The following is a 144179-nucleotide window of genomic DNA, read 5'->3' as shown; positions in this document are numbered from 1 at the left end:
ATATATATATATATAAGTATACCTTGGAATTTGTTTGGTGGAATTGGATTTCGTTGTGTATTTGGGGGAGTTCCAATGAAGTCTTAGAAGAAAACTGATACCTTATCTGTTCTCTTCAATAGCAAGAGACTGAATTTTTTTCACACACAAATGCCAGACTATTCTGCCTGGAATTGTTTCTCTTAGGTATTATTGTTCTACTCAGATTTTTTTCAATAAGTCCCTATTACCTGCAGAATGAAGTCCAAAATGGTGAATTGTACATCCCAGGCTGCTACTAAACTACCTTTCTTATCTTACTTTCCAAGTTTTTTTAAATTAATAAGTCAACATTCTAGCCAAATTCAAAGACTTACTTCATCTTTTGAGAACTATAAATTTTCACTGCTAGGTGTCTTTGATCCTGTATCTTCTCTTCCTGGAAATCATTTACTCTCACTTTATGCCAAAAATCTACCTAGACTGCAGATAATAGTTCAAGTGACACATCCTCCTAAAGCCATCCTAATTCCTTAAAAGAATCACAAAAATACTCATTTGAAGTACACTGCCTACGACACAGACACACAGATACACAGACACACACATATATGTACACATATATGTGTATATACATATATATATATACCTAGTTGACCCTTGAACATTGAAGAGTTTAGGGGCACTGACCCCTGTGCAGTCAAAAATCTGTATATAACTTTGAATGCCCCCAAATTTTACTACTAATAGCCTACTGTTTACCAGAGGCCCTACCAGTAACATAAACAATCAATTGACACATATTTTGTATATTATATGCATACATTTACAGTACTGTACTGTATTTATCAATAACATAAGTTTATGTCATCTGATTACAAGATGAATCATCAGTCTCTCAGTACCTATATCATCTTATATATGAAACACCAGGAGTTCCCGTCGTGGCGCAGTGGTTAACGAATCCGACTAGGGACCATGAGGTTGCGGGTTCGATCCCTGCCCTTGCTCAGTGGGTTAACGATCCGGCGTTGCCGTGAGCTGTGGTGTAGGTTGCAGACGCGGCTCGGATCCCGCGTTGCTGTGGCTCTGGCGTAGGCCGGTGGCTACAGCTCCGATTAGACCCCTAGCCTGGGAAACTCCATATGCCGCAGGAGCGGCCCAAGAAATGGCAAAAAGACAAAAATAAATAAATAAATAAATAAAGGTGAAACACCGTAGATGTTATACATGTCACTAACACTAGACATGAAAAATTTTTTAAAATATTAAAAAGAAATTCATGTTTATTTAGGTATAACAATTTATGCATTGATAACAAAGACACAGAAATATGATTGTTTTATTGTTTTGTGGTAGTTTATTGTAATTAATATGATTACTTCATGGTAGCCTAGCTTACATACTAATGAATGAATTGTGATAAAATTTTTATGGCATTCAGTATTATAGTCATATTCGTAATACTATATTGAAAACATTGTTATATTTTTTGAAAACTACCTACTTGTGATGATAGGCTGACATGCAGTTTCTCCAGTTACAAGAAAGAGAGGCACATTGTACAATAATAGAATTCTTCGAAAGCAAAGTTATAAAACAGTAAGAAAACTACTATGTTACTAATTTTATATTGATTATCACTAACTTTATGCATATGTAAGGATATACTAAAATCTACATATATTCTACTCATTAACAGCATAGGTAACTTTTTAAAAAATTGTTTGATATTTCTAAGCTACACAATTCACCTGCAAGTTTTTTCAAATTGCCATAAATCTCCAAGAAATTGTCCAACATATTTATTGAAAAAAAAGCAGTGTATAATTGGACTTATGTATTCCAAACCTATGTTGTTCAATGGTCAGCTTATATATATAAACCTGTATGCTTATATATACCATGTATATGTTATATACATATAATCTTATTTCCCATAAGGTCATTGAGAGTAGAGATCATTTCTGACTTTTATATTCAAGGCAGTATCTAAAACAAAACTTGGAGGTAGTAAAACTCAATTGACATTCCTAGATGAATGCATAATTGAATATTTAGTACCAGAATTTGTAAGTTTCTATATTAATCAACTTATATTTAAGAATTAATTTAGCAAAACATATGGAACACTTGTACAGAAAAAAATTTGAAGCTCTATTGATATATAGTTAAGTGACAGCTGATTCTGTCCAAGATGACAAAATAGGGATGGCTAGATTTAATCCCCCACCGGACACAACCAAAAAACCTGGACAAAGCATATGAAATAATTTTAAAGACACAGACATCAGGCAATGATAGATGACAAAAGGCAAACTTTCTTTTTATATAAATAGTCCAGATAATAATACAGATAATATTTGAAAATTGTAATTCTGTAACTTCTAATGAATTAATGAGGTGAAAAGAGATGATATGCACTTTTATCAGGTATTTCCCCCAAAATAATTCAATAAATAGAATTAAATATAATCAAGCTTCTACATCCAAAGAGCAACTCACAGAGAATACACAGGACAGAAGAACATGAAAAACTACACAACAGGGACATAACTAGCAAAGTCCAAACTAGCAAGCCCTGGAAGTCCCATTTCTTCAACAAATAAATTGCAAGGAAAAAAAAAAATACACGAGGGGAAAAGTGGGTAAAAAGAAAGTGGTAAACATAGGTTAAAAGAAAGTTAAAGACATATTTACATCTGATTTGAAGAAAAACACTAAAAATTATATAACATTTATGAGACTTTGGGAATTTTTATGAATTTTAGGAATTATAGTTAATGCTTAGTTATTTTCCTATTTTATGCTTAGTTATTTTCAATTGCAGTTATTTTTTATGCCAGCTTTATCTTTTAGAGACATGTGCTGATATATGTAACAGTTGAAATTACTACCATTTTATTGTGCTTTGCAGATTTTATGTTTTTTACAAATTGAAGGTTTGTGGAAATCCTGTGTAGAGCAAGTCTATCACTGTTGTTTTTCAAACAGTATTTCTTCCCTTCATGTCACATCTTGGTAAATCTCAAAATATCTCAAATTTTTCATCATTATTATGTTTGCTATAATGATCTGTGTTCAGTGATCTTTGATGTTCCTATTGCAAAAAGATTATAACTTGCTAATAGCATTTTTTAGCAATACAGTATTTTTTAATTAAAATATGTACATTGCTTTTTAGACACAATGCTGTTGCACATACTGAATTGACTACAGTACACCATAAACATCAATTTTATACGCACTGGGAAACAAAGAAAGTTGATTGACTTGCTTTATTGTAATATTTGCTTTATTGCAATGGTCTTAAACACAACCCTCAATACCTCTGAAGTATACTTGTATAAGATCTTTGGCTTTTGATTCAAAATATTACAGGAGGGAGGAAAGAGGTAAGGGAATGAGCAAAACAAGATTGGACTTGAATTGATAAATCTTAAAGTAGATTTGTCTGTAATGAAAACGAGTTTCTTAAAGTTATTCCCTCCACACAGGCAACTTCTGGGGCCCTGGTAATGTCCTACTTTTTCCTGATGACAGTTATATGGGTGTGATCATTTTGAGCTAAATCATACATTGTGAACTTGAATTTCATCACTTTTCAGAATGGGTTCATGTACTGAATTAAGAGATCCTTTTCTTTGGCTCTCTCTCCTCTAGGATGTTCCCTTCTCTCCCTGGAGTGCGAGGCTCCTTTCTGCGGTTTCTCTACCCTAGAGTTTCTCTACTTGGACACTATTGATATTTGGACCAAATACATCTTGATTGTGGGGAGATGTTCTTGCATCATAGGATGTTTAACATCTCAAGGCCTCACCTCTAGTTGTACGGCCAGAAATGTCTCCAGACGTTACAAAACGTCCCTGGTAGGGTAAAATAATCTGGTTGAGAACCACCGCTTTCCAGAAGTGGAACCTGTCTGGGCAGCACGCTAATGACTGAGGCAAAACGTGGGGCAAGATACAAGAAAAAAGAAAAATAAAACCTCCTCTTCCATGCCAGTTTCCTTTCCAAGTTTTGACTCTTCTCCACAACCCAGAAATTCTTAGGTAGTTTGGGGATCTTTTTGTTTGACATGTTTGTTTTTGTATTTTGTCCAGGGTTTATACTTGCTCAAGCCTTCTCAGGAAGGCTACAGATATACACATTGATATAGGTAGAGTGAAATTTTAAATGTTCTTGTTTTCAGTAGATAGATTAGTGACTACGAGAATTTCTATTTTTCCATGCTCTACGTGATGTTATATTAGGTCTATCTTACCAACCAGTCTTTAGTGTCATTCTTTTAGAATGTCCAGCAAGAAGCCCCTGTGTATGTCTATAGTGTAAATACCTTTACAGCCACATTCACAGCTGACTTTTTCAGGTATTACAGAAATCAGAATTAGGGCTTCCAAGCTTTAGAAAGGCTAAGTCTCACTCTAACTACTCCTCGAGGCCTTTGGCTAGTGGGCATACATGGGTTCATTCTGTATTGAACCTAGAGCCAACTCAGAGGCTTCTACTCTCTCACGTTGGCCAACTAGGATAATAATATCGACACTGGTGTTTTCCTGAAACATACATGTGACACCAATCTCAACACTAACTGGCATAACAAGAACAAAAGTTGAATCTGATCTCATAAAATTCAGCTTCCCAAATGTAGGCTTTCCAAAGCACACACACACACACACACACAAAAACAAGATAGGAAAATCAAGCTTATTCAAGTCGGAAATTCTAAATTGTTTTCCATGTTGACGTCTTTGATATATATCACAAAAAATGTTAATCCATATCATATTCATCTAATCTACCGCATCCCATTAATTATTAAATGCATATAATAATGCTGGTTATGTCATCTGACTAGAACTTCTAGAAGTTTGATGTCTTTAATTCATATATAGTGAGGATTATATATGACAAGGTCTTTAAGACATATAGTTCAATAATTAGGAGCTAGTCAGATATAAATGACTAAATTTTAGTCACTGTCATTAAAAATTTTTTAAAAATCATAATTCATATTCTGGTAATATAGGTATCCTTGACATAGTCCTAATCAATTGGTTTTGTAAATGCTACTGCACCATATAGCCTAGTTGGCAAAAGACATAGGTATTTTCATACCTAAACTTTTTGTTAACTTTTCTTGACTCTGCATATAGATGCACACAGACACACAAATACACACACAACCATGTACTTCATCTGGGGGTATTTCCCTTCAATTTCATATCTGGTATATAACTATCTAGCCAATTACTGCACTGACGCATAACCCTGGTTAGGTGTTTATCTCCCTTGCTACTTTATGATGCTTTTCTTTGTGTTCCCTGGGTCTATGTCAGTGTCTGGCACGCAATAGATACTCAATAAATTCTTACAGAATGAGAGAATCTGTCCCTTTTCTTTATTATTTTTCTTATTTAAAAATAATTGACTATCTCACCACTAGCAACTTACCACCTGGATGCAAAATGAATGCCTACTCTGACCACTGAAAACTGCAAATCTTTTGTCCTTTTTTCACCCTATTTACATTAGCAAATACTTTTTAAGTTGACAGTACTAACCACCACCTAGTGGCTAGGATGGGGAACTATATGCTTTAATATATGTTACCTGGCACATTTAAGGAGTTTGAGAGGTCCAAATAATGAGAAATAGAGATTTTCAATGAGCTGAAGCAACAGGTAACCCCAACAAAATCTGACCTAGGCTCCAGAAAGTCTTGATCCTAAATCCTCTTGTGCTAGGTTTAGATCACTCAATTCTCTTCAAAGATGTTTGCATCCAACAGCAAGGAACCCAATACGAAACTTTTCAGGTTCAAATGTCGTATCTCCCATTTACTTTCTGATGCTCCCTCTGTTATAGTCTTCTCTTATAAAATTGGCATAATAATATTCCCATATGAGTCTGTACTATCCACATTGAGACTCTTAGGAGGAATAACTGTCATAACTCATATGAAGAAATTAACACAGTGTCTAGTACTTAATTAGAACTCAGTAATTGACTATTGTTTCTGTATTGAGCTGGCTCATCTTCCTGGCTGGGTTTGAAAACATCCTTGATTTTACTCATTACACTCATGCAATGTTTCTCCGGTTCTGGTCCAAGTTTCCATTTTCTTCCTCCATCTGCACCGGTGTTTGCTTCTGGCCTACCCTGGCCCTGTCTCTTTGTAAGTCCAATGCTTGACTCATCATCTCTTCTCCACAATCTGCTTCCTTGCTGAGCAGTGAAGTTCCATATTTTCATTTGACAATAGACATAATCCATGGATAATTTTCCTGGTCTATAAATATACTACTTTGACCACTGTACCCCTTCTTACATATTCTCATTACATGCTCTGTTTCTTCAGGAAAAAAAAAATCATCATCTCTTTCTCCTACTCTTTTCTTCTGTTGTCCTGTCATGGCTGATAACACAGGTCTGGGTCTATGGAACATTACAGGAACCAAGGAAAGAGAAAGGGCTAAAAATTTTTTAAATGAAATTAGGCCTAAATTATATGAATGCTGCTAATCTTTAAAGACCTTGAAAATGCCCATAGGAGTTCCGGTCCTGGTACAGCAGAAACGAATCTGACTAGAAACCATGAGGTTGCGGGTTCAATCCCTGGCCTCGATCAATGGGTCAGGGATCCGCTGTTGCTGTGAGCTGTGGTGTAGGTCCCAGACGAGGCTCAGATCCTGCATTGCAGTGGTTGTGGCGTAGGCAGGCAGCTGTAGTTCCAATTGGACCCCTAGCCTGGGAACCTCCATATGCTGCAAGTGCGGTCCTAGAAAGCAAAAACAACAACAACAACAACAAAAAAACCCCTAAGTCCACCCAAAAACCTTGCCATTTTTTAGCTGCTTATCTGGTTGAAGTATACTTTTCTTCAAGCACCAACCTATAAAGAAATATTTTAAAACATTTCTTATGTAATTTTATTGTGAAAAACTGAAAACATTTTCCATAAATATTTATATTCCAAGCATATGTTTTATTTTATAAAATGGGCATTTGTACCAATCCTGGAAACCTAACCACCACTGTAAATATTGTTATCATAGGATAATGTAGGCCAAATGAACTCACAGTCCACGATCCATTTCTAAGTTAGGAACTGAATATAAGAAGAATGAATATGATATCCAAGCTGAACTATTCTGCTTGGCATGTCCTCTTGTTATCTAAGTTATTGAGTAATTTGATCTAGGTTGGGTTTTTTTTTTCCTCCTCCTTGGTGAAACAACTATGCTTTGAAATTTAGAATAATCAGAACAGCACTATCAGATACTTTTCACTCAGATTCCATCAAATATATCCTAAATATATTACTTAGTGATGACAGTCTTTTGTTCAGGGGCTATTCACTGCCTGTTGGCACTGGAAACATCATTTGCAGTGATATTATACGTCTCACTAGCAAGTCAGACTGTGGGAATTTTCCTGGTTTGTTACCCTCGCTCAGGTAAGATAATGTGCTCTCAAATATTTGGATGAAGGTGCAATCTCTCTCTTTTGATAACGACAGTGGTACAGATACAAGGTCTCATTCAGTTGGTTCCATTTTCAAAGTGAACATTCTTCTACAAATCAGGTAAAAAGGTAAAAGAAGAGATGCCTGTCCCATTTCCTTTCGATTTTGGTCTGTTGTGGTTTCCTCATCTTCCCTTGGCCCTCTCAGAAGGCACTGGCAGGCACGGAGCAATCATCCAGAAGCATGCTCAGATCATAACAGACAGGACCTACTTCCTCCAGTGTAGTCTTCCTGGCTTGTGTCTCTTGCTTTTGAATACAACACAAAGTATTACAACTTTTATTTTGTGATTTATTTTGTGAGTTAAGTTTATTTATTCTGTGATCCTAGATCAATCTTGAAAATCACAAAAGGAAAGAAATTCTCAGGGCTAGAACTGAAATCCTTGTGTTATACAGAATGACTATTAGAAGTGAGATTAGTCATAAGGTTTCTGTGGTGTTAGATTTTCTTGTGGGTCATCATTTTGCACCCAAGATCTCATTCTGTAGAAATATAAGAAAGAAACTGACACTTTAATGACATGACTGCTGACATCTATGCAGGAGGTTTCTCCTGAGGAGCTGGTACTAGGCTCTCCATGTTCTACCAGGGCCTGTTGATTCACGGCCTAGAATGTGAAGATTTTTGTTAATGTTTTTCTTTTCTAAAACTACAAAAGTAAATGAGTTTATTTACCTGGAGACCTCCTATTACTCTTGGAAAAAAATTCCCGTTAAATTTACGGCTGCTTTAGAAATATTCAAATTCATGCACTCATGAAACATAGGCACTCATTCAAAGCACTTTTCTGCAAATGTTGGTCAAACTGTGCAGGTTTTAAAAGTAGGCTAAGTCTCACTCACAAGGAGGGAAATAACACAAAACCATGTGATGGAAACAAACAACAATTATAAATCCACACAGAATCTAAAGATAAGATAATATAAAGCAGTAATCTGAACACAGTGTCCATTTACAGGAAACAAACTAAAGAAGGACAGTTAAGTGGTATCCAGATCAACACTGGACCATGTGAGAATTTAAGCATTCTGGGAAAGGGAATCCAAGAAAAGGAGGTCATGAACCGTATGGCAGTACAATTAGGGAGATAAATACAAGACCAACATGTTATACGCAGGACGTGAATAAAAGAATAGTTGTTTCCATGAATTAATATGGCATCCCTCAATCAAGTCCTTCAGGAAAATTATCATTGGTCTCAGAGTAACTAGAGATGTTTTCATTATAAATCGAGAGGAAATATTTCACTACTTGGAATGTTGTAGGTTTCTAGCACAATTTAATATATAAAGAAATTTTAATCTGTCGAATGTTCTAAAAAGTTTAGGTAGGTGAAGTTTCTTTACTATGTTAAAGTCTAATACTTAGATATGAATATTTAGTCCTAGAGATTAAACATTAAGACATGAAACTAAATGTAAGAGATAGATGTTAAGACGTTGTGAAAATTAAGGAAGGAAATAAGGCTTTTGGCCAATAAAGAGCAATAATCAATCAAACAAACAGAACTCCTATCAAGATGAAGCAGAGCACCATCACTTTGTGAGCATGGTAATAATAATTGACTAACCTAACAATAAATTTCTTCTAAATGCCTGATGGAACATTTACTTGGGACTGAAAGGGTTTTCCAGAACAGAAGCTGGTAAACACTCTGTTTCAATAGAAAGCCATATAAACATCTAGAGGAGATGTTTTCATTAGAGCCCAGGGAAAGGCAACATGTCATGGGATAGGTCCCTAAGTCTGACTTTGATTCATTCGACTCAAAGTGCCACTATTTAAAATATTGATTTCTGGGAGTTCCCATTGTGGTGCAGTGGGAATGAATCTGACTAGTATCTATGAGGATGCAGATTTGATCCCTAGCCTTCTTCAATGGGTTGGGGATCCAGCATTGCTGTGAGCTGCGGTGTAGGATGCAGACACAGCTTGGATCTCGTTGTGGCTATGGTGTAGGCTGGAACTACACCATAGCCTGAGAACTTCCACAGGCTGTGAGTGCAGCTCTCAAAAGCAATTAATTAATTAATTAATTAATTAAATATTGATTTATCAACAAATGCTGTTACTCCCATGTTCCTTTTTTTGTAGAATGCATCTTTGAGCATTTTATCCCCATCACCTTCATGAGTCAACGAAAAGAATAAGTACTTCATTTTTGCTCCATCTTGCATTTATCTTTGTTATTACATTATTATCACTATTACAGATAAACAACAAATAGCACTTGTGACAGGCAGGAAGTCCTTGGGACCAATGTTCATTATATCCCTGTTGCTTCATACAGTGTCTGGCATCTGCTGGGGATGTAAAAAAAAAAAGTATAGAAAGTAGAAATTTAAAGTTTCCTTAGAATTAATATCTGCAGTCTGTATAGAGTTTATTATATTCCTTCACAGTATTTTTAACTTTTCTTTCTTATCCCTTAACACATTTGTCATGAAATAATTACCAATGCAAATAATTTTTAGTGATTACCTTCCCCACACATTAAGAAGCATGAGAGCAGTGATGCTGTCTTGTTCATTGCTGTGAATCTCTAGTTTCTAGAACAACTTAATAGGAGCACAATAACCAATGAAAGCATGAATAAAGAAATGAATTGAGATAAATTCATATGATTTTTGAAACTACGCTGCTGGTTTCTCTTCATTGACTCTGATTTTATATATATATATATAATATTATGTAACCTGGGTCAAGGACATAATTTGTAGGGCTCCACACAAAATGTTAATGTAGAGTCTTTTGTTCATAAAGCACAAAAAAATTCCATAAAATTATTAAAATATAAAGCTTTTTCTTTCTTTTGAGGTTTCTCTCTTAACTTCTCATGGTGTTTTTATTCCCTTTTTTTTTTTTTTTTTTTTTTTTGTCTTTTGTCTTTTTTTTTTGTTGTTGTTGTTGCTATTTCTTGGGCCACTCCCGCGGCATATGGAGGTTCCCAGGCTAGGGGTTGAATCGGAGCTGTAGCCACCGGTCTACGCCAGAGCCACAGCAACGCGGGATCCGAGCCGCGTCTGCAACCTACACCACAGCTCACGGCAACGCCGGATCGTTAACCCACTGAGCAAGGGCAGGGACCGAACCCGCAACCTCATGGTTCCTAGTCAGATTCGTTAACCACTGCGCCACGACGGGAACTCCTTTATTCCCTTTTTAATGTCATTGTAAGTAAAGAAAATTTTTAAATTAATTTATTATCAATAATAATGTTAATTTTATACTGTGCAATGCCAGTTTTAAAAGCAAATGTAAATAGGGAGTTTCCATCGTGGCTCAACGGTAATGAACCAGACTAGTATCCATGAAGATGCGGGTTCCATCTCTGGCCTTGCTCAGTGGGTTGAGGATCCGGCATTGTTGACTGCTAACCTGGCAACTTCCATATGCCATGTGTATGGCCCTAAAAAGCAAAAAAAAAAAAAAAAGAGCAAATTTAAATAACCGTAACTCATGCAGAATCATTGAAATTACACAATTTCTATTTTGTGGCTTGTACATGCATTTTACTTTGTTGTTGCTAACACAAAAGATACTCTGCATAAAAGTAACTGAACTGTTTTATTTCATTTCTTCTTTACTTATTTTTCTTTTTTTGCTTTTTAGGACTGCACCTGAGGCATATGGAGTTTCCCAGGCTAGGGATCAAATTGGAGCTGTAGCTGCTTGCTATGCCACAGCCACAGCAACACCAGATGCGACCTACACCACAGCTTATAGCAACACCAGATCCTTAACCCACTGAGCAAGGTCAGAGCTCAAACATACGTCCTCATGGATGGTTCATTACTGCTGAGCCATAGTAGGAACTCCTTACTTCACTTCTTAATATACATCCTCTACCTACTCTCTATTTTGTAGCTTACCCATGAGTGAGGAAGGACTGAGAGGAAAAGGAACTATGGGTTGCCTTATCTTTCTTTTCCCTTCTATAACATGCTTGTCTTGCATTTGCTTTGAGTCTTTCTGAACTCCAACACATTGTGAATCCAATGGAATTCTGCATGGATGGGACACAAAACCTCTAGGCAAATGGGATAGCAAGGAACGTAGACACACATACCAGTCATATGCTTCTCTGCTCTATTATCCCATCAAACTCCACTCACAAACACAAGTTCTAAGATAAAAGTAATAAGAACCAAAGGTGCACAACAGAGTATTAAACCAAATACAGGGCATTTCTGAGGGCAAAGCCTCATATGCTGCACAGGTCATATACCCTTGAAACCAGTCCTGTCTGGGGCCCCTATTGCCCTTTAGACAACAACCCAACCATCAAAATAAGACAAGTGGTCAAACACTATTGGCCTGTAAATGTCACTGGCATCCTCAGAAGGCAGGTAACTTAACTTTTGCTATAATTTGGAATTTGAAATTTTTGATAATTGATTACTTTAATTTGAGTAAAAAAATAATGTTACCTTTTAGACCATGAAGAGGAAGGCTAATAAGGTTATTCCACCAAATCTCATGAATTTCAAACTTATATAATGCTATTTGTGGGAATATAATTAGACAAAAGGCTCTGTTCAAGAGATTATTTCATAGCTGAGGTAAAAAAATTGTTTTCAAGCCATGGGATGGCACTCCATTGGTACATCTTGAAATCAAGCTACTGGGTTATGACCAATATTTTTTAAATTAACGAAATAGATTAGACAAGAATAGAAAAGATCAGATGATGGCACAGATGGCAAATATATGTATAGTTCCATGAAACTTTTATTATATATATATGTATAATGTATGTATATATGTATAAGATATGTATATATATATAAAATAATTATTTTACATAATATATATGTATATATAGGTATAATGAAAGTAATAGATTGCAAAATAAGATATATTTCTTACCGTGGGTTATCATTAAAAAGCCATTGACCTAAACATCGGTATCCTCAGATGAAGCCTATGGTTTTTAAACTCATATTATAACAAAGTTAATTTCAGAAAAGTAAGAACAAGTTCGTATAAGACTTCCTGAAAATTACTCTCTACAACATGTTGCCTTTCCAAGTTTAGATTTTGTAGATGGTTATAGTCTCTGGGATTCGTAGATAAGATGCCCAGCAATTCTGACATTTGCAACATTCACCAAAGACTGGGCATTTGGAAGTAAAGAAAAAAACACATTTTTTAGGTTTTTATTTTTTCTATTATAGTTGATGTACACCGTTCTGTCAATTTCTGCTGTACAGCAAAATGAGCCAGTCATATATATATATATATATACACACACACACATATATATATACATATATATATAATCCTTTTTTTTCTTTTCTCACATTATCCTCCACCACGTTCCATCACAAGTGACTAGATATAGTTCCCTGTGCTATAGAGTAGGATCTCATTGCTTAAAAAAAAAAAAAATTCCCTTCCATTATATGATTTAATCCTCACAGTAATCTCTAAAGTGAATATTACCACCACCCTTTATAGGTGGGGAGGTGAAACTCAGAGAATTTAAGTAACTTGTCCAGTCACACATCTTACTAGTGGCAAAATGGACTTGGAACCTAAGCTGTCTGTTTTGAAGTCCGGCATTTAAGTCTCCTGAGGTGCTATAATCTTATTTAAAAATGTTGAAAATTAAAATTTAAAAGGGAAATAATATAACTGATGCACAAAAATCAAGGTTTGATTGTGTTACAGTCTAGTGAAACATAATTTAATTTTGGACTCCATTTTCCCGCTGAACCATACCATAACTAATAGATAATATTCTTTTGTGAATCAGAGCCTCAGCATTTGCGTTTTCGTGTGGTTACATTATAAGAAATAAATGTGCAATGTTTTGATTTCATTGTACCCACAATCTAAGCCATTCAAAAACAACAAAATTCCACAAAGGAGGAGGAAAAAATAAATCTTAGAGAATTTTGGAAAGAACAGTATCAACTTTTTATAGCAATCATAAGAAAATCATCTACATTCGTATCAAATATCAAGTTTCCAGCACAGGAAAAGAAAACTGCAGTACCTGCCATTTTAAATTACTCCCTGTCATGTTTTTATTCCTCCCCCTCCCCTGGGATGTTAACGTCTTGAAGAAATATGTGTGCACTCTGAAAATATTTCCTGAAGTCAGTGGATTCCATATGTTCCTCGGGAAACAAATTATTCACTCCGTGGGTCATTCCTGGTGACATTTAGATCTTCTAATCAGTACATTTAGGCCCTATGTGCTTTGTATTTTCAGAACTCTCCCATATAGACCTACACATAACTCAAGAAATACTATTGACTCAAACCTTTCCTTAACCTAAAAGAACACACATGAACATACACATATACACAGACACATGTACAAAGATACGCAAATATATATGTTCTTTATAGTTTCATGATATTCAATATTGGTTTATGAAAATTAAAACAGCTATTTTGAACCAAGTAAATGATAGTCCCAAAGGCAAAGAAAAATTAGAAATGTACAAGAAAATATACTCAATATCTTTAGTTTATAAATAGAATAGATTATAGAGAGGAAGGCAAAAGTAATAAATTATGAGATTAATTTTGTATGATTTGTGGAGGTTTTTGGTTTTGGGATTTTTTTTTCACACTTTCCTTTGAACCAAAAAAAAAAGAAAAGGTGAAATACTTTCCTCATTTGGTTTCCTGTTCTCAAAAATCTATGATTCTTCTCTTTTCTGACTCTGATGTTGGAGCTTTCCCAGATTATTTCATTGGCCCTCTTCTTTGTTATCCATTCTTCTCTTTTACGACTCAGATCTTGGAGCCTTCCCAGATTATTTCATTGGCCCTCTTCTTTGTTATCCTTAGAAATTTCAACACTATCTCAGCCTTCAATTGTCACCAATACACTATAAACTCCCCAATACATATCTTATTCATTTACTGTACATGTAATTGTTGATCACTTACATATCCCAGAAAGTTGTGTTATTTAATTGAGACAAAATAGTCAACACCATCTTCCAAATTAAAGTCAAGTACTGGAGCCATTTATTAAATACTCTTCCCAAGATGTAATCCAATAATAGTAATACCAGGAAGAGAAAAAAAAATGACAAAAAGCAAGAGAATAAGGTAGGAGGAGGGAAACTCACTGAGGAAGTCACATCTGAGATCTAAAGAATAAGAACTATCCAGTCTAGCAAAGATCAAGGAGAAAACTGTTCCAGGGTTTCAGGCATGGAACACCTTATATCCTGATTTCTCTCTCAGTTCTGAACATGCTCCAAAAATTGCCAATAGATAATTTCCTTGATTGTAATATGCATATAAAGTTACTCTCTAATCTCCACACAAATCCAGTTGCTTCTTCTTCCACCTATTTCTGTCTTGGTTAATGGCACCACCATTCACCCAAGCTAAACACCTCAGAAGAGCGTTGCAAGAATCTTCCTTGTACCTCACTTTTTACATAATCACTCATCAAATCCTACAAATTACACTCCACATAGAAGGTGCTTAACAAGTGTTTTGTTCTGTTTTGTTTTATTTTTGTAAATGAATGAATAACATAGTCAATAACCAATGAGTGAAAATCATTGGGCTTCTGCCTACTGATAAGAAGTTTTTAAAGTGCCACCTCAAAACCTATCTTAACAGCAATAGTATCTGCCTCTTCATTTAAAATGTATAATCTGCCTTTCAAAGAAACTTTGGAACTACTTTTTGTTGAACACATCACAAAACTGGGGGGAGAAATTAGTTCCTATCTTGCCACTGATACCACTCAGTCTAAAATGGGTTCTTAAAGGGGATTTGGTGGAGGCCACATTTTCTTATTAGGAAGTATTGTTCTTGGGGAAGAGCATCAAAAAAGGAGAAAATAATGCTCATCTTTTACTATTTATACAAGCAGTTCACAGATGTGTATTTCTTTTCATGCCTCTTCTCTGAATTACTCACCTATAGACATATATACCATCTGCCTACTAGGAATTTCCACTTGGCTGGCCAATTAACTTCCTGAACATACATATCCAAAATCAACCCCTGATAGTCTCCCTCAAACCCTGCTCTTCTAGCAGTCCTTATTATCTGTGTTAACAACAATTTCATCCATCCAGTTGCTCAAAACAAAAACTTTCTTGACCCATCATTCTTAACCCTTATCTTTTTATTATAGCCCACATCCAATTTTTTCAGACAATCTTGTTGTCTCTAGCTTCTAAGTAGATCTAGAATCTGAAGTTATCCCCACCTCCACCCTTACCACCTTGTCCTCAATCAACATTGTCTCTCTCAGATTATTGTAATAACTTCCTAAAGGGTTTCTGTGTTTGTACTTGCTCCGTTACAATCCTTTCTCAAAAGAGCAATCAGAATAATACTTTTTACTCAACACTCTTCAATGGCACCAACTCACTAAAATCCCTTCATGGGCCTCAGATGTCCTGTCCCATTTCTGCTCATCTCTGAGGACTCTGCCTCTGCTCCCTCTCTTCTTACCACATAAACTTATATGTCCATTCTCCATATTGTGTTCTTGGCATCCCTGTCAAAGAGGAGTTGACTGTGTATATGCGTGGATTTACTTCTGATTCTCTACTCTAGTATATCATTCTATGTGACTATTGTTATGCCAGGACCACACTCCTTTTGTTATTATAGCTTTGTAATATAGTTTAAAATGGGAAGTGGTGCCTTAAGCTTTGTTGTTCTTTCTCAAGATCACTGTTACTGTTTGGAGTCTTTTGTGGATACATATGAATTTTAGGACATTTTTTCTTTCTGTTTCTTTGAAAAATACCATTAGAATTTTGAAAGATATTGCATTGGATCTGTAGATTGATTAGGGTAGCATCAGACCTCAAATTTCCTTTCTTTCTTCTTTTCTTTCTTTTTGTTCTTTCTTTCTTTCTTCCCTTCCTTCCTTCTTGCTTGCTTGCTTGCTTTAGGGCCACACTTGCAGCATGTGGAAGTTCCCAGGCTAGTGGCTGAATTGGAGCAGCAGCTGCCAGCCTACCCTACAGCCACAGAAATGTGGGATCCAAGCCGAGCCACATCTGTGACCTACACTGCAGCTCGCAGCAACATCAGATCATTAACCCACTGAGTGAGGCCAGGGGTCAAACCCACATCCTCATGGATACTAGTCAGGTTCGTTTCTGCTGAGCCACAATGGGAAATCCAGACCTTAAATTTTCTAATACAGCACATCCTTAGTATTCACAGATTGTATTTGCAAGTTCGCCTACTCACTAACATTTATTTGTAATCTCAAAATTAATATACACATTGCTTTCCCTGTCATTCACACACATGTACAGAGCAGCATACAATTTGAGTCCCCAGCTGACACATTTCCCACCTGAGGCTGTGCAAGGAAATGCCCTGCCTTATTGTTTCAGCTCTCATAGGATAAGCAAATGTGTTTTTCATGGTCTATTAATACCATTTTTTTTTGTATTTTTGTTCATTTGGTGATTTTGCTATTGAAAATGGCCACCAAATGCAGTGCTGATGTGCTGTGCAGTCTTCCTAAGTGCGCAAGAGATTGTGACGTACATTACAAAGAAAATATGTGCACAGGATAAGCTTCATTCAGGCATATGATATCATGAGAGTGCTGGTGGCTGTGAATTCAATGTTATTTAGCAATAATATATATTAAATAAGATGTATTTAAACAGAAACATTCATAAATCAGGATTATATATTATTGGAGTTTCCTTCGTGGCTCATTGGTTAACAAACCCAGCTAGGATCCATGAGGATGCAGGTTCAATCCCTGGCCTCTCTCAGTAGGTTAAGGATCCGGTGTGGCAGTGAGCTGTGGTATAGGTCTCAGACACCGCTCTGGTGCCTGAGCCATGTTGCTGTGGCTATGGGGTAGATCACAGCTACAGCTCTGATTCAACCCCTGGCCTTAGAACTTCCATATGCAGTGGGTATGGCCCTAAAAAGCACACACACACACAAAATTATATATTGATCAGTTGTCAAAAATATTGACACGAGGACCCCAACACTATATTTCTTTTAGGGGCAATGTTCAGTATTCACTAATTCAGTGTTTGCAGTAACTTTCTAGGACAAAATTCCCATAAATAATAAGAATCAATAGTATGCAGTTAAAGAATGCAATACAAGCTTTGGAAGAGGATTTTGAATGCAAAGCTGATATAATTTCACTAGAATTATCTCGCTAGATATAATCTATCTAAAAGATCACATAAAATAGCTACATGTCTCCCATGCTGCCAATGTTCTTTAAAAAGTTACTAATGTTTCTAAAAAATCAAAGAGGACATATATGTAACTCCTTCTTTGCTTTTGGGCACTCCTCCCATTGGACAGTATGATAAAGGAGTATCTTTCAAATTGAAAGTTTCAACCCTCTTGGGAAATTATGTTTTTTAATTGAGAATAGAAATACAAAGCCATTGGTGAAAATTACATGGGATTCTGCAGGTGTTAGATCTGCTAGTATAACCAAAATCTTGACAGATTTTTCTTTGTTTTTATTTTCAGGGATTTTGGAAAGAGAACAGGACTTGAATTCAGAAGACTTATGTTTGGAATCCTTGATTTACTCCTTTCTACCTGTAGTTATTCTATGAATCTGAGTTTCCTCATGCAAGATAGGGAAATTTCTTCGTGGGCCTTTTACTAACATAAGAAGAAGTTATATAGAGGACACTCTGTAATCTGTAAGGCTTATTCAGTCTTTCTATAGCTGATGTAATCTAATCTAATGAAGTGCATTATAGTTAAATACAAAGATCTTTCCTTTGTCTTGAGCCCTCTTGATTTGGCTGAAACATTTCACTCTGTTGATAAACCTCCTCCTGAAAAAACCTCTCTTGTTTTTTAAAAGACTGTATCATCTCATTTCTCTTCTTTTCCTTCATTATTGTAATGTCTTGGTCTCCTCTGAAAGGATCACAATTTGAAAGAGGGGAGAGGGAGAGAAGGGAAGGAAGAAGGGAAAAAGAAGTTTCTGAATCAGAAAACCCAAGTTCAAATAAGTTTCCACTACTTGGCATGGGGCCTTATAGCAGTTATTACTTTGTTTCTAACTTTCTTAATCTGCATATTTATACTAAAAACATGCATCCTATAGGATTCTTATGAGTGTTAAATAGGTAATAGGACTGATTGTCTGCATCCCCTATGAGATGACAGGTTATACGACACCATCACCTACTTTCTTAGCTCCGTCACTACTAGCAGGCCAGCCTCTCTGTGCATTAACCAAACTTAAACCACAGTTTGGATCTGTACATCCTTTAGCCTCACTCAAGCTTTCCATCTTGTCAACACTCTCAACTCTTGCCCTGTACCCCCTGGAACTCATGATTGGCCGTCATCAATAAACCCAATAGTCTCACCCTCTTCTCCATCAGCCCTCTTCATCATCAGAATCAGTGTACCTTGCATGTCCCTCAGTTGATTGCTTTGTCTTCCACAGAGATGAAGTAGACCTTCTCTCTCTCTCTTTTTTTTGTCACTTCCAATTTCCCCCAAAAAAGTTCTAGCTATCTCCAAGTACATGCTCTCAAACTCTCATATGTGATAACCCCCACAGCTGTAGATGCCTATCATTACCCAGGTTACTCCCTCTTCTTCACTGAATATTTTATCATTTTTCTTTATTATACACCAGCTATGTATTATGTTAGGGGATTTCAGTATCTACCCCACTATGTGGTGACTTGATTGATTGACCTCCCACTCTATCTATATTGTTTTTGGACTAGAACTTTGAACCAAGCTAAACTATATAATGTTTCTCAAATATGCTCTGTGTTTTCCATACTCAGAATATTTCTTAAGCTCTTTGTTTCTGTTATGGAGCAACATTCTTTTTCATTTCTATCTGGCAAATTTCTACTGAACATTCATTGCCTACTCTTAATAACATTTTCTTCATACAGCTTTTCTTGCTCATTTAATTTGGCTGTGAATTCTCCTTTTGTAAAATCTTGTGTTATCTTTATTAAAGTTTGTTTTTAGTCATACTCTTTCACATTCTTACCTTATCTCCCAATGTCTCATATAGATGTTTGTTTAATGGTAAGCCATTAGATGGCTGGAGCTACTTCTAACCCTTGGTAGCATTAATTGATGAGTCTAGTACAGCCATATTCCTAAGTATATGCTCAAGAATCCTTGTTTAATTGAAGAATTGTAGCTTCTTCATGATAGTTAATAATTTAAATGCTTTTCAACATAACAGACTGCTGATTTCCATAAAGAATATGGAGTCAGGCAATGAGCTAGCGTAGCAACGTTTTTAGTTATTGAGTGCCTACAACAGTGCTTTTATACTCAAATTTTTTTTTGTCTTTTCAGGGCCGCACCTGCAGCATATGGAGGTTCCCAGGCTAGGAGTCCAATTGGAGCTGTTGCCGCCAGCCTATGCCAGAGCCACAGAATGCCAGATCGGAGCCGTGTCTGCGACCTACACCACAACTCACAGCAGTGCAGGATCCTTAACCCACTGAGCAAGGGCAGGTATCGAACCCACTACCTCATGGTTCCTAGTCGGATTTGTTTCCTCTGCGCCACGACAGAAACTCCCAATACTCAAATAATTTTTGTTGAATGAATGAACTTTGTCCTGTTTTTGTAGGTGACCATATCCCATACCCAGTATGTTTAAAGCAAGACAGACCTGTGAGAGGTAAACAACCTGCAAACGTATTGCAAGAAAACAAAAATCCTGAGTAAAAGTGGTGACAATGTTTTAAAACTGCAATTCAAAAACTTGACCAGTCATAAGAAATATCCACAGAACATTGGAAAAAATATAGCTGCCTAAGCTGCATCCCAGACATACTAATTAAAATCTCAGCAAGTGAAATCAATTATCAAAATAACTTACTACCTGGGGATGAGACAATTTTGGAAACATCTCTTATAGGAGACATGGCTGGGAGCTGGTTCTATTTCTTACCAGTAAATGTAACATGTATACTCTATCCAAAATAATCATAGAACATATTTTTAAAAAGCTGAGTGTTTATAATCTGTGCATTGAATAAGCATTTAGGAAATACAATTGAAGCAGAAAAATTGAACCAGTCTGCAGGTCAGTAATAATTATACGTAAATACTTTATTTATTTATCGCTTTTCAGGGCCACACCCTGGCAAATGGAAATTCCCAGGCTAGGGGTTGAATCAGAGCTATAGCTGCTGGCCTATATACCACAGTTATAGCAATGCAGGATCCAAGCCAAATCTGCAACCTACACCATAGCTCACGACAACAGTGGTTCCCTGATCCACCAAGCGAGGCCAGGGTTTGAACCTGCATCCCCACTGATACTAGTTGGGTTCATTTCCACTGCCCCACAATGGGACTCCAGGTAAATACTTTAATAGCGGATAGTTTAATGTGATTCTACTTCATTTAAAATAAATTTACATAACATTTATAATGAAATTTTGGTATACTGGAAAAGAATTTCCAATTTAGTGTTTCTCTAGAGATTTGCTGAATACAAAAAGACTAGAAAATGTTAGTATGTATTTGATGTTGTCTCTTCTTGGCTTATCATGTATAATTGTGTAATATGAACAGGTCTGAGCCAAGCAGAGATAATTTAGCAGAGTAAAAGTAACATGACAGCTAAGGAAGATTATTTAAGGTCATGCAAGATAGCCAACTGGAATTTCTGTTTGTCATTCTTGGGGTTAATCACAGTGGAATAACATTAACTTTTACTTAGCTAATCCACATCTCCTCTATTTTCAGAGAAAATTGAGCACCACACCTTGTTCTCAGAAAAGATTTAATAACTGAGAACTGAAGTGAGATGGAAATGTCAGGTTGTATTTATCATATGAAAATTAAAGGCTTTAAATATGGGGCAAAAGCACTGGAGATTGTTGAGTCAACTGATCTAATTTATTATGCTAATTCTGTCATGGAGTTGCTGTGGGGAAAATGAAAGCTATCCTTCTGAATATGCCTGTTTTAAATATTGACAATATATTTTTATTTAAATAGCAATTAATTATAGTAATATTAAAAACAAGGGCAAAACCTTGCTTTATATATGTAGGAAACTCTGACCTACAAAGACAAGAGCTGTTCATTCAACAAAAATAATTTGATCATCAAAGCATCATAGCTGACACTCCAGAAAGGGGGGAACAAGGATATCATGGTCTAACAAATAAGTCAGAAATAATAAGAGATAAACAATGAATATATTTATTAAACATCTATCATGTACTCATCTAATATGAAATGAGTTCTTGGTGGACTTTTCCAGCCATAAGAAACTTTAAGGAAGAAAGAAAATTACTTGGGCTTGAGCAATAAATGGAGAGATGAGGAGGCATCAGAAAGCATTATAATTGTAGTGCAATTATAGTGTTATGAAGTAATAAATACCATATTTGCAATCACAAGACTTTGGACCCATTGAGAGACGTGTGATTTTTGAAAGCCACTTAACCATTCTGAAACTCAGGTTTCTTATCTGAGAAATGGGGAAAATAATAATAATAATATTTAGCTATCTTCTATGATGATGATAAGGATCAAATAAAATAATGCCTGCAGAAGTGCTCTGGAAAATGCAAAGAGTTATATACATACTTCAGGTGATTTTAGTTGGGCAAATGATCTGACTGGAGGACCCAGAGGCCTTGTGAGCCTGGTGTATGAAGGAAGGAATGTTGACAGTAAGAAAGTTAACTGGGTGGAATTGGAAGACTTATCGGGAGTAATATAAGGTCAAATTAGATATAATTAGTGTCAAATGATTTTGGTTTGCAATCTTGAAAATCTGTTTGGAATTATTTTAGTAATCAATGTAAAAGCATGCTGAGCTCTTATAGTTAAGAGGAAAGTCAAAGCTGAATTATATTCTGCCAAAGCTATGCAGATGGATCAAAAGAGAGAGAACAGATCAAATAGTGGAAAACTGCAGCATTTTAGAAATGATTTGATAGCAATCTGTGCTGGAATATTGTCTATGATAATGGAGAGGAAAGGCTGTGTGATGACAGAATTAACTTGGCAGAGTAACCGATTTGTTGCTAAAGTGAGATATTCCAAAAGGTTTCATATTGTTGTTGGGCCATGAATAGCAATGGAATACAGGAAAATAAAATTAGTTTAAATGTTTAAAGGAGTAAAGAACTGAAGAGGCAAGGAACTGGTAAAATAACAAAGTTTGTTTTAATCGTATTGAGATACTTGAAAAACGAAGTGTAAAATTTGGATAAAATGGGTATATTACATCACAAGTACAGTTAATCATAGAAATACTCAGAAATTTGCTTTATATGTATGAGAGGGAGGCCACAGGATATGCCTATATGTAAGGGAGTTGTTAAAAATGAAAATGCTACTATTGCCTTTGGAATGGATAAGCAATGAGATCCTGCTGTATAGCAATGGGAAGTACATCTAATCACTTGTGATGGAGCATGATGGAGGATAATGTGAGAAAAAGATTGTATATGTGTGTGTATTTGTGTGTGACTGGGTCACTTTGCTGTTCAGGAGAAAACTGACAGAACACTATAAACCAACTATAATGGAAAAAATCATTAAAAACAAAAATAAAAATTATACAAATGAATGTATATGCAAAAAAAATGAAAATGCTTATGAAATACATAAAGAATGAGAAATAAAGGACAAGTAAAGATTATTACTCTCAGTTATTTTAGCAATTAAAAATTTTAATATTAAATTATTAAAATATTAGTAATTAATAAAACAGAAGCCCTTGAGTAAACCTTTAAAGGTATCAGGATAACAAATTGTAATGTTGTTCAGTGTGTTTGTAGACAAAAGGAAAACAGGAAATTAAAGACAGAAATTCCCAAGAGGGTCTAAAAGATGAGATCAATTCTTTTTTCATTTTGTTTAAAATATAAACATTTTCTGTCCCTTTCTCTCATTCCTACTAAGTAATGCTCATTTTTTCACAAAGGAACCTCCAGGCAGGATGGGATATTTGAGGAAGAAAAAACCAGCATTGCCACCCTCGTTAGAAGACTGGAACACATCTCCAATAGGACAGAGGAGCATAGCTGCTCGTGGAGGCCAGAAGACCCTGGGAGCTCAGTGAAATAGAACTCAGGATGCTTTCACAGAGGATCCAGTACTCAAGCGGGAAGAGAACTAATTTTTATAGAGTGCTTATTAGACATCCAGCATCATTCTAGCTGCTTTCTATATATTTTAGTGAATTAGGGAGTGCTATTCTGACTCTCTGAATGGCCCCATGGAGGTTAATTTGCCAAATTTCTAGTAAGTAGGAAACACAGGGATTTAAATGTGGCTATGTCTGCCTCCAAAGCCTGCAATCTTTCTCTATTCCATTCTTTCCTTATCTGTCAAATGAAATTATCAGACTGGATATTCTCTAAGACGCCTTCCAATTCTGACATTTGCTGCATCTCCAATTGTATAACTATTTCACTAGACAACTCACCTTATTCTTTCACTGCTGGCAAGTCAGGGTTTTAAAATGAGCCCTTTGACTATGAGTGATCTTCTCCAACTTGCATTTCTTTTATTTAAAAATGCATCCTTAATTTACTAAATATTGTCATGCTTAATTCTGAAAGAAATTCTTTGTCTGAATCTTTGCCAATTCTTTGAAAAGTACTAGCAGAACTTAGACATAAATGACAAATGATACAGATAGTAATGAATATATGTTGGGAAATTCAGATATCATTTCCTCTTTTATTTATTTCAGAGGTATAGAGTACTCAAAGTATGTTTTAAGAATTCCTGTACTCTGCAACAAAATTTTTTAAATATCTACAAAATAATGGAGTTTTAATAAAAAACTTTAAGGCTCTTACCTTAGGAAATTCCTTTGTGGCACAGTGGGTTAAGGATCCAGTGTTGCTTCAGCCATGGCGCAGATTACGACTGCAGTGTGGGCAAGCCAGGAACTTCCACATGTCACGAGTATGGCAAAAAATAAAATAAAATCTACAGTCGTATCCTAATCTTTCACTTTATAGATGAAATAACCAAGGCACAGACACATGTAAGCAATAGAGTATTCAATAAACGGGCTTTGGAATGAAACTGTCAAGACTAAATCTTTGCTCTTAAAAGCAGTGATTTTTAGGTCTAATTCTGGATCTGATTCTTAGTCAATTCATCTGTAAAGTGAGGATAATTATAGTATCGAGACAGCAGTTGAGATAATTAAATAATGTAACGTTATATAATGCAGTTACTTCTCATAGTGCCTGACCCAGAGTAACTGCCCAATCAAATGTTACCATTATTACTCCTGGAGTTCCTGTTGTGGTGCCACAAATCTGACTAGGAACCATGAGGTTGTGGGTTCGGTCCTTGGCCTTGCTCAGTGGTTTAAGGATCTGCCATTGCCATGAGCTGTGGTGTAAGTCGCAGACGTGGCTTGGATCTGGTATTGCTGTGGCTGTGGTGTAGGCAGGCAGCTATAGCTCTGATTTGACCCCTAGCCTGGGAACCTCCATATGCCACAGGCGCGGCCCTAAAAAAAAAAAAAAAATTACTCTTGACATCATCATTAGCATTATCAATATCAGCACCATCAGGCTTGTTACTCAGAGCTAGTCAGAGCAAAACTCAAACCCAGGTCTTATGAGTCCTTTCTCAGTATTCTTTCAATTTAGTTACAAGACACTCCACAAAATTTTAATTTATTAATACTTCACAAAACTTTTTTTTTTTTTAAATGCCTTCCTCTTTGGTACCTCTCTCAACACTGGAAATTCTGTTTCAGTAAATATCATCGTATATGTACTTTCCACAACCCCACACTTACCATGGTCAATTAGGATGGATATCCTAATAAAAAAGCAATAATAACTCTTCATCACAAATGCAAATAGCAATACTGCAAAGCTAAGACAAATGCACAATCATTTGAGAACAAATTGAGGTTGACATTTTTTTTCATCAGTCTGGCTGTCTGTGGCACTGTTCTCTAATCGTCTCACATTCTTCACATGGTAATAATGATAACAAAAGTTTTCAACCCACATTTTCCCATTTGATTCTCACACATTGTTCTACAGTAGAAAGAGAAGGTATTACTATCTCATCTTACAGGAAAGGACAGTGAAGTTAACGAGTGACTTGCTTAAGATGACCCTGCACTAAAACCCAGAAATTCTGATCCCAAGTGCTTATGTGACCCTCCATCGAGAAAGCACTCTCCCCTAAGCTTGATTTCTTCCATATTCCGACAACTATTTATAAGACTGTCAAAACACAATTTTTATTTTCAGACCAGGTTCAAGTACAAAAGAGTTGCCAAGTAAGTTCTTAGAGTAACTGAAAAGCACTAGCATCCTATGAAAGAGGTAAGTCTTATTCAGACAGAAATATTAGTCTGGTTTTCTGGAGGGTCAGTAGTTGTACTCCTGCCAGAGAGAATTTGATACCTGTGAAGATAAAGTTAAGACTCTTTCTTTAAGGCCTGGAAACAAACATAGCAAACTTTCCAGTGAAGAAAAAGAAACCCAACAGAGCAAGCAAATAAGCAATGGTCATCTTTCTAAGTTGTTATCAAGACTTCTGTGTAACATCTGATTCTGCAATCTGTCATTGCCCAAAGCCAAGAAATAAAGAGACAGTGGGAGTCAAGTCCTTTGTAGAAAGCAGTGGAGTTGTTGGGGGCTTTGTTCCCTTCCTTCTGCCAAATGGGATGGGACTCTGGCAAGAACACTTTCAATAAATGGTGAAAACAGTTCTAAGGGCCAAGAAATTACTTCATAAGGGAGAGGGAGGGAGAAAGAGAAGGAGGCGCTAGATCCCTGGAGCAATCAATTTATGTGCTATGGTATGAGATTTGATTATCTTATCTGATTTTTCTAACTTCAAACACTATTGGTCACAAAATACCCTCCCTGTTGACCTGTCTCCACATACTGGTTATGAGTTCAGTTTTCCCAAGTAATTCAGTATGCATTACCTCCACATTCCGTGAGAGTTTTATCTTGTCTTTTGTTAACCAGCATTGGATTTCACTTTTTATTCTTCAATTCTAATTCATTTTTCAATATCAAACTAAAATAATCCCAGCAGGTTATAGTGGGGGGAAAATGTTGAATTTAATATATGGATATTTGAATCGAGGCCCTGGCTGTGTCATTCATTGTATGGCTGTACCAAATTATTTTTAACCCTTCAGGAGCTCAGTTTCTCCTTGTTCAGGAAAAAAAAAAAAAAAAAAGTTTATTTCTAATTTCTAAGGCTTTAGTACTCTATAATTCTACAAATTTCTGACTTGCAAACAATCCACAGGAATTCGTATGTTGCCAAACACTCTGGTAAGAGAATAAAAGAATCTGTAGGCTATAGCATACACAGCTAAGGACACATTTTGTTCCAAAGTATTTTCATCCAGGTGAATTAAATAAACAGATACAAAGCAGCTAAGACTTTATGTATTTGCTCATATCTTGTTTTAATTGACAGTTTAAAATATATAAAATAATATAGAGAAATTAATATATCAAAAAATTAAAATAAGGAAATTGTAAGTCAAATAGATCAAGACCATAAAGGTCTTTGTACAGATTGTATAGATCAATAAGGTATAGATTGTATAAAGACTTGTATAGATTGATAAGGTCCTATACTATTATTAACATTGATCTTCATGTCAGTCCTCGCATGTTTTCTGCATGCTTAAAGATCACAAACTTTTGTATGGAATAGTTAAGTTGTATTTATTTTTTCAAAGTCATATATTTTCAGATATATGTAGCCTCTTCTTATGAAATATCTATCTTATTCAGGAAAAACCCTGTGTCACACCATATTTCCTATTCTCAGATCATGTTTGAAGCACTCGGAGCTGGCCAATTCTATATGTTTAATGAAAATAATATATCTCTATGCTTTTTAATACAGATTATATCTGATCCATACTTAAGTAGGTTTTAAATTAAAGGTCTGGATCTTTATTGAAATGGTTTACAAGATATACTTCCCAGTTATATCCTACTTTTCAACTATTTCGACACCACTGTCCAGCCAGAAGATACAAATCAAGTAAAGGTTTGGTGGCCATTGGTGGGGACTCAATAGAGGGTATTCAAGTTTGGGGCAGAGTCTGGTTTCTTTTCATGAAAGTTGGTGAAAACTGGGTGTGGACTTCAACCCTGTGGCCAGTTCTCAGGAATGAGATAGAATCCAGGAGGCCTGGCTGGATCAGATGTTTTGCAGAGCACTGAACAGCAGATATAAACCAAGGAGCAAGCACCAGTTTTATCACAGGGATTACCAGTCACTATCAGAAGAATATTATTAAACAGAAGATTCAAGAAACAAATGTAAAGACATCAACAGGAAATAAGGAGAAACTCAAGAGCTAAAGAGATCTTAAGCAAGCTTGTCAGAAATCAGAGTGGATGGTGGCATGTAATGAAATGTTTATGGTATTGCTATCTTGGCTGTGAATGAATGAAGCAAGGCTGCCAGGACTTTTTTTGCAGGGTAGGGGTTGGGGGTGGATATTGAATAGTATGTAGATTAGTCAGCTTAAAGGAGCATTAAGCTGAATACATACCACTACAGCTATCCAATAGAGAGGACAAAAATATCAAACCCTTTTTAAAAGTTCTGGACCTTCTGAGGCCACCTTAGCACCATGGCTCTGGCAGAGTAATCATAAAAGGCTTCTCCAATGGCTCAATAATTTAAGTGCAGGGTATCTAGAGGAGAGGTATGTTTTTGTCAAATTTTGTTTTAGGAGACAATTCTCCATGGGCCACTTCCATTTTTCTACATCTCATGAGCAGAGGCACTTTCTATCATTCTTCCAGACTATCTTTTTTTTTAATAGTTATTTCCCCAATATAATTTTTTCTACTGTACAGCATGGTGACCCAGTTATACATACATGTATACATTCTATTTTCACATATTATCATGCTCCATCATAAGTGACTAGACATAGTTCCCAGTGCTACACAGCAGGATCTCATTGCTAATCCATTCCAAAGGCAATAGTTTGTATCCATTAACCCCGAGCTCCCCAACCACCCCACTCAGTCCCCCTCCCCCTTGGCAACCACAAATCTATTCTTCAAGTCCATGATTTTCTTTTCTGTGGAAAGATTCATTTCTGCCTTATATTAGGTTCCAGATATAAGTGATATCATATGGTATTTGTCTTTCTCTTTCTGACTTACTTCACTCAGGATGAGAGTCTCTAGTTCCATCCATGTTGCTGCAAATGGCATTATTTCATCCTTTTTTATGGCTGAGTAGTATTCCTTCTGTATATATACCACACCTTCTTAATCCAATCATCTGTCAATGGACATTTGGGTTGTTTCCGTGTCTCGGCTATTGTGAATAGAGCTGCAATGAACATGCAGGTCCACGTGTCTTTTTTAAGGAAAGTTTTGTCTGGATATATGCCCAAGAGTGGGATTTCTGGGTCATATGGTAGTATGGAGATAACTTAAAAATCTATACATGGAACTACCAGACTATCTTCTCAAGGATGTTTGTAAAACAAAGAGCCTTAGGAGATAAAGACAGGTTACACTCCAAAGCAAAGGGCAGGTTTGCCTACTGTCTTGTATAATAAAAATTGTGTCCATTGTCAGGATAAAGAGCAGAAATGATTACCATCGGTTATAAAAGATTCAGGTTTCCTAATCTCAGGATGTCTCTTCTTTAATACAACACGCTGCATGGACAGGCGTTACCTAATCTTTTGCACTGTCTTATGAGAACTGGGGTGTAGAGAACCAGGACAAGAAAATGCTTGATATTCAGGCTATTTCTATTACTGATAATAATAAGGTCCTTTGAATCAGGAATATTATATCTTCTGTCAGCATCTATGAAATTGTGGCAGGTTAATTTAGCTTGCAAGGAGTATAAAATCTCAAATAGAATAAAGATTAATTTAAAATAACTTGCTTGTAAAGAACTATCTTAAGAGAGACTCAACTCTGTTAACTGCCTCCAGGTGAAAAGTGATATTTTACCAAAGGCTCTGAAGAATTTACAAGCTGGAACTAACCACTGAATGTACTTCATGTGATATTTGTCTATTATATTTTACCCACCAAAAATACTGGCTTTCTACAACTTTACTTCAGAAGCCTATGCATACCAACTGAAAATAAACCAAATCATACCTAAAGATAGATTGAGTACATTATGTTTATCCTAAACAAGATTTCCTCTTAGTTGATAAAACTTAGATTTACAAGTCCTATGAATTTCCCCCTTTGACTTTAGATTTCACCTCAGTTATCCCTCATCTCTATTCTAATTCACACAGAAATCTTTTATGTACTTAAAATATTCATTATGTTTGCAACTTTCAAACACTAATTATTTATAATTGAATTATACCAACCTACTGTTTTTCAGTTATCATACCTACAACATTTATTTGTCCAGGTCAGTACTGTAAGCTTTTCATTAAAAATTAGAGGAAATATGAACCATTTCTACATGGTGCACTTTATAGAGGTCCCTCGGAATTTTTTAATTCATTTTTTAATGTCATCAGCATTACAGCTACATTGGGGTAGTCATCCTGGAATACAGTTTGAGAAAGATACAGATGGAGAGGATGAAAGATCATAATATATAAATATGAAAGAAGAAAGAGGGAATTCCCATTGGGACACAGCGGAAATGAATCTGACTAGTATCCATGAGGATGAGGGTTACATCCCTGACCTTGTTCAGTGGGTCGGGGATCCGGCATTGCTGTGAGCTGTGGTGTAGGTCAGACACTGCTCAGATTCTGCATTGCTGTGGCTATGGTATAGGCCAGCAACGGTAGCTCCAATTTGACCCCTAGTCTGGAAACTTCCGTTATACAACAGGTTCGGCCCTAAAAGCAAAAAAAAGGAAAAAAGAAAAGAAAAGAAAGAAAAGAAAGGTAGGGACCGACACTAAATTCCAGGCAAAGAGGTCAGTAAATTCAAGTGGAGTCCCTGATGGGAGGAAATAGAAAGAGCAGAGGTGACAGGGCAGGAGATGACCTAAAGCAAACATGCTAGTATATCCCAAGCTTAGATTATTCTACTTTATCCCTTTTCTGTCCCAAATAACTCCATCAATACAAATGCACTACCCTATTCACTTCAGCAAATCTTGCCAACATTCAGTAAGTTTTAGTTTAAACACATCACACAGATGTTTACATTCAGCAGGGAAATTTGAGAATTTTCATCAGGATATACAAAAATTGAGTCTGGAAGTTTGTGGTCTAACAAGTCTTCCTACTCAAAAGCAAAGGCATTATCACTAAAAAGGCTGTTGAGCGGACAGAAGGATTGAGAGGTTTCCTAGACGATGGGAAATTTCACACTCACCTCAACTAATTTATATTTCGAATCAAGTCATCCTTTTTGTCACACCAAATTGGCCAAGACAAGACTGTGTGCTTCCTCGACGTGGTGTCATAAAAAAGAAGAATTGTTTATTTAAATGACTATACAGTGGAATTTGTGGGGTGTTTTTTTTTTTCTTCCAGGAATGCATGATAGGGCCCTGGGTAAGCAGAGTTCTTATTTCTATCAATGTACATTTCCCCTTAGAATATACGTTTTAAACTAATTTTCCTTTTAGTTTCTAATTTTTCTCTTTATGTTATTTATGCACTAAAAGTCATTGATCATTTACCATATTTAAAGCATTTTACTCAGCACAGAGTTCCAAATGATGAATAAAAAAGAATTTTTGCCCTAAAGGAACTTAAAGTGGGCAGTTATCTTTGGAAATAGACCATCATAGAAACAAACACATATTGCCATGCCAACAAAAATATTTAGGTTGTTAGTTGGTTTAACTTGCCATATTTATTAAGTAATTTCACTATCAGAATAAAAGACATTTTATAAACATTACATATATGTATATAAAATTTTTACTATATTTTTGCAAAGTTGAAAATGATGCAAAATTACAAGTGACTAGGCTCATTCTTGTCATTCATTCTTATTAAATTGTAGGGTACCAGAAATGTAAAAACTATCTTAGATTAAAAATAATAACTATTGGAGTTCCCGTCGTGGCTCAGTGGTTAACAAATCCAACTAGGAACCATGAGGTTGTGGGTTCGATCCCTGGCCTTGCTCAGTGGGTTAAGGATCTGGCATTGCCATGAGCTGTGCTGTAGGTCCCAGATGCAGCTCGGATCCGGCGTTGCTGTGGCTCTGGCGTAGGCTGGTGGCTACAGCTCTGATTGGACCCCTAGCCTGGGAACCTCCATATGCCGAGGTGCAGCCCTAGAAAAAGTCAAAAAGACAATAATAATAATAATAATGATAATAATAACATGCAGTTTTTCTATAACCACTATAACCCCCTTCTCCAGTCATGCATCCAGCACTCCAACGTGGTTACTCGTCTACCTATGTAAAGGAGCAGTTAAGTCATTCTTATCTTATTGTGAATTCACTGCCATCCTTAAGTTCGCATTTTTAAAAAAATTAATCCGAGGAAAGTTTCTGACAAGGTTTCAGAGATAATATAGTTGTTGAAGACCCATCCTACAGCCACCAAACAGCATCACATAGTCATCTAATCAATTTACTGTTGTAGTTTATCCTTTCAACAGCTACTTCTATTATTGCATACAGGGTAATTACTACATTGACATGGAAGGCTAGAAACAAACTGCAATTGAGAAATCTGTATCAGATCCATAGGAGATATGGACAAAAACTGAAAGATCATATCCTCGAATGTACCTCTATTCTATCACCCATGGCTTCAGATAGTAAAGCCACCTTTTGTTCATTCATATAAGTTCTGTGCTTACTACCTGGAGCAGCCCTTCAGGCAAAGGAAATCTAAATACAAGCATCTAACTTTCACCATTTGTTGTGAGCCTTACCTCCCATAAACTTATTTTACAAAAGCTAAGTTATCTAATATCCAATCAACTTTAGGTCTCTGGTCCCATTACCCATCTTTTCTCTCCTAGAATACTACCTCTCCCTACCTCTAACATATATTGTTTCAGCTGCTTCTGGACACAACCTATATACCCATAGCCTCATACTTTCGTTTTTGCCCATTCCTGGCCTCTAATCCTCTTGTGATGCCTATCTAAAAAACCTCAAACTTGTATCAAGACAACAAATCCACCTTCTTATTTCTTGTAACCCAAGAAATAAGAAGAAAGTCACTTATTGTGAAAATTGTGGCCTCTACAAATGTCTGGTTTCTGGTCTCAGCTGGGCCTACAGTGTTTCACTTGACCCTGGCCTTTGCTCCTCCCTCCTGGTGGCTCATGTTATCCATCCCAAATTTTCACATCTTTCCTTGGCCTTATGCGCTCTGAGCCACTTACTACAGCCCCAGCACACGATTTCTTTCTAACTTGATTGCACATTTACAGTAAGTCTTCAAAATTTGGACCTTCCTTCCTTCCTTTTGCTTTGTTACTGTTTTGAAGAAATCAGTGATCATTTCTTTCCTGGACTAATGCAACTGTGTCACTGTCCACAGTCTTGTCTTTCCCTGTCATCTGCCCCCTTATATACAATATATCTTCATTTTAATCCTATTTCCATATGCTGGTAACTCCCAAACCCATATCCTCTGTCATGACTGATCTCCTAAAATGCAGATCCGTAGTTACAACTACCTTCTGAATATCTCCAAATGGACACTCAGAAGACTTCATAGGCTTAACATGCCAAAAACCAAAGTTTTTAATTCCTGCCCTGCAACCTACTCTCCCCTGCACCAAGGTACTGAATCAGTAATGCAAGTTAGAGTCTGTTACTCACTGTAGGCCTCTTTGTCTTAGTCACCAGTTTCCCCCAGACATCACATATAATCGTTTGCTAAGCATTGTTACTGCACCTCTCAAATACATCTTGAATCCATTCTCTTCTCTGTCATCTTCTTACTAATGTTCAAATTCTGTCATTTGGAGTTAGAATCATAAACGTATCCTACTAACTATTCTTGCTTCCTCAACCTCACTCTATTATCAATGCATCTGTCACAGTGATACCAGTGCAATATTTCTAAAACATACCTAGGTAATTCAGTATGAAAAGGCTTTCACTATTGACCATCTAAGAGAAATGAAAAGATGACATACACTGGGAATTAAGACAGATAGTGAACTAACACCAGAATTTAGGAAGCATTTGGGAAGAATCCTCACTAAAAGTAAAGTCAGTGACACTGCCCACCATAAAGAGGAGGAAGAAATATACATTTGTTGAGTACCTACCGTATGCCAAGCATCTAGTAGGTGTTTTGGATGAAAAGCCAATTCATCACAATTCATTGGATCCCAAGTGTACTATCCAGAGGGAGGAGCTATAGATCCCTGGTGACAGGTTCAGGTTTTTGAAGCAGGCAGGAGGCTTCTTCCCACTTCCATTGCCCAACCTACCATTGGGACCTCCCTTTCTCCCTCTGATCTAATCCTGCAAACTCTAGGAAACTGGGTAAGAAATAAAGTGTGGGCACAGTAGTAATGGCACATTTATTTTTAGAACGTATACTTCTTACAAATGAGTCATTACAGATATAGGTAGGGAGAAGATTTGTGGAAGCAGAGGATATTGAAGACTGTAGTTTTTAAGGTCCTTATTACACGAAACGACATATAGCAAGCAGTAAAATGTAAAAGTAGATCAAATCTTAGATAGTGACACTAAATAAACAGCTGCAGATAGTGAAAACTGGGGGAGGGGGGGAACTCTCTGTACCAAAAGCCATTATGGCCAGAGGTCTAAGAGGTAGACTTAACCATCACTAAAGTAAACAGTCCCTAGAGTCCAAGGGCAGTGCACACACCCAGTGTGCTAGCAAACTCTAAGAATAAATAAACAGAAAAATAAAACAAAAATAAAGAAAACTGGATTTCTGGAAAAAAGTGAAAAGCAATGTCAACACGACAGAAGTTACATCAAATTTAAGGCCCAATGTAAGAAAGAGAATTTTGAAAGAATAAATTTAATAGATATACATATATATGGTATTTTAATTAAAACAGAAGAAGTTAGAACATTTATGAAATAGAATAAAGTCATAAGGGTGAGAGAGAAAACCCGCAGAATCACAAAAAGAAAGATATACATAAGAAAGGATTGCTTTCTTAAACTAAAATCAATAACACAATTAAGATCCACATTTGAAGACATAACTGATGATCTTAACACTGTGAGGAATCAAACCAGTGGTGTAGTGGATATAGTTTGAAATATTCTTCCAAAATACTATGAAAAAAGAAAAAAAGCTAAATGGATATGTAGGCAAGGCAAAAAAAATTAAATATGACACAACAGTTAACACAGAGCATCTTTCAAAGCACTTTACATGCATTCTACCCACTCAGGTCTCTCAGCAATCCATCCTCATATTTATGGTTTTAGAAACTAAGGGGGGAAATGACTAGCCCAAGGTCACAAAACTAGTAGAGAAACTTACGACTGAGTCCACTGACATCAAAGTCTGCCGTTTGCTAGTCACTATGCTGTAACATCTAGGGGAAAAGAGTCACATAAAAAAGAGAATTTAACTGATAAGAGACTTGAAAAGTTCCATTATGGCTTTATTACCCATAAAAATAAACACAGCCCAGACAAAAAATTTACATGATGACTATAAAGAAAAAGAATGGCTGATATGGCTTTTTTTCCCATAATAATAATTGGTAAGAAGATTTGAGAGAAAACTTTTTTTTCCAATAATTTAATATTCAACCAAATCAGTATTCATCTGTGAAGGCAAATGAAGATATTAGAAGATTCAGAAACATACCTCCCTTACAACACATAAATATATATATTTATATGCATATATATGCATATTTTAAAATGTTCACATCATACAGTTAAGTGGGAAAAGTAGATTATAAACAATGAGTATTATTTGCCATTTTTGAAAAAATGTATATCTTTACAAATATATTCATTGAAAATATTTTAAAAGTTATGTAGCAAAATGTTAACATGTATGAAAGAGATTTTTTCTCATGTGAATTTCCATATTTGTAGTAGGTAAATTGCTTGTGTCATAAAAGAGCAATAAAAGCTAAAATAAAATACATGTTTGACATGATGGAGGATAATGTGAGAAAAAGAATGTATATATGTATATACATGTATATGTATGACTGGGTCACTTTGCTGTACAGCAGAAATTGACAGAACAATGTGAATCAACTGTAATAGAAAAAAAATCTAAAAAAAATGGTTTGGGAAACTAAGAAATTAATCAAAATTAGGAAGTTCATAGGCAATCATAATATTCAAAAAGATTGTTAGTGCTGAACTCTAGTAAGCATAGAATCAAATTGAAATACTCACTTGATAGTAAAAGTTAATGAGAAACCACAGGAGGGAGTTGCCACTATGGCACAATGGATTAAGGATCTGGCTTTGCTTCAGCTGTGGCGTAGGTTGCAGCTGCTGCTCAGATTTAATCTCTGGCTCAGGAACTTCCATATGCCACAGGTGCAGCTGAAAGAGAAAAGAAAAAAAAAAAAGAAATCACAAGAAAAAAAATATAATGATTTGCCAATAAGAATCTTATATAAAAGTCTACATTAAAAAAATCAGTACCTCAGTAGCAGAGAGTGCTGAAGAGTAAAATATTCCCATAGTTCATAACACATGTGATCCCAAAAGCTATCATGAGGAAAGAATAAAAACAGGCACTTTTAGAAGAAGAAATTTTAGTGGCTGGGAAACATGGAAAGCTACTTGTCTTCTTTAATTAAAGAAATATAAATTAAAACAACAATGAATATTTTTTTCACATATGGGCTCAGTATAAAGATTTATATACCCAGTGCTGTTGAGTTTGAAAATTGATGAAACTGATCACAGTAAAAATGTGTGCAGATGATGAGAGATGTGGGATTTTGGAGTAACTAGTAAAATTTACAATGTGCATAACATTCATCTCCAACAATCTCACTCAGTACTTCTGTATCCCAGAGAAATATCTGAACACTGGCATATAGCACATAGAAACACCTGCAAAATATTTATTACAGCATTATTTGTAACAGCAAAAAATTGGAAGCACGCAAAAGTAAGTTAAAACGGAATGAGTTAACTTTTTATGGTACATCCATACTGTGGAAAACTGCGTTTCAAAGAATGAGATAGAACAGTATGTACTGTCATAGAACCAAGTTCAAAATTTAGTTTTGTGAAGACATCAAATCTCAGGAAAAAATATATAAGATTATTACATTTATTACATTACACAAAACTCCATAAGCAAAATATATCTATATCACCATCTTCCTAAACATATGAAAATGTCTACTAAAATACAAAAAAAATGGAGAAAGAAGAATTTTTTAAATTCCTACATTTCCCAATAATTCCATATTAAATTTATTTCAAAATAAATACATATCTGTCCAAACCAAATTTCTTAAAAAACAGAGACTGAGTTAAAGATTAAATCTTAATGCTTCACTTAGGGGAAGAGTGCAATCGATGGCTGCAAGAGTAAATGAGAGAAACCAGAAAATGAGACAGAGAAAGAAGGAAAGTAAAAACAACATGAGGCCGTATGGAGCTGGCACAGCTTCACAGGAAAGCCTAGCCGGGGACATGTCCCGGCAGGCCACATGGAACATCCATCCTTGCACATTGGAACAGTTGGGGGTGGGATGGGGAGTGAACTGGAGAATCAGCTCCCTCTCATCTCCTATTCCTCATTGGTCAACGTTTCCCTCACAAGTTAACTCCCCTGTACTTCTGGGTTTTATTAGTCATCACATCTGAAGAGTCTTTGGGAAAGGCAGATCTCATGCCCAGTGCTGAGTGCTCAACTGAATTGAACACAGAACCAGTGCAGAGAGACAAAATTGTCATGCATTTATTGAGTTGAGCCTGGTTTGGATGCTGCTGTAGTTCTCCTTTCATCAGAGGTAATAAAACCTGACATTTTCCCAGGGGAGCCTGACAGTGATATTTGGGAGTGAGGTGACTCCACAGTGTAATGGCCAAAGATCTCCACTGAGCAAGTGGCCAAGACTCCAGGAAGTAGAAGGCCCCAAGGGAATGTGGGAAGATGCATGAATGTTTAATTCGACCATAGGTATATTAAATTATATAAATATACTAATTATAGAATTATAAATATACTAATTATAGAATTAAAAATGAATAGCTAAACAAATAAAACTTATTAATCCTTTTTTTTTTACCTTCATTGCAAGGGTTTTGAAAGTTTTTTATTTCCACATATTAACCAGTAGAGAATTAAAAATGGTTTGCTTACGTTCCAGATTCATAACAAGTAAAAACCAAAATATAGTTCATCACTAATAAAGCAGACTCCAAGGAAGCATAAAAATCAGGAAGCAGAAGACAAAATACTATCAAAAAAAGGAAGATCATACACTTAAACTATGCTAAATGGTCAACTTCCCTATTAGAAGATAAGGATACGCAGTATTAAAGCAAACAAACAAACCAGTATTCAAATATTTATTGAAAAAATATTCCTTATCAGTTCGATGATGTCTCAGTGCACAAACCAAAATATTAACTTCATTTAATGCAAACATCTCTGGCTGTCAATAAAAACAACCCCACAATGCATAGATGAATATAGGCAAATATCATTAAAATCTGTATATAAAATCTAATGGCCAGAATGAAGAAATTTGGATGTTTTAATCTAAACGCTTCATTTAATTATTTTAGTGGAGTTTACTTTATCTGCAGTAGTAAAAATATAACTCTATTTCTTTGTCTTCTAGTGTGAAAAAATAATTTATCATTTTCTAAGTCATGGAAACCACAGTGAGGTTTTTGGGCAGAATGAGGAGAGAAAAAGTGAAGGAAGAGTGTGAATCCTTATGCTTACAAAGAAGATTCTCTGAGAGCTTTACATCTCTATGTGTTTTGCATTTTTTAAAATCTTGGCACAAAACTGAACAAAAGTATACAGGCAATAGGATAAATCCACTAGTAATAATTCAGATAAGACTTTTGAGAGAGTTCATTATGATAAAGATAAATTCCTTATTTCTGTGCCTCTATCCCAACACAGCTTCCTTTTCTACAAATATTTTATGAATTTTTCTGCATTATTATAAATAAAAATTAATCTTTTATTCCTTTCTAGTTCAAAGATCTTTAATGGGTCTTCCAAAGCCATATCTGAATATTTGAGATAATTATTGCACTACAGAAATTTTCATATGTCTTCAGAGTCTTTATCATTTATCCTCAGAAAATTTTTACAGTTAAAAGATTTATTTAATTTTTTCTTTTCCATTGCTTTTATCCTTGATATAAACTGTACCCAGAAACATATAAAATATGAAGAATAAGAACTATACATCCAAGGATAAAGGCAGCAAAAGCTGCCAGAAACCTTTTCATGGCTAAAATAGTACACAGGTAATATTATGAAGACTACTCTTCTGACACTAATTTTCTCCCAAGGTATGATCTTGGCACTAGCTTTATATGTCTTTGTAGATAAACACATTAGCTATGATGTGTTCTGTTCTAGATTCTGAAAATGTTTATGGCATTAGCTTCAAAAAATATTTGAGTTCAGTAAGGCCTCACTGCTTAACCATTCCTACTGTACAGCACAGGGAACTATATCCAATCTCTTGGAATAGAACATGCTGGAAAATAGTATGAGAAAAAGAATGTATATACATATATGACAGGGTCACTATGCTGTACAGCAGAAATTGACACAACACTAAATCAACAAAATTTTAGTAAAAATAAAATGAAATAATAAAAAGATTTGAGTTTAGTATATATAAACATACCGATACATCAATTAATCCATACTTTCAACTATTAAAAAACAAAGGAAACATTTCTGTACAGATGTATATGTTAGTAGGAATAGAGGAAATATTTTTTATTTCCCCAATATATTATTTTTTTCTACTGTACATATTTCAGAAAATGAGCCAGAAATAAATATGAACAGTACTTTTCAAAAAAAAAAAAAAGAAAAAAGAAAAGCAACAAAGAAGCAAGAAAAGAAAGAAGACAACAATCTAAAACCCTGAAATACTTACTGAGAGTAGGTCATATCTATGATATCAATTTTTTTGTTTGTTTGTCTTTTTAGGGCCACATCAGCGACATATGGAGGTTCCCAGGCTAGGAGTCAAATCAGAGCTGTAGCCACAGGCCTATGCCACAGCCACAGCACACGAGATCCCAGCAGCGTCTGCAACCTACACCACAGCTCACAGCAACACAAAATCCTTAACCCACTGAGCAAGGTCAGGGATCGACCCCTCATCCTCATGGATACTAGTGGGGTTCGTTAACCACTGAGGCACAAGATAACTCCAAATTCTATGATATCATAAAATTTATGCCAACTTCATTAATATTGGCCACATATATGTTAAGCTTAATTATCAATAGCATAAGGTGCCAACCTGAAATCCATGTCAGCTCTGAAGCCAAGAGAATAAAATGATACCAACCACATTATGGGCACAGATAGGCAGCTTCTCCATAGTGGAGTTGCAAAGGCTTGAATATTCAAAATAGTCCTCTCATTTAAAAGAACACCTCAAATTGTGAAAGGAACCATCAAAGAAGATACAAAAACTAAACTCCAAAATCATAGCTGATACTAATTATCTCTACTATGATATTCTGTTCAGAATATTCATGTAAAGGATAAAAATATATTGTTTTGTTTTCTGCCATATCAGTAGTTTGATTTTATATAAAACATCTTCATTCTACATAGATGACCTAAAAATTAATCTGGAAGATTAGTTATTACAAAGCCTCTGTAGCCTATGTTAGATATTGCACACTTCACACTGCTCAGCTTTACGGAACTCCATAAAAAGCAATTGAAACAAAACAGAAGTCTAAGAGACAAAACTAAACTCCAGACTGCCATGAACTCCTACCAGAGCTCATCCACTCACCCTTGCCAATGCTTTATCCCTCCCTAACACTATTTCTACCTGGGCTTTAACAGTCTTTTTGACACTTTGAACTCTGTGATTGGTCAATGACCCAAGTCAATATATTACCATTAAGATAAGATAAAATTTTCAGATGTGTATGTACATACACACACACACACATATATCTATATTTCCCCCCCTTTGACTGCCCCCGCAGCACGTGCAAGTTCTCAGGCCAAGGATCAAACCCATGACAGAGTTGCAGCCAGAGCCACAGCTGTAGCAACACTGGATCCTTAATCTACTGTGCTACAAGGGAACTTCCTTCATATATATATTTTTTTTTATTTAAAATTTTTAAAATAAAATATAGTAGATTTACAATGTTGTATCAATTTCTGCTGTATAGCAAAGTGACCCAGTCATACATATGTATGTGTGTATATATACACATTCTTTTTCTCATTTTATCTTCCATCATGGTCTATCACAAGGGATTTGGATGTAGTTCCCAGTGCTATACATTAGTATATCATTGCTTATCCATTCTAAATATAATAGTTTACATCTACTAACCCCAAACTTCCAGTCTATCCCTTTCCCTCTCCCTCCCCCTTGGCAACCACAAGTCTGTTCTCCATGTCTGTGAGTCTGTTTCATATGATCCAAAAATCCCACTCCTGGGCGTATATTTGGACAAAACTACAATTTAGATATATTTCCAAAGTTTTCTACCTCCAGTCATCACATCAGTCCACAGGAAGCACAAAGGGTAGAGGTGGAGTGGAATTAAGCAACCTGGATAAGAAAGAGCTCTGCCTACAGCCCAGAGCTGAGCTGAGAGGTAAGAAGCCCACATCTAAGTGGAAGAGATTCAACTTCAGGGTAGAAGGAAGACACTTTGCCCACACCCACCAGAAAAGACATATGTGTTCATGGCATGATAGTATGAAGGCCACAATGATTCATAAGGACCTCATGTCCAAAAATCTCATCAGGGATTTATCATCAGGAATTTATGCCTTTGCAATTACCAAGGAGGGGAATCCCACAGTGTTAGCTGGTACCTAAGAGGAATGAAATGGTAATCACTTGAAGAAAGAAATACAGAAAAGTTAAAATATAGGCTTAAAAGTTTGTGATGAAAAAGGCCACTGAGAAGGTAGGTAATTGTAAGTTTGAAAAAAAAAATGACAAATGCCACATATGTCACTCTTTTCCCTGGATAAACTTCCATACCCTGGTTGAGAGAAAAGAGCAGTAAGAATCAAAGCAAATAAAATATGTGTTGAACACTGAGCATAAAATCGTCTTGTTATAGCTGTGGGCTGTAAGGAAGAAACAAAATGTAGAAATCAAAGTAGGAAGATAGGAAGGAAGTATAATAACAGAAATCAAAGTTACAATAATTAAGAAACTGCGAAGCAAAATCCTAACACATTTTGTAATGAATGTGAGAATTTCTAATTCCACGTCCAACTCTTTTGGTGATTTGATCCTGTTGTTATATGGAAATAAACTGGTACTTGATGTGAAAAAGTGCTGGCTACTCCTCATCTCCAAGGTTACGTCTACAGGAAATCAGCTATGGGAGAATGTTATGCAGATCTTAAAAAACATTCACTCAAATACCATCCTACAGTTACCTGAGAATAAAATCGAAGCTGTATGATTTCTTAGAAACAAATATGCAAAGTAAAAAAGAAAAAGAAATACAAACCAATTTTTTCTCCCTCAATCCCTAAAGGGAAAATTTCCTAAAACTATTTCTTTGCAAATACGGAAGATGTCTCTGCATTCAAGTACGAAGCCTGAAGAACTGCAATTAGTGATACTAAAACAGACTCCATGTCTTCTTAAATGAGTTGTCAGAACTAGGTGTTCTTTTTCCAATAGCATTCTTTTATTCATATTTGAATAAAAGTTTGTTGAGCATCTCCTCTGAGCAAGCCATGTTGCTTGAAACATAATCACTTTATCGAAGGAGCTGGAAGATTTGTTGAAGACAGACATGTCCAAAAAATAATTATAAGGCAAGGTAGGAAATGATAATGCCAAAAGAAAAATGAAAGCAAAATGTCAGGAAAGTTCAAGGAAGCAAAAACCATTCCCACAATGTTGAGAGGAACAAGGCGTATTTCATGGAGCACTCACCAAATGAGCAGGGCCTTGAAGAACACACAGGATTGCTGCAGTTGTTGTCAGCAGCTGGGGGGATTCCAAATGAAAGAAATAGTGAATAAAAGGAGCAAATAGGAAAAAGCTCAAGAAGTGTTCAGGGGAAGAACATGTAATCCAGTTGTGTATGTTTAGTATTTTAAGAACAAAATATTACACTTCCACAATTTTTCTAGAAGCTCCTGGCTCATACTCAGATATTCAAGGCATGCTTTTATACAAACGATCAACTATCTTCTGTTGATATAATACCATAAAGTTTAGATCTAGGCCTTTCTAACTCAACTCTCTATTTTAGCAGAATTGAAAAAACTGAATTTTGAAGAGGATAAATGGTATTTCCAAGTTTCACAGCTAATTAATGGCACTGTGGAGCTTATTATTCTGGTCTGGAAGGAAGGATTTTCCCTGGTCCATTAATACCTTCCTACTCCACACCTTACCTCCCCATTCATGCCCAAATATGCATTGGTTCACAGGCTGACCCACACAGTCTGTGACTAAGGGACAGGGTATTTTTTCTATAAGATGGTAATTGGTTCATACAGGGAGTTAGTCTCTACCTTGGCCTCATTAGCTCCAGGTTCTCACCAACTCCTGGACTGGACCCTTATTAACTAAGAGGGTCAAACAATGTTGTCACCAGGAAAAGGAATTTCTAAAAAGTACCCATAGCAGCTGAAATACGTGAAACATAACTTTCTTAGATTTGACTCCCTCTAGAGTATGTTGGAGGAAAAGACTTGATCTAGTGAATTCTTTTTCAATACAGATTTTAAAACATGCAAAGTTCTTGATACAATACTCCCCCTCCCCCACAAAATCTACAATTTTTCTTAAAAAAAAAAAAAAGCTGAAACAATTCAGTCAGTCTTAATGGATAGAGCTAAAAAGTTTCTAGCTGAGTTAACTACTAATTTATATCTCTAATTCATTCATTTGCTGGTACTAGGACAGGAGAGCTCTAAAATCAAGTCATTAAATACTGGCTCTGTAATTTAAAGTATTAAAATTCTAAATTCACAGTAATAGCTTCAGTGTGAGGCAGCTAGTGGGTTTGCTTGTTTGTTTTTAATGGGCTAGCATTTAATAAATGCTATCAAATAGACTTATCATGAAGTCTTTATTTCTACAACTTAAAGTTCACTAACCAAATTCAAATGACATTCAGCTTTTTCACATGTATAACAAACATACATTCATTTGTAAATATGCAAATGTTACATATTCTTTTATGGCAAGATGTACAGGTATTAGTTCCATGCAGTGAAAAGGAAAACCAGGGACTTGCTTAATTCTCCTAAAACCTTAACACTTGAATACATTTAAGAGATTTTGTTAACCTGTTTTGCATTTCAATCTCAGGTAGGCTTATTCAACATACAAATTTTCTCAAGGTCACTGAAACATTAAGTACCATACATAAATAACAATGGAGATATTTATGGAATCCCTCAAAGGAATAATACCAGTGCTGGAATAATCAAATTACATCTAATTATTTTTATTCTTTCTAGCAGGAAACTGACATAGAGTGTAGGTAGGTAGGTAGGTAGGTAGGTAGGCAGGTAGGTAAATAGACAGACAGACAGACAGACAGATAGATAGATAGATAGAGTTATGGATATAGGTAGATTTTTATTTAATGATTTTTATTTTTTCATTATAGTTGGCTTACAGTGTTCTGTCAATTTTCTACTGTACAGCAAAATGACCCCGTCGCACATAACATATATACATTCTTTTTCTCAAAATGGCTTAAAAAGTTAAACATAGATAGATATTTTAGTGAGCTCTGTTTAATGAGCTTCTGCTTATTCTAAGTTGGTAGATCCTATTAAAAAAACTTAAACATAGATAGATATTTTAGTGAGCTCTGTTTAATGAGCTTCTGCTTATTCTAAGTTGGTAGATGCTATTAAAATGTTATTTTAATATCTACCGCCCCAAAATTTAAATGGTGTATTTAAAGAAACATGAAAATATGAGAGAAGAAACCATAAAATCTTAATTTAAAAATACCTTAACACTCATCCAAATTTATGTAGGAATTCTACTCTGTAGGAAAACACATTCCATTTTAGGCAGCTCTCATGGTCCAAAATGACCCTTATGTCATTCTCTCTCAAAAATGTTCCTCCCAATAAAGACATCTCTCATTATGTCCTGGGTCTCCAGCTATTAGTTGATTAGTAAACTACTTTGGCTTGTCTACTAATATTAATAATTAACTTGATTGATTAATATATATTAAAGGGGCAGAGGAAAGTCATGCTGGTGGGAACCTGTAACAGATTGGTTATTTATTTGAACACTGTGGTACATCAAGAGTTCATTTTGACTTCCTTAAATACTGCAAAGCAGATAACTGCTCACTTTCCACAGGACTGAGGAAAGAAAATTTGTTTTTCACAAGTTGCAAAATGTGGTGACTAACCTTTATTATATTGTATTACACAGTTGTGTGATGGTTCTTGATGTCAATAGGCGATTTCCCATTCCACAGACTGGACTCACTTGACTTTCTGTTTATTTAAGTGACACTTTTGTTTGAAATTCTGGGTGCTTCTTATCCCTTTGAGTCACACACTGCGTCTGGGAGCCTCTGCTCTGGCACTTTTAGCACCTCATTAATTACTAACTGTAGCAAAGTCCTGCTGTTTTGCAACTTCTCTGCCTTTGTTGGGAAATCACAACCCCTTGCTAGAATGAGAAGGCAGGACAATGGTTATCTGCCAAATGTCCAGTTTGGAAGCAAAGGCTAATTACCTTAAGGTCTTGTAATTTCCCTAGATATTTGAACTTGGTAAGATAACTCATTGTGTATCTGAAGTACCTTTAGGTTTAGCACCAGAGGAAATCCAGGAAGCATTTGCTTTCCGCTAACTAATATTAAGAGAAGTTAAAGGAGAGAGTTCCTGAATGGCTCAGCTAAACGAATCTGATTAGCATCCATGAGCATGCAGGTTCAATCCCTGGCCTTGATCAGTGGGTTAAAGGATCTGGCATTGCCTGTGGCGTAGGCTGTAGATGCAGCTCCGATCTGGCATTGCTGTGGCTGTGCCGTAGGCTGGTGGCTACAGCTCCTGATTCAACCCCTAGCCTGGGAACCCTATATGTCGTGGGTGCAGCCCTAAAAAGCAAAAAAACAAAAAAGACAGAGAAAAGATTGTTAAAGCTATAAGTGAGAAAAAGATAATGAAATAAATATAGTCTCCTAGTTCACACAGGCACCTTTTAAAGGGAGAAGCCCAAATCACAATACCCATAGGTATAACTACCTCCACTTCTTTAGCAACTGTCTGAATTTCCCATTTGGCTTTCAACATGTGCTCTGGGACACTGCTGTTTATCCTCTGGGCATAAGGTTCTGACCACTATCCCCCTATTTTAAGGCCTTCAGAGGCAGGAGCTGTATTCTTTATTTTTTTTTTTTTTAATTTGTATATCTAGCAGAGTGCTCCACACATTTCTCTACCCAGGTATTTAAAATACACAGTATTTTCCTACTGCAAAATATAATAAAGAAAAATCTAACTAATTTTATAAATCAATACAAGTTCTTAGAAAGAACAAGTTCATGAATGAAAATTAACAATTTTATGAAGAAGTAATCCATCAAGCCAATTCGGGGTTCTATGTCAAGATGGCAGATATTCTGAATAGGTGCAATAAGCATAATCCACACCAGTATTAGAAATGTGTTGTTGCCCTTTGTGTCACACACACCAATAAAAAAGACTACACATTTTTCTTTTTGCTTTTTATTTATGTATTTATTTATTTTGCTTTTTAGGGCCATACCCAAGGCATATGTAAGTTCCCAGGCTAGAGGTCACATCAGATTTGTAGCTACAGCCTATGCCATAGCCACAGCAACTCGGGATCTGAGCCACGTCTGCAACCTACACCACAGCTCACAGCAGTGCAGGTTCCTTAACACACTGAGTGAGGCTAGGGATTGAACCTGCATCCTCGTGGATACTAGTCGGATTCGTTTCAGCGGCACCACAGTGGGAACTCAAAGACTACACATTCTTGAAATCAGTATGTCTCCATTTGGGAGTTAATTTAGAATAAAAGAAATTCCAAAGAACAGCTTCCCACAGTACTGAAGAATCTACTCATTCCCTTCATAGTGAACCCTAAGATTCTCAGTCACGTTAATTATTCTGATTTGCTCTTTCTCATGCCCTAAAAACTCTTGCTATCTTCTCTGAAATGTTCCCTTTCATTACAACCCCTTTCCCAAACAAAGAGATTTAGAGTTGTTGAAAATCATTCACTGATCTAGGTGCAGCCACAATTCTTGATAAAGATAAGGGGATGTAGGCTGATTTGAGCCCCACCCACCTCTACCTCTGCCTAGACCTTATCAGGTATTTGGAATGTATATCTCATCCCACATTCTCTCCTTTCCGTGTTTACCTCCCTGCATTGTGAGTTTATTCCCTCTTTTTTTTTAACTATTTTTATTTTATTTTACTTTATTGTCTTTTTTTTAGTATTCTCTCTTGTTATTTGGTAAAAGGTTATGGGGGCAATGCCTAGAACTTCCTGGGAAATGTTTAAATCGTACAGATGCCCAGTCACTAGAGATTCTGATTTAATTGTGTTGAAATAGAGCCTGTTCACCAGTACTTTTAAAAACTCACTCATGGAGTTCCCGTCATGGCTCAGCAGAAACAAATCTGACAAGCATCCATGAGGACGCGGGTTCGATCCTTGGCCTCATTCAGGGGGTTAAGGATCTGGCATTTCTGTGAGCTGTGGTAAAGGTTGCAGACACGGCTCAGATCTGGCGTTGCTGTGGCTGTGGTGTAGGCCAGTGGCTACAGCTCTGATTCAACCCCTAGCCTGGGAACTTCCATATGCCTCAAGTGCGGCCCTGAAAAAAACCAAAACTCCCTCAAATGATTATATTGTGAGTCAGCTCCTCGAACTTCAGTCTGCATGCAAATCACCCATTGGTTGAAACGATTCAATTGATTAATTCAGCAGATCTAGGGTAGGGTGATCTCTGGGTGCTGCAATGTGGACCATATGTGAGTAGCAAAGCTTATTAAACTGACATCTTTGGGAACAGAGCAAGGGCTAGAGCCAGTGCTCACTCATCTGCCTTCTCTTTCCCTCTCCCCCCCTTGCCCTGACACATATTACTTAAATATTTTAGATTCCAGAGGTGAGTAATAGCATAGAAGAGAGGACTGAAAATAACCTGCCAACCTGCCTCCATAGAACAATCAAGTGAACGAATGTGACAATGTGCCATAGTGCCCCGCGTGGACCCTGGAACATGAGCTCACAGGAATTGCTGCTAATAGGGAATCTGAGCATTCCTGAAGGGGAAGATGCTCGAAGTGGGTTATTCAATTGGCCCGAAAGGAGAGGGGGGAAAATTTGGCCTGAGTCCTTCCTTTGTAACAGTAAGAACTTCAACACCCAAACTGCCCTTTCCCTATATCTCCAAGAGATTTGCTTCAAAATCTGGCTTCACACCTAAGTCTTCGAAGACTGATACCTTGACTGAACTGACCTAGTTCTGCTCCTTTCTCTGTACTTACTCTAAAGAGTAATCTTTTCCTAAGGATAAGAATGTATATCTACCACAACATCTTCATTGTTGATATATTCCTTTATGTCTTCTTCATAACCAAGTCATGAGCTCCCAGAGAACTGTGCCCATCATTTTTTTGGTGTAACTCTCACAACAGTTAATACATGTATCCTATTGTCCACATGGCAGTATGAAACATTCTATTTGGCAGTATGAAAGCAGAATCCAAGTGATTTTTATACAATGAAGTGGTTTGAAAATAAATGAATAAATTCAGCAGTACAAGTATAGGGTGATACATAGAATAAACCCAATGACTTATTTAATCGAGGAGGTTCTACTTCTAAGTACAACTAAAAAAACCAAACCAAAACAAAAAACCAAGGCCACATGTATAGCAAATTCATATTAGAATTCTCTATTATGAAAACAAATATGGGCTTCAGTTAGGAAAGTAAATACAGAAATATTGGATCTTCCTTTCATTTTATTCAAAATTCATCTGACAACGGACTTTGAAAATACAAGTTAATGAAAGTCTATGAGGAGTTATTAAGAGAACCAGAATTAAAGTGTTTAACACAAGGAATGGAAAAAGTCATAATTATTTTAAACTGTATGAAGAGTTCTTCCTTTGAAGATGGTAGTGAAGATCAAGGATAATGTCCAAAGAAAGTAGCAAAAGAAGGTTGAATAAATGTGAATGAATGAAGGAATGAACTAGTGAATGAACTGTTCTCATACTCCATTGATGTGAAACAAAAGGACATGAATTTCTAAAGTAGCATGAATGATGAAACACTGAATGCTAAGAGAAATAGCATTCATAATCCTGGTGTGGTCAAAAGTATCCTAGTAATGAGAGACTGGGCTATAGTCTCAGCTTTGCCAGTATGACCTTGGGCAGGTCATCTCATCTTGCAAGTTTCAGTTTCCTCCTATAGAAAATAAAATGATATATACCAGGTGATCTCTAAGAGTCCTTCCAATTCTAAAATTCTATGAATTTTGCAGATCGAATTAAACTAAAACTTTCATTAAGAATTAGTTTCTAGGCAAAGATTCTAGTTTGCTTTTGAAGTTTCAATTCAGTATAGAAAACTTATGCTGACTTAACTTTAGAAGGAAATAAAATTTGCTTTGCATTTTTTAAAGCTTGCAGAGAAGCTTGGAAATTCCTCCCCACAAGGTTTTTAAAAACAGTAAGACTTTTGTGTTTCAAGGATGCATTAAATGTTCTCCTCCCTCAGGTTCAAGTGGCAAACACGTTTACCTACTGTATTCCACCTCCCATCTACTGGGGTCACAGGATTAAGTCCTGTACGTAAAGCGTCCTGAAGCCTCTTAGGACTTCATGGTCCAGAGTAGCACAATCACATCAATAATATGCACTTCAGAGGGAGGTAGCACCAGACTGAAATATTTGCCAAGTATGAAAGATGAGATTAATTACTGAACACTTCGAGTTCTTTTAAATATATATATATATATATATATATATATATATATATATATACTTCAACTTGGTATTAAAGGTAATCATTCTTTAACAATGGACATAATAAAATAAAAAAAATTCTTGTATTTAACTTTTAAATGCCAATTAATTCAGCAATAGCAAATATAAAGAATTCAGCTGTGCCATCTTTCAAGTCTACTTGCTCATTATTGGTAAAAACCTATTGAATCTTACCCTGTAAATTATCCATTATTTTTATTTTGATAGAAATTGTCTATTTTTATTCTCTTGCTTTTTTCCCCCTTCTGCATACTTAACTTGATTGACATATGATAGGATTATTTTGACTGAAGGAAGGAGAATCTGACTTAAGGAAAATCTTAGTAGCCCTATGACTACAAAGTTGTGTTTCTCACTCATGCTGTGTGTCCAGCACAGTCAGCAGAGGGTAGGGTGTGAGAGGGCTGTTAACCACAGTCCCACAAGGACCTATTCTGATTAAGGCTTCATTTAGTCATGTGCCTCCATGATCATCAGAGTACTAAAACGAAAATGTGGTAAACCTGATCCTGGTTTTTAAAGATTTTATCTTGAAGTGATTTGGCATCACTTCTGCTCTCATTTCTTTCAACTTAAACATTCTATGCTTAACTTTAAAGGGAGGGAGGTGCAGGGATATTGAAATCCCCACATGTATCCAGAAAGCATAGCAAAGAGAGACAGACTATTTGCTGAACAGTTTCATGACTACCACACAAAGCCATGCCAGGGCTGGCATTGCAATTATTATAGGGAAATTTCCTTTGGTCACTTTCAACTCATATCTGAGGTCTGTCTATACAAGATATCTCTAGCCCCCAAGTAAATCTGTCCTTGAATTATTATATTAGAGGCCACCAGCATAGGGAGGAATTTTAGCTGATCTCCTGACCTCTGATTATAAGTTCATTATAGACATTTTACACAAGGCCCTGGATATCTATAGCAATTCTATGCCCCCCCCCCCAGTATTAAAAAAGACATGAATGACTGCCTGTTGAGAGGAGACCAGACAATGAATTCTTTGTCCTACTCTCCTACTGTCTTTCCTCCAATTCCAGAAGGGTTCTCCACTTCCTCTTCCTTCTAACAAGGAAATCTTTAGTGACTACACTATGACTTTCAGTGAAACTCTATATTTGTATTTCCAACTTTGCTTGTATAGATAAAGGAAAGTTTTCAAGTTCGGAAATCTCTTGTCTCTCAAAAATCCAGGGCAAGGCAAATATGACTGAGGATTTAGGAAAGGCTACATTGAAACTCAAAACAGAGCAATAAAATTGTGGTCTAGGTGATATCTGCCCTTACCCCCAAATAATAAAAGGCATTGATTCAATAGGGAGAATAGCTGTAGGGAAACACAATTTTCAGGGAATGAAAAATCCATGTGCTTAACATTTTCAAAACTGTTTTCTTCAAATTAAGCAATACAGAATATTAAACTTCAAGGCTATAAATTAAAACGCTTTTCATTAGCTGTTACAATCTTTATTTAAAATAGAACATGAGTCCTAGAATACAATCAGAAATCTCTATGTTGTCATGGAGGGTCCTTCCAGCAAAACATTTAGAGGTAGGTCATATCAGAAAAAAATTTTTCATATAATTGTCACTAGCAAGTATGAATAATAGCAGCAATTTAATAACAACTAATTTTTTAAATGGCTAAAGATTAAAATGGCGTAATGGATCTCGCCTCACCTTTCTGTATTCAAAAGTACATACTCATCTAACTCTCAATTTTCAGAGCACTTTCTGGATAATTTTTCTGCTTTTTCTATGTCATAGGACATACCTACTCTCAGGAGAATCTATTTCAGGGAATTTTTTTTTTTTAATTTTTTTTCTTTTCTTTTCTTGTCTTTTTTTTTTTTTTCGCCATTTCTTGGGCCACTGCTGCTGCATATGGAGGTTCCCAGGCTAGGGGTCTAGTTGGAGCTATAGCCGCTGGCCTACACCACAGCCACAGCATTGAGGGATCTGAGTCTGCGGCCTACACTACAGCTCATGGCAACGCTGGATCCTTAACCCACTGAGCATGGCCAGGGATCGAACCCAAAACGTCATGGTTCCTAGTCAGATTCATTAACCACTGAGCCATGACGGGAACTCCGGAATTTTAAATTTATTCTAGAACAATCCATTGTTTAATCTTTGACACTGTCTCCTCCTATGTTAAGGGAATTGCAATAAGGTATCTAATTTAAATTTTTACTAATGCTTCATTAGGTCACCCCTAGAAAACTAAGTTCGTTCTTAAAAACTCACAGATCCCTTGATGCCTCTGCTTTTTCTTAAAGCTTCTGTTTCTGTCCTTAGTTTTCAACCTCCCACAGTTGCATCCTTATTAGACATGTCTTCCACATACTCACATTTCATAATGCCCTATGCATGTTAGACATTCTCCTCTTGACACGTGCCAGAGATCTGCTAAGAAAAAAAATCTAATTAAAATAATTCACTCATCCTCAACTTTCTTGGGAATATTTGCATTTACACTAAATTTTTAATTATGATGATTTCAATTAGTATACATAATGATGTGAACAGTTTCACCAATGGGAATAGACAAATGAAACAGATAGATAGACAGGCAGACAGACAGATGGATAGATAAACAGACATAGACATACATAGACAGGAAAAGGTAAAGCAAGCTATGCATAGAAATACAACTATCTGGGAGAGACACCCTCAAGTTATTACTTATCTATTAGAAGCCAAGCTGACCTTAAATTTCTACCTTCTGTACTGTGTATCTTTAATAAAAACATGAAAGACATCATATTTTATATAATTTACAATACTAAAAATAGTACTAATTCTTATGACCACAAATAATGAAAATTCACCGGTCAGGCGAAATCAATGTTCCATTATGAGGTAAGTCCGAGAATCACTGGACAGTGAAGGAGTAAATCCATTCGTTTACTGGCCTTCTTTCCTAAATTCTAAAGGTAAATCTATTTTCTAGGGCAACATGATCATACCTACTTTATTAAATCTTAGAATTATGGAATTGAATAAGAGAGTGGCTTCACCTTTTTAAATTCCTTAGTATTCCTGTACACTCAAATGATCAGTCCCTCTGTCAGTTTTAGTAGGCAAAAGGAAGTCCTCCCAGGAAGAAGACATTTACACAGTGGTTCTTTTTAATGAGAAGCCCTCTATGTTGTATTCACAAATCTTAAGAAGTGTTTATCTTAGTCCATGAGACAAGAGGGAAAGGAAGGAGAATTACAGGCTGAAATTACCTCTACATAAGGGAAGCCCTTATGACTTGCCTTAAGACTAGAATGCCCCAACAATTTTTCTCCATGTGTTCCAAGCAATAACAGCTCTCTACTTATGGACTTAGATCCAAAAATTTGTCCCCAAAGTGTCCTGGAACTCTGTACTAATTTGATATTCTGAGGCCTCAAAGATAAGAATTGAAACTCAGGAGTTCCCATCGTGGCGCAGTGGTTAACGAATCCGACTAGGAACCATGAGGTTGCGGGTTCGGTCCCTGCCCTTGCTCAGTGGGTTAACGATCCGGCGTTGCCCTGAGCTGTGGTGTAGGTTGCAGACGCGGCTCGGATCCCGCGTTGCTGTGGCTCTGGCATAGGCCGGTGGCTACAGCTCCAATTCAACCCCTAGCCTGGGAACCTCCATATGCCGTGGGAGCGGCCCAAGAAATAGCAACAACAACAACAACAACAAAAGACAAAAGACAAAAGACAAAAAAAAAAAAAAAGAATTGAAACTCAATCCAGAGAAAGAACTAATCAGGAACTAGAACACTTTTTACAGATAAAATACATGATAAACCTCAGTTTTGCTTTCTTGTTTCAATTCAGCATCAGTTTCTGACCCACCCTTCTCAAAGAGTTAAAAAGCTTGACTTGAGATGCAGTCAAAAGCTGTTCATTAGCTCTACAATGGATAAAAACAGCCAATGATGCTCTGTAGCTCCTCTTCTTGAAAGATGGAGTCTACAGGGTGAACCCTGGAATCTGAGTTTGTTTTGTCCAATGGAATGTAGTGGAAATGACACTGAAGGACTTCCCAAGGGCTCTTCAGCTTCCTCTTCCCTGCATCTAGAACCCAGAGTGTTCCATGATCAAAGAATGAAAAACTACTCAGGGAAAGAGTCCTAACTTTTCTGCCATCTCAGTTGAGCCCAGACCCAGTTTGCTGACAGGTGAATCTAACATATGAGTGAGGCAGATGAGCAAATAGGGGGAGACCAGCAGGAGACTTGGTCAACCCACATAACTGTGGGAAGCCATACACAGTTGACATTTTAAGCCACTAAGCTTAGGGGTGGTTTGTTACACAGAAACATGGAACAGAAACAAGCTCCCTGGGAGGAAAGTCCTTTGTTTCCCTCTGTCTTCTTGCAGAATACTTCTCACTGAAGGAATCTCACCTATAAATATAGAATACCACCTGCCAAACTGGAAAAAGGCAAAAGCAGGCTAGCATCCAAATGTCAGAACCACCAGCAAACCAGAAATGTTTCTACTTCATGACATCCTTACATTTGGGGCAACACACCCCCTCCTGCCCTCCCACCCAGGGCAACTTGAAATCAAATATATTTCTAGAAAGAAAGGTTTATATGAAAGAAGAGAAGAAGGAGAGAATGGCAGAGCTAAGCTAATCCTTTACCACTAATGAGTGAGCTAGGGTTAAGTTTCAGAGTAGGGAGCTTCTCAAGTAGGGAGGGCTAAGCCTGCCTCCTTAGCAAAGTAGGGAAGGCTAGATGGTGGAGTGGACAAGACTCAGCAGGGGACATCTGGGTAAGGCTGGGTGACCAAAACACTGTCTGGGAGAATATGGTGCAAAGGAATACTAGAATGTGTGAGGAATGGTGGAGCATGGGGGTAGGGCAAGAGAATGAGAACAATCAGACACCTAGAAAGGCTGACCTTCCCTGTCTTCATTAGTTACTCTAAATATACTCAAATACTTGTAAGAAATTGGAGAAATGAAACATCATTTTTCTCACATGAGAGGAATCCACCCACAGTTTAACTATAGTAAACTAGTCAAATCATTAACCTACAAAGACCCCTGCATAGGTATCAGCCATTAACAACACTCCCATATAGTCAGTATTGAGCTACATTGAATTGCTGGAGGAGGAGGAGGTCTGATACTACTTCAGGAATATGGCCACCTCCCTAGCAAGCAGGCAGCCAACCTTGACTACTGACCTTCACAAGACAAGATAGAAGAAGAGCTTATCCCTCCACCTCTGAATTAGGGCCAGTCTAAGCAAGGGAAGGAATCCTTCCTTATCCACATTAAGACTGACCATTAGTCTTTTAAATGCTACCCATCTTAGACACAGAGTTTATCTGCCCCCACCCTTCCCCAAAGCATTGTTCTTCTTTCCTCTTCCCACAACATACCACAAGCCTTATCACATAGCATATATCTCATGGAAGCTTTAATGGTTTATGTGGCTGTCTCCCTCACTGAGGGCATTCTACTTGAAGGCAAGGCCCTAGTCTTAGTTTTGTGTCTCTAGAACCAAGCCTGGTGTTTCCCACACGTTCAGCGAATGTCGAAATAAGGGTAGTCAGCTGAACAAAAGTAGCTACACAAATGCATCAGTAGTAACAAATGCAAACCACAAATAATAGGTAAATACAAAGACAGAGAGAAGTTGTTTTTGTTTGATTTGGTTTTGTTTTTTAATAGAGCTACTTTGATGAGATGTTTCCTTAAAGCTTACTGTTGAACATGCCCTTATGTGCCTCTGCATGCCATTTTATTTCTGTCATAAACCATAACATTGTTTTTAACTGGAGAACCAATACAACCCATAAAGTCATCCCTTCCATATTCCTGTCTTTAAGATGGTGTTGGAGTTCCCTGGTTGCTCAGCAGGTTAAGATCCTTGACACTGCTGTGGCTCGGGCCACTACTGTGGCATGGGTACAATCCCTGGCCCAGGACCTTCCATAGGCAGAGGGGATAGCCAAAAAAAAAAAAAAAAAAAGAAGAAGAAGAAGAAGAAGAAAATTGAAAGAAAAAAGAAAAAGACTGTGAATAAAGCTCTGCTTCTTTACCTAGCCTGGAGTCACTCCTAGCAGGCACCATCAACATACATACATTTGGGGGATAAATGGACGACCGATTTACCTCAGCTGCCACCCTTCACTACCTTTTCCAAAAAAGTACCTTCACTCACCTATGGATTGTGAAAGACTGGTTTTAGACCTAGAAGAAAAATAAATAAATAAATAAATAAATAAATAAATAAAAAGTGACCTACAAAACAGCCTTAAAAATCCATGTTATCTTTTGTTGCTGCTATATGCTGACTGCCTTGCTTCTTTTCCTGTTTATCCCCTTGTTTTTGATGCCTGACCGCAATGTGGAACATGAATTTCATTTCGCTCCTTGCCATGCTGCTTCTAGTTATTCACTAGAATTCGCCACAACCTTGCTCTGATGTCTGCTGCATGCTCACTTCTTTACTTGAGAGAACTTCCTGGCTTGTAACCCTGCAGCCTCCCCTTCGCCCAACTCAGTTTTAATCAGACTGCATTCCTCTGGAAAGGCCAGATCACATGGCAGAAAAAGCACTGGCTTTAAATCAAACTGGTTTCATGTCCCAACTCTACCACTTATGTGTCACTTTAGGAACCCCGCAAGAATTTCTGGAAGATATTTTTGCAAAAGGACTATTTATAATAGCACAAATTGAAGGGAAACAACAGGAGGTATTAAGGCACCTAGAAAATAGCCATTTCCACTCCTAGGTAAAGAAGCAGGAAGGATAAATGGTGCTATTGAAACCCAGCTAAGAAGTAGGGTGATAGGAAAGAGGGTGCTTGACAGAGCTGTGGCCACCCCTGGGGATACACAGCCACTTCCAGAATGACTCAGAAGCAGAAAGGGAAGAGAATCACTCTTCCCTCTCATGCTCTGATCTTCTGCTGATGCCCCCATCGACTGAACTCAACCAGGAACCAGAGGAAGAAAGGTCTGGTGATTGGTCCACAGAAATCAGCATCCTAGGGGGCAGGGAGGGCAGGAATATAGATGTTGGGGTAATAGAAAATAACCAGAATAGTTTCTGTATAAGTTTAAGCAAACGATTTTATCTTTCTGGTTTATGTTGCCTCATCTATTGAACAATGGGTTTTGAGGCTGTTTTGAGATAACATGTACAAGAGCAACTGTGCAAAAAAGTCATTCATTAAAATTAGTGCTCATGTAGCCTTGCCCATGACATCTTATAAGACCTGTAGGTCTTTGACAGTAATCCCTCAACCTAAAGCTTTGACCATGCCACTTAAGCTTCACTGTTGACTTTCTGAAGCATTTCCTAGGACAAAAGAGACATGGACAGCAGTCTTCATCCAAAGGTATGAGTAGGAAAAAGAATAACAGAATAAAAAGGTAAAATCCACACTTAGGGAAGTCCCTGTTGCTTCCTCACCTACAATTCCTAAGAACAAAGGGAGATTGAGTAGTATCTCCATGAGGTGCAAAAGTCCTTTTCCCTAATCTCTCTGGGCGTCTGCCCAGAATCCAAGGATTAAAATTCGTTCCATCTTGTCCCAAAGTCTAGAGACACCTAGATAGATTAAACTAGTCTTAGACCTATTTTGCTAGGCCAGAGTCATCTAAGATTCTTGGAAGGGTTTAGACATTTCCAGAAAATCCACAAGTTTACAGGCAGATTTCTAAATCTGGACCTATTCAGTTAAACACAATTTCATAAATGAAAGCTGTGATGTCACATAACTAGAAATAGCTCTGACATTTGCAATTACAAGTCTGTCTTTCTGTTTTGGATATATCGTCATTATTTTCAGAGCTAAGGGACTTTGGAGATGACTTAGTTGAACTTCCTCATTTTTCTGATAAAGAAACCTGAAACACCACAAATTCGGAACAAGGATTCACCTTGATCCCTAGATTTCCAGTGCCCTTCTTACCACAACACACAGCCTCTCTCTATCAAAGCTCTATAATAAAACCAAAGTTTCTGAGGTAGTAAATTATTTATATTAAGTACTACTGGATATTTGCTTTTTAAAATGAGCCCAGAAATGAACTGATTTGTGATTTGTGAAAGAAAGATGTTTTTAAAAATAAGCACACCAGACAGGCTTACCACAATTTTATAAGCATCTCATAACTTCATCTGGGAGAAAAAACATTCTTTCTGTTGACAGAAAGAAATTCATCATGGGTCTTGATTTTCTCATTTTCTTAATGCTGTAACCATTTAATACATTTTTAAATTGTTATAATAATTCTGTCTCCTTTATTTCTTTCTCTAAAAATAGTAGTTTTCTTCCTGCTCATTTCAATGGCTTTTAAATACTGCCGTCTGCTCTCTATTTCAGGGATGACTTCTAGCTGCATCAGTTACAGACCCCGCCTACAGTACCCTGTTTGACTTACTCACCCAGATGCCTCCAGATCTGAGTAACTGGAGAGTTGAGCATTTTCAGGATCTGCATGTTAGCTCTGTGGTATAATGACTGATGTCAGCCTGAACTTTGCCAAACATCTCTCATCACTACTAGTTATGTCCCATTCCAAGTTAATGGGCTTGCTCTCTCTTTCTGGAGCACACCCCCCTTTCACATATTTGCAGTATGGATTCAACAATATGACAATCATTTTCTTTCCTTAAAATGCCACTGCTGCAAGGGACAAAAATAACTTGTTACTGTTGTCACTGCCTGATGGAGGAGGTAGAAAAGGAGAGATGAGAAGTTGTAGTAACTAGTCTGGATGAGTTTAACCCCTCTGTCTTTGTCCAAAACTATTCTATTCTCCTGGCCTGACTCTCTTCAACTCTTAGTTATCTAAATTCCCTGGGCCTTTAATGTTTTCTGGAGAAAAATAGCAAGCCAGTGTTGACTTCTATGCTGAGCCTATGGTTGTTAACTTGCTTTAGGCTTGGGCCCTGGAATCCATTGGCAGCCATAGGCTTCTGTTGAGTGTTGTTCAAAAAAAAAAAAAAAAAGATACCCCATTGCACAAAATAGGCCATGGCAAGCTTTTCATAGGATGCAAGAGCAGTCGAGGGAACATAAGACTCAACCAGGCAAGTAAACACACATTTAATAGTACGGTAACATGGATCAGGAAAAAGTTATTCTAAAGCAGAGCGTCAAGAAAAAAAGAATACCCTCGCCGTTTATTTAATGTTTTCCTTATGTCTCCTCAGAGCAGTGCTTATTCTTTGACAAGCTTTTCCTGCCCACTGCATCTAGTACATCTTTTCTGGGATGGCTCAAGAACTGCAGCTTCTCACTGTGTTTGTTTATTTATTTACACAGCCATTCCTGTGTTCATCCAAACTAACATATGTCTGCACAACTCACAGTGAAAAGTAAATGTCTTTCTTCATGTTTATTCCCCTGAACTTGTTCACCAAATTGCTTTTTTACATCTCCTTTTGCAATCTCATCCCATCCGGCTCAAGTATCCCGGATTAGAAAGGCCGTCTCTGGAGTCCTTTTCAAAGGGAGCCTCCCACAGCCTTTAAATCCCCTACGTTTTATGGTGCAGATATTCAGGATCTGAGGTATTAAGTAAGAAGGAAAGCAAAGCTGACTGAGACGGGCACAGAAAAATAGAGTAGCTTCTTTTTTGGATAATCATTATTGGAATTGTCCTGTTATCTGCAGCTTTGCTGGTTCAAAGTAATAAACTCAGTCATTTCCAACTGGACATTATGCAACAGATAAAGGAAGGGAGGATGTGTGTGTGTGTGTGTGTGATGTACAGAAAATACAGTTCCACCACAGAAAGAGAAATGTTGCAAATGGGAATTTTTTAAATAAGTTCTAAATCATGATATTGATGGGCTCTTGTCTCCCTCATAATAAAGAACCTAAACAAAACTATTCCTACCTTCAAAATTCCAATACAGGTATGCTAAGTGATAAATGAGATTTAATTAAGGAATTAGCAATGGAGCGGCCAGTGTCTCAGATTCTGATTTTTAGCATCCTGACAAGAATGCCCATTTCATGTCCCTTTCCTTTTGCTTCCAGGCCATTTCATCTCCTGTATCCTCACTTTTAGGATGTATAACAGCTATACTGTCGAAGTCTTCACTGACACACAAGCTGAGGCACTGCAAGCTTGCAAAATGGAATGCATAGAAACAATAAACTTTTTTTTTCTCTTCTCATTTATCAACATAGAAATTGAAGGCAATCCAGCAATAGAATTTACAAATGGGTGAAAAGGAGAAAAAAAACAAATCTTATTTGTTTTCCTGAAAGGCGTTAGTTGTTTTCTAAACGTAAATGAGCTGAGCATAAGAATTAACAAAGTATGCTTGAATCAGGGATTTTTCCAGAGCGACCTCTTAGAAGTTTGGGGCTATATAAAACTATCATGCTACAGAGTGTAGTCCTTGAGATAGTTGTTAAATACAACACATAGGACAGATTTATATTAAAATCACTTCGGGAGCTTGTGATTTTCAGTTAAATACTTCAGCAACTACTGGAAGCTCTTCCACTTGTGCTGCTGGAGAAGAGAGGTGGGAAGCTACTGCTGACTAATAACAGCCAGGGTGGACCCCACTCAGAAGTGCCAGCCCTTGGCTTTTCCACCCTGGGTGAAGCAATGAATCTTATTTTCTGCATCCAAGGGCCCCTATCTGCACTGAGAACAGAAGGAAGTAGTGGACCCCCTCCTCCTCCCCCAGGACCAGGAAAAATCTTTCCAAATATGATTCGCAGTCCCCCAGCTGAGAAACCAGATTGCACAACAGATCTTCTCGAGAAGATTGAGAGACTGAGAGTGGGAGCAGCGGCGCCCAGCGAGGGCAAGCTGACTGTGAAGGGAACTGCCTGAGGGGAGGAGGAATCTTCCAGAGCCTCAACAGGCTCGGTTTGGATGAAAGTCGCAGCACAATGGAATTTCCTAAGGGTGTGTGAGCGCACACACATCGGAGTCCTGCCCCCCGTAGGCAGGTAACGGGAGGCCGAGCTGACCACCAGTGACCCTGAGCTGCCTCGGGACCACCCGCTCGGCGCCCAACTGCAGCTACTTTTATTGAAAGAAAGAAAGGAAAGGAGAAAAGCCACAGAGGAGGGATTCAAGAAAACTGCGAAGGAGTCCGCAGCAGGAAACCCTCCAGCGATCTGCCGAGGGGGCGAGGAGCGAGCTGCCCGGGGCCAGCGGTTGCGCGCCGGCGCTGGAAGTGGAGGCGCGAGGGAGCTGGGACGCCTGGTCCCCCAGGAGCGGGCTGCCCTCGGCCTAAGGCGGCTGAGACCCGCCGGACTCCAGAATCGGGGGCAGTGAGGGGGGCCGAAAGAGGGGAGTGTCTTGGGCCCGCCGGACCTTCGACCTCAACGCTCCCTGCCGGAACGTGCCCACCTCTCCCCGAGAGAGCTACCCTTCTGAGGGGTCTTCTGGGTACGCAGTGACTCCCCCCACTCCCCCAGGCTAGCGTTCTCCCGCCTTCTCTGCAGTGTCCAGAGATGCTCCGCCGCAGACCCGGGACCCCTTAGGCGCCTCTTCCCGTCCCTCTGCCAAATCGCGACGCCTGTACTTTTCCAGCTCCCTCTTTCCCTCTTGAAATTGAAAGTTATTGAGGTCGCTCAGGGTTGTTGCTCCAGCAGTTTCCTTCCCCGCCCCCGAGCTCCCCCCGCCCCCCCGCAGCCAGCCCCCCTCCCCCTCCCTCGCCCCGGCCCTCCCTCCCTCCCTCCCTCCCTCCTTCCCTTCACCACTGGAGCGGCTCCTGCTCGCGAACAGAAGAAGCAGCTCGGGGTCTCTCCGCCGCCCCTTGGCCATGGCCGCGGTGCCGACGCCGCCCGCTCCCCTCAGCTCTCGGGGCCCCCGCCGCTGCCGCCGCAGCCGCCGCAATCTCTAAGCCCAAGGGGCCGCCACCGTCTCCACTGTCCGCCTGGATCTCGCCCGCGGCCCCTGCCGCCCCACATCATGATACCTGCGGCCATCCTGGCGAGGCCGCTAGCTGCTCCTGGAACCCATACTTGCGGCATTGACAGCCACTCTACTGGAGCCGCCTTAGCTCGGGGAAAGTACAATAGTTGGTTTCCCTGACCACCCGACCCGCTTCGTTTGCGACCCCAGCACGCCTATCGGATCTGAGTGGAGAAGTTGTCCGCTGCTTGGGTTCTCTCTCGCTCTCTATATACGCCTAACACCTACGTATATTTCTAAAACATTCAATATTAATTAACAATCAAAAGAAAAAGGAGAAAAGGAAGGGAAATATTACTGGGTTACTATGCACTTGCGACTGATTTCTTGGTTTTTTATCATTTTGAACTTTATGGAATACATCGGCAGCCAAAACGCCTCCCGGGGAAGGCGCCAGCGAAGAAGTAAGTGCAGGGTTTTTTACGCGTTTGCTCTCTCCCGCCGCGTTCACCTGTCGGGTCGCTTCGCCTGCCCTGAGTCGGCTCCCGGCGGCAGCGGTCCTCCCACCCACCACCCCACGCCTCAAGAGGAGGTAACAGTTTAGGCTCCGGGGTGGACGGTGTCTTTCATGCCTTCCTCTCTGTGTCCTACCCTTCCCCCGCATCCTCCTGGGTGCTAGAGTCCCGCGGACGCGGCGCCAAGGTGGCTCTTACCCCCTCGAACTTCAGGTTCGCGGAAAAGTTCGGTCATTCGTTAGACTAGCTCTAGGGATTTGGGCTTTCCCTCGAATACTCAGGCGGGGACCTCGAGCCCCCAGGCACCCCCGACGCCCGGCAGGCGGGATGCCCCTGACCACTGAGTTCCCGCCGGGGGAGGCGCGGCCCCGGCGCCCGCTCACCTTGCGTCGCCGCCTCGCGTGGGGAGACTTTGCTGGGTCCTCCCGCGGTGCTGGGGTCACGAAGCGCTTTCCCGCCACTCGCGGAAAGGGAAAGCGAGCGCCTGCGCGGCCGCTTCCCCCAGCCACGCACGAGTGGAACAGAAGGGCGAGCGGGGCGCGCGGGGCTCGCATGCCTGCGCGCTTGCGGAGCCGCTCGCAGTCCCACTCCAGGGGACGTGAGGACTGCCGAGCCGGCCGCTGGGAGCCGAAGGTGCCGGGTTTCCAGTTACAGTCTCGCCTGTCACGCGCGAGCGCTTTTACTCTCTCAGGCCCTTTCAAGTGGGTCCCAAGCGCAGATACAAACTGAGGGTGGCGTCCCCCTAAAGACTCAGGCTCGCCTCCTCACTGCCCGTTATCCTGACTCCAGTTACTTGGAAGGCTGGCTTGTGAAGACTTCTTAAAACAGTGTGTCCTAGCTAGGATGAAACCGGCACTCCCCGGGCACTCTCGACTCGGGTTGGTCTGTTTCAAGGTGGCGTCTTCCAGAGATGAGGAGATAGATGCGAGAAAGGCACCTCTCCCTGCTCCCGGGGGACCCGGTGCCCTGGCCGCTCTGGCATTGGTGCCGGCGTAGGGAGTCCTTCACAAATAGAGCCGGGGGCGCCCCTGGCTCCAGCATGAAGGGAGCTGGAGGGAGAAACTTTCCCCGGGGCACAGAGAACGATGCTGTTGCCTTGGTCGGAACTCCACCGCCCGGGAGCCAATGACACTTGGTTCTGCCTGGTCCCGCGCGCAGAAGCAGCTCAGAGCGCTGGCCCGCGAAGCCCCTCCGGGCAAGCGCGGGTACAGCGCTGAGGACACAGCACAGGCTTGTGTAGATGGAGATTTAGTAATCGCTTCTCCTCCGCTGTTTGTCTGTGCCCTGTCCCTGGACGTGAGGGTCACCTGAAAGCTCCCTTTGTGCCTCTCGCCTGGGGCAGACAAGGTTTGATTCACCTGAAAATTGCCTTTAAAAAATTTAGCTGAGCCAAAGCGCCAGGGGCTCCTGCCTGGCCTCAACGACTCAAGGATCGCGTAGCAGGGGGCAGGAGGGTCTAATCTAAACACGTCAGGGCATCAGATTTATTATTCTTGGCCTCTGAATGGTTGTATTCTTCATAACTCCTCCACCCACCCTTTCCCTCGAGCCTTGCGGCCGCCACAGAAAACAAGTGGCCTGGGGCTCGAGCCTTGCCCTCGTTCCTGGCGGTCCCCACCTCCTCTCCTCGCAGGGTAAGGCCTGGGGAACTGAATCGCAGGTCGGTGGGGAGAGAGATGCTGGGCACAAGTGCAGCCTCCTGTTTTACATCGTTTTTCCAGCCTGCACTTACCTGGAGCGCATAGCCCACTCCCTCCTTCACCCGACTGAGGACCCCAGCGCCTGGAGCCACCCAGTTGCTGGGAAGGGAAATTGTGCTGAATGTCAGTGTTAAGAGTTGTCTCTGATTGCAGTTCGGGGGCCCCTGTTTCTGATGGAAGACATAGGGAAAAAAGCTGGCCATCTACTTGTTCCCACTTCCCCCAACAAAGACAGAGGTACAGGTAGCTGCCCAGCTACGCTGCCCCAAGTCTTCTGGGAGTAGAGGAGGGTGGTGCTCCTCTAGGCTCAGACTAGAGAGGATTTAGAGTCCAAAGGTGATCTGCTTTTTGATCTGCCTTGATCCGTCTCAAGGCCAAGTCAAAGGCGCCCTCTTGTTGTGTAGCCGGGATGCTAGAGGGGGGAGGGTGGAACTGGATCGAAATTCCGATAATTCTGTGGGTCTGAGGCTGGGTGAGAGCTCTCCTAGCAGGGGATGCTCCTTGCTCCTTCGCACTTGAGTCTGCATTTGCTCCTGGGGTTTGCAATCCTGGGAGAGGGGCGACCCCTTGCGTCCTCCGAGGAGACAGACGGAACTGTCTTGGCAGGTGCAGCATGGTTTTTGGTTTTTTGTGGGGTTTGTAGGGTTGGTTGGTTTGTTTGTTTGGGTTTTGGGGTTTTGTTTTTTTTTTAAGAATGTGGAAGGGTGGAGGGTAAGGAGAGATCTTTGTTAAAGGTCTAGAAATTCAAGGTCAAATTGCATGTGTACAATACTCATCTCTTTGAAAATCTCTGAAAAAAACTGTTTTCTAAAGCAAGGACTAGGAAAGTTGTTTAAATTAAAAATAAGGAAATAGCCAAAGGTATTCTAGAAATAAAATGGTCTTTCCTATTTTTCCTTCTAGAGACAACTAAAGTATTTAAGAATATCCTTTTCGGCCTATAGTTAAGCAGCTAGCTTCTCTTTCTTAAACTTAAAATCTTAGCTAATGATAGATTGAAAATTGAGGTGTAAGAACTATTTGTCAATGCTTTAAAAATAATCCCTTGATTGTTTTAGTAGAAAAGTTTCTTGCAAAAAATATTCATTTGCTGAGTTAAATGTTATCAAGTCTAAGAAACCATGGCTACTCCGCAGATAAAGCAGAATACTCTATCAGTATTCTCTTGTTTCCTTCAAGCAGTTGCTCCACTGTTTATCTCTACTTTGTTGTAAACTAATGATCTTGTTTCCTCTTATAAAAGAAAGAAAATTTTAAACAGGAGTTTTGTAATTTAAAAAATATCTTTTGAGTTATGGATGAGTATATACCCAATAACCTAGTTTGTTACCTAATTAGGTTCTTATACAGCTCCTAGAGATGACTACATTGAATTTATTCAAGATAAAATGAAATGCAATCCTCATTCAAAAATCTTCAACCAGATATGTTTTCAGAAGATGTTAAATCAAGAACCATGAACCCAGTTTTTAACTCATTTCCTTTGCAATTTGCCACAGACAGCCTCTGAGTTCTAGCTTATCCACTAATAAAATTAAAAGTTTTATTTGTGGTATAATAACAACCACAGTACTTTAGAGTTGCACCACACTTTCACTTGAATTACGCACTTGGGTCCCTAAAGAGCCACTTGAAGTATAGAGGCAGGTTTTAATATTTCCATTTTATAGAGAATGAACCCAGGAAACAAAGACTAAATAACCTGTACAAAGCCATACAACTCGTAAAGGGGACTTGTCTCCTGCTAGTTATGCTATATACTGATCCATGTCAGAGAGAAGATGTCAAGCAGGTTAAATAATAAATCTGATGGTCTCCAGGCCATCATTTTATCCTATGTTTAAAATCAGCTTTTCTCATTGAAATTTTTGAACTGATATTTATATGTATTATACATTAATGACTACGGTCGAAGAGTTAAATATCTGATAGTAATAGTGAAGCTTGCTATATATAGTAAGATTATGTGGTTTTTAAGACTTTGTAGGATCATATTATGCCAGAAGTCTTTTGTTAGACATATCAAATGCCATTGTAGTATCCTTTTTATTTGAGGCCATCTATTAGTTGATTTAATTGCTTAGATTCCAGATAAATACATGTTTTAGAAAAGGCATTGTATGCATAGTAATTACAAAGCACCCATTGTGCAATCTATAAAACTTTTAAAAATCTTTCATAAAGGTGTTTGAAATAAAGGAGTAAGAACACAAGGAAAATCATTTTAATGGTGATAAAATGATAATTTATTTATTGGAATACAGTGGCCATTGCTCATGACATGGTTTCCGATGTTAAGCCATTCTTTGAGATTCTGATACACTCTTGATTATTACACCACTAACCTGGAAAATAACAGGTTAACTATAAAACAAAAATCTTTCATTCTACGATGCATCTTTTAATATTAATTTTGAATGAAAGTTTATGGTTTGGATATTGGCTACTATGCACTTTTCACCTGTCTACTTTTGCCACCAGTCTACCTTGTTTTTGAGAAAAACGTTGTTTCATAAATGGGGATGTGAGTAAAATTTGCTAGAGAAAGTATATTCTGCAACATATCATATAATATCTGTTTGAATCAAAGCTGCAAATTCAAACTCTTAGACAGTGATGGCAACACCTCAATAGAAGCAAAAGACACTTATTTTTGTGAATTCTAAGTTAATCGTTATTACACTATCAAAATTTTGCTTAAAGTATCTCTTGGTTATACTATTTTAATTATCATTTCAATACGAGGATTTAACCAGGAACATTAAGAACTATAATTTTTGAATATTGTCTTTTTAGACCCAGGTTATTCTATATAAAGTAATTGAGAATATAATAAATGTAAAATTGATTTAATGTCATTATTTCAGTATTTTTTAAGCATGAAATATGCACAGTATTTCAGCTTGTAAGTAGATAGATTTGGTTGAGTCATTTCTCCGTTAAATATTTCCTGAATTTAATATTCTACAAATTAGGTCCCCAGAAAGTGATGAATAGGAAATTACAGCATGTAGTTAAATTTGATTTTCAAGTTATTATGGGGAAACTCTTGCCACAGCACTGCAAAACAAATTTATTAGTCATCTGATCACTTTAGACTATTTTAATCTGGGCAGAGATCTCCGGGTTGCTACTGAATGTCTTAAATATTTTCTAGTTAAATAATTAATCTTTTTAAAACATGAAATAGTTCTTTTGAATTCTATGCATTGGTGATAGAATACGGTGTGGAGTTGTCAGAACCCTATGGAGAGTTAAGACCACAGGATCCCTCTGCAATTATAAGAATGAACTATCAAAAAATAAAACTATTCTACATACAGCAATTTACAAAACTATATTGCCTCCCCCCTTATCTCTATCCAAATGTTTCATTTTGGATGTAGTCCTAACCTCTCTTCCCACTTCCTTACTATTCACTCTCCCCAGCCCCCAAAACATCCTTTTCCAAGTAGTGAATTCTTGAAATGCCATCAGAGTGGGTATTATGTTTCATGAAATGTAAGAATCAACTTTGGTTACCATTAGGAAAACATCATTCAGTTTTGAGAGCATGGTAAGGATCATGTAAGACAGTGTGTTGAAATTATATGTTTTACTTAGTTGGGACTATTTCTTCTCTGAACAGTGCATTGTACACTGGCAATCTTTTGAGACTGAGCACTTGAAAAAGTGTTGCATCATAAATTATATAGATTTTTTTGCCTTGCTTTTGATTTTTATGAAAAATGTGGGTTTCTTAATGATGAATTTTTTCTTAAGGTTTAAAATTATTGGATTACCTTGAAATGTACCATTTGTTGGCCAGCCAAGTTTGAAATTGCTTTGCAGTTACACTTTAACAAAACATGAAAAGTATACAAAACACAGAAAGTATACACATCTGTAAAAGATACTGCCAATTTTTTATATTTACTTAATTCTGTCAGATCTTTCCATTCAAGAATATTACTATCATTCTGATTAAAGTACTTATCCAACAATACTGAAAAGAATGGAATGTTCCATTCTCAAAGACTGTGAGGGTGCTGAGGATACCAGTGAGTGCTAGGAAATCCCATTTTCTGCTCCAAAGGTGTTTCAAAAACATGGAGCTTTTAAGCAAAATATCTGAATTCTTTTTATATATTAAAATTTTGAATATCAAAAATTCATTTAAAAAAAAACATGGCTGCAGGTGCCTCTTTATCTGATAAGAGGATTTCTGCCTTATTTGTAATCTTGGCAAGATTCCTAGTTACCATCTGCTGTCACTAAAAATTCTTCTGGGAGTTTTTTATAGAAAACTCAATGGCACTAAAAGATATGATTGCCCAATTACATACATATTGAATAGGTTTTAACTTCTTTATGTTTTATGCCTTTTTTCAAGAATCTAACCTATTCTTCAAACTATTACCTTGAAAAAGCTCCCATCTGACCTTTGAAAACTTGATGGATAGCAGCAAATGTCATAAATTTATGGTAGAGAGGGACCTACAAATTCATTGAGGGAGAATTCCCAAAGTAAAAGGAGACTGAGAAGTAGAAGGAAAAGTAGGGAGAAGTAAACTGAGAAGAGGAGGACCTGAGTTCTGGGTCTAGCGTTACCAGTAATATCTGAATAACCCAAGAAAGTCCCTTTACCACACTAAGATGCAGTTCCTTATCTGTGAAGTGAGATGGTTGGTTAAAAATTTAGATCTGTGGTTCTTATAGTTTCTTCAGTTTTTCATCTTTTAATATAAGAACATGAACCGTGACTGAGAAGTTAGTCCTTCTAAGCTTAGTTGTTTTATTCAACTAAGTTTAGTGGATGAAGATTAAGAATACAAACAAATATAAGTACTCATTTATCATGAGTAAACTCATCTTATAAAATTAAGTCAGTAACTTATCAAACTAGAGCCTGAATTAATTATGGTATTCCCCATCCATTACAGTTTCTAATGCCTAAAAATCATAGCCATGGCATCAATCTGCAGAATCTATCCTCAGCAAGTCTACTCAGCTTAGACTCACAAGAAGCTAGTTTGGTATCCCAAATACAGAGATGCTTCAGGACTTCCCTGCCATGACAGGATTTCATAAGTGGTCTGTATTGGGATGGAGGCAACAATTACAGTGGCCCCGGTTTAAAGTTATAAACCCTGGGCTCTAACAGTGACTGACTGAGCCAAAGAGTGCATATTAAAGAAAAGGGGAAAAGGACCATATCTGACACTAAACTCTGGAGAATAAGGACTCAGGTCTGGGTAAATGGAAAAACAGTAACCAAAATGAGTGGGAAAGTAGGAGAAGCAGATTTGGTAGGAAACTACTTATTTTTCTTTTGAATTATCTTTACTCTGAGGGCCAGGAGGGCATTTAGTAACTCTGAATCAAAATTTCAGAGTTTTAGGTGCTGAAGATAAGTATTTTGGAGTTCCTTACATACAGCGGACAGTTGAATGCATGAGATAGAGATCTAGTGGAGCCTTGTTTATTATTAAAATGTTTGCAGTGCTAACACTGAGACTCACTCTTATAGGTACTATCAAGATTAATTGCGTTAAGGTAGTTCATCTATTTTAAAGAGTTTAATGTATCCTTAACTGTAGTTTCTCATTTTTATAGCCTTTTTCGTATCACATAAGAGAATGATCGCTGGCATAGGGACCTGTGATTCTAAATTGCCAGATCTTCCAGCTGAAGATCATACCTGGAAGTCTTATCACCTGTGCAACTGTATTACTTTGCCATGGATCTTAGGGGACTTGAAAAACTATATAGTAAAATAAGGAAAGACAAGTTTCCTTTAGGTGTAAAAATGATTTCTTACATCATTCCACTTAGATCTAAACATCTACTCTTCACATTCTACTTTTAAGAAGATTTCTTGAGAAAGTGTACCCTGCTAAGAAAATCCCAGGATGGGGTGAAACTTGAAGGAATTTGGTCTGTTTATATAATATGTGGACCATGTCTACAACATCCCCACCAAGTAACCGTCTAACCTCAGTAACCCAGGTTCCACACCCTCTGTTTCTTCTCCTAGTCAAGTTGAACCTTTACTATCCAGAGGCAGGTTGTATCTTCTAGTGCATTTAGAAAATGAGATTAGATTTAGTTACCTTAAAACATCTGTCTAAGATATACAATAATTCAGCGCACTGTATTCACTCCCAAAAATTGTCCTCAGAAAAACGAGCTGGTAAGCATATTTATAATTATACCCCAATACAAAGCACATTCCTGAGAGTAAGTGGTAAAGCAGCCCCCATTTTACAACCACATAATATAAACCACTACCACACAATATAAAATAACAGAATTTGTGAACTGCTTATTTTAGAACAATTTTCTTAACGTATGCTTGATAAGTTGGTAATAAAAAGAGCAGCTCGTTTCTCATTATTATGTTCCCTCATACAATGGAGGGAACACAGTCATCTTGACAAAGCCTGTTGTATAAGAAGAGGCTGTGTCAGTCACATATAGATGATAAGCAAGAGGTAAAATATTATGCTAATCTGTGTAGATACCTCATGGCAGACTACACCTTGATAGTTCTTAGAGCCACTGTTATAGTGACATACATTCTGTCTTAAGATATATTTATATTTATTTATTTGTTAAAGTGAGCGTTGTGATGATGATTATTATTTAAATTTTAATCACCTGTGAGTGCGAGACTCTGTCCTTGATATTTTTGCAAATACTGTCACACTCAGTCCTCACACTTTCCCTTTAAAGCAGGTGCCAGTGGTCCCATGTCAGTTGCTAAGTCCACTCAAGGAAGACATGGTGGACCTGGGAACTCCAAAGCCCGTGTCCTTCCCTAACTTTTTCATGTCTCCTCAACTATTGGGATTGGTAGTTGAAGCAGTCATGGGAGTACTTTCTCAAACCTCACTCTACGTTTTCTTTCCCTCACTCTGTCTTTGCTGATTATCTCTTCCTCCTCATTTAACAAACCGCAAGTCTTCTTCAAACATTTACTTTAGAGGTTGCATCTGGTATTCTAATACTTTCTCCCATATCTTTCTTTTCTCTGCCCATTTTCCTCTTTCCTAAACTGCCCTATTTATGGTGTTTGAGCAAAAAAATTTGGTGCTTTTTTCATTAGAAGCAGTAGAATAGCACAGTTTATATGAAATACACTAAGATTTGTCTTCCCATCTATGGTGTGCAGTTCCAAGAGAAGATTAACTAAGGCATGAGAATGTGAGCAACGTCTGTAATTTTGCAGTTAAATATCAAAATCCTTTATGTAATTTACAACCACAATAGACATTTCACTGGCTAGGTTTCTTTATCCAGAAAATTTATCTTTATGGTGCTTCATAAAATCTCTTATTTATATTATTTTTAGCATGAGCATTAACAGTAACCTCCACTCTGAATTCTTGCTTTATGGGCCTTGGTACAGTGATTTCCAACCCTATTTTCAAATTAGAATCACCTGGGGATCTTAAAAAAAAAAAGCCATACTCCACCCTAGACCAAATGAACAATCTCCCGGCATTTTCAAAAACAGTCCTGGTGATTCTAAGGTACAGCCAAGACTGGGAAGTGCTGCTAGACTCTTAATTCAAGGATAACTCTTCCAGCTGAGCAACTGTTGAAAACAATGCCAGTTTCATGACAGTGAGACAGACAAAATAGACTTGTATGGCATGTGATAAGAGAGATGAGATATGTGTCATTTGAAACAAATTGTAGTTTAAAATATAAAGCAGTGTGATTAGCACCAGATTGTTTATCAAGAGAGTACTGTTTAACCTGGGGCACCGACTAGTGCAGACCAGACCATCTGATGGAGAACTGGCTCAGCCAAAGAGGTCAAGAAGAGATAGCCAAGTGCACATAGTAGGACGTGATGGTGAGTTTAACAGATATTGCTACTGGCTTCACGGGTGGGAACACTGCTCCCAGGGGAGGTGTAATCAGAGCCAGTGTTCTTGCTGCTTGAACTATGCCAGGTGTGAGGAAGACAGTGAATAGGAGAGGGTATGGGGCATCAGCCGTACCAGAAATTTTTTTGCAAAGCTACTTAATAATAAACAACTGTTTTCATGTCTTACCAGATAATTGGTAATGTGCCCTAGAGTCCTCTTTGTTTTCAGGAAAAGAGAAATGGTTCGAAAATGGCCTCTAATAAGAAATAAACATCCTTTTCTTTTATAGCTTCTACAGTTCCTGCCTAACTTTAGATACTACTGGTGATCAGTGAAACTACTATAAATAGCTTAGTTTTAACTCTATTGTAATGGGTTAAGTTTTGCAGTAGGTTGTTTATTCTTGAACTTGACTGTTTTTACTTCGCTCCTAATGTGCTCTTCTTTAGTGGTTATCTTCATTAAATCTTGTTTATTATTCTTTTCTCGTCCACAAACGGTGTTCAAACCTTGCCATAAACCAGGGCAAGTACTCCATGTAAAAGTGAGGTGGAAGTTTGGGCTTCCTGTCAGACTCAATTCCATTTGTTAAGGGGGCTCCTTGGGAGAATTTGGGTTCTAGTGAGTCACTAGGCCAAATCCCAATAACCACAATTGCCAAAAGTAATTAGACTGAGGAAAGCCAGGCTTTTGAGGAGGAGGTCATCATAGCATGCTTGAGCCATTGCTCCGTGGTCAGACCTAGTTACTTGTCCCTAGAGATTGGGAGCAATCATGAGTTACAGAGAGCAGGAAATCCACCAGAAAACAATGCTTTTCCACCAATTTTTTTTCCTCAATAGGTTATTCACCCTAAGCATGCAAGAGATGGAAATACGCCGCCAGTATACGTGCACGGTTCAAATCACCATCATCTTATAAACTACCTTGTCTGCCTGCATGAAGGCAAGTGCACACATAAGTCCTGCTGTCATCACTGCAAGTTTTTCTCCTCCCTTCCTGAGTAGATAAAGGAACCCGAGGAATTTAGTCTGAGTCTTTGTACAGGGGTGTCTGATTAGAGTGGGAAGGGAAGGGAAAGGACCTTTGTAAACATCCTAAGGTCAATTTAGATATAATATCACTAAAGCTACATTTGAAAATAAGAAAATAGTAGTACATTACACCAGGACAGGTGCTCTTAAACCTCTAGAGCTAGGAAAAAGCACAGGGCAAACTAAGGGCTTTTTTTTACTGAAAACAATACCACCTTGAAATGGGGTGCTGTCAGTACCTGTGTTACAATAATTATTAAGCACTAAGTGGTGCTCTGATTCCAAGCTTTCAATGTATTGAAATTAGAAGATTGTTAATCCTTTCTATAGAGAAATATTCAAGTAGCACAAATATATTTATGCTTAATAACCTCAGTGAAATTTCACCTTTGAAACTATTGGCATTGCATCAAATATCCTAAAAGGATACTCTGTCACCTCATGTGCTAGATCTTTAATTGAACAAAGATGCAGAGTTTCCACTGATCATTGTCCTTAATGTGGTAAGTTTCACATTCTCCTATGAATCAGAATGACATCGGTATATTTCAGTACTCCTATGACCTTAGACCTTAGACTGTCTTTGTTTAAACCTGGGGATGGGTGATAATGCTTATTTAAATCCACAAAAAGGCAGACAGGCAGTCAGATTCAGATTCTTTATCTGGCCAGCCATCTCTGGCACCTGGCAATCTCCAGGTAAAACTGAGCAAATAAACCCTGACCTCATGCCCTGTGTATACAAAAGGGTTATAAAGACCTGCTGTCAACACAATATTACTAATTTGGTGGCCATATATTTGATTTTCTTTGATCTCAGATCTGACCACAAGCTGATTTAAGAATAGAATCCTAATTTGGAGAAACTTAGCACTGAAACCATGACCTGCGTTTACTTGTCCCACTACTTTAAATGGCAGAGAGTTTCTGCCATGAAATACAAAAGATATAAACAAATACTGCTTGGCTACAAACCAAAAGAGCACATATTGAAGCTGCTGAATATTTGTTTCTTACAGAATTCAGTCTTGGGAGTTGCCATCTGTGACTCAGTAGTAATGAATCCAAGTAGTATCCATGAGAATGGGGGTTCGATCCCTGGTCTCACTCAGTGGTTTAAGGATCCAGCATTGCCGTGAGCTGTGGTGTAGATCAGAGACACAGATGAGATCCCACATTGCTGTGGCTGTGGTGTAGACCAGCAGCTGCAGCTCCAATTGGACCCCTAGCCTGGGAAACTTCCGTATGTCACAGGTGCGGCCCTAAAAAGCAAAAAAAAAAAAAAAAAAAAAAAAGAATTCAGTCTTATTTTCCCGTTCATGACTAATTTGTTGATTCACATTATTATTTGGTAACAAGAAAGGTTAGGGTTAGGGTTAGGGTTAGGGTTAGGATCCTCATTCTTATTTGGTAACAAGAAATAGAGTCCTGAGGTCATCTCCTTAGTCCCTCTGGCCTCAATTCACACACTCATTTCATGCCTTCCTCAAGATAACTCTTAATCCCCTCCACAAAAACTCATAATTTAAAGGGGCCTCTTTCCTATAGCATATTTCTAAGATATCCATCCAACTTTCCAGTTCGGTCCAGAGCTTGATGTAAATCCAAGATTCTAACATAGATCAGTGAGATACCCTTGGAAGCCAATTAGACTTGCAGGATCATGCCAATGCATACTGGCCCTAGTACAATCAATAGCATGTGCCATTCTACCCAGTACAGAGCCTCCAGGACCCAGCCCTGATTCATGTGTGTTTCCAGACTTGTGAGCATCGTGTGCCCATACCTCAAAGTTTAATTTCTAAGCACATAAGAAAGTCAACAAAAGGAACCTCCAACCATTTTCATGCTACTTAGCACCTACCTAGACACCTCACTGACATTCCAGGAATTCATTAAAGACAGTTTGCCTCAGAACTTAATATATTGCCCATATTATAAATGGAGAGCCTACAATCCCAGAAGCCACTGTGTAATAATTTTTAAACCAGACGACTTAATTCACAAACTTGGGGGCAGAAGTACTATTGTTCATCAGATAAGAATACACTTCAAATGAAAATTTCCGAGATTTTCCAAAATTGCAAGATATTTTCTCTATCCTTCCTAGCCCAAAGTCACTGCCTCATCCACTCCTCAAATTCTAAACCATGGCTAGGATGAGTTGAACAGACTTAATTTTAGACTCTTCCAAAGAAAAAACAAACACACAGACAGCCGAGTTAATTTATAAAACACTGCTGCATTTATCTTGGCATATATCTCAGCAGATTTCACTTCTCTCCTGTCTCCCTTCTTGAATGCTGGCTCTCTCACTTAGCAATTCTTGGAAGGAACATGTCATGTCTATATATTAAGCACCTTGAAAACCATTGCATAAAATAATTTTGGTATTTCTTCACACTTCTTGACAAGTTTCTTTCCTCATATACAGTTTATTTGTTGGGTCTCTGAAACCCAAACCATCTCTTTACTTTAAACCCGAAGCAAATGGAGAACCATTTTTACAAGAGCAATAAATGAAAGTGGCTATTCAAATACTTTACTTGAATTGGTCTACACATTGAAGGACCTTTTTGTTAATACAGACTCTTCATATTCTAGCAAGCAACTTCCTGAAAATCCAAGACTGCTTAAAATTATATCACCAAGGACCAGGAATCACCCCTCCCCTCCCCCACCAGCCCCCTGCTCCTGGGAGTGTGCCAGCAGTTTTGCAGGATTCATTCTGACAACTGTTCTGGTGTAAATATTTAGAGAAATCCTTTCCATTAGAGATGAAACAAAGTGTAAGTAACTGTTCCAAAATGATAGATCTTATTAATGTTTGCAACAACAGGCCTTATGCTGTCTGATGCACAGATTCCAACACTGTACACTGGAGAAAAGACTAAGGGAAAAAGAATCAAGACAGGAATTAGATTGAACTCTATGTAACCTGAACTGCAAAATATTATTTTAAGTTATCACCAGAGAGATGACATGTTTTAATGTGCACAGAAGGTAGGGGAAATGAGTTAATTTAAATGGAAAATAGTGAAAATTGACTACTGGTGTTTTAATGGTTTAATAAAAAGTAAGGCGCAGGCATTACAGATTGTTCTATCACCCTGCCAGTTCAAATACAGGTCTTGGTTATTTCTCCATATTCCCATCAAAGTGAAGTAATACATCTGAGATCCTATCTGATGTAAGTTCTGGTCTCTATGTTATTATTCAAGAACTATCTAAAGGGATAACAGCCAAGCTCTAATGTTTGTATCAAATATCACTTGTTAAAACAGGGTGGTACCCTAGCCCCAAGGGGTGAAAGCTCACCAGTATTCCACTTCTGTACTTTTCCTGTTTGCATGGCATTTTCAAGTGTTTTTATACACCAGGGGATTACACAGCTAAGTAACGTCAGAGGTTTCATTGACTGAATTTCAAATTAAATCTATGGTATTGAGGATTACTGTGAGACTTGACTAGAAAAGGCATACATATAATATATATGATATAATAATATATCAGTTATTATTTCCTCCTTCCCTTGCAGATTTAAGGCCTTTACTAAAATATAAAAAGCCATGAATTTTAATTGTTCCTTTATTGATAAGTCACAATCTAAGATTTCTCACTAGTATATGTAAATTTTTCTTCTTTACAGGAGTAGAATTTTTTTTTTACATTACATTAATTTTTTTTCTGCTGAAAAGCCTTTTAGAAAAAAAAAAGATGGTATGTAAATAATGTTGTTACATGCTTTTTGCCTCTAATGTGTAATAACAATCAAACACTGTTGAGTCTCAAACTGAATTCCATTTGAATCCTGCATTCATCGATGATTTAGCCAAGAAAATAATAAAAGAGATTCAAAGGAGATGAAATGGAAACTTCATAAACTTTGTTGACGGAAAATAATATCTTTCTCATTGCCTTTTTATAATCTTGATCTTTGTGAGTTTGGGTTATAGTTAGAGAAATGCCACATTAGAGGGCAGGTGGGTTGGTTTTTAATTAACACTCTGCTACATAATTTAGACAAATCATTTACTCTGTAATTCAGTTGCATCCACTATAAAATCTGACTCAATCTTTCATTTGTTTGAAAGCAGGAGACAGATCTTGAAGTCCCTCTAACAGTAAAATCAAAGAGCTTTCCCTTTCCTTCTTGTAATATTCTCTAACCTTAGACAGCCGTCCATCAAAACTTCAAGAATGTGGAGTTAGAGCTTGAATTCAAAAGAACAAGTTTCTCTTTGTACTTTCATAAAGTGTTTTAGATCATATTTTTAAAAAGCTAACAAATGAAAAAGAAGTTGTGTTGGGAGAAAAGTATAGGGAAAAATTAAAATTAAACTTAGTCCTAATTAAAATAGCATAAATACGTTCATTCACACAACAGCTACAACAGCTATTTACTGAACATTTAGTATGTGCTGGAATTACAAACATGAGCAAAATGCTTATGAAACCTGCACTTGTAACATGCCACTGTGGTTAAGGGAGGAAAAAAAAAGTAACCATAATGAAACAATATTCAACTTCAGATAGTTAGAACTGTTAGATACTCTTTCTAAGCTGTGTAACTTTTCTTTTTAAGGCTCATTTAAATAGAACTGAAAATTAGATTGTTTACAAATAAGCTTAATGAACACCCAGATTTTTCTCTGGAAAACAAAGATATTAGACATCATGTGAAGAAGAAGCAGGAAGGTAGAAGAAAGATAAACTAAAAACTTCAGAATTTATTGGACCTCCCAGTATTTTCTTGTTTGAAAATTTATGACCAATGAATAGGTGTCATCATAGAACATGATGTTTGTGACAATCATAGGAAGTTTGCTCTGCAAACTCTGAACATAGTTGGCATTGTTAGGTAAAGCTTGTAATGGAGTGGCATGGTTTAGCTGAGCAAATTTCCATTTTTGGCACTGAATAATTTCTATAGTTGAACTTTCACACCAGTTCATTAACTGGAATTACTTTTATCAAACAAACATTAAAATATTGTAGTTTAAAAATAGTGCATTTTTGTCCATCCCTCAGAGGCATTTTTCAAACCTTTTATGGTAACCCCTTGACCACATGGAACATACAATCCAATCTACTTAAAGCACAAGTTTAACAAATGCATTGCAACAAGTCATTTGGATTTCTTCTGTAAGTCTGTTAGTAATCTTTTCTAACATCAATTGATAGCTTGTTAGTTGCCAGAATTCAGACATGAAAAACAACCCAGTTCTTTTCTGTATGTTATTACTAACTTATGAAGGGTTTTGAGTAAAGAAGGGTGACTATCAGGTGTTTAGTATGTTATCTCACTTAACCTCCGCATCAATCTCATGATATATAGTTAATTGTTTTAGAAATGAAGAAACTGAGGCTTAAAACAATTAATAAACAGGTCAAAATGACATGGGCAGACAGGGTAGAACTAAGTGTACATCTAGATCTCTGTCTGACCCAGAGCATAACTTTCCCCTTTCCACTCTGCTTTTCATTAAGCCCATTAAAGGGGAAGTCCAGAGAAAGTTTAAATGAGGGAAGTTCTCTTTTTGCAACTGAGACGGAGCTCCTAACCTGTCTCCTCATACAAAAAGTGAGGGTAAGAGAGAAAATTGGGCTAATTGACAGAAGAGGTTACTTGGGAAGACTAATGAGAAGACTTTAAAATATTTTTAAAGCTGGGACCTGATAAGGTCATAATTACTGTTCTTAAAAGGTCCCTCCAAGATTGCTGAGTGGGAGCAGAAGTGGTGGTGGGAAATGGGAAGAGGTGAGCTCTGTTCAGAGGAAAGGAGATTGGAGATGGGAGTAAGGGGTGCTCCTGTATATTCGGCTTTAGCCGATGGATGGTGCCATTTGCTGAAGTAGAAAATGTGAAAGAGCCTTGTGGATTAAGTGTGCAACATATTTTAAAAGGTAGGAAGATGGGGGGGAGGGGGATAAGGTATGTAGCATAAACCCTTCATGTTACTTAAGAGGAAAAGGAGAAGCCAGAGAATTAAGTTACTTGACTTGACTACAGTCATTTCGCAGTGGAGCCAAGAGTAGCAACAACTCCTGGGGCCAGTCTGTGATACCAAACACCACATAGCAGATGGTTCCAAGGACTGACATTCCAGGGAACCGCTCTGTGGATCTTCTGGCAATCTGATTCTTATTTGTTTAATTAATGGTTATTTCAAGGAGAATTATCTGTTCACTGGATATTTATTTCACAATCTCTTTTTTATTTTCTTACTCCCTGAGATCTAAACCTTAAAAAGTTTCTGTAACTGGGAGTTCCCATTGTGGCACAGCAGAAACAAATCTGACCAATATCCATAAGGATGTGGGTTCAATCTCTGGCCTCGCTCAGTGGGTCAGGGATCTGGCATTGCTGTGAATTGTGGTGTGGGTTGCAGATGTGGCTCGGATCCTTCATTTCTGTGGTATGGGCCTGCAGCTGTAGCTCTGATTAGACCCCTGGCCTAGGAACTCCCATATGCCACCGGTGTGGCCCTAAAAAAAAAAAAGTTCCTATAACCTGTTGCCCTAGTCTAATAGGACTCACAATAGGGCACACTTTAAAAAAACAAACCAATTATCCATACTATCTTCAAATACAGTTGTCAGTTTTCTCATCAAATGTATTCTTATTTTATTCCTCACAATGCTTGAGTTCAAATCTGGCCCTGAGTTGGTAAAGTGCCATTATGCTCATTATTAACAATAATGTGTCAATATAATTATGCACAGCTTATCAGCACTTTCTCATCTTTGTCTTATTTGATTTTTTTAATACCCCTGTGAAATGAGCAGAACACATTTTAGCATCCTTGTTTTACAGATAAAGCTCAAAGGTGCTAAGTGACTTGTATAGTATCACAAACAGAGTAGGTGGTAAAACTCGCCTTTGGATTTCTGATAGTAAAATATTTGTTTTGTTTTACTACGAGTCTGCAGCCTTTCCTAAACTGCCAGAATCCCCATTTATCTCCTGTGAAGTTCCTACTATTAGTGTAATTTTGTGGATTTGACAATAAAGGCATGTAAGTTAGGGAAAATCTTTGTTATGGAGGAGATTCTTTTTATTGGCTGATAAGGTGAATTGATAGATCTTTAAGTTATTTCCCATGTGAATATCCATGTGTGAGCTCATCCTGAAAGGCGGTGGGGGGGCAGGAATTCTGAGGGAAGAGCATTCCAAATAAGCTAATTTATTAAGACTGAACATTTTGAGTTTATTTTTGTGCATGGTGTTAGAGAATGTCCTAATTTCATTCTTTTACATGCCACTGTCCATTTTTCTCAGCATCACTCATTGAAGAGACTATCTTTCTTTCCCTGTATGTTCTTGCCTCCTTTGTCATAGATTAGTTGACCAAAGGTGCTTGGGTTTATTTATGGGCTTTCTATCCTGTTTCATTGATCTACATTTCTGTCTTTGCACCAGTGCCATATTGTTTTGATAACTGTACCTTTGATAGAAGTCAGAGAGTCTGATTCCTCCAGTTCTGTTTTTCTTTTTCAATATTGCTTTGGCTAGTCAGGGACTTTTGTGTTTCCATACAAATTTTGAAATATTTTGTCACAGTTCTGTGAAGAATGTCCTTGGTAATTTGATATGAATTGCACTGGACCTGTAGATTGCCTTGTGTAGTATAGTCATTTTGGCAGTATTGAGTCTTCCAATGCAAGAGCATGGTATATGTTTCCATCTGTTTGTGTTATCTTTGTTTTCTTTCATCAGCGTCTTATAGTTTCCAGAGAACAGGTCTTTTGTCTCTTTAGGTAGGTTTATTCCTAGGTATTTTATTCTTTTTGATGCAATTGGTAAATGAGATGGGTACATATGTACAATGGAATACTACTCAGCCATAAAAAAAGAACAAAATAATGCCATTTGCAACAACATGGATGAAGCTGGAGATTCTCATACTGGATGAAGTCAGAATGAGAAAGACAAATACCATATGATATCATTTATATGTGGAATATAAAATATGGAGCAAATGATCCTTTCAACAAAACAGAAACAGACCACAGAGAGAACAGACTTGTGCCAGGGGGAGGGGGAGAAGAAGTAATGGACAGGGAATTTGGAGTTGGAAGATGCAAATGATTACATTAGAATGGATGGGCAGTGGGGTCCTACTGCATAGCACAGGGAACTATGCCCAGTCTCTTGGAATAGAACATGATGGTAGATGGTGTGAGAAAGAGAATATATGTATCTGTATAACTGGGTCACGATGCTGTACAGCACAAACTGATACAACACTGTAAATCAACTATACTCTAATTTAAAAAAAAGAAAGGAAGGAAATAATGTTCAGGAAAAAAAAGAAATATAAAGACAATACCAACTACTAAAAAGAAGGAATAATTATGTAATGTAATAGAGGTGCTAATTATTGCTACAATGGCAATCATGTTACAATATATAAATGTATCAAATTAATATGTTGCACACCTTAAATTTATACAGTGTAATATATCAAATATATTTAAACTTTAAAGACAAAGAAAAAAAAGACTAAACAAAAATGGTTTTAATCTAAGAATAAAATCTTAAGCTTTGATAAGCTCAAAGAAACTAAAAATACTCATAGCTATACACTATCTTATAAAATTATAAAGAAAAATAGTTTCCCATTTTGCTGTTTCACCGTCTATAATAATTCATTTTTATTTGTTAGATGAATTAAAATCTTGAACTTAGATCCCTGATTAAAATTGATCAGAAAGCCTCTGGTGATCCAGTGCTCAAAGTAACATACCTATAGGGGTATGATGGAAAATGAACGATGTTAGATATCTTTTTGTTATTGAAGCTTTTGGCTCTGTAGTCTCAATGTAGAATGATCAGTTATCATAGACCTCAGGAACATTTGTTTCATCCAGTGGGGAAGAAGGAAAATCAGAGGAATAATAGTCAGGTGTCTCTGCTCCTGCTCTGGGCAATATTCATGTCTAACTTTCCAGGACCTCTCACCACAATGACTAATCACACAGAAATGAACATCAGAAAATGATCTCAAACACTGGAAAATATAATAAGATATTGATGCTCTAAGAGATTATGCTCAAAAAAAAAATTATGCTCAGCTTCAGTATTTCAGTTTTCTTCGGTTTGGGGAAACTCCTGGATTCCATACCTAAATTCATACACGCTCAGGTGTGATGATTGAACTGCTGGGTTGCAAGCATGCCCCAAGCATTTGTTTTCTGAACTCCTATGATGCATGAACAACTTTTCCTAAAGTTCCATGGCCTTTCAAAATCATGATGTTTCTTTGTTATCATCACAGTCAGCTCCTTGGCTTGCTATTTATGCTCTTTATGTTTGGTCTTAACTTTTCCTTCCTTCTATTCTCTCCATAAATTTTATATTCTGGTCAAACCAAAAAACCCTGAAGAGTGCCACTAATGCAAGATGATCCTTGTCAAGGCATCAAAACTCCAGGTGACTCACGAGTTTTTTGTTTGTTGGTTTTTTTAAATAAAACAAGGTAGTTTAGGAGTCCCTGGTGTGTCTCCGTGGTAATGAACTGACTAGCATCCATGAAGATGCTGAGGATGCAGGCCTCGCTCATTGAGTTAAGGATCTGGTGTTGCCAAGAGCTGTGGGGTAGGTTACAGATATGGCTTGGATCCTGCATTGCTGTAGATGTGTCATAGGCTGGTAGCTATAGCTCTGATTTGACTTCTAGCCTGGGAACTTACATATGCCATGGTGTGTCCCTAAAAAGACAAAAAAAAAAAAAAAAACCAAAAAAAAAAAAAAAACGAGAGCGTTTATTTATTCTTTATGATTTACGATGAACCTGTTCATTGCCTAGTCTTGCACTATGTATTTAGGGTACAAAAGGAGAATAAGATAAGCCCAAGCCCCAAGACCCCTAGGACCTCAAAATAAACAATAATTTTTACCTGCTTTTCTCCTTCCCTCAGTCAGATATCCTAGTCTGATATTTGAATCCCCTTATCTCAGTTAACCACATCATTTTTGCCTAATCTTTCAAGTTAGAAACTCCCAAATCAATATTTATTACTCCTTCATTTGTCCATTGAAAATTGATCCCATCAGTGCTGCCCAGTCGTCTTTGAAAATAACTTTAAAATCCATGCTTTTTTTTTTCTTGCATTCCATTAATGCTGCTGTAATTCAGTTAACAGCAATGTGAAGTACAGAACATAAAATCATACTGACTCTCTTAACTTTTGGTCTCTCCTTTCCTGTGATTCTTCTCTCCATCAGATAATATTTATTTAAAACCAAATTAGATCATGTGACTGATTTGTCCATAAACAATTCCTCCAAATTGCATGTAACATTAAATTCAAACCCCCACCCAGTTTCTCCTTATTTCTCAAAATCCAGCTCAAACATCAGGTCTCCCAAGTAGGTGTTCCCAGGTGGTTAGTTGTTTCCTTTTGCCTGGCTTTTTACACAATGTTTACCACACTGACTCAATCTGGTTTATAGTTTTTTTTTTTTTTTTTGTCAAACTTGGAGCTCCTAGGTCTTATCCATCTTTCCATCCAAAGCACCAAGCATTTTTTGACAAACTGTCTTAAAGAAAACGGAAACTTATTGGGTGTGCTCTGTGATAATAGAAATATCTGAAAGACAGATTTACATTCACTACAGGGAGATATTTTAAGGTTTTCAACATGAGGAGATGCTGTAAAATAATTATATTGGCTGCCCCCAAAATCGTAAGGTTTGTTTTACTAGACACAATTAAATAACTGTTCTGGAGAAGCTGTTTGAACTAAATCCTCTAAAGTTCCAAAGGTTTATGATTCTACCAGCTGGAAACTAATTTTGTAGACATCGATGTGCTCATCTGAAATTTGACAGAAGACCTCAAAGATTCCTTAAAATTCCACAGGTTTGTATTTACCATTCTCCCAAATCTTCTTTATGTATTTCTACATAAACACACTTGTTCATAATTTCATGCCCTCTCTTTCTATTTGTCTAAGTTCTTCTTTTCTTTCAAGTCTCATAACTATTCCTAATTGCTCTCTGCTGTCTTCAAATACCTTAACCATCAGTAATTGAGCCTACCTTTTAATTTCTGCTGTACTTAGTTTCTAACTATGTATTTATGGCCCTCAGAATATTAAAAGACTGTTTTACTAAATGTATCATAGACTTCTCGAGTCAGGGACCGTATTTTGTCTCTTGGTCCCTAGTAGAGAATTTTCAATATTCACTGAAGAAATACTAGTTGTGAGCATGGCAATGACATGATACTGAAAGTATAGTGTTTGTTTCACCTGCATCACATTCATCTGGGGTGCATCTTATAAATGCAGCTACCTAGGCTCACCTCTTTATTCCTGAATTAAAATCTCTTGGAGTGCAACCTCTACATCTGCATTACCAACAAGTACTCCAGCTCATTTTCACATACAGTAAAGTTTTAGAATCACTGCCATAGATGTTCAGGTTCTCTGTACCATTCCGGTACCATTTCCGAGGCATGTTTTACCTCTTTCAGTCTCTTTAAGCAGGTTCTTTTCTTCAATGGGTTACTAGAGTCCTGGAGGACTGTGGTGTGAGACCACTGTTGATACCCTTTAAAATCTGTGTCTGCAAGTCCTTAAAAAGTAGTCCTTGCCTATGATGTTAGTGAATCCTTGGCTCCCTGGGATTCCCCAAACCTATGTTAGAAGGAAGCTGCAGGCTCTGCCCTCTCTCCTATCTCCTTGCTTGGAGGTTTTTGTAGAGTCATTATTGACTAACACTTCCAGCTGCCTTGAATAAAGAGTGGAAACAGTACAAGGATGTGGTTGGTACTTCTTGGGTAAAACAAAATATCTTATTGATTTGTAACGAGTGCCTATAAGAGTGCTAGGTTCTTACATATGATCTCACTCCCAGTAAGTACTGGGATATTCCCATGTTGCAGATGAGGAAGCCCAGGCTCAAAGAGTTTAAAGCAATTACTGTTTAAATAAATAATCAGACTGTAAACTTGACACAGGTTATTGGTTTTCACCTTTGGATACTTATCAACTAGCACAGTGTCTGGATGTTGGAAAACAATTGTTTAAATGAATAGCTGGGTAAAGAGGTACATTCTGGTTATTCGGCTAGTAAATGTCACAACTCTGTATGAGTCCAAAGCCAGCTTTTCACTGCCCAGTTCCTGTGCTGCTCTAGAAAGTGTTTAAGGCCCATTTCTAAATGAGATGGTGCTGCAGTGAGCCAGGAACATAAGTACAAAAATGCTCAAAGGTGCATGTCAGCACCTTCTGTTCTGTCAGCAATTTTGTGAATCTAGGAGAAAACTTATTTTTTCTGCACAGGATTTTAGATGTGACACATGAACCTGGATTTAATGGTATACCCACTATTTGCACATCTTCTTATGCCTGTTAAAATACCACAAATCCCTTGTATGCTGTTTGCTTATGCTAAGACTTCAGCCATCAGATATGCTACTTTAGCGTGCTATGTTGCAGGAAGATCCAAGTTTATTCATAATATAACAAAGTGGAGTTTGTTTCAAGTACACACTGAAGTTTGTTTCATTCAGGAATGTGAACTTAGAAGTTATGGAATCATACCCATGCAGATTCATTACTATTAAACTATTACATTTTCTGTTTATGCTGATTTCTAATTAATTCGCTCCTTTAAAAAAAAGAGAGAAAGAAAAGAAAGAAATGGCTCGCCCAGCCAGACCAGAGCACATAATGATTCCCACTGTTGGATGAACACTGTTGGATCTGTCTCATGAAAAATGCTGTTATTACCACCCACTAACTCATCAACAGGTCCTGGCTCTCTACAGAATCTGGGTCTCCGTTACCCCTGTCCACGCCTTCTTGTCCTCTATTCACCTCCACTTGGGAACATGGCCACTTGGAGAAGGAGAAGCTCTCCCTCCTTTAGCAACAGCTGGAGATGCTGATTCAGTACCTTACTCTTTACACCCATAGCAGAGTGCGTTAACTTTAGGATATATTTTCTAGTTGTAGTTACGGAAAACACACTGTTTTTGTTCCACAAATGCTTTTTGTTGCAATGTCAGCAGGTTTATCAACTCTAGCTATCTCGAAGATCACAGGAAAACTAATAAGGCTTTCACTACTTTTGAAGAATAAACTTTGGAATTAGCCCTTAGGTTATTAATCCATTTAATGGAAAAAAGAAAATAGTATTGGAATTCTAAAATGAAGGTTATATTAGAAGTGAAAACTATAGTGCTGTTGCTCTAAATTATTTAGACTGTGTCAGTATGTGTCACTAATGGCAAGGATTCAGAAAAATACAAAAAAAAAAGATCATATGCAAGATTGCAAAGTGTTTCACTTTTTATTCTTTTTCTTTGTTATTATGATGTCATATATTTCATAACTTTCCTATTTCTCCTCACCACCACCAGTGCCCCTTCCCCCACACACCTAGTCCAATAAAAGAGAATGAAAATTTAAAACCCTAAAGCAAACTAAAATTACTGCTTGAGGGAGATGGGAGGAAGAGAAGAGAAACAACATGTTCCCAAGAGCAAAGTACATGTAGATCAATGTACAGTCTCTTCAAAGATTGGAATCTGGATGTAAATCCCCAAGTTGTGTCTAGTTAGAACATTATCTTCTAATATAAAAATTAATAAGAAAACATGTTTTCATGGAATACAAGATGCTGCCTCTGTGCCATGACCCATGAAATTAACAAAAATTAAAGTTAATAACTAAATCAGATGAAATGTATTCTTTCTTACCTTCTGATATCTGCTTAGCAATGCAGAGTCTAAAGGGACTTGGTAGACAGTCCCAGCTTTTTACTTGGTCCACAAGGGTCTGTAGGACCTGGCTCTAACCTCCTTCTTTAATCTCATCTTGTACCACTTATAGCACTGCAGTCTCATTGATTCCCCTGGTGCTATTCCTCATGCCCAGTTCCTTCCCACAGCCTTAAAACCTCTGCACTAGCTGATGCTCCAGAGTCCTCACCCTCAGCTTTTCTTGGCTGAGTCCTTCTCATTTTCCAGCTCTTAGCTAAAGGGTAATCTTCTTAAAGGGTCCTTTCCTGACCACCACCTTTAAAGTAGCTCCCCAGAGTTATTCTCTGCCTTACCCACCTGTTTATTTCTTTTATAACACTCATCATAATCTTAAATCATTTAATTTTTTCTTTGCTTGCTAATTAACTGACTAATGTCATGAGATCAGGAAACAGCTGTCTTATTCACTCCTACATTTTCTGCACCAAGTGTAGTGTTGAGTCATCAGAAGTTTTTGTTAAAAAAAACTCTGATATATATACATATATATGAATATAAATATATATATATTATTATCAGGGTTTTTAATAGGGTTAAAAGCACCCCCACTTTCATCTTTTACTTTTAGTTCTGATTCCATACCCTGTGGATAGACAAAGCACAGCCATTAGCCACCAAGTTGACATCTAGCTCCAAATTTTCATCATATCTTAGATTTCGGGAATTCTATATCTGCCATAATTTGCTAGCCATGTTCTTAATATTTTGAGCTGGCTTGATTTTAGTGGAAAGTCTAGCTAATTGCTACTTAATGTTAGGTCTGTTTTATTGCTGTGGTTTTATTTTAAAGTATTTATAGAATATAAATATTAGACTCCCTTCAGGAAATTATTATTCAGTAAGAGAAAGAGAAAGATTTTCCAAGTTTTCAAAGAAATAGTTTCCATTAAAAACAGTATGTTTTCCCACATAATAATGGTGGAGCCCTAACTGGGCTGTATTCAGCAGCTGCTGAATACATTTCTCTCTGAGACTGTTAGGAATTTTGTGAACCCATTGGTCTGGGCACAAACTTTCAGAGGATTGCAAGTTGATTCACTGGGACAAAAGATGTGGCAGACTATTATTCTAACTAACTGCTTCAGGTCAGTTAAAGTCTATGATATTGATTTGTGGGTGTCATGTGTCTAACACACGCATGTGCACACACACACACATGAATTTTCATATTTAAGTAGCACAGGTGAATTTTAATTCATTTAATGATTAAAACATTGGTATATGAAAACATTAAAATCCCAGATGATACATGGTATTTCAAAAATAGAAAAATCTAGATATGTTTGCATGTATAAACATGAGGCTCTTTCAACAAATTATTAGTCAAAATAATAATAGAGGACTATGATAGACCTCTCTTCATCCAGGTGTCATTGTTTAAGAATGTTAAAGGAGTATTGTACATCAATCAGTGATTATATTTATTCAAACAGCTTTTGATGTTTTGCTGTCTGTATCTTATACTCCCAAGGTGCCCAAGTGGTTCTACATATCTAGCCATTATCGGTTCTGCCCTGGAAACTTTAACTTATAAACAAATAAGAAATATTGATTCTCAATACTTTCTGGGTTCATTTCATAGAACTTGCTAAATTATTAAAATTTTTAGCATTAGATTGATTCTACAACAGTCAAGTCCCAAGATATGATAGAAATGCATTGTCCTAACCTAGGCAAGAAAAAAAGTCTGCATGTTCTCTAGGTGAATGGATAACTGAAGTAAATGGCATCTAGAAAAGCTTGGTTATTTTATTTTGAGTGATTTATTTCATATTTAAGCATCCTCAGAATATATGTGATTTAAAATTTTGATTACTATATGTTCATAGATACAGTTCACTTAAAATATAGGTATTTTCTGTTAAATGTCTACTGCTTTGACATCTTTATTATTTTTTAAAAACACTAACAAAAGGAGTTCCCTTTGTGGCACAGCGGAAACGAATCCAACTAGGAACCATGAGGTTGCAGGTTTGATCCCTGACCTCGCTCAGTCAGTTAAGGATCCGGTGTTGCCCTGAGCTGTGGTGTAGGTCACAGATGCGGCTTGGATCCTGCATTGCTGTGGCTGTGGCATAGGCTGGCAGCTGTAGCTCTGATTCTCCCCTTAGCCTGGGAACTTCCATATGCCGAGGGTGCAGCCCTAAGAAGAAAAAAAAAAAAAAAAAAGCCACCAACAAAAGCCTTGTGTTTTTTATTTATTGCTTTCATCCATTCAATAATCAAAAACTCTATTTGATAAGTAGCTACCCTATGTAGAAGCTGAGAATTACAAGGAAAATTATCTAGACCAGCTAGACTTCTGCCTTCAAGAAGCTTCCAGTCAATGTGGATGGACTTGTGAAAGGATAGGACATGGAAGAAAGGACAGATATAAAAATAACTTGGGTTATAGAATTTCACTGGTCTCTTTCCCTTACCCTGTCTCCTAAAGACACTACACAGAGAAGAGCAGACCGTGAATGTTATGAAGACCAGATTGCTTTACGGAGAATCTGCATGTTTCATTTGTTAAAAATAAATTTTTATTTTGATAAAAATAAATTTTATCAAAATGTGTTAATTTATTAACTCTTGATCATCTGAATTATAAAAGTGTTGCCTTCCCATGTTTAGCACTTCCTTTGAACTTAGTCAAATGTCTTTTATAAACCTCAAGTCAGTTAAATTTCTGGAAATCCTCTAGCCAGAAATAAATGAGCATTGAAAGTAATTAGGGAGTTCCCATCGTGGTACAGTGGAAACGAATCCAACTAGGAACCATGAGGTTGCGGGTTTGGTCCCTGGCCTTGCTCAGTGGGTTGAGGATCTGGCATTGCCATGAGCTGTGGTGTAGGTTGCAGATGCGGCTCAGATCTGGCGTGGCTGTGACTGTGGCTGTGGTGTAGGCCAGCAGCTGCAGCTCCTACTCAGCCCCTAGCCAGGGAACCTCCATATGCCTTGGGTGCGGCCCTAAAAAGACAAAAAAATAAAAATAAAAATAAAAATAAAGTAATTGGCAGCATGCAGTAATGGATTTCTTCTGCATAGCAATTTACAATAGATGTTAGGATTTGCAGTTGGGCTTTAGCAGGGGATAAAAGTTAAGCAAATTCTTGAAGCATATACTTAAATTGTGACAGAAACAGAACTTAAATCTCAATGCTGCAGTTGGTTTGGTATATCATAAACACTGAAATAATAAATATGTATATTTACCAAATATTCTAGGACCACTTAAAACTCTAAGTCCTGGATATGTATTTAAGAGACTAAATGAACTCTCAGAACAATAGCCTTTAGGAACAGCAGCATCAATTATGCATCATAATTGAGATTATCAAACAGAAAAATGGTAGGAAAACTTGTTTAACGGCTAGAGAAATTGATGTCACACAAGGAGTGGCGACAGTTCAGACACTGAAAATTGGTTTAAGTTATGCATTGATATACTCTTCATACTTAACTTTCATATACAAGTTAAGATACTTTCCTCTTTCCCAATTTTAGGAAAAGACACAAATTTTATCATGTATTTGATACATTTGTAATCAAATGTTCTCAATTTAAAGTCCCCACGAATTCTGCCATTTTCCCACTCATATTTACCCACGTTACACATCTAAAGCTTACATCTAAAGAGATTCCTACTAGGTACCCAAGATCTAGATTCTAACCTTTGATCTAAACTCACCATTGTCCAGTAGTTTACAGCATTTCTTTGAGTCCTAGTTTGGGATTCTATAAATAATTGCGATAGCTTGTACCCTTACTAACAGCAGTCACCACAATTAGTTTAACTTTCCGTAAGAGGCATGCTTTGAAAGCAAAATGGTATAGAAATACAAAGTATTACTAAAATTAGCTAATAATGTATCTTTTCCTCTTTTTCTGATTTAAGTTCTTTCGCCTGGCATTGTTCAGCGCCTCCCCCTTTCAAAATAGATCTCTAATTAAGAGACTCTCTCGTATATCTCTAGCAAGCCTCACAACATTAAGCTCCATCTACTAAGCATCACTTTTTGGATATTTCATAAAATTTTCAGAATCAGTGACCGCAAGCCATGTTTATATTTGTAGACCAACTTATTCTGTGTACCTTGGGCCAGCCTTCCAACTGCAGGCTTTAATTCAGCCTTTCTATTCTCTTATTTCCTTTCTCTTCACTAGCTAGAATGCACAACACACCTCAAATCCTCTTATTTATTCAGTCCATATTCTGTTGGCCAGCTATTTGATTGATTGCGCCCCCTAAATATCCTTGGAATATCCATCCTTCCCTCACCCCATTACACTGCCTCTGCTATATTTCAAGCTCTCGTCAGTCTTTTTTCCTTGATTACTGCATTAGTCTTCTAGTTCCCACGCCTGCCACACTGCCAGGGAAATTGCTTTTCTAATACAAATGTGTTATGTCACTCTCCAGATTGAAGTCCCCCAAATCTACAGAATAATTTCCTTGGCAAAGCCCACAGAGGGTTTCATAATCTAGGTCTATCCTGTGCTTCCAATTTTATTGATATGCCTCATACCTCCATTCAGCAGTACTTAAACATCACTCGCAGGGAACTCAGGCCACTCTCCTTGATGGGAGCAATTGTAGTGTTCCCACCTCCAGCCCCACTCTGACCGCTTACATACTGATAACTTTGACACATTTTCTAAGATTAAGTTCAAAAGTTAGATATTCTAGGAAGACTCCCCATCACCAACACCTCCAATACTCATGTAAAATAATAGTACAAAAACATTGTTTGAAAAAAAAATAATTCAGAAATAGAAAATAAAGTTAAATTATTAGAGTGGGAAAAAAGAAGCAGCATGAAAAAACAATTCTATTCTTTCTCTTAGAGTTATAAGATTTTAAGGCTGAAAGGGCTGATAGAGTCAATCCAGACCAAAGTTGTCTGTGGTTTTCATATAAAAAGTAAAAACTCTTGCCTTAAGATGAAGTTTGGGAAATTTGTATCTAGTTGTGTAATACCAACTGCATAATTTGAGTGATCCTTATACAGCATTCAAGAAAGTGAAATGCCACTTTACTCAACTGTAAAAAAAAAAAAAATCTAGAATCAGAACCTGAGCTTTGCAGTCTTGATTTTTTTTCCCACTTTCCACAATGTAATACTTAACCCTTTGTGAAGAAATAAAGTTTGCCATTATTTTTACCCACCCATATTCAAAATTCCCTGATTAAAAACCAACAGGAATTTTCTTTTCCAGTTAGGGCAATGACGTCCTCTTTATTTATTCAAAACTATTTTGTTAAAAACTTTTGTCTAGGAGTTCCTGTTGTGGCACAGCGGAAATGAATCTGACTAGGAACCATGAGGTTGCAGGTTCAATCCCTGGCCTCGCTCAGTGGGTTAAGGATCCCGCATTGCCGAGAGCTGTGGTGTAGGTCAAAGACGTGGCTCGGATCCCAGTTTGCTATGGCTCTGGCATAGGCCGGTGGCTACAGCTCTGATTGGAGCCCTAGCCTGGGAACCTCCATATGCTGCGGGAGCAGCCCAAGAAATGTCAAAAAGACAAAAAATAAAATAAAAATAAAAAATAAAAAGGCAAAATATGAGGGGCAGGGTGAGGAGCAAGCAGAAAGAACAGCTGTAGTACAATATGTGAGTTGATTGTGCTAGATTTTGTCAGTAAAAGTTTTAAGGAGGGAATTGAGCAGGGTACTCTGGCACATCTCATAATTGGGGAAGAAATTGTTACCAATAGTGGGACCCATACAGAGCTCTCTCTTGGAGAAATCTACAGACATTCAAAACCCAAATTTTTAAATAAAATTTGCTTTAAGGTATATTAGTTTGGGGGGATGGGAACATGTAAATCATGTTTATTTACATAACGATCTATCTAAAGTTATAATTGACAAAAGTCAATTACAATTGTGTTTCCTTAAAGCAACTGCCTTTCAGAGATAGAGATAGGTTGACATGGACCAATTCAATCTATCTTCATTTAAATTCAGAGTCACTTACTACCCTGAGCTTGGAGTGATTTTCTTTCAAACTGAGGTCCACTTTTCCATCAACAATCCTTATGAAAAGGTTTTACAGATTTTTACCTACACCCCTCACTTTTTGAAATGGGTCAGTTAGATTCTGAACACACGGAGCTCTCTTCACTCCCTTTTTTTAAAGGGTCTTTCCCCACTTTAAAATATGTACACATTTTCTGTAAGTCCCCAATGCTGGAGTTACTGGCATGAAAAATGACCTTGTTACTTGGAAGGCAGTATTCACTTACAAGTCCCCCAGGTCCTATAATGTCTAAACCTCCTGTGCCACTTTATATGTCCACCCCACCCCACAGAGGAGCATGTACAGGAAAAGCAGACTTCCCTTCCCCCACACATTTCCTCAGTTTATTTACAAAACGTCTTGGAATGAGAATGAGCTGCTTGTGGTTCCTGTGGCTGATTCAGGGATGGTTTCCTCTAGGCAGAGGATGCTGGTCAACTGAATGACCCCTTTGCAGCTAACCCATGCACCCCTGTGGTAATGCTGATTGAGTTTATGGGTACCCGTTCTAACTAAGCCGGGTGAGATTTGTTTTTGCAGCAAAGAACTTAGCGATAATCAAACATCACTGTGAAGACAGACTTGATAATAGTAAGGTCCCTCCCACCACCAACAGAAATCAGAAACAACAAGAGGATCACTTTGCACTCTTGCGCATCAACCTTGCTTCTCATAAGGGTCAGGATTTTTCCCTTCTGGATTCCTAAAGGGAAAAGAAAGCTATTAATATTGGATTTGAACAGAGAATGTATTAGGTGAGGATACCATCCCAAACACAAGCTACATGAGAAATTCACCTCAGTCAGCAGCCTTCCGTTAACTCACACATAAGTGTCCATGACTAGTTAGCAGGCGTAAAAAACATTTAAAGTTGTCCAGATCTCAAGTAAACATGAATCTTCCAAATGTTTGTTTATGTTTGTTCAGACTTGCCAACAAATAGTCTCAACACACACATTGGTGGCTCTTAGAAACCTTGGAATTCTCAGGCATATCTGTAGTAACAGCCCTTAATATGGACTGATCATGTCCTTATGAAATATGTATTTCATTAAGTAAATGAAAGATGAGGGTACAAAAACTATGACTTCTCTCTCAAAAGATAAATATTGACCATAACTTATAAATATTATTATAAATCCTCACATATGACCCATGTGGAACTACTGTTAAGATAAACATCACCCTTTCACCATTATATCCATTTGAGCTGATAAATATTAAACCCATGTGAGAAGAAATATTTTAGGAAAGCATTGTCTGAAAGCAGGGTCTGAATAGCTACATAGTTGCAGAGTCCATTTACCTTGAAGAGTAAAATTATATTCTCTGATAGACTAGAGTTGAAAAAAGATATCTTAGAAAGCAGTATTCTTACTCAAATTAAGCCCCAGGCTATGTTATCATCCTTATCTGAAGAAATTAGAGACATGTGCTTATCATCCACCACATAAATAAAAAAAAAAAAACTGTGTATTGATTTCAGTATATAAGCACTCAATACCCAGTGTCTAATCTGCCAGGGTGCTGGTTCTGTGAGGATATTTCCACTAAATATGTATTACCTATAATTATTTTGAGACAATACATTCTTATTTTTCAAATGCGCACATTTTAAGAACTTTGAAATTAAAAACAATTAATGTACCTGTTAAAGGGAAATACCAGGAAAAGGGGGAAACTTTCCCAATTCATTCTCCCATTACCAACAAACTGAAAGCTAACGAAAGAAAATGTGTATCCTGCCCAGAGAATGTCATTGAACTTCTATACTTATGATTTAACTTTTATTTTTGTCTTTCTACATTTGTCCCCCAGTGCATCCTAACGTCAGTCAAGGCTGCCAAGGAGGCTGTGCAACATGTTCAGATTACAATGGATGTTTGTCATGTAAGCCCAAACTATTTTTTGTTCTGGAAAGAATTGGCATGAAGCAGATTGGAGTGTGTCTCTCTTCATGTCCAAGTGGATATTATGGAACTCGATATCCAGATATAAATAAGTGTACAAGTAAGTGCCTACCCAAAATTGTGTTTTTATCTCATCCTTGGGGACTTTCCAGATTTGAAATGGCCTCTAGCCTGTTTGTAATATTTAGTGTTGAGTAAATAATCACATTTACCTGATAATTAGGATAAATCATACTTGAACTGAGCCCTCTGGGCAGGAAATTTTTCACTGCTATAAAAAACACTCCAGTTCTGAGGCGTGTTCTGTTTTGTTTTGTTTTTGTTTTTCGTGGTAAAAGCAAAAACTGAGAACATGGTTATTATTCATGGGACCTATAGAAAATACTGCAAGCCCCAATGCCGTCTGAGTTCTCACCATCACAAAATCCAAGTGATGAGCGACCCAAGAAAGTAATGCAACTATTTTCACCTCAACAAGGGTTCCAGTACAGCAACTAAAATGTTTATCAGTTGAAAGTAAACGTTGGAAACACCCTCATATCACTTCTCCTCTGGACCCTGATGAGGCTGCTCACCATACTGTAGACCCAATAAACTTTCTTTTTGTTTTTCACTTGTTTTTTTAATTCAATGAATTTTATTATACTTATAGCTGCCCAGCCATCATCACAACCTAATTTTAGAACATTTCCATCCGCCAGTAACCTTTCAAAATGTAAATTAAGGAAGATCACTCCACTGTCATACACCACATGTGGCTCTGCCTTCCTTGCCAAACGTATCTCCTTTGACTGCCCCAGAACCCATTTGCCACTAACTTTGCTGGCTTTCTTGCAAGATCTTCCCACCTCAAGGCTTTTGCAGTTACTGTTCTACACTCACTGTCCTGATGATTTAGAAAGCCCTTTGCCCACACCTTTGCTTAGAGGGCTCTCTTCTCTCATTCAAGGTTCTGCTCATACATCACCTTCTTAGTGAGGCATTCCGTGATGATCTTATACAAAATAATCCACCTCTTCCCCTTATCAGCCATTTTTCATATCTTTTTCCTACTTTTTGTTTTTGTCGTTATTTTTTCCAAAGTACCCTGGAACCAGACTGCCTGGCTTCAAAAATCACTCTTTTCTGTGGTCCTGAGATAATTACATAATCTTTCAGAACCTCAGTTCTTTTATCTCTAAAATGGAAATTATAATACAGGTAACCTCACTGGGTTATTGTAAAGTTTAAATGATTTAATATTGGAAAATACCTGTAGCAGTGTCTGACTTATAGTAATCACCATATAGGGCCAACTATTATTATTGTTTATTATATCTCCCTTCCTAGAATGTAAACTTTGTGAAGTATGGACCTTAGTGCTCTTTTGTGCACTGCTGTCAAGCTATACCTAGAATAGTGCTAGACACACATGGGACAATCAAATATTTGTTGAATGAACAAATAGACCTCAAGAGCAGCACAAAGGCAATACCCTGATACATTTCACTAAAGTTCTAATGAAACATTTTCACTATCATTTAATATAAATAGACACTTGATCTTATAAACATTCTTGTCAAAAAGCTTTTCCTGTCAATAAGTACAATAATTTTGAAATCAATAACTGATGTATATCAACTAAATAACTATGGAGGAATCTTTAATTCAGTTTGGCAAAATAATTTTGAGCCCTGACTGTTTGTTTGACACGGAAGTTGCATGTGCCTGAGTTCTAAGCATAGAGAACTGGACCAACAGTAGTTATGTGACAATAATGAAAGTATATTTCTCTTTTCTTTTTTCATTTCCAGAATGCAAAGCTGACTGTGATACCTGTTTCAACAAAAATTTCTGCACAAAGTGTAAAAGTGGATTTTACTTACACCTTGGAAAGTGCCTTGATAATTGCCCAGAAGGGTTGGAAGCCAATAACCACACCATGGAGTGCGTCAGTATTGGTGAGGAGAAGCTCTCAGACTTAGATGGGATAAGGGACTCCTAAGATGATGTCAGTCTCAAAGTGCTGCTCCAAGTCCCATCTCACAAGAGCCTAGGAGTCTGCCTCTAAGAGGCTCTCCCTCCTTCTTTACAAAGATATCATCTTAATGAGCCTTACTCAGTGTATGTCACAGTGAATTTAACATCCTGTGGGTGCACCTTTATTTCTTAGGGACTGTCAATAGCTGTTTCAATTATTCTGATCATTACAGATTTATTTTGTTTCATTATTTAGTGAAGTTTTATTTATAGTAATTATATATATGTATGTGTTCATATATATATGTATATATATTTAATCTTGAACTAAATTTCCACCTTAGGTTAAGAGTTTCCACCAAGATCTAATGTCAACCAGTGACCAAAGTTATTTTCCGAAAGGAGGAAACACATTCTCTGGAAACAGCCCATTAATACTCAGGAGATGGATCAAAGACTTAGAGAACCAAATCTGATATGGTTTAAAAAAAAAAAAAAACTCACTTTTTTCTCTCACATTGCTTTGTTGTAATGTCCTGCTTGCATAGGTATTCAGAGACCAGGAGAGGATTTTCGATTTACTCAAACTGACAGAAGGACACAGTCCCAGGGTCTGATTAATTGCAGGCTGTGTTTCCTTGAGGGGAGGTTCCTCAGACAAGTTGTTTGTCTAAATAACGGATCACTGTCAGGCTATATTTTCCCTCTTTTAAATGGTGTGCAGCTACTACAGCTACGAGTTTGATGAACAGTTGGGGAGCAGATGCTAAACCAAATGGGGAAACAACATACTAAATCTCAAAATCCCCTGGGCTAGAGCTACAAGAACCTTTGATGCTGCAGTGATGTTGGCATATGCACACAAATGTCCCCCTGATTCAGTACAAGATAGTCTCCAGGACACCCCTGGGGTCCCCACAGACAGATCCATTAGGATCTAAAGTACTGGAGTAATAACTCTAAAGTGGTAGTTTAACCATTTCGGGTCCACATGAAACATTTATTTCTAAACAAGGTTTTTGTGAGAATGAAATAAATAGATGACACTTTAAAGATAATTTCAGAAGCATCTGGAAAACAACTTTCCTGAAACAGTTCATGGCTCAATTTGGTTCAGTTTTCCCACCCCGCCCCCTTCTACTCAGTAAAAACACAGAAAAATAACTTAGAAATAAGGTAAAAGGTACATGAGAAAGCACTTTAATTTCATCTCACTGTAGGTCCTGAGGGCTGATGATTAGAGGTAATAAGTTCCAAACTGTGGAGAAAATAGGAAACAGTTCTGAGGGACATTGAAGGGCAGAAATTCAGGATGAGTTGCAGAAAGTTTGTGGTATTGCTCTACCCAGGAAAGGGGCAAACGTTTAGATTTTCTTAGTTGTTAAAGGTATAGCATGCAGTCCTTTAAAGGCCATTTATCTTAAATATGTTCATGCTTCCGGGACCAGAGAGACCATTTAACACCTGGCACTGTTGGATTAGCTGTTAAAGCTTGCTGGTAACTTATACTACTATTTAGACAAAGACTGTTTTGTAACACAATTAAACTTAAAGAAATTTATGTATTTCAGAATGAGGGTTAGCAGTATAAAATCCATTTAGGGAATCTGACTCATTGAACGGATAGGTATAAATGACCTCGTACATAGGAATGGGTAGATCAGCAACTTTAGCTCTGGGCTGGCTCTTGTTGCTTCCTCTATCTCATGGGATGCTTCCCATCATGTGGAGTCTGGTCTACAAGCCCTGTGTGGGCCTTGCCCATGGGCTTGCCTGAGAATTTCATGAAAAATGATGACCTGCTTGATTATCACACCACAACATTAAAGGCTATTCTTTTAACAAATACGAAAACAAGGACCCAGAGAGTTGAACTCCCAAGGACACACTGTGACCCAAGGACACAATGTGAGTTATTGTCAGTGCTATAATTAGTACCTTGACTCTAGCTCTCAGGCAGAGGTTGAGGAAAGTGTCTCTCCCTTTGCTAAAATCTATACTGCATGACCTGTTTCTTACCCAGATTTTAAATTCAGAGAACATGTCATAGACAGAGAAAACACTGCCCCCATACAGAGCTAAGGTGAAACACTTAGATCACAACAGTTCAACTCCCCTCAGTTTGCAGGTCAAATGGAACAAAAATGTCAACCGAACCCAATTTTTTTTTTTTTTGTCTTTTTTTTGCTATTTCTTGGGCCGCTCCCGCGGCATATGGAGGTTCCCAGGCTAGGGGTTGAACCAGAGCTGCAGCCACCGGCCTAAGCCAGAGCCACAGCAAAGCTGGATCTGAGCCGTGTCTGCAACCTACACCACAGCTCATGGCAACACCGGATCATTAACCCACTGAGCAAGGGCAGGGAAAACCAGCAACCTCATGGTTCCTAGTTGGATTCGTTAACCACTGCGCCACGACGGGAACTCCCAGATCCCAATTTTTTAGAACATATTTCTTCCACTTTGTGCTCCAGGTATTTACTTCCTTTCTGCACTGTTGTTCTGTCATCCTCATTGCTCTTCCTGGACAGATGGCCTTGTTCAAGTAGGCACAGAGGGAAGCTCCAAAAAGCAAGCAGCAAAGTACACAGCCTTGCGATGATCTCTCTGGAACTGTGCAGTCAGTCAACAAGAATGAAAACAAATGAATAGCATTGTTGCAAGACCATTACTGGTGAAACATCCAATTCAACTTTTCTCCCTATTTAAGACTCTCTTTTACAGCATTCCAGGCTGATGATCAACCACAGCCTCTCAACTTCCAGGGACAGGAGCCAATTATATTTTTTGAGACACTTGCTTCATAAGTGAAGAGCTAAATGTTTCCAATATTAAGAATGTTCTTAATACAGAAGATAGAAGTTGTTCTGTTTTGTTCTTAATCACCTCTTAACCAAATAGTGCCCCAACTCTACATTGTTCATTTCATGACCTGAATATGTCACTTTTTTTGTTGTTCTCACATGTTCAACAAAGTTTTCATTTTTCCAGAAATATTTTTTGGATACTAACATTAAAGGTCCATTCTGCAGTATTTCACTAAGAAAAATTCTCCTCCTCCAGGCTTTTTAACTGTCCCATCTTTTAGAGCTCTTTATTACTGGAACTCATCAGTCCTGCATATTGCGCTTCCTCTTCTTCTAATCTAAGATTGTCACTAAAATTTCATTGTTAGAACAATTCATCTTTGACTAAAGACTCCTAGGTATGTATGCTGTAATTTTTAAAATCCTTTTTTCTGAAGTCTAGGTATACATTTGCCTAGACCACTTCTGCTTTTATGAAAAAGCACCAACCAAAGTTTAGGTCATTTCCACATCATGTAATTTTTTTCTAATCTAGTCCTTGTAGTTCTGGTATTTAATGAATACTGGACAAAGTTACACCTCACAAACTTGGATTTTTATCTTTCCATTTGCTTTCTTGGAGGTGTTTTTATTTGTATGTGCTAAAAAAAACCCTGCTTTTTAATGACTAGTATCAGGATCAGAGATATGACCTTAATTGGCTAGACATTATGATATCATTAAGTGACTTAGTTGCTCTATTCCTTGACGAAAATTATAAAGGTATAACTGAGCATGAAGACTCTTTTGAAAGTGGTTCAATAAAGTTCATTTAAGTTCATAGAAACCTAAATTCACTTATCTAATCATTTCCATTTAACTCTGTTTTGCATCCAGATACCTGAAAGTGACTGAAAAAGCATGTGGTGAAAAAAAATGTATGGTGAATGGTTTTAAATTTCTAAAACATTTAGCTTTTATTTCTTGAGGTTGTATGAAAAAATAGTATCCTGCTCTAAAATAAGGATCCTTTAAATCAGAAGGCAACAAGAAAAGTAACTTAGAATTTATTTTTGTGGAAAAAGAGTCATATCATCTGAAAGAGTTACTGTTGCAAGCTGTTTCAGTTGTAAGTTAGGAAGTTTTATGAACATAAATATAAGAATATCACCTTGCAGATATTAATTTTTATTAAAAGCACAAAAATCTGTTATAAGACCTTGAAAATCCGTGATTAAAAAGATTAATACATACCAAAAAAGGGGAAAAATCTACAAAGGAAGCTTTAGAAAAAATATATCAGTTATCCCAGAAATCAGTTGGTCAAGGGAACTCTAGAAGCAGCTTATCAGTTGAAATTGACCCAGAATTCACTTAAACCAGATGCTGTTATGCCTGACCCACACCCATTAATAAATGACAGTATTTAAGTTTGCAAGAGCAAATGAAGTAGAAAAGGCAGTGAATTGTAGGCCAAAGACCTGGATTCATTTTTTGCTTAATCATTCATTAGCATAAAAGTTCACAAAGTGTGTTCTCAGTATCTGCAAATCAGCATCATATGTATCATTCGAAATGCAGATTCCAAGGCTTCACCCCACAACTGAATCAGAAACTCTGGGTGGGGAGAGATCCAGCATTCTTTGTTTAACAAGCTCTCCTTGCATGTGAGTCTGTTGCATGCTAAACTTTGAGAATCAATTCTCTAATATGTAATAAAGACTAATCTTGTTGTGGTCAGGAACAATCACTAATTATAGCAGTGCCCTAGAAATTGTAAAGCAGTAGTCAGTTTTGAGTAATTATATTAGTGCCTGAGTTAATAAAGTCTACAGGAAAAACTAAACCCAATGCAGGTGAGAATTTACCTAATAATTATGAGTGCTAAAAAGTAGAAAACATTCTCTTCCCGCCTTCCCCTTTCTCTTTGTTTTGTCTTTAAATCAGCTTGCCCAACTTTGTTCTGCAGGATTTCTGCTCAGAATTTGGGAAAGTATTGATAGAAGCAAACCTTTTTGTTTATTTGACAATTGTGAAACTATGTGTGAGCAAACTGAGGCTGTTTCTGGTGTTCTGTTTCAGTGCACTGTGAGGCCAGCGAATGGAGCCCCTGGAGTCCATGTACAAAGAAAGGAAAAACGTGTGGCTTCAAAAGAGGGACTGAAACACGGGTCCGAGAAATAATACAGCATCCATCAGCAAAGGGTAACCTGTGTCCTCCCACCAATGAGACAAGAAAGTGTACAGTGCAAAGAAAGAAGTGTCAGAAGGGAGAACGAGGTACAGTCATAACAACAGCATGTGCTTGTTTGAATCTTTGTGATTTGATGCAAATTTCACTTCTTAGGAAACATTTTGTACAATCACTCATGTCTAAAAACCCTATAATGGGTACCAAACAAAGAGTATATTGGCTGTAAATTACAGAATATTGCTGTGGTAATTTTTTAAGATGGAGCTTGATATCAGAACTTTACACAGAAATGCACTAATTGAATCCTGGAAAAGGGAGATGCATTATAGGCATTTATGCCCATATCTTCCTTTTGGGCCATTATCTTTCCTATCACTCACCTTCCTAGCACCAAAAAAACTGAGAAGAGACCTCATAAACCTGAGGTCTAATACCATTTGGTGCATGACCATGGTCAATACCAGCCATCAATTTGTTCCTTTCTTCATTGCCTACAAACCAAAGCAGTGCAATTAGGTGCTAAACTTCTGTAGCTAAACATATTTTAAAGGTTACACATTTTATAAACAAAATACAATAATTAATGACATTTTATTCCGACAATTTTTTTGATATTACACTGACTTTATATATCAGATTACAGAACCTACTAGATCAACATTAACTCTGTGTCAGGGCTTGTTCTGAAATCTTATGAATATCGAGGAAAAATATATAATTTAATATGATGTTTTAAGGCAGTTAAACTTCCGTTTAGAAGACTTTTAAATATAATTTTTCCATCCTTCTCACTAATGTCCTCAGCACCACTGCCTATGAAGATGTTATGTAGCTTTATGTAGCTATTGGTAGTTATCTGTTGAGCCTATAAATGATCCTATCAATTAACTGCAGCTTGAAAGGAGTTTGGCTTTTGGCTGACTCTAGCTGTACTTCTTTGCTTATTTCATTCAGTCATTCATTAACATCATTTTACTGAATTATTACTTGATGGGCACACATAGTGGCAAGCCCTGAGGATTCACAACTGAATAGAGTACTATCTCTATCCTGAAGTTACACTCAAAGTCCAGTGAAAGGTTGAGATGTTTAAGCAGATATCAATATCACAGTTGGATATAGTAAGGGAGATTATGGTTGTGTGAAAAAGTTCAGTGGAAATAAAGAGGAGGCTGCTGTGCAGGCTTGAACTTTGTTCAGATAAGAACGAACTTGGGTCGCCTATACTTTGCAAAGTGTCTTTCACTGTAGCAAAAGAACTGACCATCATCAGGATGGGCATAGCCTGTCATTGCCATTAGTTATCAAGTGGTTAATGTGATCAATTTCTTGAAGACATAAACTGTTTTAAAGGGACTTCAAGCTTTTATAAATTTGTAAGAGGTTTTGATTAAAATTAGGCTTAAGGAATGAAAGTTGGCTAGTGAAAAGGTCTTTCTGGCATTTGTTACCAATTAATTTAAAACATCTTAGATTTTAAAAGTTGGATTTGGAAATCAAATATTTCATCACTCTACTTGTTGGTAAGCTCCCATAGCCGTACATTTACTTATGTTTACTAAATTTTCTTGAAATTTAATGACTTACAGGTGGTCTTTGCTCATATTATTCTTTCCACAAAAATTCTACATTACTAATCAGTAATGTACTTTGTTTTTAAAATCTAAATGAAGGAACTCTCATTCAATAGAAAAACTAAATAATGATACTAATTACATTTTATTTCTTTTACTTGAGAATGTGGCCTTCTAATATATTTCACTACCACTGGCTTAAACATCAACATTGAAAATGTCAGTTTTTAAAACTATAAACAAATAAGATAAATAACGCCACAAAAAGTTTAAAGTGGTAACCAGTAGCATAAGCTTGACCTAAAAGTTTCTTTCTGGTCTTCTTTCCTCCCCTCTGACTAAGAGACAATGAAATTTTACTTTAAAAGACAGCTTTATACAGCTAGAAAATTTTAGCTGCTTTATTCTTTTTCAAATTTGATAATCCATGGACTACCAAATGGGAAATGAGTAAATTACATTTACAATCAAATTCAAGATCTAGTGCCATGTTTAATCTTCATCTTTCTGTATGTCTGTCAAAAATATTTTCTCAAGTAACCTAGAAATTTAAGATAAGAAGGAAACCATTTCTCCCTACATTCCTTAGTTATTTAACCTATTGTATTTTCTTAACCACAAATAGAAAAGTAATTATGACCTCTGAACATGCTATTCTATCAAATACCACATTGAAATAATAACTCTACCCACAGCCTTCTAGCTTATATTGTATATCTCAGAGCCATACAATAAAGTGATAAAGACATGAGTTCTTCTACCACTGGAACAGCTATTCCTTAAGTTTCACCTAAATGCTTATAGATTCACAAAATAACAGCTTTTAGGTTTATGGATTGAACATTTTCAGATAAGTAAGCTAAAAGATGAGGTTTTTAAAAACAAAATTTAGCCTGAAAATCTTGAATTTAAACTTACATCTATCATCCCTGCCTAAGAGGTTAATAATAGACAGAGGAAGATAACTCATATTTGGAAAAGGTATGGAGCATGTGTTCAGGATTTTTTCTACTGTGGTGTAATTGCCAAAGGCAGGGTCTCCAGGGAAGAATGATAAGATCCAGAAATGACTTTCCAAAATGTACACAAAGAAGAGGCTGAATAGGAGGAACTAGTTTTTAGTAACAGAATGGATTATTCTAGTTGGGAGATGCTTATTTCTATATGTGAATTCTTCAAAAATATATTTGAAGAATTGGTTGCAAAATCCTAGACATACACATATTTTTCTTTACTAATATTCTTCTCATGCTTAGAATAGTTATAGTAGGTTAATCCAAGGAGATAAATATAGTTTCTGTAGCCCCAAATCTAAACTTTTATCTGAGGTACTACTTGTTTGCACATTTAAGGTTATTTCCTTTTACCTGACATGCTGCCTTGTAATCAGTCTAAACTTCGTCAGTTACTAGATTTAGTTAAGAAATTATTACCATTGCAATAGTTTCTAGCTTAAGCCTATATCAATTGAATTATTTATCTGAAATGTCAAAGATACATATCATGAATTTAAGGAGATTATACAGGCAAACGTGATTTTTGTCGCATATGCATTAAAATAATACATTGAAATAGAAGTAGACGAGGATAAAAGACACTTTCAGTGGTCACCAACTTATGTTTATTAACTCTGTTGATATCTTGGGTGTAACCATCTTACATAAGTGGAAGTGAAACAGGACAGGGAAGTACGTATGTGTCTGCATCTGATGCAAAAGAGTGATTTTTCTGTTTGTTTGTGTGGGGCCAGGGTGGAGGATAGTGGGAAGAGAGGATGAGAGATCACCAAACATGTTTCTCATCCATTGGTACATTCCTTTAATTAACTAAAGAGAATTTCCTATACATACTGCACTTTGAGGAAATTCACAAAAAAAATGAAAGAAATTTTGTTCTTGGTAAATTGACATGAGTAAGATCCTAATTAATTACATGTAGTTCATGATCTTGGGATAGAAAGGAGAGGGAAAAACAGAGTCATGGAAGAAATGGGGCAAGGTCTACTTTCTTGGTGTAAAGAAGAAATAGCGCCCTTCCTTGCAGAGAAAGAGAAAAAGTATCCATTAAAATATAAATAAATAAAATGTCCAAAGAAATTTTCAAGGGAGAAACAAGTGTGGGAATTACTGCAGTATTTGAACATACTGTGGGTCACCTTATGTGTCTTTCCAAAATTAAAACTAAAGTCGTAAAATTCTACTAGGTTTTACATAGAACAAAAGAGTTACATGTTAACTCACAAGTTGCTATTAATCATGCCTTCAAATACCAGTACTACAAATACGTATTATATTTATAATGAGTACTATATTTAGAGTTACTGTAAAATCAGTTTTTAAAAAAGGAAGCAAATAAAAAGTGAGTCTGCTTTGTTCCCAAGTTTGCTCCTCTGTCTTTTAGTTTACTTCTTAAAATCTTTATAACAACTGTTCCAGTGATGAATAGTTGAGTTTTCTACAGGAAGGATTCATATTAAATATTCATTCAAATTCAAAACAAGACATTTAGCCAAGATTTTCAGAACTGTTCTCAAAATTCAAATAGAAGGATTCATTAGCTCAAAATTGTAGGATGCCAACTGGCTTAGAGAATTTCGATGATGTCCTCTCACCACCTTCACCTCATGGAGGAAGACCAGCTGGCCTACAGACACTCATCCTGTTTAAGCACTGGAGGATGGGAGCTCTCTGCTCTTTCCTATACCCAGTCAGTACCCTAACCCTTTGACATAGGTCAGAGACAATTCAACAAAGTACAGGGCTGAGGTAAGAATGGCACTAAAGACTGCGGTTTTCAACCAGGCATGATTTAGCTCCCCTAGGGCACAGTTCTGATCGTTGCACTTGGACGAGGGGAATTCTACACGCATCTAGTGGGTAGATGCTGCTAAATGTCTTACAATGCACAGCAGAACCCCACACAACAAAAATTATCTGCCAGTAGTGCTTAGGATGAGAAACCTTGGAATAAACTCAGTCATCTCTCTATTATCCCTCTTTGGGGTTTAGTCAGTTTTGTCCCAAATGGGTTTTTTGTTTAGATTCTTGGAAGGACCAGTGAAAACCATTCATTGCCACCAATGGAACCCTGCATATGGTGCAAACCTTTGGTAACAAGAACAATTTGGTGGAAGAGAGGGGAAATTTTTGCCCCCCAATCATTACAAAGGTAATAATCAATTTTATGAAAAAGTAATATTCTTTTAATTTAAAATATTCTAGTACCACACAGAAATATTTAGCTATGTTTAAAACCTCCAAGAAATAAGCCTTTCACACTGAAAGATGTTCCTTAATATAAATGCATGGACTTTCTCTTAAAAGCTAAGCCCAGTTTTTCAATTAATACCCCCAGTGGAGAGGCCTGCCATTTGTTGAATCGCTATTTAGCTTTCTCTTTACCAGGACTAATTATGTGGCTACAGCCATCTCTTGTTTTTTAATAATCTCCTATCTACTAGGTTGAACTGCCATTTTTGTTGATTATAAATGGTCAAATATTAACAGTTTCATGGGGTTCAACCTAATACTTCAAAATTTTACCTCTCTAAATTTTGTAAATATTAGAACTAGACCCAGAGTACCATTGTTACTGATCAAAACATTACAATTTGTATATACCACAACCTAATTTAAATATTAGACTTAATGCTAATACAGGAGTGCTACTGTTTTTGAAGGATATAGATACTACTAATCTCTAAAGACCCTCATAAAAACATTGTTCATCTTTGGGTCCTTTTTAGTCATGTTCACTCATGGCCTATGCACTGATTTATTTATTTGATTATGTGTTTTCTCCTTTGCTATATTACTCAACTCTTACTCCTCTTTTGCTTCTTTCCCACCAATTCCAGTGTAATCCTTGAACTATCAAATCAGCTTGTAAATTGCAAAGCTTATGTCCGAATTCATTATCCATATAATTAAAAGTGTATTATCATTTCTGTAACATGCCCCAAATTCTCTCACTGATAATTCTGACATTGACATGACGGCAAGATATTTGCTAACACTGTCTGTTACCCAGGTTTGTGGGTTGAAGATCACACTTAGATCCTTTATATGTGTACAGTTTACTCCTCTCTGAAATAATGGAGCTGAAGGATCACATCCAGGACCCAGATAGCTTTTAAAGAGTAACATGACAGTTGTTATGTTTCTTGCCTCTGACACATTTTACATTTCCATGGTATGTTCTTAACCTTCTCAATGTTAATGAAAAAACTCTGCAGAAAATAAGGCTTTTAGTTCATGTTTTGCAATCCCAGGTACTGCAGCATTTTTTATAATTCAACCAGCATTTATTATCTCTTTATAATTGATACCAAGTTCATACAATGCCATTTTTGTAGGTTCTCTGAGACTTTTGTGACACTCATAGTGATCAAGATTTCATGGTGGACATTATTTACAGTGGGAAATACTTAAGTGTTACTATTATTTGCGTAGTCCCTTCGTTGCTATGGTGGTAGGAGAATCATTTTTAGGCTTCTCTGCTATGTTGGCATGTATACTGCAGCATCCCTATTCTAAAACAATCTTTATAATGAATTATCCTCGCAAATGCCTGTGTTTTCTGAGATTTCTCTTTGGTGATTTTTGTAAATATCTAATGCTTTTGAACCCATTGGTATATAGAACATAACACACATTGGCAGGATATTGAATTACAGAGTAGTAGCTGTAATAGATGAAGCATTCTTCAGCCCCTAGCCAAACAATGATCTTGCCATTGTTTGTATCCTGTGCAATCAGAGTGAAGTTGTTTCAGTTAGCTCTTACTGCCTAAGAAATAAGCCCAAAACATATAGGCTTAACAATAAGTGTGGGTGGACAATACGGGCTGGGATCCACTGTACATTTCTGGCTGGCTCCCTAATGTGGTTGACTGGGCAAGGACTAAGGAAACTGTGATGTTTCTATCATCTTCAAGGTGACAACGGGTTCTACAGGGTTCTAAGAGGAAGGGAAGAAGCAGTTCTTCTTCAGGCTAGGCTCAGATCTGGCACAGCTGTACTTCCACCATGTTCTGTTAGTCTATGCAAGTTCCAAGTTCAGTCCTGATTCAAGAGTTAAGGAAATAGATTTTGACTCTTTGTGGGGGAAAGCCACGAAGTTACTTTGCAGCTTGGCAGGCATATACAGGAATGAGTGGAGAACTGTAGCCATATTTTCAGTCCACCACTGGGGTCTTTCTTTTGTCTGTGTTTAGATGAGTGTGATTCAACGTTCTCTTCCTAAGGTAGTGTTTCCTCCTTTGTAAAAACACACTTCAGTTGTTGATACAGGAGATGGTATATAAGAGATTATTTCTATTATACTTTCTAATTTGTAAAGGGCAGAATAGGAAGAATAAATAAAATGTCAGGACAAGCCACTTTCATACACTCAACACATATTTATGTTAGCACCAGCTATGTGTTGACCCTTTACATGCTGGGGATATAGCATTGAAAAGAGAGACAGAAGCCCCTGGCATTGTGAATCTCTTATGCTAGGTATTGGCATCATGGTTTATATTGGTTCACAGAGTAAAGACTGTAGATGATCTGCTCATTTGTAGCACATACTTGTGTGGACAGTTTTCATCTTTGCAACTTGTTCCATCAGCAGCTGCAGTTTCATTAGAATTTACTAACACATTCACAGAGACATTTGTTTGTGGTGGCAAAAACAAAATATCTCTGCCTACTCTTTGTTTTGGTTTCAAGGCAAATATATTTTTCTGTGACCACCATGTTGATGTGCTGATGTGTATTTGTGAGATGGCTAAATAGGGTTAAAGGTACAGCTTGTGGCTATGGAACAGAGCTGAGTTAACGGGCCCTTTGGAGGAATGACCCTGAGACCTTGGCTTCATATGCAACCTGTTCTAGCCAACTGAGATCCCTGCCAATTAGGAGGGGTCCCTAGAGAGAGCCTCGGAGAGCATCAGCATAAATTTAAATTCTGGACCCCCAAGTATAGTTTCCAAAGGGGCCTTCTTGTCCTTTGCTAATTACAAAGTAAACATTTCTCCAGCAAAAAGACACTTTCTCCTTTCATGCTCCTGTCCTCCTTCCCACCTCCCTAATACAATCACTCCTTGAAACTGCTGGTGTTGCTGAAACCTCTTTGGCAGAGAAGACACCCCACATTTGAAGGCACAAAAGAATTATTCTTTCCGTAGATCATTATCTTGTTCTCTTTTTATCTATTCCAATAACTTCTTCATAGAAGCATTACAGACTAACTTTGTAGATTGTTGAAACCTGACAGAAAGGACTGGGTACCTCATCCATAGGCCTCCCAAGAGGTGTGGCTAAACAGACACAACCAGGTTACAGTTGCATTCCCTGGCCTCATTGAAATGGAAACATTCTCAAACTTGTTCTGAATAAAACTGTATCATTTTTAGCATCATGAAAGGGAAAGACCACTCTAATGGTTTACTTCTTACACATGCAGACCCCAAATATAGTGTGATGTACTTTTGTACTAATGGACAAATCCAAGCATAAAGCTTCTAGAACAGTGGTTGGCACCAGTGGGCTATCACTATTAACATGCACAGAATGGATATAAATGGGACATTCTTCAAAATTTCTTATTCCACTGAGTTTCTACTATCTTCCACATGTATTTCCCTTTCCATTTAATTTTTTTTTTTTTTTTTTTTTTTTTTTGTCTTTTTGCTATTTCTTTGGGCCGCTCCCGCGGCATATGGAGGTTCCCAGGCTAGGGGTCTAATTGGAGCTGTAGCCGCCAGCCTACGCCAGAGCCACAGCAACGCGGGATCTGAGCCGCATCTGCAACCTACACCATAGCTCACGGCAACGCCAGATCGTTAACCCACTGAGCAAGGGCAGGGACCGAACCCGCGACCTCATGGTTCCTAGTCGGATTCGTTAACCACTGCACCACAACGGGAACTCCTCCATTTAATTTTCAATTAAGTTCCTTTTATCTTTTTTTAAAGCACCCCATTTCATGTGTCCTAAATTGGAAATACTTTTCTATATTTTTTCTCACTGTTTTTCAGTTTCTCTAAAAAACTATTTGCAAATATATGTAATTATTGATTGTTTTAAAAGAAAAATGGTATCTCAATATTTATCCTTTATGGATAGTACTCTTTCACCAAGCTCACTGTTATCTGAGTTCTGCTGTGGTTCAGCAATAATAAACCCGACTAGTATTTATGAAAACCTAGGTTTGATCCTTGGTGCTTCTCAGTGGGTTAAGGATATGGCATTGCCATGAGCTGTGGTGTAGGTCACAGACACAGCTTGGATCCTGTGTTGCTGTGGCTGTGGTGCAGGCCGGCAGCTACAGCTCCAGTTTCACCCCTAGCCTGGAAACTTCTATATGTAGCCCTAAAAATATGGGGGGGGGAAAGCTCACTGTTACCCTCTGTGTATCTGTCAGGACCTTTAAAAATGACAGATTTCAAAGTACCTTAAGCAAGAGGAAAACAGTTGTCCGAAAGCACATCTTGCTCCAGGTGCTCAAGCAGTATCATTAGATCCATCTTCTTCTCTCCTTTCTCTTTTCTATTTCAACTCCTTCTCCCTGTTTCTGTTTGCTTCTTGGCCTTGTTCTCCCCTGCTGCAGAGAGTCTGTCTTCACTCACAGGGAAAGCTAGCTCTGGGAAGCCCTATGTCTAACATCCACATTGCTCTCAATCCAAAAGGACAGTGCTATCTGTCTTTCAGTGTCCATTCATCCAGTCTCATGAAAGACTCAGTTGACTCTGGTTGGCTCACATGTCTACCCTTAAGCCAATCACTATGGCAGAGGAAATGGAGTTCTGTGATTGGTCTGCCTAAGTCACATGCCCACTGCTGAAGCCAAGGGGCCTGAGGGCCATTTTGAGTGGCAGTCCTACACCAAATTTAGGTTGCTAGGCTGACAAAACAACAGATGCAAATGATCCTCTTCAAAAAAAAAGAAAAAAAAAAAGCTCAAAATTTAGAAGCTTGTACTCTTCTATAGGGTAATCCCTGTCCAATATTATTTATGGAAAAAAAAAAAAACATTTGAAATGAGAAAGTGTCACCAAAGTTTTACTCCATCCTGTTTTAAGCTAGACAGACATGTCCAGCATAATGCTAATAATATTTTAATTTAACTAATTTTTTTCTGATTTCTCTGGTTTGCTAGAAATATTTTTATGTGAGTAAACTAGGTCTGAAACAAATAGGAAAAAACTCTCATATGAATAGTTTCTGGGATTGATTTGCAAGCTTAACTAAAGACATGTCCATTTCCATTTCTAGCTGCTGAGTGTTCTGTGTGAAATGTACCAGTGTGGGTAATGACCTTTTGCTTGATTATGCACCAGGCCACTGGAACTTTAAAATTAACTCAAGCCTAATTACTGAACTCTTGTGTTTATATTGTGTATACACCACCCGGTCATAACTCTAGCCTCTGTGAGCCTAAGCTGCCATAATTGAAAAATATGTCTTGTAAGGGCTTGTTTTGTTTATTTGTTGTTTCTACTGGAAAAGCCTGCTTTTCTTATTTTTGCAAAAGATCAGATTTAGAAAATAGTTTATGAACAGAGTCCAGTTACATTTTATATCTCAATGCAAAACTTGTACATTTTTAATGAGATATCCCTTTTACTTGTGCATTATGTGAAATCTAATGTCTAGAAGCACAATGCCACTACTTTTCACTGTTTTTTTTTTAAATAATATCACATTTTATGCAAGGATATATCAATATACTGAACTCCCACTTGGGAAATATGACTAATTGCTAATTCCAGAAATAAGAGTCCTAGAAATGTATGCATACTCAGGATCAGCAGTTGGTATCTAATTAATTACAACCTATAAACAAAAATTATTATCCTAATCAATGGAATAGTAACATTGTTTTTCATGTTGTAATTAGTAAAACACTAATTAGATAGTTAATTATTTTTATGAACTATGAACACATGAAATAGTGAAATATTCCTCAGAATAGTAAGTACAAACTGTAAACATCTGATACCATGCTTCTCTGATTTCCACCCAACACCAAAATCATAAGGAATTTTTTTTTGTATCAATAGCTGAAATGCAGAGTTCCCATCATGGCTCTGTGGTAACCCAACTAGTATCCATGAGGACATGGGTTCGATCCCTGGCCTCGCTCAGTGGGTTAAGGATCTGGCATTGCCTGAGCTGTGGTGTAGGTCACAGACACAACTCAGATCCCACGTTGCTGTGGCTGTGGTGTAGGCTGCCAGCTACAGCTCTGAGTTGACCCCTAGCCTGGGGGCTTCCATATGCCGAGTGTGCGGCCCTGAAAAGCAAAAAACAAAGAAACAAACAAAAAATGCTAAAATGCAGTTTACTGAAGTATTTCTTGAGCAAACCTGTTGTGGATTCACAGTTGTCTAGTTTTTCTAATTCTGCTTTGAAATGTGTAGGAGAAGGGAGTTTTTCTACATAATATCTCTCCCTCAGTATTTTGGCTTCCTTCCGTGTTTTGGGCACTTGGTGCTCCTTCTCCTGCTTTGTGCGCTGTTCTATCACCCTTTCCTTCCATTCCTGAAGGTTCCCTCCATTTTCTGAGGATTGTCTGTTCAAGGAACCATTGTTTCTTGTTGCATCCACAGTCTTCAAAATAGTTTAATACTTACAGCATCAGCCTAGTTAAGTAAAAGAGTACTGAACTAATTTGAAGACCAGAATCATCTCAGTTCAAATCTGGATTTGCTGTGTATTTTTTTCTTTGTTTAATTTTCATAAAAGATTTATATTTAATATCAGTGGTGGCATATGTGATATGGTATGCATGGAGACCATAGTGGCATACTAACCATAATATACTATAGTGGTATATGTGGATAGCAAAATTTTCCTCTTTTTTTGCTCTTAGTACTACAATAAACATCTCTAAAGTGTTAATGAACTGATGCACTCACTTTTATTAGAGATTAAAGAGCTGATACATCCTAGTATTTAGAACGCAGGCTCTGGAACCAGAGTGCCTGTTTTCAAATTTTAAAATAGTCCTTTTTAACTAGATCTGTGACTTTAAGCACATCGCTTAGCCTTTGAAATCCCATTTTCCTTATCTGTAAAGTGGGGATGATAACAGTAACTGCCCTACAGAACTGTAGTGAAGGAGTGATGTATCAAGGAGTTAATATGTGTATAAAACTCTTAAGACTCATGTCTGGCATCTGGTAATGCTCAGTAATTGTGGGATCTAATATAAAATGGAGTCCCAAACAGTGGATGGAAAAACGGTCTGTAATCTCTATTCTACCAGATTATCTTTAAAAAATTTTTTGAACAGTTTTCATTTGCAGTGTATCAGAAATGACTATTTCCTTGTATTTTTTGCTAAAACTGGATGTTATCATCCCTTTGAATGTTTGTATTAACAGTGGTATTCTTTTATTTTTCTTATGGGCATTTTTCTGACTACTAGTGAAGCTCATCATATAATGTGGTAGAACTGCGATAGAAAGCAGCATGGTGGGAGTTCCCGTCGTGGCGCAGTGGTTAACGAATCCGACTGGGAACCATGAGGTTGCGGGTTCAGTCCCTGCCCTTGCTCAGTGGGTTAACGATCCGGCGTTGCCGTGAGCTGTGGTGTAGGTTGCAGACGCAGCTCGGATCCCGCGTTGCTGTGGCTCAGGCGTAGGCTGGTGGCTACAGCTCCAATTCGACCCCTAGCCTGGGAACCTCCATATGCCGCGGGAGCGGCCCAAGAAATAGCAAAAAGACAAAAAAAAAAAAAAAAAAAAAAGCAGCATGGTGGTTCCACAAAAAAATTAAAAATAGAATTACTATATGATCCACCAATTCCACATCCAGGTATAGACCCAACATAATTGAAAACAGGGTCTGAAAGAGATTATTGTACACCTACATTCATAGCAGCATTATATAGAATAACCAAAAGATGGAAGCATCCCAAATGCCATTAATAGATGAATGGATAACAAAATGTGGTATATATACATACAGTGGAATATTATTCAGCCTTATAAAGGAATGAAATTCTGAAATTCTGAAATTCTGTCACATGCTACAACATGACTTAAGAATACAACGGTAAGCCTGTCACAAAAGACAAATAGGAGTTCCCGTCGTGGCGCAGTGGTTAACGAATCCGACTAGGAACCATGAGGTTGCGGGTTCGATCCCTGCCCTTGCTCAGTGGGTTAACGATCCGGCGTTGCCGTGAGCTGTGGTGTAGGTTGCAGACGCGGCTCGGATCCCGCGTTGCTGTGGCTCTGGCGTAGGCCGGTGGCTACAGCTCCGATTCAACCCCTAGCCTGGAACCTCCATATGCCGCGGGAGCGGCCCAAGAAATAGCAACAATGACAACAACAACAACAGCAACAAAGACAAAAGACAAAAAAAAAAAAAAAAAAAAAAAAGACAAATAAAAAAAAAAAAGACAAATACTGTGTAATTCCGCTCATAAGAGGTAACCAGAATAGTCAAATTCATAGAGATAGAAAGTAGAACAGTAGTTGCCAGAGGCTGCAGGGAGTAGGGGGCTGGGGGGTGGGGTACAGAATGGGAGTTATTGTTTACTGAATACAGAGTTTCAGTTTTGCAAAAGGAAAAGATTTCTGGAGACTAATGGTGGTGATGATTGCACAAAAATGTGAATGTACGTAATGCCACTGATCCGTGCCCTAAAACATGGTTAAGATGATAAGATTTATGTTACGTGCATTTTACCACAATTTAAGATAATTTAAAAAAATAGATGTGCTTGTATTGAAGTAAGAGTTAACCAACCAATAGCCCTGTTCTAGAGTACTTTATTTGCAACCACTAAACAAGATGGTTTATAAAATCTTTTATGTTTTGTAGTTAGGTTCAGGTAAAACCTGAACTTGACATTTCTATGAACCCTTTTCTACGGTGAAGCACAATATTTTCTTTCTTTGGAAAATTGCTTGAATCTCAGAAAGGAAAAATATGCCAGTGTGCTGCCCCCCAAGATGTGCAGAGGTCATGTCAGATGTCTTCGTGTATATTATGCCATAGCTGTAGGATGTTTAGGGTGACAAGAACTAAATAGCTGTGAACATGGGCTCTCTTGGGAGATACTAATATGCTGGGCTTTGTATTTATTTATTTCTTGGCTTTCTCCTCAAATTTGTATTCTCTTATACTAATTTATGGAAGTGTCACTTCCACATTTGTCATCTGAAGCAACAAAACTATGAAAAAGACATCTGAAATTTCTAACATTCCTAACACATACACTGTACACATAACCTTTAACTTGCAGTAATATTTGATAAATGGCACCTTATCATTTTGAACATCTTTTCTTGCTATTTGTCCCACCTAATCCCTTGGCACAAAGCTTCTTTCAGAATTTCTATCATTTCTCTCTCCTTTTTTGATGGCTAGATGCATAATCTAAAACACTAGGTTGCAAACCAGCCCTAAATTGGCTAGGAGCTTAGGAGAACTACTCTGAACACTTTTTATATAAACTCTAAGGAGGTCAGATTTAGAAAAGTCTCAGCTGCTGTAGTTGGATCCCATGAGCCACTGACAATTTATAATTAATATTAATAAATGGCAGATGACAGATGTTTATTGCTAAACGAAAAATGTGTGTGCAATACTATTTTTTTAAAAATAAGTTAGTTTATGACCCAAAGGACTTGAATATATGTATTTGGAATAGTGAAAAAAAAAATACCAACATGTGATCCAGAATCTTCTAAGTACAAAAACCCAAAGTTCCATAGGAAACATAAAACTATTTTTAATTCATCATAGTAAACATTGGATTGCCATAAAACTCTATGCCTTTATACTAAAAGGCTTGTTTCATAGGCATACATTTCTCTGGAAAGGAGGCTTGTGAATCACTAACATGCCCTTAACTATTGATCTTACAGTCTAAAACCAAATTGTTTAACATGTACAGCTTTTATAATTTAAAACATTGTTTTTAAATCAAAATTCTTAGTTTTCTGAGTTGTTATAAATCTCATGTCCCATGGAGCCCCCACTCAATAGTACAGTGATTGGAGGGGTATTTACTCCCCACTGGACTCTAAAGAGGATAGATTAGTTCGGTCACCTAGTTATATTACTCTGGGGACCTGATAAGGTGATTAAAAGGGAGATGAGACTTTTAGTTATTAAAGAAGTAAAAATAGTTTTCCAGGGGAATTACAGTGGGCTCCAAATCACCTTATAAAAAGCCAAAAGACAAGAAGAAAATAATTTGCTTGGGTTGTATTACTCAAATCTAATAACCATACTTATTGATTGGGCTGTGACTTAGTAACATAATTTATCTAAATCTTAGCATTTTGCATCCTTATCACGTGTCGTTATTTAAATATGTTGAGCATATGCATTGTTGTTATCAACTCGATGTTAAAAATGAGGAAATTCAAGTTTTCAGTGTGAGTAGTACGGTAACATGTAGCAAACAGCAAACACGGAACTCAATCCAGACCTCAGTCCAAGTCCAGTGAGATTTCAAGTAACTGAGGCTGAAATAGTTTATATCAACCATAAGAGCATTAGCTAGTAAACAGGTGAATCTGGACTAGAACCTGGATCTTTCATCTCGTCTTCCAATCTTCTTCCTATGCTGCTTCTTTCAACACTTTTGCCACATGTTCAAGATAACCATTTTTCTATTTTTCTGACCTTTTCTAATTATACACACCATACATATGGTTGGCATTAGCCATTGTTTCTTATTATTGTCATTTTCTTGCTGATAAAATTGAAAACCTTCTATTCTACCGCAAAACATGCTAAATCTTTCTTTCTGTTTTACAATCACTCTGTTGTTCAAAGAACAGACTTGAACTTAATGAGCAAATTGGCCTTTTGCCTCAAATCACACTGCTGCTTTAAAGCCAAATGGTTTTCACAAATTGCTAACATCATATTCAAACGGAGTAAATGGTTATGTTAGCAGCATCAAACTGTCTAAACAATGACACTGTCAGTGGATAAAGTCAGCGACCTTTAGGCTCTAAGTGCCTTATGCAATTTTCACAGGGTTGTGTTTAAATAAGGAACCTAATAAAGATCCTCATTTGACTTTTTAAAAGGTTATGAAAATTAATACCCCACCCAACTACTATGAAATTGCGACAAAGACATAAAAGGAAATTCACTTAAAAATGTATTTCAAAAGTTCAGATTTTTAACTCAGTTTGCAAAGTATATAGGGTCCCCTAAGTGTCATGTGAATCAGTGGATATGCCAGACGTGGAGCAAAGTTCCCAGCCCAGGAGGCTTCCAAGCCTGAAGCAAGCTGTAAGAGGATAGAATTCCAAGAGAGAACACAATGTGCATGTACGAATAAAGCAGATGCAGCATGACTTTTGGTTTGTTCTTTGGGAACTCACGACTATATGGAAAAATCACATGCTGCTCTCAATTGCCGGAGACATCTGCTGAAGGCACGTGAGATTGAGGCTGGGGCGATAGTGCAGAATTCCTCCTAGACTGTAGTAGCTTAACTTTGAAAGAAGATTTTCATCATAACATCATAACCATATAGCATGCTCACCCAAGGAGGCAAAGAGAGTATAGGAAGCTATTCATGTTTGTAAAAAGATGGGAACATGTATTTCCATTTCCTCTAATAGTGTTATTAGGTATCTATTTACAGACTTTAGTTTGGGCTGTCAAAGACCAGCCCAATTCTAATGGTGTGCGTGCTTGGGATACCTTGCTCTTGGCAATAGCTTAACAATTTAAAGAGGCTTTTAAATATTTTCTAGACATGAAATTGAGCTCACAAAATAAGCTTAATAGCAAGTTAGTCAGAAACACATGGATAGGTTTCCTCTAAATTATATACAGATTTTTCAGAATTAAGAAGTGGTAAAACCTACTAGTGATTTATTAAGCCTTCTAAAGCACTTGAAATATAATTAGAGATTTTCAAATTCAAGGATGGCCTAATGGAAATAGGAACAAATTGGTGGTTGCTATTTTGGCGTTGCCTATGTGTTTTTACAGACACTTCATTTAGCCTCGTTTTTGCATGCTTCCATCAGGAAAAGACCAAGAGGTGTGAAGAGAGCAAAAGAAACATGAGCTGTTAAGAAATCAGGGTAATAGATACATTATGAAACTGCTTCTATGGTGGAATTTTTTTTTAAGGGCCTCATTCGAGGTACATGAAAGTTCCCAGGCTAGGAGTCAAATGGGAGCTGTAGCTACCAGCCTACGCCACAGCCACTGCAACACAGGATCCAAGCTGCGTCTGCAACCTACACCACAGCTCATAGCAATGCCAGATCCTTAACCCACTGAGCAAGGCCGGGGATTGAACCTGCGTCCTCATGAATGCTAGTCAGATTCATTAACCACTGAGCCATGACAGGAACTCCTATGCTGGACTTTATTTTGTTGTTGCCATCCCATGGGAAGATGAGAATCACAGCTTTACAAGTAGACCTCACTGTCACCATATTTTCCGGAGGCATTAGAATGTAACTAGTCTTATTTCATTTTCCTCAAAGTTTAACTATGTTTGTGCTACACAGTGATTTAAAATAATACGTATGGAGTCAGAGAGAACCAGAAACATAGTCACCAACACATTCTTCTTTAACAAAGCTAGTATCTATTTGTATTTATTCTCACCCATACAATAGATTTCCATTTGAAGTACTCTGTAAAGTTTTCCTAGAACAGTTTGCACGGATGTCTGAGAGAAATATTATTTAAATTTATGGAGAAGCTTTCTACCTTTAGGCAGCTTTATCTTAACTCTTTAAACTAGCCGTGGAATCATATGAGTTGAGGCGCTCTTTCATTTATATCCATTACTTTAGACACAAATGCAGGAAAATTCATTCAACTTTAAAACTCTTTAGTGAATAAACTTTGTAGCACATTTCAATACAAAAAGTAGTGATTTTCCTAGTTTACTGAAAACCCTCATGCTCACCTCACTTGTTTTATGTTCTAAAGTTCATCTGTCCTCAGAGTTCCTGCCGTGGCTCAACGGAAATGAATCTGACTAGTATCCTTTAGGACGCAGGTTTGACCCCTGGCCTTGCTCAGTGGGTTAAGGATCTGGTGATGCCATGAGCTGTAGCACAGGTCACAGATGTGACTCGGATCTGGTGTTGCTGTGGCTGTGGCAGCACACAACTCCAATTCGACCCCTAACCTGGAAACCTCCATATTCCTTGGATGCAGCCTTAAAAAAGACAAAATAAATAAATAAATAAATGCATCTGTTCTCTAACACATACATTTTCCCCTATGAGTTATTTATTTATTTGTAGTTTTACCCCCACAATTGACTCTTAGTATCTCTTATCTTGGGTATGCCCATTTGTTTTGTTTTGTTCATCTGTCTTAGAAAATTGAGTTCTTTTATTGAAGACAATGTCCCAAAGCCCAATGTTTAGTTTTTGTTGTGGTTGGGGGTGCATCTTGCTGACTATTGAAAACTCAGAAGAACTTTACTGGTGTGAATTACAGAATATGTTTGCAATTGTGATACTTCCTTCAATTGCATATGGTAAATCTATTGCTGTCAAGTGGAAATCGGTTGGGTGACTGCTTTTTCATGTAACAAATAATACTTTCTGGTAACACTGGGTGTTTTCATAAAAGATATAAAGGGCTGGAACACTTTATAGTTTTTAATAATTTAAATACCTCTAAAAACAATTGTTTGTTCCAACATAATTTGCTTAACAAATCTTTTTTCTCCCTGTTGATATTGCAAAGGTCAATTTTAGCACATTTGTCATAGTCCATTTTAAATCATAGATTTCAAATTCATAGACTCGAGCTGATTTTTCTTAATACTTAGCCTGATTTCTGTATTCCATATTGGTCTCAGTCTGAAAACTAGTAAGTATCATGAGTGACTATTCTTAAATACTGTATTCTTTAAGACTGGCTCACCAGTTTCTAATACTGGTATAAGGACACTTCATATTGAATGAGGACATTCTCTCAAGATTCATCTTAATTTTTTAATTATAAGCAGTACATATTTATCATCAAAAAAATCTCTATTATTTTAAAACACTTATAAAGTGCCCATTTGAAAGTGATATGCTGTTGGATGCTTTGTAATGTTAAACAGATGCAGACATAAAGACAAAAGCAAATTCCAAGATATTTTTGCAGCCATGAAACCACCCTAAAAAGAGGTTTGTGACCCCTGTGTTACCTTAACATTGTCTTCAGCATTTCATATTTAATTATAGTAGATTACTCACCAATATAATAAATATAGATTTATGAGATACTTTAATGTTCTTAAAACAAATGAAAACCACCCAAGAGGAGCCTCACCAACCCTGAGGTTGTCCAGATTGCATTGGCTAAGATTAAGTGGAAGATCATTCATCTCCAAGAGTCATGCAATTAATCTCAGAGTGGGAGTTAAAGCAATGAGTAAGCAGAAAAAAGAAGCTGAAGTACAAGCCTGTAACGAAAGGAATTGGAGTGCCAATGTTGGGAACCTGTTATTTCCTTTTTTTTTTTTTTTTTTTTTTTTTTGTGAATAGATCTAAATGCTCACTCCTTACTATCAGCTTCTTTAAGTCCTAAAATCTCACTTGTTTTAGGTCAGCTCTTTTTCATGACTATTCTTGATAAGGTCAAACAGATGGAAGGAATACTCTTCAAACAAGTACAATGTGTATTAATGTCTAGAAAGGGGGGGGGAAAGTACTTTACTTTAGGAGTCACCAGAAAGTAATTTAGGATCAGTTTATGATAATCAGGGTTTGGACAATGAAAAACCTCAAGACACACTTTAAAGAAGAAATATTCTACTCTAGGATTCTCTGTGGCAGCGATTGTTTTTTATTTCCAAACAACACTACCTGTTTCCCTCCTCTCTACTAAGATTCTCAAACTTTACATTTTTTGTTTGTTTGGGCAATGTCCTTGGCATGTGAAAGTTCCAGGACCAGGAATCGAACCCATGCCATAGCAACAACCTGAGCAGCTGCAGTAATAACACCAGATCCTTAACCAGCTGTGACACAAGGGAACTCCTCAAACCTTACATTTTAAGCCAAGACTCCTTTTGAACTTCCTCTTTCCTTAATGGTAGAGCCTTTAACAATGGTAGAGCCTTCCTCTAACTGGGGAGAATTCTGATCCAAGATTGGCCCGCCTTTGGGGTTTTTAATGTGATGTGCCATGGCTGATGGCTCATGAAAGTGACTGCTAAGTCTGTTGCTCACGTCAGTGTTCCCATTGGATATTTTGCTCATTCTTTGGGAATTCAGAAGAATAACAAATAACCAACAAATCATCAAAAACTATAACATGTTACCCAATTCTTGGGAGTAAGCCAATGAGACTAAAATCTGCTTAAATATCACAACTGTGAATTCCCAGCCTTTCAAGCTACCAAATTGTACCAAACTCTCACCAATGACAGTGCCCTACCTCAGCTGTATAGAAGAGGCACACTCATCTGGTTACTGCCAACCTTGAGCTTCCACCTCCTTCTTAAACCCAGCTGGACTTTCAGTAGGCAGGAGCTTTGTCTTTGTCCAGAGACCTCAAAAGGTGCTACCTTATCAAAAAGAAGATGTGGATACAAATGTAATCTGGAATCAGTTTGAGGTTGGTACCAAATATCCCATGCCAGTACTAAGGTCCATTCACAAGAACTTAACTCTATATTCTATTAGAATTTTTGATAAGTTGTGAACATAGTATGTCACAAACATTAAGCATGAGTAATCAGAGCTGGGTGAAAACTAAAATGGTGAATGAGGAACTGAAAAGAAGCTTTAAAAATGTAAATTGAAAAGATCTGCATCTACTTTCTCTTTTTTTTTATAACTGAAGTAAGGGAGTTGAAAGACAGAGGGAGAAATGACTCACAAGGAGCCAAATATTTTACAAATGTTTTTGTTTTTCCTCAAAAGTCAATTATTTAATGGCTGTCCAGGGAAGGGAGTTGGAGAGAGCCAGAATCATGGTCTTAAAGTATTGTTTTTCTTATTGGGGTTTTTCAATGATAGACTAGAATAATAAATTTTATTTCACTAGTATTAGTCTCATAATCTGTGGTGGGATGCAGTCCTTTGACTCATTTCTGAAATAGAGATGAAGTGTGAAATGAACCTGGTGTTCATAAAATGCAAATAGCTATTTACTTAGCTGCTCTTCTAGGGCTGTACATCTTATGAGAGAGTCTGTAGTTATCCTGAATTCAAATGTTAAAATGTTAACTAATTGTTTCACCTTACAGATTTTTAAACAGAGGATTATATATTATAGCTGACAAGTAGAGACATTTTGTAGAATTGGGGCTGGACAACAACTTTAAATGTTACAAACAACTCCTTGAGATTCTCTAAGATAAACAAACATGCTTCTTAGTTACTAAACTCAGAATATATGTCTGAAGGCTGCTTTAATTTGAGCCCTAATTTTTTTTTCACATAATCATAGTAATGAAATGTAAGTAATATCATTAAATTTAGGGCAACTTAGTTTTTAGATTCCCTTTCAAAGATTTTGCTAAAATTATTGGAAGTCTAAAAAGTTTTTAAAAATCCTCCATGCTATAAATATATACTCAATTATAAGTCAGAATAAATAATAGAATATCTGTTTCCTATGAATTTTCAAAGACATGCTGGGCTACGGTCAAAATCAACATGATACATTTACTACCTTGTATTACATATTATATGTATAATAATATTATTATATTTATATATAATCTTGGAATTTCCAAAAGATATTTATGTTTTGTGAACTTTTATAAATCAAATATGTGAATATACAAAATACATATTGTTCTAGATTTCAACTAGATTTTTTCATATTACACTTCAAAAGTATGAAAATATTGCTGAGGAAGGAACATCTGTGTCTTTTCACATATAACTTTTCTTGATTATTTCTAGGAGAGCAGACTAAACATGCAATTCTGACAAAATGCAGCATCCCATTTTGATTTCTGGTTAGCTCAGAAGCCTTCACTGGCTGAAAAAAGTCACTGAAAAGGGCAAAACTTTCTGACCTCAGGAGGTTCTGATAGGGAGAACTGAAGCAATGAACACCATTGAGTACAGAAAACACTGGAATAAATTCCCCAAAGTTCTGTAACCACATTGGTGTGGGAGCATAGAGGAAGGCATAGTTTCATTCTTAAAGAATCTCCATGTTTTCATATTCTTTCATTTTTCTTAAAGCTGATCTTGCAGATGACATACTCCAGATGAATTTCTGCTTAATAGGAATCCTTGTTTATAAATTGACATTGAAAATATATTCACCATATATTTAAAAATTAGATAGGATGGACGCATCTTGTTTCACAATTTGTCTTATAATCAATCAGATCATTTTTAGGAAAGGCAAATCTTTGATTCTCGTAGGAGTTGCATAAATATTAGAGGTATGAACTTTTTCAAAAGTTAGTATGTCTAACCCGGCTGCTTTTGATCTGCTATTTTGTACTGGGTCATCAGTAAGTTCGTTTTCTCCAAATTCCAGGAATAAAGTTGCCAGAAAAGAATTTTATGACCCAACACCCTGTATAGACAAGTTAGATGCTGTTCAGAACCACAATGATCCATTCAGGTTACCTAGAGCATTTGGATAGTTGGATGGTGATCTTCAAAACTGTTTTAGGTGTATATTTGTGAACCAAAATATAAGAAAACCATTACAAGGAGTTCCTGCTGTGGCTCAATGGGATCAGTGGTGTCTCTGAAAACCATTCCAAAGTTTGGGCTCATATTAGTTTTCTACTGCTGCCATAAATTACTAAAAATGTATTGTCTTAAACAATACAAAGTTATCTTCTTACGGTTCTATTGTCAGAAGACCAACACTGGCCTAATCAGGTGAAAATCAGAGTGCCCAGAGGGCTACGTTTCTTTCTGGAAGCTGTAGGGGAGAATTTACTCCCTTGCCTGTCCCAGCTTGTAGATCTGCCCACATTTCTTTGTTCATGGCCTCTTCCTCCATCTTCAAAGCCACAAACGGCAGGTTGAGTCCTTTTCACATAGCATCTCTATGACCTTCTCTTCTGCCGCTCCTTCCTTTTAAGTTCTCTTAAGAACTCATGACATTATATTAGTCCTAACAAGAACTTAAAAGGAATAATTTGTCTTATATTTGTCTTAATAATAAAGCAAATCATATTTGGATTCTCTAGGACCCACCTAGATAATCCCTAGCTAGTCTATCCATCCCAAAGTCAGCTGACTAGCAAGCTTAACTCCATCTGCAACCTTAATTCCTGTTTGCCATGTAAAGTAATGTATTTGTAGGTTCCAGCATTAGGACATGGACATCTTTGCAAGATTATTACTCTGCCTCCAAAAGGGCTGTTCCAACAAAACAGGTCACGCATCTTAGACATCTGAAGGACTCCCAATTTACATAATACTCTCTTTAATGAACTCTGGGTAAATGGTTACCAAGCCAAGGACCAAACACCAACTGGCATTGCTTCCTTTTATGAAATGAACACTCTCAGTGATGATTTCCTCCATAAGAAATTGTTGACAGATTCGCAGAAGTCTGCCCAGTTCTTTCATTACTCTATGTGTCCCCTCTGACTATCTTTCACTGACTTAAAAAGGAGAGTTAATCCTTCTCATAAACAAACTGTAGAAAATATAACTAAATCCAGCACCCCTAACCCATCGTGTGTATGTTGTGCATATTAATCAGAGGACAAACTGAAGCCTAGAAATTGGAAGCTGGATGTGATGGTACCATGAGTAAGCCTTGTATCCTCACTGCTCCCAGCTGGGATGATGTAATGATGCTGTGCCTCATATAGAACAGTTTTATTTACTGGATCACACCATCACCAAAAGCAAAGATTCCTTTACTAAGAAGAACGTAAAGAAACTGACAAAACAGTATAATTGTGGCAGAGGCAAAGTAAGTCTATAATAACTTGATGTCCTACTAGGAAATTTGTTTTTATGAATAGAATTGTTGTGAAACTCTTTTGTTGTTTAAGCCTCATGCTGTCACCCATTATCTTGCTTTGCATGAGTGGGTGTTGAACACTGTCTCTTCAGCCTTTCATTTGATTATATATATGGAATAACTACTGTATGCCAGGAACCATGCTGGATGCAAGAAATGAAAATGAGAAGGAAGACACACACTTTGTATGAGACTCTTGAGAGTTCATAATTTCATGGGAGAGTTGGTTGTAAACAAATAATGGCAAAATAGACAGATGGGTATGTTGTCCTGGAAACAGAGGAAGTTCTGTGATAGTGGCTCTTGAAGAACAAGTAGAATTTTCCAGCTAAAGAAGTGTTCTGTTAAGGAGCAGCATCTGAGGCACAAAAGCAAGAAAGAGCATGATGTGAATGGGTAATCATGAGACATGTGGTGTAACTGAAGCAAAGGCAAATTAGGGAGAGAAATAACACTATAAAATAAATTGGAGTTAGATTCTGAAGGGCCACCTAAGCCATGGACTCCCAACTTTGGGAGTACAGGCACTGGGGAGATTAAAAAAAAAAAAAGAGAGAGAGATCAACAGGAACAGTGGACCAGCCCTCTGAGCTGCAGGAAGGTAACCTGACACCTGGAAGTAAAAAAATGCAATGTCCCTCGTTTTGCAAAAAATTCATTCTAGAGATGGTAAGAGACAAACTAAATGGGAATGAAGAGACAATGACATGTTTAAGAGATAGCTAAGAGGAATTTCCAGTCGTAGCTCAGTGGAAATGAATCCGACTAGTATCCATGAGGATGCAGGTTCGATCTTTGGCCACGCTCAGTGGGTTAAGGGTCCAGGGTCCGGCGTTGCCGTGAGCCACGGCGCAAGTCTCAGATGCGGCTCGGATCCTGAGTTGCTGTGGCTGTAGTGTTGGCCAGCAGCTACAGCTCCAACTTGACCCCTAACCTGGGAACCTCCATATGCCATGTGTGCAGCCCTAAAAAGACAAAAAATAAAATAAAATAAAAAGAGAGAGAGATAAAAGGTAAGATTTTTTTGTTTTGTTTTTTGTCTTTCTCTCTTTTTTCTTTAGGCCCACACCCGCAGCATATGGAGGTTCCCAGGCTAGGGGTCCAATCAGAGCTGCAGCCGCCAGCCTACACCAGGGCCACAGCAACGTGGGATCCGAGCCATGTCTGTGAGCTACACCACAGCTCACAGCATCGCCAGATCCTTAACCCACTGAGCGAGGCCAGGGATCAAACCTTTGTCCTCATGGATGCCAGTCAGGTTCGCTAACCGCTGAGCCTCAATGAGAACTCCTAAGATTTTTAAATTTTTGATAAAGCAGAGGAACCTGAGTGGGTTAAGGACTTCCACCAAAAGTCTTTACAAAATTAATTGCCCCTGAGGTTTAACTTTAGTCAGATTAAGGCTGTTCTATTTCAAAAATGATTTATTCAACTCTTATATTTTCATAGAGACCATCATGATCATTATTTTAAGGGCTATAATTTCATAATTTTTCAATTTTCTAAGTAATTATATATCTCTTATTCCTCATACCTATCCAAATAGTGAGAAGAATAGAAATTATCTGTTCTTGTTTATAAATGAGGCAGCTGAAGCCCAGAAAGCACTTCACTTAAAGTCACATTGCTGCTAAGTAGTATAGCCAAGTCTAAAATGCACATTTTCTGATACCCATTTCAGATGCTTGAAATTTATTTTAATGCCACATGTATTTTAAGCACATATTTTTTTAAGTGAGGTCTTGAAAGTTTAAGTAACATCCCCCAAAGATAGACAGTGACTAAATGATTTGGCAAAGAATCAGATTCAGATCTTTCTAACTTCAAAGTCAAAGGTCATAGAAGCTATACTTAACTGCATCCCTGTTCACCTGCTAGAGAATAACTGGGGAAGACTTCATGGAGAAAGCGGCCTTTGAAATGTATCTTGAAGGATGTACCTAGCAAGGAGTGATTTTCAAAACATTTAACAACCAGCACAGCAAAATATGTTAATATATTAATACATATAAGAATCAAAAATGTTAAGTATGTCAACATACATAAAGAATACAACTGCTTAGTATTTGTTGTAAGCAGTAGTGAAAATCATCTATTAAAACATTTAAAGACATCTGAAATATTTGCTAATTTTTAGAAATCACTGGGACTGTTGGAACAGTTCACACACCCACACCCAGACCTATTCATACTCAGAGAAGGGTACCCAGGAGACAGCCTTTTGTGCTTCACTCCTCAAGGCCTCTGCAGCTAAAAAGTACCAACGGAGTTTGCAAGACCCAAAAATGTACTTGATTAAGGGTGGGCAAGGTGTAGTGAAGAAGAAAGGATTCTTCTGCCCATCCCCTCCACCCCCAGCACGGCAGAGGAACAAATCTGCCAATCTTACTTCTGCCTTCCTTAAATATCCTATTTACTCCCAGACATCCTATTGAGGTTCAGTGGGTTAAGGACCCTGTGCATTGTCGATGAGGATGCGGGTTCGATCTCTGGCCTTGCTCACTTGGGTCAAGGATCCAGGATTGCCATAAGTTGCAGATGCAGCTCAGATCCGGTATTGCTGTGACTGTGACATGACTGTGGCATAGGCTGACAGCTACAGCTCCAGTTCGACCCCTAGCCTGGGAACTTCCATATGCCACAGGTGTAGCTGTAAAAGGAATATATATATATATGTATATATATATATATATATATATATTTTTACACCCCAGTATTTTTTAATCATTTCTTGACCACTACCTCTTTTCCTAAAAACTCCCTGGAAACAAAGAAAGGGTTTATATACAGTCATTGGTCACATATTCCCCTTTCTACCTTCATATGGTCTTCAGGCACACAGAGGATTGTACACTTTGCTCAGAAAATAAAAACCCAAAACATGGGATATTAAAAACTATTTATTCTCTTAAAATATGTTTTCTATTCAGTTGGGCCTTTTTTTTTTTTTTTTTTTTTTTTTTTTTTTTTGTCTTTTTAGAGCCACACTCGCGGCATATGGAGGTTTCTGGGCTAGGGGTCTAATCAGAGCTGCAGCCGCTGGCCTATGCCACAGCCACAGCAACGCAGGATCCAAGCCTCATCTGCGACCTAGCTCATGGCACAGCTCAAGGCAAGGCCAGATCCCTAACCCGCTGAGCGAGGCCAGCGATCGAACCCGAAACCTCATGGTTCCTAGTTGTATTTGTTTCTGCTGCGCCACAACAGGAACCCCGGGCCTTTTTATTTTTAATACCATCTTATTTGATTCTTAAATATTCAATTAAACAATAAATATACATTTTCGTGAAGATTGAGTAAGGCAGGGTTCATTCTTTCAGAAACTGTCACAATTTCATTTTCAGCTCATTTGTTCAAGTCTTTCCTAGGACTTTCTCTCCTTAATTGAATTACACGTGCCACTTGCCACCCTTGCTACAGCCTCTTAAATTGAAAGTTCCATGATGTTACCCAATGGCCCTTCATTTTGGTGGAATTCCACTGAACACAAGATTCAATGGATTACAACAAAAGCCACAGTCATTCAAAACTCAAGGGGAAATCAAGCTTCTGAGACTGTGTACTACCACTTCAAAAGCCCCAAGATTGGGCCAAGATGAGCCAGGGTCATATTTCATTATTTCAAAAGAAGACTACATTCCTGATTCCACCAAATAAAGTATCATTTAAGCCTGCTATAGAAGACGATTTAAGGAAGAAAAAGTTATTTTGCCATCTTTCAACTTTTCACAATCATCCAAGTCCCTTTCTTGCCTCCTCTGCCTCCCCTGTCTGTCCCCATCCTAACCACCTCTTATTCCCTGGTCTCAGAAAAATGTCGTTAGACTATTGCTGCCCAGTTTGGGGCTGAAAGGTGGTCCACATTCCCAGGCTCAGTGAAACTTTAGAGCCTTCAAATCCCTAAAACTCTTCTAAAATTTAAGTTCCTCCTCATAATAGAAGAGAGTAGGAGCCTCTGTAATCTCTCTGCTGCAACCTGGGCTTCCAAGTTCTCTTCCTTTTTTTTTAATATATGAATTTTTAAAAAAAATTTACAATGTTCTGTCAATCTCTTCTGTACAGCAAAATGACCCAGTTATGCATATATATATATACATACACACACACATACATACACACACACACACACACACACACACATTCTTTTTCTCACATTATCCTCCATCATGATCCATCACAAGTGACTAGATATAGTTCCCTGGGCTGTACAGCAGGATCTTATTGCTTATCCACTCCAAATGCAATAGTTTGCATCTACTAACCCCAAACTCCCAGTCCATCCCACTCATTCTCCCTCCCCCTCGGCAACCACAGGTCTGTTCTCCATGTCCATGAGTTTATTTCTTTTCTGTAGATAGGTTCATTTGTGCCATAGATTAGATTCAAGATATAAGTGATATCATATGGTATTTGTCTTTCTCTTTCTGACTTAACTTCGCTTAGTATGAGAATTTCTATTCCATCTATGCTGCTGCAAATTCTTGAAGCAGCCTTAGCAATTCTCTAGTGATTCATCATGGGTTTGGTCCCAAAGATGATCTTCTAGAGCATAAGTCAAAATTATTTCCCCGTGACCATGATGTTGCTCTCTGGAGTGGATTGTAGTCACTTAAAACCAATATTAGAAGTGGTTATCTGGCAGAGGAGTCCATAATAATAAACAGCATTCATTAAGACAAGTTGTTCAAAATACTGGATAATCACAGCATGCTTGCATATGTGAGAATAACACCAAAAGCATCTTGCTTTATGCCTGTCCTTCGCCAACTCTTCCCCAAATAGAATGGCAAGCATTAAATCAAGAAAAAAAAAAGCATTATTCATCTTTTCATTTAACTTTTTCAACAAATATTGAATGAGTCGCTATTGTGTACAGGGTCATGCCAAAGAGAAAGGCAAAGCTAATACATTTTTTGGAGTAACGGTAGCAATGCTTAACCTGTATACCAGGTATGGAGGCCCCAAACGCCTCCAGTGCTCTGAGCATAAAATTATGCAAATGAATCAGGAACCCACTGCTGGAAACCCTAGCATCATCCACCCCACCTGACACAAACCGTCTTGTGGTTTTTATTCTCTTTTTTTTTTATTATTCTTTTTTTTATTATTCTTTTTTGATATTTTTATAGGTAATCAAAATTAAGGTTGAGTTTCTACAAAAATAAGTTCATTATATTTGCAGTTAGCACTACGTGTTCTTCCTATTTTTACAAAAAATAGAAACATAATCTGTATTATTATGACATATTATAAAAGGGCCTAAAAATATAGATCAAAATTCAGTAGATCATATATATAATATACATTTAGGGACTCAAAACTGTGGAAGGAAATGAACTAATTAGTAGCAAAGAAAGAAGAGGGAAATTGGGCTTCTAGTGATAATGTCCATGTTAGGAGGGAAAGTCCACATATAGAAAGTTGAGTATCCAAAGAATGTATGTAATTCTTCAAATTCTTCTGCTTTAATCAAATGCTTATTAGAGCACCATGCTGTTTTCCCCACAACATAAGGAAAGTTTGCAAAGAAAAAAAAGAAAGGGTGCATGTTAATTTAATAAAAGTTAAATTTAATTTAACATATGGAAAATATGTTTGATAAGAAAAAGTTCAAAGTCATAAAATCTAACAGAATCTCTTAGTTTTAAAGGTTTATGTTTCTGAAGGACTCTTTATAATAATCTAAGTCTCCTTTCAGATTTATTGAAAATTAAATTGGAAAGCAGGCTTTCTGCCTTTGAATTGATATTTTTAAATCCACCAGAAAAATAGAACTTTACCATCTGTGGTAGGAAAAGACCTATAAATATGTGCATATAAATTTATATACATACAAACATGCACATTTGTTGCACATGTGTCTACCCTCCCAGTTCTCCTCCCTGACACTAAAATGCATCAATAAAATGAAAAAGGAAACCCAGTGAAAAACTGTGAAGTGAGATATGATAAAATATTACTAATCTTGCTTAATTTTAGCTCTATATTTCTAGATTAGTGAACACTCACCTGCCAAAAACTTTTAAAGAAATTAAATCATTTGTATTCCATTCAAGTATATGTACCCACTGTTGATGAAATAATTACAAGGAGCTATCTTGTTGGTTATGGAAATGCATGTGAGAAGTATATCTAATTAAGAACAGATACTCGTACGAGAGAGAGAAAAAGTACTTAAAGCAGTATACATTATCTGCTATGGATGAAATATGCCCCCTTATTATCTTATTTACATAAATGAACAAAATATATTACAAGTTTTAATATAGAAGAGGCTAAGTGGGGTTTTCTATGTTTTCCAAACTAGTTAAGAAATCAATAGTTTGAGATAGTCTGTAACCAAAAAGAGAAGAAAGAAAATACTGAAGCTAAGTGAAAACATTTGAGAAGGTACCAAAGGTGCCTTAAAAAATCAGCTTTACATAAGTAATCAATAAGTAGTTGAAAATATTAAATGATAGCAATAAAAGAGTGTGACATATTAACTAAAAATATGGAGTAGCAGATGCTAGAGACTTGGTAGTTGTTTTTTGCCCTGTGATGTAATTCCAGATTAGAGTTACATTTTTCCCCCATAGAGTAGTAAAAAGCTTCAAAGGAAAGAAAGAGTAGGATGTGGTAGAATGAGAATTAGACAGCAGAGTCAACTGGTGCATAAAATGATGAAAGAGGCTAGAATAATACCAACATTTCTTGTATAATCAATCACTGCAAATGTGTCAGCAAGTATGAGGCCATCTCCTCCTGTCAATACAACCAAGTAGACAATTTGGGTAAGGGAGGAAGTACAGCACAGGCAAACATGCCTATCAACACTTCTTTTTTTGCCTCAGAACAAAATTCTGAGACAAGTTCTTGGAGCAAATGGAAATTTATCCAAATGAAAATCAAATGATAAATGCCAAGAGAATATTCTTTCTTTGGAATTCTTTCAGTTCTTCAATTTAACCAGCTGGAATGAATTTTCAAGTAGCATTCTGCTCAAGCATTTTGAAATGAAGGACTTTCCTGTTAATTGGAAAGCTATATTTCATCAAAGATAAAGACAGTGCTCTTGGCTTAGTGATTCTCTTTAAGGGAAAAAAAAGCACTTGGTGGATATTTACCATACACAGATTCCAGAACTTGTGTTTCAAGTGTGAAAGACTGAACTGTGAGCCTACACACCTAACTGAAAAAAAAGGAGAAAATTCAAATGTTATTCTCTTAAGCTCTACATGAAAATTCACTGTCACTCTTCCCTCATAAGAGGCATAGGATGAAAAAGTTTTAAAATATTAATTATTTATTTTCAGAATCAAATGTTGACATAATTGAGGTTTCTGGTTTTCCAGGGCAAATGAATTGTCAATGATTATTTATTTATTTATTTATTTATTTATTTATTGCTTTCAGGGCTGCACCAATGGCATATGGAGGTTCCCAGGCTAGGGATCCAATCAGAGCTACAGCTTCTGGCCACAGCCACAGCCACAGAAATGCAGGATCCAAGCCGAGTCTGCGACCTACACCACAGCTCACGGCAACACCAGATCCTTAACCCACTGAGCGAGGACAGAGATCAAACCCACAACCTCATGGCTCCTAGTTGGATTCGTTTCCACTGCTCCACAACGGGAACTCCAAGTCAACAAATTTAAATGTTCTTTATTATGTTGCTTAAATATGTGTTGTTGAGACTAGGGTAGCATGACTGTCAACTTAGAAAGATTTAGAACAAGAAAATGAAAATTCATAGGAAAAGAACATTTTTAAGACTCAGATATTCAAAGCAATCTACTCTTTAGGCAGTACTGTCAACTTATTGTTGATGGATGATATAGTAAAGTTGTAACATTTAAAATTTAAATTGATACAAAATTAGGCAAACATCACAGAGAATGTGAAATGCTTTTTAAATTAATTACAATGAAATGTTAAAGAAATAATTTTCCATACTCCTTAAAGGAAAAGATGATCACTAGATAGATGGTCACGTGGCAGTTATGTATTTAGTCTGCTTTAAAACAATTTTGTAGGAAACCCTATCTGTACTACTGTTTTGTATACCTTAAGTCTGGCAATATGAGTAGAATAAGAATTTTCAGAGAGACTATTTCACTGTGTTTTTTTTTTAATATTTAAATTGCTGCAATAGAATTTTAAAAGATGATGTGAAGAAAATATTCACCATAAACATTCCATAGACTTATACATATTCTCTACCTTGGCATATAAGATAGTCGTGAGCATGAGCTGGGGACAGACATTGAAGAGGGAGACAAGGTACAGAATGAGTGTTACAACAAAGAAAAACACATCGTCTTGTTTTTGTTTTTGTTTTTTGTTTTTTGTTTTGGCTACCTGTGGCATGTGGAAATTCCTGGGCCAGGGATCAAACCCACACCACAGTAGTGACCTGAGCACCAGCAGGGAACACCCAATTCTTAACCACTAAGTCACTAAGCCACCAGGGAACTCCCACACATCAAATCAATTCCTTTATGAGATAGTAATACTTTGAGAAGACTAGTCTCATCTGAAAATTTCAGAGAGGACATTTTAACCAGACTACCAGACAGGCTTCAACTGTTTTTGAAATAGGGTAGCCACCCTCATCACTGTCTAAATTTCTGAAGTTAAGTAACAGACACATATCTTTGTAAATTCATAAACAGTATACAAAACAATCAAAATACTATATGTAGAGTCATTTTTTTTCTTGAGAGTGTAGTAATAGTCATTTCACAAACTATTCATAAATTTCATGGCAAAAGTAATAAAAAAACTGATTTAAAAAGTGAAATTTACCAACACACTCTTTGACAGCAGGTGAAAATTAGAATAAGTTTACACACTTGTCCAATAGATAAAATTGTATAAGACCCAAAATCTAGTTCACAACACACTATGCAAACGTGCTTAGATGAAGAAATTTTCAGAGTTCCCTTTGTGTCTTATGGGTTAAGAACTCAACATAATGTCTGTGCTGATGAGGGCTCAGATCCATCGTTGCTGTGGCTGTGGTATAGGCCAGCAGCTGCAGCTCCAATTCCACCACTAGCCCAGGAACTTCCATATGCCACAAGTGTGGCCGTAAAAAGAAAAAAATTTTTTTTTCGACACATAAATTGGATGTGATTCCGTTTCCAAGAATTTTGTTTTCTAACCTGATATTGGATAGAATGCTAGTTAAAATTTTGAAGTCAAGTTAGGAAATTTTGCACTGAATGAAAAACAACACTGAAATTACTAATTTGAAATGAACTTTAAAAAAGATAGTTGATTCAAAAGAAATAAGCCCACATAAAACAATAGTAAATGTAGTCATGTAATATATATTGTAATGTCCTGCTATATTTTTTAAAATGTTATAAAATACCCTTTACTTTTATAATTGTAAATATTGTGAATAGTAAAACCTTTTTGAGTACTTTTTTCTCCTTGAACTTTTAACCATTCTTTTAATGCTGATGACTTACAACATGAAGACATAATACTATGCAATATCCAACATCTTTAACAGCTGGTCTCTAGCTAATGTCCCTTTTGAGTAGGAAGTCCAGGGTAGGATTCTGGGCAGCAAAAGCACTGAGATGCAGTGGTGTTACCGTGAGTGAAAGACCCGTGGAAAGTTCTGTTAGGACATAGAGCCAAAATTCAGAATTTCAGATCCTGAGTCTTCAGTGAATAATATAATATTTAAACAACAAAGGGAAAAATCCGTAAAGCCCTATTGACAACAGTCTATTCATAAGGAAAGTATTTGATTTGGCAAAAGAAAGTTCATTATGCTAAAGCATATCATGGAAATAGAGATTCTAAAAAGTTGTGATTACTGGTATTTATGATCTCTGCCTTGAGATGAAATTATAAGGGGACTGCATTCAAACATCAGTGAGATTTTGAAATTTAAATTCACTCTTTCTCTTTTTGAAATTCAATGTAACAAAATAGAAAACTCTCTGATAATTTTATTAGAATTTGAAAAATGTAATAATTACAGTTTTAAAGTTCGAATAAAGCGTCTTAGACATAAATGATAAAATATATAAGTACATGATATGTGTACTATATCCTACCTCTACATGATTGGGAGAGGAGTGGAACTAATGAAAAGTAACTAGACTTGTAGCAATAAAACAGAAGAGCACAGAGCATGAGGTAACTTGATGGTGCTGACACAAAACATCTCCAAAGTGCTGTTAGGGTCTCATGAGTAACTTGCTGCTCAGGAAATTGAAAATTCAAGGTCAAGTAAGTATATTATAAACCCTAATTTTTTACAAAACCTCTGTGTTTTCATATGTTAGTCCACACCTGGACACTGTCTTTCCTTTTCTGTTTTTGTTTTTTGTACTCGTAGTTAAAGTGTGAAATAAAACAAGGATACTGGGATGCCATGTCACATTGTGCTCTATCAAGATAAAATGTGAAGGCGCTCCCTTTTGGCTCAGCACTTAACAAACTGGACAAGCATCCATGAGGACACGGGTTTATCCCTGGCCTCGCTAAGCGGATTAAGGATCTGGCATTGCAGTGAGCTATGGTGTAGGTTGCAGATGCGGCTCAGATCCTGAGTTGCTGTGGCTCTGGCGAGGCCAGTGGCTATAGCATCGATTTGACCCTAGCCTGGGAACCACCATATGCTGTGGGTGTGGCCCTAAACAGACAAAAAAAAAAAAAAAAGATATAATGTGGAGGCAGAAGAGCCCTTATTTTCCTCAGTGGTTCTGTGGAGGTTATCATAAAGCTTATAGACACAGTGCTGGCTCTTAGAAGTATGCCTGGCACATAAAAGTGTTCCTTAAATTTGAGTTATCTATCATTGCTCTTACTGTTTTTAAAAACAGACAGCCCAAGTCATTTTCACCTTGATTACTGCAAAAGGTTGGGAGTGTAAGGAGCTAAGAAAGGAGAAGCTTAAATAATGGAGCCTAGAAAAAGGCTAGAAGAGGAGGAATGTTGCCCTGAAGGGATGACAAGTGAGCAAACACTTTATGTCAGAGTTAGAGCAAGAGGTACTAGGAATTGCATCAAAAATATGGGATCTGTAAACACAGTGGGTCATGGTGAGTGAGGTGCAGGGTTGACTAGAAAGAAGAGTGTGAGTTCTTCAAAGTGGATGACTGTGTGAGGAGGGGCCAGGTCTCAGAGGATGAGGCCCCTGGGTGCCATGGGAAGAAGCTTGGGTTTATCTGCTTTCACCTTCTCAAAATTCACACTCGATGTCTCACAGACGGGACATTCTTGTTTCAGAATCCCCAAAAGAATGTGACACTAATAGATTAACATCTCTTATATTAGCTCTTCTTGATTGGTGGCCACATGTTATTTCGATCTTAATATCTTGGCAAAAATGGGCTCGAGGTAATTTCCCAAATTACAGCATTTAGAGAGGATGTAATGATACGTCAAATTATTTTTCTGTGAATAATTACTCAGAAGCATCTTGGAAGTTAAATAGAAACATAATTGTGCTAATTCATGTGTTAAACTACAGCTGACCCTTGAACAACTTCGGAGCATTAATCTGAGTATAATTTATAGTCGCCCTCTATGCCCGTGGTTCCTCTACATTTGAACCAGAAACTGTGTAGTAGTTCAGTATTTACTGTTGAAAAATATCTGTGTATAAGTGGATCTGCATAGTTTAAACCTGTGTTGTTCAAGGGTCAACTGTGGAGAGTAGATAAATCAGATAGCTTTATTTCCACTTGGAAAAATTAAGTATCTGCCAATTTTCATTGTATTTGAAATAAATTCTAGCTTAAAATAATAGCAAGGAAATATGTATTTCTCTTTTATTAAAACAAAAACAAACAATTAACGATTTGAATGTATTTCTCAAGTCAATTCTACTTCGTAATAGTATAGCTAAGGAATTTGGCCTTGCCTTTCAACTGTGTTCTTCATCACTGGGTCAGACTGAACTGGGTTTACATAGCCCACAAATCAAAAACCTTTAAATATGTATTTGCACAACAAATTATATTTGCTGAAGTAGTTATGCTGTAGCAACTTCCCCTCCTTTGCAAAATTTCCTCAATGACATCTTAACAAAAAGGGAAAAGTTAGAATTTTCATCCTCTGTACATAAAAATCAGGTCCAATGCTAGATCCGAAAATCATCAGATTATCCCATTTGCAAATCATTTATGCTTTTTTGAAGGTATAAAACTTTGACTTTCCAACTGAATTTCCTTCCATGCCCAATAAAGAGAAAAAAAAACCTAGCAATAAATTTTGCACTTTTAATGGAATATTTATTTAATTGGTTTGAATTGTTCTTTCAGTGATAGTCCTCAGTTTAGTGTGTGGGATATATTTTTAGCTTTTTGAGAAAACTTGGTCTTGGAAGTGGAGCTACTTAAAGCTCAATAGCTCCTCTTAGCGGTATCTTGCAAGAAATTCACCAAGAAGCAGCTTTTATAAAGACCTATACACAGATAATTCTAAATACCTAGAAAGCTGTGAACTAATAGTCATAATTTGAATAATTCTCAATGAATAAATTCAATTTGTGATTCTAAGAAGAACAACTCTTTTATTCATAAATATTGTTGCATTTAAAAGGGTTATTGAGGGAGTTCCCGTCGTGGCGCAGTGGTTAACAATCCAACTAGGACCATGAGGTTGCAGGTTCGATCCCTGCCCTTGCTCAGTGGGTTAACGATCCGGCGTTGCCCTGAGCTGTGGTGTAGGTTGCAGACGCGGCTCGGATCCCGCATTGCTGTGGCTCTGGCGTAGGCTGGTGGCTACAGCTCTGATTGGACCCCTAGCCTGGGAACCTCCATATACCGCAGGAGCGGCCCAAGAAATAGCAAAAAGACCAAAAAATAAATGAATAAATAAAAATAAAGGCATTAGTTTAAAAAATAAATAAATAAATAAATAAATAAAAGGGTTATTGAGCATTTTTGGTGGGTTTTTTTTTGGAACTTAAGTATGTAATACATAATTTAGGGAACATAATTCAGAATGATTTCCTTCTCTCTTTGTTCTTTTTAATATATTTATTCTTTGCAGTTCATATTTGTATTTTAACATATTTTTTAAAAACAATCTGCAACTAATTTTTTTTTTGCATCTAAGTTTTCTATTCCAAAGGTACCTAATCAGAAAACTTGCCTGAAAAATTAGTAGCTACAGTAAGTCAAAAAAACATATTTGCTCTTCATTGGGAAAAATATAAGAAATTCAATGATAAACCATGTGACATGAAATAAAAATTTTAGGAGTATGTGTATCTTCTATTGATCTTCACCGAATAGTTCTTAAATGAAACTGCACATAATAATACACTGGGGTGAACTTATTAACTGCAGGTTCCTGGGCCTATCATAAGAATTACTAAATCATAATTTCCAGGTGTGATGCCTAGGAATCTATATTTTTGAAAGTCATCTACGTTTGGTAACCTGGTCTGCAGAAGGCCCTACGAGGCACTTAGGTAAATGACTATATGCTATTGTATTAAAAGAAAATAACTTCAGAATCTCAGAATGCTAGTCACCTACTCAATTATGTGATATTGATTTGCAACAAAATCTTAAATAATATGGGGTTTTATGGTCTGCACAGAGATTTTAGCTACTCTTTGGAAAGTTAAGTCTGAAAAATAAATACCAGTCACCATCTATACTCACTTTATGGATTCTTATTACTGACACAAGTGTCTCTGAAGTAGAAAATAAGGCCACATGTTAAATATCCAATATATTGGCCTTTTCTAAACTAGTCACAGAAACATCCAATCTCTGCCTTGCTCTCAGATTCTGATAGTTGCCTTTCTTCAGGCTTTAGGACCACTGGTCCTCAGGACAGACTCCCGAAATAGCAATCAAGTCCTGTCAATCGTTCCAGCTTCTCTGGGTAACATACTATATATAGACTCTGATCAAACCAAGGAAGTCTACTTCAGTTCCCCAGATTCACCATGTCCTTGCATGCCTTCATGCCATTGACATATTGTTCACGGCCTGCCTTGCCCTTTTTCCCTCATCAGCCTGGCAACCTCTCACTCATTCTTTAAAGCTCAGCTCAAACATCACCCCATCTGGGAAGTCTTTTCAATCTCCATTGGCAGAGTTCAGTGCTTTCCTTGCTCTGCCACCAACAGATCTTGTGCATGCTTCTATTTTTGTATTAGAGTGTGACTATATTTATTGTGTCTGTCTCCATATCTCACTTATACCCCCAGGTTTTAGCACACTCTCTGGCATGGGAGAGAGGCTTAATTCATGTTTGTACAATGAGTTAATAACATGAGCTTTCATTTCTCCCATGATCACTGTGTGCCATGCACTATGCTAAGTGCTTTACAAGCATCTTGCACAATCCTTAAAAAGTTTAGAAAGTAGTAACGCTTATCCACATTTTAAATATCAGACAATTAATCCCAAGAGATATCAACAACTTGCCAAATGTCACACAACTAGCAGCTGGCAGACCTAGAATTTGAACCCTGTGTTTTTCTGACTCGAACGATAGTGTTCTTAAACATTACATTTACATGAAAGGGCTTGGATTGTACTTGATTGCTAATAGCAATTTCTTTTTGATGGTTTCTGTCCAAACAGCACACTCATAACTGGAATAGCAAAAAAAGATGAATTTTTTTTAATCATCGGAACACTCTACAACCCAATTATGGTGCATGTGTGTGTGTGTGTGCACACACATAATCAGTGAATGACAAAACACAAACATATATGTAATGTCATGACAACTAGGATGCTTAGTTTTCAAAATTACCAAAAAAGTATAAAAATAACTATTGACCACATCAACGGAAAGTTACCAGAACAGAAAAAGAAATCCCCTTTAATGAAAGCTGTACAAAATTTGCCAAATTTCACATGATTTTGTTAATGGACTATAGCCACTCTTCTGCATTGCTATTTCTTGGACAAGAGGAAAATATATTATTTATGCAAAAAGGGTAGTTAACATTTCCAACCACTAACACATGGCCTGTAAAAAATAATAATCCCACTTTTCTTTTGTGCAACAGCCCCCTATTGGGCAACAACAATGTACAACGTGCTAGTTTCCTGTTACTTTAGTAGAGCCTCCCCGTTCACTCACTGCCCAGACTAAACAGTTATTCCTTGGATAATAAAACTGTAATACTAGGTTTCAAGCTACTTCCAAAAATGTTTCTGCCTCTATTAAAGAATCATATCAATTTGTTAAGCAGAAACACACTGTAAGTTGAATGTGTTGTCACATGCAGCTAGAAAACATATAAATTAATCTATGACTAAGAAAGAAACAATATACTTTTTATGTGTCCAACACATTATGGCTGGAATCACAGCTGTAAGATGTTGGACCATCATCAAGAGAACAATGTCAAACACTGAACTTTTGGATGATTTCCATTAAAATAACATTTTGTTTGGGGTCACTAGTTTTTATGGTACTTTGGAATGATTTCACTGACAATATTTTTAGAGTTGAACTTGAACACCTCCAAAAGTCTCCGCAAAATGGAAATATTATATAATCTAATGTTCGCAGCCATGTCCTTCAGAAAATCAGGCACATGTCACAAAAGCTAGCATTTATCTCTTTCAGTTTGTATAGATTTATAAAAATTAAATTATGGAACATATTCAAGAAAGTAAATTAACTCTTGAGTTTTCTCTATTTAGTTACTAAGTTCATGTTAGCACTTCAAAACAAAACAAAACAAAACAAAACCACCCTGAATTTCTTCTGTAGAGATCTTATCAATCCAGCTATATTCTTTTAAGTGAAAAGAGTAATGGAGTTGGTGAATCAGTATACAACTAGTCAGCCCTAGACTATAATAGTCAACTCTAATATTTTTTGTTCATCTCTACCTACAGAACAATTTGATGGATATTTGCTCTATGGGTCTGAATTCTCATTTTTGTTAACTGTCCTTTCAGAGTCAAAAATTTGGAGTGTGTTAATGTTGAACCCAACAAGGCAAGTTTTCATAAAGTAACTGGCAAGTGTTGTAAATATAGACTCAGACAAAGCTAGTTGTGGCCTAAAATCCAAGGAGACTGTGTTGGCTGAATATACATATGCAGTATTAATAATATTGGTTCCTAGAATTCCACAACCAGAGCTCAAGAAAAGGAAAGCCAAACCACTGAATTCAATATTTGCAGCCTATTTCAGGATGTGAAAATATTTTGGTTCTCTCATGCAAATTTCTCCAAAAAATACTTTTGTCCAAAGTGACTTTTTGTAGACAGAAACTAAATTCAAATTTTATATGGCTCAGTATATAGCGATATGCCCAATCAGAATTTGCTCTACATCAGGGAATAGTTGGTTCCTAGTTTTCAAAACTGTGATATTTATTTAAATCTATAATTTCTCACTGGGATATGTGTATTCATAGATGTTACTAAAACCTTGCTCTCTGTAATTATTTTATACTGTAGATTGTATATGGAAAATGTTAACATGATAATAAAATACCTTGTTAATGTGCTAATTTGAAATTTAAAGAACAATTCATCTAATTTGGTGCCAGACTCTTTGATCAAATTATTCTTTTCTTCTAAAACTGTTGATCGTTCCCCAAAATAAATAGAATGAAATTCATTTCTTCACCCTGGCTCCAGTCCTTCTTGCTTTCCTGTATCAAAACTTAAAGTCATATCAAGTCTACTTTGTTAAAATGCCTCATAGTGTGAATCTGTATAAATTTATGCTTCATACCCCATTCAAAGTCAAGATCCTCCATGGCATCCAGTATATTTTAATAAATATCCACTCATTTGATTGATAGAGACACAAAGTCCCCACCTTTGTAGCTTATTCCATGGGGTTATTGATAAGTTATAGTCGCCACTATCCTGCTTGGAGAGAATTTGTGATGGAAATTTATTTCAACATATAAATATTTGTAATGAAACATAGTTATCCTGCTATTCTTCATGAACCTTTATTTCCATATTTGTTATGCAGATCAATTCTCTTCTAGTACATAGCATGCAGATATATCAGACTGCAAATATATAACTGCTACTTAGAAAATTTTGAATATAATTAATGCCTTATGTAGGAGTCAGATAACATATGCACATTAATAAGTTTCTTAAATGGCAAGAAATCTATTCAAAAATTTCTATTAAATATTATAAATAGCTATCATGTAAAATAACAACAAACTTTTAGCAATAGAACCCTCTAGAATTCAGAACTATCATATATTAATTGGTTCATTATATTCTGTACATGTTTCATGTTTACATTCCTCAAAATAACATAGCCTTAATAAAGAATAGTTGAATGAATGATTTAAATAGTAGGTATTTGGTATCTATGGGCAAGATATGCAACCTAAGAGAAATTCAACTAGTTTTTAAAAACTTAGAATAACCAAATAGAACATGATTGAATTTTTTTTAAAGGTATATCCTTTCATTTCAGGAAAAAAAGGAAGGGAGAAGAAAAGAAAAAAACTTAACAAAGAAGAAAATAAGGATGCAATACCTGATAGCAAAGGTCTGGAGCCCAGCAGAGAAACTCCAGAACAACGAGAAAACAAAGACAAACAGCAGCAGAAGAAGCGAAAGGTCCAAGAGAAACAACAGAAATCGGTATCAGTCAGCACTGTACACTAGAGGGTCCCATGAGATTGTCATAAACTCGTGATGCTGCTATCTCCACCAGAAGCCCAGGACAGGTGCTCTAGCCATTAGGACCACAAATGGACCACGTGTCTGTTATTGCTGAGTCTAAACAACATTCCAGATAGTTGCTATACTCTTCATACAAGCATAGTTCACAACAACGAGCTACAAGTTCAAAGAAGGGATGCTTTTGAATGGTTATCACACATGCTCCTGTGCATTTTTAAGAGACAAGAAATTCTGTACATAATCAATAGGCTATAAGATGTAACAACATAGCAATGACATCTGGAGAAACAACATCTTTTCCCTATAAAAATATTGTTCTCAAGCTGTTGTTTTCGGAAGCAAATAGCTCTGCACATTCAAAGATGCGGTATCCCTTCAAAAGAAATAAGAGATCAGAGGAGAGAAACGTCTTTCAAAGGACAGTGTTGTTTTGTCCGGGAAATCTAGAGAGTGCTCAGTTCCTAGGGCCTGGCATTTGGAATCATAGGAATTTATCATCACAGGAACAACTGTTTTAAGCTTGGTTCCGTTGCCCTCACTTGTCTTTCTGCAAGAAGCATGAGAGTGCACATATTTACAGAATTAAATATACTGTGTGGGATTGGAAAAGGAAATGTGGAAGAAACCATAGGGTTGGAGATGACTGTTGTGCTTCACAAAACTGGGAAGGGTTGTGATTACCTGAAACAGGTCTCCGATCTGTGTCAGCACTGTGTGGTTCAGCCTCTGCTACCCTTTCTTTGGGTTATATAAGTCTGTAAACATGTACCTGTAACTTACTTCCAAAAACAAAATCATACCTATTAGAAGAAAATTCTGATTTCATAGAAAACAAAAAACTAGAACAAGGAAAATATAACATGTTTGCAAAGTCATGTGTTTTCTTTCTCAATGAGAGAAGAACAATCTTATTACCTGCTTCATGGTCCACCTGGAACTGAAAGGGATACTACTTTCTAACAAAGTGTATCTAATAGGGGGAAAAGCCACCACAATAAATATATTTGTTGATAGTTTTTAAAGATTTGTTCATTTTGTTTTATTGCTTGTTTTATTGGAGAATTGTTACTCTTAGGGACTCCCAAATTAGGAAGGAGGATTTTGTGTCCCATGTAATTCAGAACCTATTACATTTCTCAGTGTTTGCTTTTGGAGTCCACCTTCCTCTGAGATTTACTTATAAGGTATGAGGAGGTATTTAGTCACTATTTTTTTTTATTTTGATCAACAAAATTCTAGTTATAGATATAGGGTTCTCCCTAAATGATTCCACAACTATCCCTTCCTTGTTCAGAAATTGACATTGTTTCTTGTTTATTGGTTCCTCCTGCATCTTGAACACTTGGCCTTTTCTTCTCCATATTTTCTCTTTTGGGGATTTAAGTCACCCTAGTTGGAGGATTCACCAGTGTTTCAGAGAGGATGCAGCCATCCCAGAGCAAAAGGAGGCATATGGCCCACCATAGCCTTCCTGTTGTAATAGAAGGACACACAGTTACTCTGTCCACCATGCATCCTAGCCCACTAAAGGCCACTGATTTCTGAAGAAATGGCAAGGAATCTGGCTGCTGGCTGCTTATTTCCGGTCACTGTTTCTCACCAACTGAACTGTTCATGTGGACTATTTGGCTTAATTCTCTTTTCCTCTTCCAAGATATAAAATTTTTGAATGATGTGTTCCTGTTTCTTATTCTGATGTTTTCTTTCCTTGTCCACATGATAAATGTTTCAACTAACTGGATCTATTCCCAAAGTACACAAATAATTCCTATCTTCAACTACAGTTTATGTCACCGAGGAGAAACAAACCTTTTCCTACAGAGCTTTATTAAGTGGGAGTATGTTCCCATCTCCTATAACTTTTGGGTGGGTTCAGTCACCATCTTTGTCCTCAATGTTATTTTATCATTG

At 37.2% G+C, this 144179-nt stretch overlaps 1 protein-coding gene and 1 long non-coding RNA gene across 2 annotated transcripts; one reads left to right on the top strand and one right to left on the bottom strand.

Moving 5' to 3' along the window:
• LOC110260187 lies at positions 31766–53072 on the bottom strand. The gene is made up of 3 exons (XR_002343012.1): positions 51940–53072; positions 42489–42542; positions 31766–34934 (listed from the first exon to the last, which is right to left on the bottom strand). It is a non-coding gene; the product is annotated as an uncharacterized LOC110260187 (long non-coding RNA).
• RSPO3 (R-spondin-3) lies at positions 61803–142250 on the top strand. Its single transcript, NM_001315656.1, is given in 5 exon segments — positions 61803–61899; positions 94145–94336; positions 96030–96176; positions 101061–101258; positions 142057–142250. Coding segments are annotated over 5 exon segments (828 nt in total).

Source organism: Sus scrofa, chromosome 1, assembly GCF_000003025.6.
Source record: "Sus scrofa isolate TJ Tabasco breed Duroc chromosome 1, Sscrofa11.1, whole genome shotgun sequence".
NCBI classification, from domain to species: Eukaryota; Metazoa; Chordata; class Mammalia; order Artiodactyla; family Suidae; genus Sus; species Sus scrofa.
Note: the sequence above shows the minus strand (reverse complement) of the source record. Positions and strands in the feature narration are given on the sequence as shown.